We start from the raw sequence: 135,564 nt of genomic DNA, 5'->3' as shown, positions 1-135,564 counted from the left end.
GTTCAAAGCTATTGTTTCCTATCAGCATGTCACAGAAAACTATGACCTAATGAAAAAATATCTATGATGATATTCCCCTTGGGATTAATAAAGTATTCTATCTATCTATCTATGATACATAATTTCAAGTTTAATGTGGCCATCTAGCTTCTAATTTCCCCGGGAGCTGATTCATTTTCATGCCTAGTTAACTGAATCATTAGGGTCTGGATGAAGTGGTAAACCAGACTATCCCCAAGCACTCCAAACCGGCTAAAGAAACTACAAGTGAGTGCTTCTGCTGTAGTGATGGCCTTCTGATTAGGTACTACATATGCCACTGACCATTTTGTGAAATAGTCCCCTATAATAAGTACATACAGGTTTCCCTGAGTAGAGAGTGGGAAGTTTCCTAGGATGTCCACAACAACTCTCTCCGTGGGAGCCCTAACTGATCTAACAGTCCTTTCTTGGCAGTATAGGCATCACAAGCATTCTATGCAACTCTTCCTTTCTGAGTCCTAAATGTATTACTATCTGCCATTTTCCCTCTCCAATCACTGGGTCTTTCCACTTCCACTTTGAGGTCCCTTGATTGATTGATAAGCTTTTCCCACTGAGACCATAAACCCCTCATGGCAATGGACTCCTGTGCGGCCTTCCCTCAAATGGGATGCCTGTCTCCTTCAAGCCAGCTCAGGGTCAGCCTGCTGGCTTTTTCGCATCTTGACTTTGTACTACAATAGCGCACACCTATTACATTCTCTTTGCTCCTGATGGTCATAGTGAGCAGATCCATCTTCAGCACAAGGTCTGCAGGACAGAGCAACAGCGTTGCAATACTGATCTCCCAACTGGTGCTCCACTTTGAACTGGAACTTGAAGCTGTCCCAAACATCACACTAGCTGGCCCTCAGGTTCCCAAAATGTCAATAGCCACTGCAGGACAGCAAGATCGCCATGGACCACTAAAGTTAAGGCACAAAGGAATTATCCGTATATTTTCCATAAGGAACTCAAAAGTGACAGAGACATTTCACAGGTTGAAAGGAATGACTCTGCCACAACCCCTTACCTGTAGTGAATGCCAAGCCTCAGTTGTCAGCTCTACCTGCCAGTATCCACTTTAGAGGTCTAAAGAGGAGAACCATGTGGAAGTAATTGGGATTAATTTCACCTAACATTAAAACATGTAATTATAAACTTAATACATAAATCATGAAGTAAATACACACTGAATCACAAATTTAATGTAAAATCAACACAAAGGAATTAAAAAATAGCATAATTTAAACTTAAACAATGACCTAAACCTGACCTTTTAACAAAATACTACTTAACTTGGCAGTGACATTCATGTCCCTGGTGACTCTTCCTATGAAGTTAGTACTTGGATTGGGAGAGCATGGGGGTCATGAGGTCTCTGGAAAGGAGTGTGTGGCGCTCCCGATACACAAAAGGACGAAGGTCCAAATATTTAGAGTCCTGGTGCTTCCTGTCTTGCTATATGGTTGCGAGACATGGATGCTATCCAGTGACCTGACATGAAGACTGGACTCCTTTGGTACTGTGTCTCTCCGGACAATCCTTGGGTACCGTTGGTTTGACTTTGTGTTGAATGAGCAGTTGCTTATGGAGTCCTGAATGAGGCACATTACTTGCATTTCTGAGGGAGCTTCAGTTATGGCACTACGGCCATGTGGCGTGTTTCCCAGAAGATAATACAGCTCGTAAGATCCTCATTGTTGGGGACCTGAGTGGCTGGACCAAGCCAAGGGGTCGCCCATGTAACACCTGGCTGCGGCAGATAAAGGATCATTTCCGGAGGGTGGGACTGGACCGCGTGTCTGCCTGGGGGGGTAGCCAACCGGGATCCCAAGCTGTTTCGTCATGTGGTGGGTAGGCAACGCACTGTACCAGTGCATGCTTCCCGACCTGACTTGACTTGACACACTCATAGTGTACATTACAGAAGTGTTTTAACAGTTAAAGTTTCACCTTTGAGTCTTCAACAGATTTACATGTTTTAGGCATTCCTTTATATGATCTGAATATTTTCATGTTTTGTTCAGCATCTGTGTCTGTGCGTGTCAGGATGCTAGTCTTTGTACACTAGAATTCAAAAATGAATAATTCTGTCTGAATAACTGGAACATAATGATAATACATTTTATTTATACAGTGCCTTTCCCATGCGCTGTAAAATGCTGGACACCCTAAGGATTATCATTTCCCTGGTACATTTTGCTGTCCAGTCAAAATGACTTTGTGTGTTTTTGCACAAATTGGTCTGCAGTATTTTACTGATGAAATCACACCTTTATGTAGGGAAAGTCATGTACAGGACTCATCAGATTTTTTTCAATGGCATCCATCTTGTTCATTCTTTTTATCCATTCATTCCTTTTTTGTCTGTGCTGGTGAACATTGTGGCCCTTAATGCTTAACTCGTCTCTTTTTAGTATGATGTTAAGGAAAACCTTAGTTATTTTTAAAATTAAAAGTAACTGTAATGAATAGAATTTATGTTTTTGTACACATTGCTGAGAATATGATGTACTGTCAGTCTGCAGATATAAAAAAATATTTGAATAGTTTACACATAATTAATGCTGTAGTTTAGGAATAAAGAAGAATTATGAAAGCAACCATCACTCTCTTGTGTAACAGAAAAATGCAGTAAATGTTACAGAGAGGCTGTTTATTTGAAGTGTGTGTGTGATTACCGTTTAGCAGCTGCTCATAAATAAAGAGCAAATTACATCATCATATTGGCCAGCTTACATAAAAAGAAATTCTCACTTTAGTTTTTTTTTTTTAATTGTGTGGCTACATAAAACTAAGTATTTAGTCCTCCAGTTTTAATACTTCTGTAAGAATGTGGAAAGATATTTGCTCCTACTAGAATAAGGACTGCCAACCTCTTCTGCACTGAGAGCTTTTTCTCTGTTATTTTTTTTTACTGCTAAAGGTAGATTGTGTTACATTTAATGAAAGGGCAGCACAGCAGCATTCTGATTTGAGTTCCTAGAGCCTTGCAGTTCCAGGAGGTCAGGTTTGAACCTTGGCTCAGTCTCTGAGTGGGTGTCTGTCCATGTACTTTGGTGTTTATGTTCCATCATCCATTCCAGGGTGGGTTCTTACCTTGTTCATAACGCTGCTGGGATGTTTTCTGGTCTCAATTAGATACGGGGAAACAGAAACAATGTACTTAATGTAGCCAAGGGGCAGCTTAGCTTCTACTTAAAGCTTAACATTTTTGTGTAAAGAGGGAGAAATTATTACTGAGCCCACCATTCTGAATTTCATGGGTACCATTTGAATAGACCTGTAATTTTAAAAGGCAGTTACAGAGCTCTAACATTTTAAATTAAAATCTAGCAATGCAGCAATATAAGTTTCAGTAGAAGCTGTCCGAAACCATCAACCTGTCATTTTACTCTTGTGGAGTTGTTTATTGGCACCACTAGCTGTGTTAAAAGATCTACATTATACCACACTATCAATGTGTCATTGCAACTTCCTACTGTTACCCAAAGCTGAAACCTTCTTTGTCTTCTTATACATTGTGCCTGCCAGGGGGCGCTCCAGTTGCCGAAATACCCGATGGCTCAGTCACAGGTATAAAAGCACAAAGAGTCGTTATTCGTGGGAAACTGTTCTTTTAAGTGTTTCCCAATCCACAAACACAAGTACTGCCAAACACACAGTATATAGCACTCAACAATATTCTTGCCTTCTTCTTTCTGTTTGTCTCTCTTGGTCACTGCTCCCTCCACATCCCCCACTCAGACTTCATCCTCCTTCTTTCAAACTTTCGACTCCTGGAGCCGAGGCAGTCAGCTTCATTTATGCAGCACTTCCAGTGTCCCAAAGGACTGGCCCAGGAGCACTCCGGGTGGATTGAGAGCCTGGCAAAGTATGGTTTCTAAGTTCCTGCAGTATCCCCTGGAGGCACCCATGGAGCCCAACATGACTAAGTTGGCAAACACCCAGTCCCATGATGCCCTGTGCAAATCTGGGACACTGCTGCAACCCGGGTGTCTGCCTCCTAGCGGTTCAGGGGAAGCAGTGCCCTACAGAACTTCTCCCAACCATCCAAGAACAGTTTGGTGAGGAACTATGCCTTTTCCAGCATGATGGAGCACCGTGCCATAAGGCAAAAGCGATAAATAAGTGGCTCTGGAAAAAAACATCGAAATTTTGGATCCATGGACAGGAAACTCCCCAGATGTTAATCCCATTGAGAACTTGAGGTCAATCCTCAAGAGGCGGGTGGACAAACAAAAAACTCACAGATTCTGACCAACTCCAAGCATTGATTGTACAAGAATGGGCTGTCATCAGTCAGGATTTGGCCCAGAAGTTGATTGACAGCATGCCAGGGCAAATTTCAGAGGTCTTAAAAAAGAAGGGCCAACACTGCAAATATTGACTGTTTGCATAAACCTACTGTAATTGTCAATAAAAGCCTTTGAAACCTATGAAATACTTGTAATTATACTTCAGTATACCATAGAAACATCTGACAAAAAGATCTAAAAACACTGAAGCAGCAAACTTTGTGAAAACCAAACCAAACTTTGTGTCATTCTCAAAACTTTTGGCCACGACTGTACCTTTTTATGCTTTCTTTACTATTCATACATTAATTGTCCCTGCAACTGTATAGAATCAGTTTGCACTTGGTGAATGGCCTCAGGGAGGGGGAGAAACAGTATGTACAATCTCCAGCCTTTAAAATAATTAACAGAGGCATGTGCAGGCCTTGCCCAGATGTTCACTGCTGGGAACAAGGGTGTGTGAAGCTCAACAAGAGCAGGAAAATCTAAAAAGCTGCCACACCTAATACATTTATCAGTGTATACTGTATTACACTTTTCTGGTTATGTAGTTCAGTTCCTTAAAGTTTTGTACCAAAATATTTAATTCAAGATTATTGGCCTAGTATTATGTTCAGGTTGACTTATGAGCTCAGGATACCATTACATTTGTTGACATATTAATCATTTTGAGCACAGGCAGGCTAAGCGACTTTCTTGGTGTCATAAATTATAGGCGATTGACTAACCCTTCTGATTAAAGTCCTTTGACCAGGCCACAACCATATTGACTGACTAGTAACAATATTACAGTCTTTAGCTCTCTTATAGAAATGTAAAAAATAAATTGACATAACCAGTTGGTTGCAGCAGTGAAGCTGAATAAATATTCAAAATGTCAATGTAGTCTATGTATTTATTCCCCTTAGCATTATTTTTATCCCTGGAAAAAGATGCCAGAACTGTTGAATTTTTTTCAACAGTTGATTCTGAGGTTCATCAGTGGTGTGTTCTTTTTCCTGCTTTGTTAACTGCTTGCATGTTGGACAAGGTTGTGGGATCCAGTGGCTGTGGGGCATCTGTTGGAGAAGAAAGTTTCACTGATTTTGACTTTGCCAACAATGCTGTAATCTTTGCAGAGTCAATGAACCCTCTGATCGAGACTCTCGAGAGACTGAGCGAGGAGTCTGAGTGTCTGGGATTGTGAGTGCCCTGGATAAAAACCAAGATCCAGGCCTTTAATGACCTCTTGGGCATAGCTATTAGCAGTGTAGTCTCTTTGTGGAGAGAGTGTCGACCTTGTTAAGAAGTTTACTTACCTCAGCAGCAACATTCATGTCTATAGTGACTTTTCCTATGAAGTCAGTAAACAGATTGAGTGACCATGGAGAGAGACATGAGGTCACTGGAAATGGGTGTGTGGTGCTCCTGATATCTTAGCAAAAAGAAGGTTCAAATCTTTAGAGTCCACCTGTTTCATGTTTTACTATGTGGTTGCAAGACATGGACACTATCCAGTGACCTGAGATGATGACAGGGCTCCATCAGAACTGTGTCTCTTTGGAGAAGATTGCTTACAGAGTCCCAAATGAGGCAGATTACCTGCATTATGAAGGAGTGTCAGTTATGGCACTAAGGCCATGTGGCGCAATTCCCTGAGGGTGATCCGGGGATCCTCATTGTTGAAGACCCAAGCAGCTGGACCAGGTCAAAGGGACACCCACATAACACCTAGCTGTGGCAGATAGAAGCTGGGACTGTACCTCTTGTTTGCCTGGGGGGGTTTCCAACCAGGATCCCAAGCTGTTTTGTCGTGTGGTGAGTGCGGTGGGTGCATGCTCCCCAACCTGACCATACTGACCTAAAATAATGTTATTATGTGTAACATAAACATAAAGATACCAAACCATCAATTTAAATACAATAGGAAAAGTAAGTCTAGTGTCCACTGCTATATTAATGCAGGTTTAGTCCACATCTTTCGTATGATTTGTTTTGAATCAGTCACCAATGCACAGGCCAGCATCGCAATCTGAACAGTAGTAGTGTTTCTTTGTGCACATTTCTTATAATATTTTTTCTGTGGCTTGTGCACAAGATGGTAGAAGGTCAGTGCCTGATCTGCACAATTGATGTACCCTTTGTGTTATTGTAGGCTATCACAACGCAAGGCTTAGTGACTTCCACATTTCCCCTGACACGAACTTTGACAATTGCTGCGTTGTGAACAGTGCTTACGGAGCTAACGTCTTTCTTATTCTTATACTTGATCACAATCATTTTGCTTTTGTGCCACGCAGCTACTGTTTTACCATGGTGAAGCTTCACACTTGCCTAGAAAACATCCTAAAGTGTCAGCCTGTGTTTCCACAGTGGCCTAGAGAGGACTTCTCCATCTAAACTTTGTGACCTGTAGGGGACAAAACAGCATACCTTAAGCCTCAAGCACAAGTTCACAGACACTCAGACACTGTCCTAGGTTCAAACATGTACTTTTATTTTACAAAGTACCTTTAACAGGTTTCTGCCTTGTTAGCAGAGCACAACAAAGCAAATCCTTTCACTTCTCTTTCCTGGACTCCTCTCAGGTGAGAGCTGTCCTCTCCCGACTTCGACCAGCCATGTGAAGTTTAGGGAATCCTTTTCATCCCAACCCAGTAGCACTTTTGATTTTAAATCCTTATCTTCAGGAAGTACTTCTGGGTCAAACAGAGACTTGAACCTCACATCCCAATAGAGTTCTTCTTCGCAGCTTCCATGAAACTTATCAAAGCAGTTCTATGAGACTGCAACTCCCAAGCTGCTCTGTGGACAACCATACTGGGGCTCTACATAAGGATACTGCCACTCAGCATATAGAGAAACAACTTACAGATGGGAGAAAGTCTCCCGCTGCCTCATTTGTGTAACCTCCAGACTGGGAAAGGAACTATTACTTATCCCAATCAGGATGCTCCATCCATTTTGGTCATCCATTACTCCTTGAGGTTTTTATGGGAAGCACAAAGTGGGCATTGCCCATTCTGCTAGGAATTAAGCGACTAGTTAAGATAGCAGATTTAACAAGGATGCAGAAATCCACCTTTCACCCTAATTAGAAAATGGCTTAACTGCAACTCTTACTGTACCAGGATCAGCCACTACTTCAAAGGTGTATATCATAGTTGAGCTGACATCTTTGCAGAGACCCCTTCAGACCAGAAGACACCAAGTGGACACCCACATTTGAACAAAGAGCTATAATTCAACAAGTGGCTACTGTAATGGACAAAATAACATGCTATGAGCATACCCTCGTTCATTAACTGGAAGTGACTTTAATCAAATCACCAGAGGTTACACCTTCCTCCAGAAACTAGCAGCATTCATCTCCTACTAAAAGAACTTCTTTCTCTAAGAAACCTAAGAGTTGATGAGCTGCTCCCTCTTTATGGAGTTGAAAGCTGAGATCCACTCTCTCAAGCCAGTGTGGCATGTTTCAGGCAGCATTTTCCCCCTGGCTGTTGTTCACAGTTCTGTTTCTTGCTGGGTGTGTTTAATTTTGTATCATTTATGTATGAATGTTTCTTTAGTCTATAATGTACATTTTTCTATGAGTGTGTTGGGACAGGCATGCGGCCTAAGTTATGACCTTTGTGTTTTGTGGGTGGCTCCCAAGGGGCGGGGCCACCTGCCAATAACTGCTAGGAATGGCCCTTCACCCTTTTTAAAAATACCTCCTGGCGGTTCATTGCGAATGTGCTGTGGAGTGTTGTGTTACTGGTGTTTCTGAGAGCAGGGCCGATCTTAGGCATGGGCGAGCAGGGCAGTCACCCGGGGCCCCGAGACAAAAGGGGCCCCATCATTCGAGGGTTTTTTTTTTTTAAGATCGACGCAAGCTATGTATCTGTACTACGAAGTTTAATGCTAAGCTTACTGCCCTTTCCCGGGGCAGGGACACTGCAACAGGGAACTGGGGCTTGGGGCATTAGCTATGGCCAGGGCCCTGCGCAAGCACAGGTGGAGCCCTGTTATGACATGTCCCCACAATAGTCAATAAATAGAGTGCTCTTGTCGGAGGAGACCAGATCACGGTTGCATCATGAGTGTGGGTGCAGACTTCTTCTCATGTTTTTCTGTCACATATAACACTTTCTTCCCTTTTTTGCCTTGGCATTGGCCTTATCGTGCTCCGCTTGTAACTGCATCTTATTCACGTTAGCAGTTTCGCACGTACCATATGAAATGCAGTTATCCATCCGGAGCTGTTAAACGAAAGAAAAAGGCAAACAATGTAGCCTTTATTGAGACACAAAAAGGAGCTTTGCTGAAATTTGTCATGGCCAAAAAGGTGCATTCTCCTACTGATTCCTTTCAAAACCGACCAGCAGTAAGCAACAAGCAACATTCACATCACATTCCACAAGAAAATGAGCATCCAGATGATGACACACAAGATGATATCAATACAGTGAACACAACAAACAGCGGAGTGGAGATAACTAAACAGTTATCTCCAGATGTTCAGCCAGCAGTTGCTGAAAGTGAAAATGATGAGACAATCATTGAAAATTATGATGCAGTCATTGAAAATGATGTTCGCTGTGTTGACTGGAACCATCCAAGCATGTGGCCCACATCCCTCACTGATTCAGAGCAAACCTTCTTGGTCAAAATGGGTCCTTTTAGAGATGTTCTTGTAAAACATGCAGCAAACCAAGAAAGTCATCATTTTTCTAACAGTTTGTACTCAAGAAAACTAAAGAATGGGGAAGTTGCAGATCGTACATGGTTAGTTTATTCAAAACACAAAAATTCAGTATTTTATTTTTGTTGCAAACTTTTCTCCGACACCAAAATTAAGTTGACTACCGATGGAAATAGCGACTGGAAACATATGCATAATATTCTCTCCAAGCATGAATCTTTTACAAAACACATGATTGCTATTAAGTCTTGGTATGAACTTGCGGTCAGGCTGAACAAAGGAGAAGCAATTGCTAAGCAAAGTCAGCAGATAATGGAGCAGGAGTGTGAGCATTGGAACAACGTACTACAAAGAATCCTTTCCATTGTGCAGTTTCTTGCAGAAAGAAACATGGCATTTCGCGGCACAATCAATCGCTTATGGGAGCATAACAATGGTAATCTTTTAGGCCTTGTTGAGTTACTAGTGCGATTCAATCCATGATTAAAAGAGCACTTATGCCAGATCAAAAATTCTGAGATACACGACCACTATCTGGGTAACCATATCCAAAATGTACTTATTCATATAATGGGAAATGCTGTTTTGAAAAAAATCGTGGCAGATGTGCAAAGTGCAAAATATTTCTCGATAATTCTTGACTGTACTCCCGACGCCAGTCATCAAGAACAGATGACAATGATAATCAGAACCATTAATGTAGGAGTCACACCTGAGGAAATTCAGGAATGTTTTGTTGGGTTTTTGCCCGTGGAAAGCAGCACGGGTCAAAGTCTTGCCGAAGCAAGTCTAACTAAACTCGAAGAATTGGAGCTGTGTCTGCAAAATTGCAGGGGCCAAGGGTACGACAATGGCTCTAATATGAAAGGCCGAAATAGCAGAGTTCAGAAATGCTTGCTAGATCTAATTCCAAAGACATTTTATGTCCTGTGTGGTTGCCACAGTTTAAATCTTGTTCTTTGTGATATGGCAAAATCATCAAAAACGACCATGACACTTTTTGGTATATTACACCAGATTTACACACTTTTTGGTGCTTCCACACAGCGGTGGCAAATTCTGAAAAATCTTGTGAGAAATTTTACTGTAAAGCCCATCTCGGACACTCGCTGGGAGGTTAAGGCTGTGTGATTCCAAGTTGCATCAATTTACGATGCATTGATAAGACATTTCTGAAAGCTCAAACAAACCAAAGGCTAGAACTGAAGCAACCACGTTAGCCAAACAACTAAAAAGTTATCCGTTTTTGGTATCACTTGTTATTTCGTACGATCTTCTGTCACAGATCAACGTGGTAAGCAAAATACTGCAAACAAAGGACATGCAGTTTGACGTTGTTTTGAAGAGCATTGAAAAGGCAATTGATTTTGTGAAATCCTACAAGGAAACTGGGTTTGCTGGCGCTCAGGTTACAGCTAAAGAATTAGCTGAAAAATTTGAAATGAATCCACAAGAAATTAGCTTTCCTGCACCAGAAACCTTATTCTGGAATGTTCTTTAGCCCAAGTTTTAATTTGGTAGAAAAAAATGGAAAACGGTATAAAAAAACACACTTTTTAATTGTGCCAAAAAAATAAATAAAATGCTCTAAAATGTATAAAAATATGCACCACTGTACTGCATATTTTGTACATGCTGGGCTTAGCTACATACCTCCACGTGGTGCCCAGTAGAAACAGGTCAAATCTGGCTGAAATGTAGCTAATACTACACGCATTAGGGCCCCCATAGTTTAATTATGCCCAGGGCTCCCAACGTCCTATGAACAGCCCTGCTGTGAGCTATTGCCTTTGCTGCACTCTGCGCTCTGTTTATGACTACGCTACTGGGTTCTGTATTGGAATTTTGTTTATTGATTTTTTGATCCTCTGTTCTGTTTTATGACCGTAAATTTTGGATTCTGTATTGGGACTTTGTTCACTATGGATCGCCTTGCAATTCATTGTGCGCTACGGAGCTTTGTGTATTACAGAGCCATTTAGTAAATACAACTTTTTATTTTATAAAGATTTTTCTCGGCCCTTTGGGTTTCTAGTCAGGATTTTTGACATTTGTTTTCCCCCCAGTAGTAGGCAACTTTAGAAACTTGGACTCCCCGTTTTCATGACACAGTGACTGAGCCCAATCTGAGGAGACTGAGAAGCAGCAATTATTTCAAGAAGGGAACTTCAGAGCCTAAACTGTTGTGCCAGAAAGAGTATTGAATTACCTCATGAAGTTGTAGAGGACACAACAAAGAGCCATGTTGCAACGAGAAAGAGTGCACTGCAACACAAGAAAACAACAACTCCACACAACATCGGACACCATTCTTGGTATTGTCAATCTGTTTATGTGTGCCAAGATAAAGTAAGAACTTTAAATAACTAGTAAACAGCCAGTCTTTTCTGTGTTATAGGTTTGTCTGTCTGCATCCAGCCTTACTGTATATGTCAATATACAGTATATATGCAGTTATCATATTTCTATGATCCTTATGTTTATAATAGCATTCTTCTGTTTCTTAAAATGAGTGTGCTTCAGTTACCTCAATATAAGTCTAACAGTCAGAGACCACCTCCTACAACAGAGAAAGGTAAGTTAAATAAAGTAGGAGTCTTACCGAATTATCTAATTAATTCCTGGCAATGCCGAAGACAAAACTGACAATGAATGGAGCAAGTTGAAATCCTACACACATTTGGTGGCAGCTTTATCAGCTAGATGGTAAGATGATAAGTGTGTGTATCTCTCAGTTGCAACAAACCCTCCATAAATGGACCGGGTATAAAAGAAAAAAGAGAAGACTGGAGGAAATATGTGTGTTACATGCAGTAGTAGGCATTGCCGCTGCTGGAGGCCAAGTTGCATTTTAAAGAAAAATAACTCACTATTAATAATACAATTAACATTAACCTTGACATTTTCCCTGCCAGGGTCTTAGTAAGAAAAGGCTTCAGTTCCCAGAGGAAAAATCTTCCAAGCTGAAAAACATTTAATGTAGATGGCTGCCTTCCAACATAGGCCACAGATTTCCAATGACTTACACTGGGAATTAATCAAATTAGATTTTCATTTGTATCCCTACTGTGAGAAGTGCTCTGATGCTCTTTCACATGCAAGTTAATCTTGTCTGAGGGAAAAGCTTCAGGGAGCAGAGGGTCTGAAGAATTAGTGACGTACAAGAAGTTCAGAGTTCAACGTAAGCTGGTAGTCTCTAAATATCTCTGGAAGACATCCAAGACTCGGAGGCCATTTGCCAGGAAAAAACAATGGAATACAGCAACGTCCTGTTATAATGAACACTAAAAGAAACATTTCTTGTTAGTGCACCTTAACAGATGTAATTACTTGGCCAGTTTTGTCGATGTTTGCTAAAATGGTGCAGATTTTCAAATAGGATTTAAACATTATGAAACAACACCACTTTGTCCCACTGGACCAAATATCGCAGAACTACAAAATAATGTACACTTATTTTTGTAAACCTGACTTTTAAAACCCAAATAGTAGTGCTAGGTGGTTATAAAATGAAGAAAAGTTTTAGTTATTGCCAACAAAACAGAAAAGGGCTGAAATACTTTTCATAGCAGACCAGTGTTGTAAACGTTTTTGAGGAAAGTACCTTTGGCTGCGATTACAGCTGCCAAAGTTTTGGGGAGCCACCAATTTTGTGTATCAGCACAGCACAGTTTTCAAATCTACATCTCGTGTGGCTTTTACAATTGCAGTTGGCCTCATAGTAGGGTACCATTTGCAGATTTTGAATCAACAGCTTTATCTATGTGGGCACTGTCTGGAAGGTGTGGCTGGAAGGGGCCATCTTTATAATCCAGACTCTCTATCCATCCATTTTCTATACTCACTTTATCCAGGACAGGGTTGTGGGGAAGCTGGAGTGCATTCCAGGAAACATCTATCCATCCATCCATTATCCAATCTGCTATATCCTAACTATAGGGTCACAGGGGTCTGCTGGAGCCAATCCCAGTCAACACAGGGCACAAGGCAGGAAACAAACCCCGGGGAGGGCGCCAGCCCACCGCAGTCCAGGAAACATATGGGAACAAAACAGGTGCCAATCCAGTGCAGGCCTACTTGATTATTGTTGTTGACCATATGGTCAAAGTTTACACATTCCAATAGCTACTTCCAGCATGATATTGTATATGTAGAACCACAAGGAACTATACTGGGAAAGCTGTCATATTCAATCTACATGCTTCCAACAGGCCAAATTATATCAAAACACAAGATGAACTACCACACACACACACACACATATCAGCATTGCCAATCCACCTAACCTACAACTGAATAACAAAACAAGGATGAAAAAAAGAAAGCATGAATAGTTCTTTTATTAACAAAATACTAAAGAAAGGCATGCACAGAAGGGGGACAAAGTAAAAAATAAGCAGTTGTCACACATGTACAAGCAGGAGGCAGCTAAAGGGCTTACATAATTGTAATAAAACATCCGACTAGGGGGCGGCGGGGTGCACTGACTGTCTTTCTCAGTTTCCTGCATACCTTTCCCAGGAAATCCTACAAGTTTTCAGCACCTCTGAAGATGTCACTTCCAGTCCAGACGACGTCACTTCTGGGTCTGGTCCCTTTGATGACGTCACTTCCTATACAGGCCTTTAAAGCGGACATCTTTGCCACATATAATCAGTTCTGCTTTTGACTCGGTCTGGTTAATATCTCTATTACTAAAAAGCCTTTTGCAACCAGGGATATTATACGGGTGGCTGCCCCAAACCTTTTTATGATTTCTGGAAAACTATTATCACACAGTAAAACAACAATCCAAGGCCCTCTACAGTCATGGTCGTCTTTTTGTCAGCTCATCCACCAACACTAAAGTGCCAGCATACACTCTCTTTCTCTCCTCCCATCTTCCTGTTTTCCTCCCAGCTTTTGAACAGTCATAATGCACCTTTTGAGTGCTTCCTGAGGTCACTTTTAGTCACCACCACCCTGTACTCTACAGCACTGCCTTAGACACCGACGTTACAGTCGCAGTCGCATTGTTTTTACTGATGTGTCGTTCTAATTTGAGTCAAATCTAACATCGGGGAAATACAGTGCATCCGGAAAGTATTCACAGCGCATCACTTTTTCCACATTTTGTTATGTTACAGCCTTATTCCAAAATGGATTAAATTCATTTTTTTCCTCAGATTTCTACACACAAAACCCCATAATGACAACATGAAAAAAGTTTACTTGAGGTTTTTGCAAATTTATTAAAAATAAAACATTTGAGAAAGCACATGTACATAAGTATTCACAGCCTTTGCCATGAAGCTCCAAATTGAGCTCAGGTGCATCATGTTTCCCCTGATCATCCTTGAGATGTTTCTGCAGCTTAATTGGAGTCCACCTGTGGTAAATTCAGTTGGTTGGACATGATTTGGAAAGGCACACACCTGTCTATGTAAGGTCCCACAGTTGACAGTTCATGTCAGAGTACAAACCAAGCATGAAGTCAAAGGAATTGTCTGTAGATCTCTGAGACAGGATTGTCTCGCACAAATCTGGGGAAGGTTACAGAAAAATGAATCTGCTGCTTTGAAGGTCCTAATGAGCACAGTGGCCTCCATCATCCGTTAGTGGAAGAAGTTTGAAACCACCAGAACTCTTCCTAGAAATGGCCAGCCATCTAAACTGAGCGATCAGGGGAGAAGGGCCTTAGTCAGGGAGGTGACCAAGAACCCGATGGTCACTCTGTCAGAGCTCCAGAGGTCCTCTGTGGAGAGAGGAGAACCTTCCAGAAGGACAACCATCTCTGCAGCAATCCACCAATCAGGCCTGTATGGTAGAGTGGCCAGACGGAAGCCACTCCTTAGTAATAGGCACATGGCAGCCCGCCTGGAGTTTGCCAAAAGGCACCTGAAGGACTCTCAGACCATGATAACCAAAATTCTCTGGTCTGATGAGACCAAGATTGAACTCTTTGGTGTGAATGCCAGGCGTCACGTTTGGAGGAAACCAGAAACTGCTCATCACCAGGCCAATACCATCCCTACAGTGAAGCATGGTGGTGGCAGCATCATGCTGTGGGGATATTTTTCAGCAGAAGGAACTGGGAGACTAGTCAGGATAAAGGGAAAGATGACTGCAGCAATGTACAGAGACATTCTGGATGAAAACCTGCTCCAGAGCGCTCTTGACCTCAGACTGGGGCGACAGTTCATCTTTCAGCAGGACATCGACCCTAAACACACAGCCAAGACTTGAATCCGATTGAACATCTCTGGAGAGATCATAAAATGGCTGTGCACCGACGCTTCTCATCCAACCGGATGGAGCTTGAGAGATGCTGCAAAGAGGAATGGGTGAAACTGGCCAAGGATAGGTGTGCCAAGCTTGTGGCATCATATTCAAAAATACTTGAGGCTGTAATTGCTGCCATAGGTGCATCGACAAAGTATTGAGCAAAGGCCGTGAATACTTATGTACATGTGATTTCTCAGTTTTTTTTATTTTTAATAAATCTGCAAAAATCTCAAGTAAACTTTTTTCAAGTTATCATTATGGGGTGTTGTGTGTAGAATTCTGAGGAAAAAAATGAATTTAATCCATTTTGGAATAAGGCTGTAACATAACAAAATGTGGAAAAAGTGATGCGCTGTGAATACTTTCCGGATGCACTGTAATGGTAAAGAGTGCTCAGCTCAGTGCTAAGCATGTCCTGCACCAGTAACCTACATTGAAGATTCCAAAACTTTCAATAAATGTCAGCAGTGACACATTATGAAGTTCACGTCAATGAAAGGCTATGATGTACAGTCCAGTAATTTGTTTTAATAATTGTTAGGGGGCTTTGCCCCCTGCTCACTTTGCTCGTCAACCCCTGTTTTTGGTTTTCCAGATATACACTTTTAAGATTTTTTTTTTTTTGTTGCTATTTCATTAGTTTCACTTTTATTTCAGAACTTCTGTAAAAACAATAGTTGGAATCTTTGGAGTCCCAATATGCTGAATCTTTTAAATGAGGTCAGTGGGACATGTGTTTAATGACTTTGTACCATAATTCAGGATAGGTTTCTCTGTTTGGAATTTCGGCACAGACAAAACGATCTACATCATCAGCAGTTAATCATTTTTGCTGCAAAGTGACCAATAAATACATGTGAGGTAAACCCTGTTTTTGAAATTATCTGACTTCAAAGCCTTACAGTATTTACATACTGTACTTCTGACATATCACCTATGTCCATATATTCGATCTCTATTCGCCTTTTCATTATTTCTCCATTTCTCTTTGTTTGCGTTAATGCAATGTTTACTTTCTTTGTTTTGACACTGTCGTTTTTTTCTGCTTTCATATTCTGTATCTTGCTCTGCATGTGTTTCGCGTCTACGTTTTTTTTAGTCTTTTGAATTCCAGTTTTCATTATCTGTTACCTGCTCTGCATGTGTTTGGCCCTCTTGTTTTTTAACCTCTTTATGACGTTTTACTTTGTTTTCTACTCTGTCCTCGCTTTGTCTTGCTTTTTTTTCAAGGACACCTGGTCCGTGGTGATTATTTTCCCTTTTTCAAGTAATAATTTCCATTTGTTTGCACTACTGCGATCTTTCTTTTTTATATACTTTCTAATTTTCCTACTTTCATATTCTTTAACTTTCTCCAGATGTGTATAGCTATGTTTTTTTTTTTGAGCCTTTTGAATTCCACTGCTTTTATAATCTCTAACCTGCTCTGCATGTGTATAGCGCCAACGTTTGTGAACGTCTTGATGAAGTTCTACTTTGTCTTTTAATTCTGAGCCCGATTGGACATGCTTTTATTTCAATTTCACTTGTTCCGGACTGATAATTACGTTCTTTATTTTCTGAATTTGCACCTAGATTATTCTTTTTCTTTTTTTTCTCTCCAACGCTTTTGAGTCTCTTTTCTCTGCATTGCTTTCTTCTTCGCTTAGTCGTCGACATTTCATCTATAATGTATTGTCCTTATACACTTTATATGCGCTGAGAGCCCTGGATCTTGTGTGTGCTCAAAGCCTTTACACGACTGAGTGTTTGGCTGCCCGTGGTCTTATATGATATTGGTTGTAAGTAGGGCATGTCTTGCAAGAATCTCATGTTCTACGTCATCGGTCAATCTCATGTTTAAGGTCCCCGCAAGACACTACGTGGCCAATCTCTTTTGTCTCGTGGGTCTTTTAAATGTCTTCCATGATCATCATGTGAAGATCACGTCTGGTATCCCTAGTGTTTCTCTTCTGGATTTTTTTTGTTATAATAGAGAGACAATTTTCTTGCCTTCACAGTTTCCTTGCAAACTATAAAAAGTATTACATTTTATTCTCAGATCCACCAGCCAGGAGAAATTAAAAAAAGAGGACATATTTAACATAATCAATGTAAGACCATGAAATAACCACTGTTTTTAATTAATTCAGAGTGACATTAATGCCTGACAGTTTCTAAAAGTGTTTAGGTTGTTCCTCAGGTAGTGACATCAATTTTCTATCATTACTCACGTGACCACATTTTCCAACTCTGTTCTGGTGGGTGGGTTAGGATTCTTCCAGATGCAGTGTGCCCACAGTGTAATGTAACGTATCACAATACATGAATTGGTCATTAAGGAAGAACGCTATTTTAAAAAGTTTTATTACATAGATTTACATGTCATCTTTAACTAGTTTTGGTGTCTGAATGTGCAGGTTTGTAGATGACGGGACCTATGCTTTGATGGAGCAAAGAGAATCTCTAGTAACCAAGGCATTTGAGGGGAGGGCAAGGAAGGCATAGTCAGGAGCAGTTGTGATAAAGGAAGAAGTCGCAGTGATTTTGTGTTAGGTGGAAACACTCACCTCCATTCCCTTCCCCAATTAAACCAATATTAAATTTAATTTTTACAAGTTTAAGATTGGGTCTTTCATCATTCCAGAAAAATCTTGAGATAAGACTCAGCTAGTGGTTGGCTGGAGCATGGAGTGGATGCATGGAGCTTATAAAGTTACAATGGGGAGGTACAGAACCTATATTAAGTACTCACCCCTTTGGAAGTGTTAACATTTTATTATTCTAAAACATGTGGATTTACCTTGACATTTTTGACTCTGATAAACAGAAGAACACTCTTTAATGTCAAACTGAAAACAGATGTGTGCAAAGTGGTCTAAATTAATTACAGTACATAAACCCCTAAATAACTGATCACATTGCAGTAGACATGTCAGTATGTAGTAGATGCACATTTGGCAGCCATTGCATCCTTGAGTCTGTGTGCACAGGTCTTTCACGATCAACTTTTGCACATCTAGACACTGAATTTTTTCCAATTTCACTTTGAAAAACTGCTCAGGCTTTATAAGGTTGCATGTTGATACTGAGTGAACAGCCTTGTTCAAGTCCAGCCACAAATATTCAACTGGATTGAGACCTGAACTCGGTCGCCCAAGGACAATAACATTGTTGCTAAGTCACTCTTGTGTAGCTTTGACTTTATGCTTGGGGCTGGAAAAAAAAAATCTTCTCTCAAAGTACAGGTATTTTTGCAGACTGCATCAGGTTTCCCTCCAGGATTTCCCCATATTTTTCTGCATTCATTTTAACCTCTACCTCAACACGCATTCTAGGACTTGCTTCAGAGCATCCCCACAGCATGATGCTGCCACAACCATGTTTCATGGTACATACAGTATGTTGTGTTTTTCATAATGTGAAATGTCTGGCATGGCATTTAGTGTGATGGCCGAAAAGCTCAATTTTAGTCAAATCAGACCATAAAAGCTTCTTCCAGCTGACTCAGAGTTTCTCCTATGCCTTCTGGCAAATTCTAGCCAAGATGGCATGTGTTTTTTTGTTTTTTTTTAACAGTGGCTTTCTCTTTGCTGGTGCAACTGGTAGCATCTGTTGTATGTGTAGTCTCTCCAATCTCGGGCATTGTAGGTCATAACCCCTTCAGAGATCTCATAGGTCTGTTGGTGGCCTCCCTCAGTAGTCGTCTTCTTGGATGGTCAATCAGTTTTGGGGAGACTGTGTGCTCTGTGCTGATTTACAGCTGTGAGTACTGCTGGGGTCTTGAGAGGCAAGGCAGATATTATAATATGCCAAATCGTTGGAATAATTTGTCAAGTTAGCTGGGACCTACTAAAGCCTGCTTGATCATGGTGAACCAATTTATGAAAAATGCTCTGTAAACGGTGGGACCTTTTTTGGTAATTTCTAAACATTCAAACAAAGAAAGATCACATTTTTGAATATATTATTTCACCTTATGTGAAGCGCTACAAAGAAGCCAAAATGGAAAACTGAAAAAATGGATATTATGTATTTAATTTTAAAGAAAGAAAGCTGTAATCTTTAGAATGTTTACCTATTCTGGAGATTTACCATGTAAGAAGGGTGACCACAATGCCAGCTAATAAGTAAGCAACTTTGTGCAAACTTCTTTCAAGAACACAGAAACATAAGTGTGTGCTGAACTAAAGAACTGATCACTAAACCAGAAAGGCTCAATTGGGAACAAAACCAATTAAAACTTATTAGGGCTACAACTACATAACACCAGAATCCATATCCTTAACATTACCTTAAGATTAATCTGTGGATTACAAAAATATCATTGGTACAGTAAATATCCAGATAATCAAGCACATATATTTATGTTGTAAATAGTTTTCTTAATCCTGTTTCTAATGCCATGATTGTTAGTTCTCTTCAGTGTGAGCCCTTAGTCATGAATAGTGTCCTTTATTAAAAGAGCAATTATACTTGAGCAAAACCTCCACATTGATTTCATTTATTAATTTTAACTTGGTTCTTCTCTGAATACATTCTACATGGCCTCCTTGATTAACTCTGACAGTCTCTGAAAACCCTGAAAAGAAAAAAAAAACATGAAATGTAAAACCTAAACACAAGAATGATTTACATAACAGGTAAAACTAGAAAAATTGCAAGTAGCTGTGACAAAACAAAAACTTTTTTGCCAGTACATTTTTCTCACACTATATGGAATGTGATGCTAACCATATAATTCCTTGAATTTTCCTTGCCTGAGGATAGTGCATCTTAATTTGTGATATAATAATTTTACCAGCTGCTGCAGCCATAGTATACTTTAAATGTCCATCCATCCATTATCCAACCAACTATATCCTAACTACAGGATCACAGAGGTCTGCTGGAGCCAATCCCAGCCAACACAGGGCGCAAGGCAGGAAAGAATCCCCAGGCAGGGCGCCAGCCCACCGCAGATACTGTCATGGTGAAAAATTCATCATCAGAAGGCTTTTTACCTAAAAATAAAGGCTATTAGGACTCAGGATAGACAGACAGAGTTTCAAAGCTTTATTGCAATAAATCAACAACACGGACTCCACCCAATTCGGCCGAATGAGATCGAGCCCTGAACATTGCCATAATCGAAGTTTTTATAACAATTTCTTATCATTTTAACTTTGTTCAATGAGCTCATTCCGCACCTGGCTATACTGTCTATTGTTTTTCTAGTTTCTGTTTTTCTTATTCCTGATTGGTTCTTCAACTGGGCAGATGTCCTCTATTCCATATTTGGTCTTTCATGGCATCACTTCCTCCTCTAGCCTTTCAAGCTATACTATAATAGTGGCCTAAAGCTAAACTTTTATTAAAAAGAAATATTGTATATACTCTTCATTTAATAATTGCTTGGCATACTTGATTTGTCTTGATCTCTACACTAAATTTAATTTCTAATATATTCTTCTAATACTTTTGCTAAAGCCTGAATTTACCAATATTTTCTCTTCATGCATTACAGTGTGACCTTGCTTACAGTCATAGCTGATTGACTTTTGTAATTAAAATAGAACACAGCATAGAAAAACTATCTGAAAGTTAAGCATTGCACCAATGCTTGATTTGGAAAATATGCCTGTGCATTATACATTTAGAAGTGAAATTTTATAGTTCCCTTTTATAGTATCCTCTAGTGAATGAGTTACATACTAATTTATACCCTTTTGGCCCTGACATCCTAACACTAGTACATAAATATGCAGCCGTTTTTGTAAAGCACAGGTAAGTTTACAGCCATTGGAACTGGGCATGCTACTTAGTTCAGACTGTCGAGACTGGCATATACTCTGCGAAGCAAAGAAGTGAAAATGGACACTTTCGGACTGTGCGCACCACATATTAAGTAGCTTCCCTTTCAATTTTATTTCCTTAAGAAGACTGAAGTATTTGGCAGTTCTTATATAATAACAGTGATTTTTTTTTTTCTTTTCTTTTTTGAGCTTCCTAGACACCCCGACGGTAGAATATCTCACTAAATAATTTTTCCCATAAAAACAGAAAATGCAGGGCCAAAAGGGTTAATGAAATTAACAAAAGGTACAGTTGGTTGTGTGTTATTAGTTTAAGCAGATTGTGTTTGTCTATTATTGAGACTTAACCAGAAAAATAGACCACATTTTTATGCTCTTATTAATGCAAAAATCCAGTTAAATCCAAAAGGAATACAATGTTCTTTTGTAGCTGAATAAAGTGTTAAATAATACATCAGATGCAACATTTTGTATGCTTGTGGGAATCTCATACTTTTTTTTTAGTGACCTTTGAAACACACACAATAGAGATCAGTTATACTCAAGTTTTAAGATGAAATATTCAGTGTCTCAGGATGAATAAACCTAGCGTGCACATTTATGATGCCTATAGTAGATGGAGTATTTTACAAGGCAACATTTCCTTATTACACTTTTCACTTCAAAAATCTACAAAACAATTTAGACAAAGGTTATTTGGCACAAGTCCTTAAAAACAGTGATTTCAGCTGTGTCATATTACCAAAAGCTTTAATATGGTTTCACATATCTTTACATAGACAATACAGGGCTCATCATTATTAAATCGAGTGTAAGGGCTGAGGAAAAAAATAAGAAAATGGAATGAGCACTTTATCTGGGAGTGCAGCTGGATGATAAATTGGACTGGACTGCCAATACTGATGCCCTGTGCAAGAGAGGACAGAGCCGACTATACTTCCTTAGAAGGCTGGCGTCTTTCAACATCTGCAATAAGATGTTGCAGATGTTTAATCAGACAGTTGTGGCGAGTGCCCACTTGTACACAGTGGTGTGCTGGGAAGGCAGCATAAAGAGGAGGGATGCCTCACGCCTGGACAAACTGAGGAAGGCAGGCTCTATTGTAGGCATGGAGCTGGACAGTTTGACATCCGTGGCAGAGCGACAGGTGCTGAGCAGGATCCTGTCAATAATGGAGAATCCACTGCATCCACTGAACAGTACCATCTCTAGACAGAGGAGCAGCTTCAGCGACAGACTGCTGTCACTGTCCAGCTCCTGTTCCTCCCCCACACTATGCGACTCTTCAGTTCCACACTGGGGGGTTGGGGGATGGGTAAACGTTAACATTATACAAAGTTATTGTCTGTTTTACCTGCATTTTTATCACTATCAGTATGCTTCTGCTGAAGTATGTGAATTTCCCCTTGGGATTAATAAAGTATCCATCAAATCTATCTGTCATGACAGGACACATTAACTCACACCCACGTGCACTTATACCAGGCCAATTAGTTTAACATGAAAAAACTAAAGTGAACATGGAGGCACACAACCCCTCACCACACAGTGCCCATGCTGGGAAAGAAAAAGAGGTAACCAAACAACTGGCTCAAAGTCCATGCATAGTTACAGAATAGAAACAAAATGTAATAAATGCAAGCATATTTACATACTAATATATTAACATACCGTATAATGTAGTGTTGTGCTTCTATAAACATACAGAGTACTGATTACTGTTATACAGTACATCAAGCTCAATGTGGGTGGATGTGTGTGTTTGTTCTTTAAGGAGTTGCACATCATAGGTCCATTCTTAACAGAATTTTCCACACATCCTGTTTTTTCAGGTAGACACACTAGTCTATGTTGGAACCCAAAATTTTGATCCTGGGAATGACTTTTGAAAAGATCCTTTTTATTACAGTGAGTTTTTAAGGACAGTGCCTTTTCCTGGATTTTGAGCCTTGAAATAAATTAAAGAACTGCAACTGGCAAATTGTCTTCTGCTGCCAAATAGAAGTTAGATAATTCTACCTTAAAATTACTCACCTGGACAATGGCAAGTCCTGGTGCTAGTTCCTAATATAGTGGTAAGAGGCTTTCAAGAAGCAGTCAGAAGTACTAATGTCACAAGATACTAAATGTAAACTAAACTAAGCCAAAAGGGGTAAGCACAAACTGGAAAATTAATAAGCAGGCAAGAGATCAAAAAGTAAATGAAAACATGACAATGGATGAAGTCAGAAAATTAGGCACCTTCTACGGAAAATATGACTTTGCTTTGAAAAATCTCTGGATTCTAAAGGATCTTTAAATCAACATCCTTGTCAGAATGAGCAGTATGCTGTAGGAATAGCTACTTTATCTGGGGAGGCGGAAAGCAGAGCATCTCATGGTGATGTCAGTTGGGCTCTCATGCTCACTGAGAACCCCCTCTACTATGCAGTTCCACACCATGACCACACACTTTAAAATATTCTAATGTTACTAATGCTGAAATCTCAGGAAAATTAAAGTATGATGAAGTGAATTTGAAAAGGTTTGTGGTTTATGCTCCAAAACTTCAAAAAGGCCCAAATCCTTCAAACAGGCTTAGTTATAAAACTCAAACAGGCCTGACACGTACACTGAATTGCTTATAGGAGAGGGAAGCTGTAAAAGGCACAACTCCCCACCAAAAAAAATTTTTTTTATATATTTTATTAAGTAAAGAAAAGGTACAAACACAAAACTGAAAAATCATACAAAACAACTAAACAAATCTGTAATCCAAAAAGTAAAAAAAAAATAAACAAAAGAGGAAACAAAAACTTTAAAGCCAAATAAAGATTAAACATTTTCAGGCCTTTAGATAAGCAGCCTCAACAGCTGCTGTGTAAGGAAGCGCTACACCCTTTGGGCTCAAAATGAAAACAATAAATAATGATACAAACTAAATGAACAGAACAGACGAAACAAAGAACATCTCAAAGTGATTCTTAAATAAGAAAATGTTAAATAAAAAATATACACAAAAAGTAATAAAACAAAAACATACACACAAATCACAAAAGAATTCAAAAAGAGTAACAGATGGAAAAAAGGCTAAAGCCACATAGGAAACCCTGGAGCAACTGTAACAAATGGAGGATGTGAAAACAAATTCTACACAAAATAAACCTCTGTGGCATTAACCCAATTGAAAAAAGTACTTGGCAAGTCAGGAAACTTGCAGCTCTCTGGAAATTATGGCTATTGTCCATGATTTACTGTAGATGGTTTTAAATATTGACCTTAAATGGAGTCTCTCATCAATGCCATATTCATTAAGTAATATAACTTTGCAGTATTTTTCATGTAGTACTAGGGTGTTGTACCATGTTAGCCATTATGAATGTAGTGAAAAGTCAAGCAAAATGACACCTTTTATTGGCCAACCAAAAAGATTACAATATGCAAGCTTTCGAGGCAACTCAGGCCCCTTCTTCAGGTAAGCTGTAATAATCAGTATTTTCCATGAATCTGGAAACATTAATAAACTAATTTTGCATACTACTCCCTTTGGTTTTGGACCTCACTAAGCTGCATATATTTGTTGAGGAATATTACTTTTTAAACAAAAGCCTGAGGCATGCATTTCAGTAAAATATGTTTTTTAATTACATGACTTTCAGTCCAGTGGCAAGCTATCAATATTATGCAACACATTAGGCTGTAAATGGTTACTGAACCACAGAGAAGTCAAAGTACAGGACATTCAGTGTCCTTCATTGAGAATATGTAAAAGACATGATTATTTGGAATAATTCGGTTCTGCCAAACTGCACGTCAGGACATAAAGCTACGAAGAACAGTTGTGGATGCTTCAATAATGTGTAGGTAACAGGGAAAAGTTTTTTTTTTTTTTTGTTTAAGGGACAACAATACTAAAATCATAATTATTTTAAATCAAGCATTTAACTTACTACTATTAAAAGTTGCACTTGCTGTTTTACTATTTACAATGACCTGTAAAAAAGTAATAAAATTGATAAGCTTGAGCATAAAATGTATTAAGGACATTTTAATTTTAGAGAACGACAGTATTTTAACACTTGGACTAAGTTATATAAATACAGTAGAGTCTCGCTTATCCAACATTCTGTATTATCCGACGTCCCACCGCAAAAAACGCATCAATCGGCAACAAGAACTGTAAGTTGCGAGCGTGAGCGTAGTCTATTTTTAGATGCTAAGTTCATTTTTTCAGTTACATTTTTCTGTTGTTTTGTTGTAAAACATGATTACAGTGGATTATGTGGCCAGCCCTCTCTGGCGTGTGTGCGTGTGTGTGTATGTGTTCGTGCGCGCCTGTGTCTCTCTCGTGCACGTGTGCATGCGTGCGCCTGTGTGTGTGTGCGCGCACGCGTGTACTCGTGTGTCTCTCTCTCGTGTGCGTGCGTGTGTGTGGTGTGTGTGTGTGTGTGTCTCTTTCTCACGAGCGCGTGTGTCTGTCTGTGTCTCTCTCTCTTGCTACACAGGGAATGCACAGGGAGAGACTGAACACATGCGGAAATCATCGGCGCGCACAAACCGAAAGGGAAACTGGCTCGTTCGTATACCTAGTGTGTGGTCGTGAACAGATGCAAAAGTTTGGCAACTTTTTGGTCATAACCCGATTTGTATGTGTCCAGAGACGTTCGTGAAATCGGATAAGCGAGACTCTACTGTATGTGCAATCGGGGTCCAGCAGAAGAATCTCTGGGAACACAACTCTTATGTAGCAAGACCTTAACAAAGGTTTCTTTTGGTCTCTGTTATGCTTATAACACATCAGTAAAGTGGTTATTCATCTTTGTGCATGGCATATTAAGAGTCTTTGATATGCTGGATTTACATGTCTTATACTGAAGTTTTCAATATCAAGAGAAATATTTCTCACTTAAGCCACTTTCAGTTTATCCAAAGCTAATAACCATGTTATTGATGTCTTTTCAAGTCTTATTAACACAAAAGTAAGCTCTTGTTACATATCAATAAATGGGTAAAAGATGCATTTTTGCAGTATCTAAAATAAAAAAAAGTGTTACTGAATCTTTTGTTTATGTAGTGAGACTTTAGAATGACCTCACTTTGCATTAGCAAAGACGTTTTAAATATGACCCCCTTTGGGCCAATCTTGTACAACCTGCTAATTATGTAAATTGAGAAGGTTGACTGTTAAGACTCAGAAATATCTATGTCTGTTTTATTTGTTTTCAACAGCCATGGTTATATTAAAAAAAGTTTGAGATAAAGTATATATTTATGGATCAGATCACTGTGGAGAATCACATAATACCCATTCAATCAAGAGCCACAAAATAGTGTGGGGGGCACACTTTAGAATATATTATTTGGACAAATATCTTGGTTAGAATGAAGAAACAAGCTTCAACCCTGGGCAAAGACAGTCAAATATATTAAATGAACTTTTATTTTTGTACTTGACATGGAGTGAAACATACTGTAGTTCACCAGTGGGTGAGAATGAAATATAAATCCAACACTTTAAAAGCCGAGAAGGGAGAATTAACTTAACAGGAGACTAAAGAGAAAGCAATCGCATTCACCCTTTGTTTATTTGTTGGCACCTACACTTTGGCCATCCTATGATGGCTCTTCATCTTTTCTTTGACCTGCAAGGTTAATCCCTCAGTGGGCAGAGAGACATTTGTGAGCAAAAATGTAGAAATGCTAAAGTTTATGATAATATTTTTTCTGTGTTAGTATGTTTCCTGGCCCTCTAATATGAATCTATCCAATATCACTAGCTGATTAGGAGCCTGTTTAAACAATAAGCCAAATTAATCAAAACAAAACCTGTTAATTCCAGATATCATGCAGCTAAAATGGGTGTAGCCTGAGCCAAACTGCATTTAAAAGATGTGGCTAAAGGCCCCAGACCTAATGTAGGGCTATCAGTGATAAATACAACAGGAATTACCGACTCCTTGCAATAGCAAGAAGCCAAAACATTCAACTTCTAATGCAGAAGTAAGCACCTTGAACTGTATGGTATACCCCATATAAATATAATTTAAAGTGAAGTAAGCTGTTATTGTATTTCACATGTGTTCTTTGAGGTTACATATAGGACTAGTTGTGGATCATGGCTAGTTTACAGGAGAAACAAAGACTGGCTGAGAACAAAAGAGAAACAAATCATTGTGAAAGGGACATTTTAATGAAAACAGAAGAGACAGATGACTAACAAGACCTTACATAAAGGATTTTCAATGCAGAATGAATATAATGATGAGTATACTCTATTTCCCTTCCGAATGTACATAGTGGTCATGCACATTAATATACATTATGTCTTCCACTTGCATAGATGAGTTATGGGCAGCACATTAAAAAATACACCCTGTTAATCTATAAGAAATTTTAAGTAATCTCTGGGGTTGGATTCTTGTTCATCTAGGAGGTTGTAAACAGTACAAGGCTTGAGACAGTATTATACTGAGACTCGAGTAGATATAGTCTTCATATACAAGGCAGTTTTGAAACACGGTGAGAAAGGAATTCAGAAATCAAGAAGAAAGAAATACTTCTTGAAAGATGCAGATGTGAATAGGTGTTTTGCTGAAGATGACAGATAATGAGTCGAAAGATCTAACCCTAGAAAAACCCACGTACAACTGACTGTGGCTGAGGACTGGTTGTTGTAGATTAACGCAAATCTCTGCAAACGTTTGTCCTTGAGACTTGTTGATAGTCATGGAAAAGGCGAGTATAAGTGGGAATTGTGTGCATTCAAATTTAAAAGGGAGATTGGTGTCAGAAGGAAGGAGAGAGATTTTGGGAATGAAAATTGTTTCAGAAGTTCGGAAAGCGAACAGTTTGCACTCAATAATCTCTTATATATATTTCTCTTCTGGTTCGCCCTGCTTCCTCTTCAAACCCGGTCCCCCCTACACACAGCCCACACGGCATTTCTCGATTCCTATTCCTTCTCTTCCAAACCCTTCCCCACGCTGCCTGCGGCCTCCCATGCACTCCAACGCCGCTTTTCTTGATTCCTATTCCTCCTTCAGACTACCATGTTCCCAGCTCCTCTCTCATGACCCCATTGGTGTCACGTCACTGCCCTATATCTAGCCTGACCGCGTAACCTTTCACTTCGACGGTGACGTGTGTGGGCTGCGTGGGGGGGGTTTCCGGTTTGAAGAGGAAGCAGGACAAACCAGAAGAGAAATATATATAAGAGATAACAGATACAACCATTTACCTCAAAATCAATACAGAGAAGGCAGACAAAAGTTCAAAGACATGCAGGTTAGGTGAATTGGCGATCCTAACTTGTCTCTAGCATGTGCTTGGTGTGTCGGTGGTGTGTGTGTGTGTGTGTGCGCCCTGCAGTGAGCTGGCGCACTGCCCGGGGTTTGTTTCTTGCCTTGTGCCCTGTGTTGGCTGGGATTGGCTCCAGCAGACACCCGTGACCCTGTAGTTAGGATATAGCGGGTTGGATAGTGGATGGATAAAGAAAAAACAAACGGGAAAAAAGAAAAAGAAGACACAAGCAAAAAAAGGGGGATTCTTTATAATCAAATAAAATTTGTGTGTGCCACAATTGGCTTACTCAAACACAAAGTCTAGAGCAAATTGCCACTATCCACAAGAACAGCAATCTAAAGGTCATGTCAGCAACTAGATTAATAAATATATCCTGACTGAAATTATTCTTAGGATCACTACATAATGTGATTTAAAACAACAGATAAACTTAAAAGATGAATGAAGATATTTTTTATCTGTAACAGTTAGCTGTGATGTGAAATATTTAGTGAAAAAAATGCTGAACTAAAAGAAAAGATGGACTTTAGACAGTAACTCCTGATTAATGAACCATGAAGGATTGCTATGTTTGTCTCTCAGTGAGCTTACTTACTGAATATATGATCAACAAGTAGCAGAAAAAGTAGAAATTTCTTTCCATGCTTTATTAAAATCCTTTCCACATTAAATATATAAAAACTTGGTTGCAATATGTTCTAAACATAAAAATCAGATTAGGACTTTCCTAATTGCTCACATGAAAACTATTGGCATGCAAGTACGTAATGAGTTCAAGTTATTTAACCTTTGAAAAATATTCATATCTCTGTTGGCTGACTGCTGACTTTGGAGGAAACAAGTTGAGAAAAACTGATATGCATTTTTATAAATTCATTAGCAAATTACACACTTTAATTTTATAGATAAAAGAATTTAGCATAAACACCAAATACTGTAGTACTTTCTTTTACGTAAATATAATACAGTGTGCCTCATTGATAGCAACTAATAATATTAGTTGAATATTTTTGATGTGTTTACTGTACTTCCAAAACTGAAACTTTTCGGTATACAGATCAAAACAGTGACACCATGGCTAGCTTTAGAATATTAGTTTTAAAACCTGGCCTATGTATTGCCTATATGGAGCTGGCAAGTTCATTCTCTAAGTACTATGGCATGTATCCACATCCCAAACATATGCAGGTAGTACAGGCAATTCTAAAACTGGCCTGTAAATGTGTACGTGTGTGTGTGTGTGTGTGTGTGTGTGTGTGTGTAAGCACCCGTTTTAATTAATTTGATTCATACCTTATACCATGACAAGCTGTAGTAAAATCCTATAAAATCCCTATCCCAAATCCCTATATTGGAGTAAGTAGGCTTGAAAAATTAGTGCATATTAGCAAGTCAATTGTATTTTAGGATAGTGCTCTTGGGAAAAGAAATGAGCTTGAAATGATCATCCCTTTTATTATGAAATTATACATTTGGTAGAAGCTTTTATCAAGGTTACTTAGAAGATCTAGATATAATTCAGTTAGTTACAAATAGTTTCTACATACAGTGGGATGCAAAATATGTTAAAAGAGAAAATTAAAGGAGGAGGGAAACTTACAATTGACCCCCTTAAATACTCTTTCTCATTATAGGATTCACCTGTGTATGTAGGTCAGGGGTCACTGAGCTTACCAAGCCAATTTGAGTTCCAATAATTAGTTCTAAAAGTTTTGGAATCAATAAAATGACAACGGTGCCCAAATTTGTGCACCTGCCTGATTTTGTTTGAACAATTATTGCACATTTTCTGTAAATCCAATAAACTTCATTTCACTTCTCAAATATCACTGTGTGTGTCTCCTGTATGTTATATTTAACTGACATTTTTTATTGTAACAACCAACGATTTATACAGGAAAATAATGACTATTAACAAGGTTGCCCAAACTTTTGCATCCCACTGTATTTAGTGACTGACTTTAGGTTTATAACTCAATCACCATTTTTGCTGTGTAAAGTCCAATGTCCCTGCTATTATGCTACCACTGAGGAGTCTTGATAAGGTTTGGGAATCCCAGGTACTAAAATGAGAGAAAAGTCTCTAAAAAAGTTCTATAGACCTCCATATTACAACATAGTCTACATTGAATTAATACATGAAGTGCGCATTTGTTATTCCCTTGAAGGGGAAGTAGTTGGAGTTAGTCTGCAGAAGTGGATCAAAAATAACGGATTTTATGACACCCTGAAGAGATGTAGTGGAAGTAAAATCAACATAAATTAGTTTCATACCTGTGTGATGTTCAAGAAGGTAAAAAAAAAAACAAACTCTGCCTTCAGGGACATTTTGGCCTAACAATATACTAAAAATAAATGGCTATCCTGGTACTGTCCTACAAAGAAGTGATTAGAAGGGAAAACCTCATTGGCAATGAAATGAGGCCACAGGGAGGACAACAGTGGCTTGCTTAATATGTGAAGCCAGGAGAAGTGGACAGCATATTAAAACACCTGTTAAATGACAAACAACCAAGCATTATTATTTTGGTTTAAGCTATAGTATTTTTTATAATTATTCACTATGGAACACATAGTAAAGAAAACAGACCTTTCCAGTATACAGTGTATTGATGAAATCTGTTATAAATTCACTGGCTACTCTGGTTTATATGAATTCAATCAAACAAATGTAGGATTTGCTTTGTTTTAAGTACTTTTAAATGCAACAAATTAAAGAAGATACACAGGGGATGGTATACAGAATTTGTACTTGATAAAACTTTTCCTTCATTCAAAGCAATATGGTAGAATTCTGATAACCCAAAACTTTCCGTAGTCCAACGCGTTGGCAAATTGGTAGGCGGTGCTTTATTTTATTTATATTTTTTTATTTATGTGGCATATAAAAAACATTCTATGAAAAAGCCAGCAAAATGATTATTACTATACACGTTTTAGCTGCAATTAATGTTTGTTATGATCATGTTAAATATGTCATGGTTAATTGTGTTAATTGAAGTTGCATTCTTCTTGATTGTGTTATTTAGTAGTAGTTAATAATGTGAAAGGCATTTAGGACTGAAGCCAGGCACCAGTTCTTCACTCAAAGAGTTATGGGAATCTGGAACAAACTACCAAGTCATTTAGTTAAAGTAGAAACCTTGACAACCATTTTAAGAAATATCTGGATGAAACAATTAACTATTGGCTAAACAAGCTTGATGGACTGAATGGTCTTCTCTCTTTGCCAGATTTCTTACATTCTTAAAGCTAGTACTCTGAAAGACATTTTGTTTTTCTTGTGGAAAGGATAATTGAAAGAACAAAAATTAACAGAGAAAACTAATGGTATGCTAATGAACTGGAGAGATAATTTTAAACTACCAGCTAAATAACTGTGTATTTGAACTTAAAGAACAATGCAGGATCGATAAGATGGTGACAATTCTGATTTGTTAAGGGATATTATGTAATCAGTTTAAATTACATTGACATTTGGGAATCCAATGATGTCAGATGGTGACAATTCTGATTTCCTAAGGGATATTATGTAATCAGTTTAAATTACATTGACATTTGGGAATCCAATGATGCACAAACTTGGACACATCATCGGTGATGTTACCTGGAATCATCAGTTGTTTTGTCTCTTCAAAGATCAGACTTCCTTATCCACGGTGACCCGGCAGGGATGATCACATCTCAGCCTATATTTAAGTGGCATGCTTGCTCTCTCACTGTTCTCCCCTTTATATTCAGAGCCACCTAGTGGCTCTTTTTATTGCCTCTGTGTTTGCTGTGATAGTTGTTTTCCTCTTCAGCCTCATGGTACCTAGGGCTTCATTTGCCTTATAAATGGCACCTCGAAGGACATACAATTTTACCACCATTTTGCCAATTGCAATCATTCACTGACTTCACTGATTTTCCAGAGGTGGCTCTGATGGAGTCAGTGTCTTTCAGACTGCAGTTGAACACCATCACCAGGCTCTTAACTGGTTTTCTGTGATTGATAAGATCTGCTCTTCACATATCCTACAACTGATCTTAACTGTAACCTTCCCTCTCTTGAGAATCGTGGCCCAGGTCTCAGAAGGCTTGAAACTTGTACATGCCTAAGTCATTAGCTTCTATAATTCTTGCAAAATCCACCTGGCTCCAGACACTGATGCTGTAGTTACCATGAGGTCATGCATTAAGACTCTGATTGGGGGTTGCTTTGCTCCAGACTTGCTTATAGGGCCCTACACTCTGGTTCTGCTGATTCCATCACCATGATCATTGCAAGAGTGAACAGCATCACCAAAATGGTACAGTTAGTGATTATGCTCAATTTAAATTAATACCAGATCCAGATGAGACTATCTAACTTAACTTTCTATAGTAGTATTGAATCAGGCCTTTCACCTTCTGGGGTGCATGATATTTGTCCAGTGCCACTTCTACCAGCTTTTAGAACATTAGAACATTAGAACACTTTGGACAAGAATTGGCCAATCAGCCCAACAAAGCTCAAGTTGAGTTTTGAAAGTCCCTGAAGTTTTACTGTCTACCACAATACTTGGTAGCTTATTCCAAGCGTCTATCGTTCTTTGTGTAAAGAAAAACTTCCTAATGTTTGTGTGAAATTTACCCTTAACAAGTTTCCAACTGTGTCCCCGTGTTCTTGATGAACTCATTTTAAAATAACAGTCTCAATCCACTGTACTAACTCCCTTCATAATTTTAAACACTTCAGTCATGTCACCTCCTAATATTCTTTTGCTTAAACTGTATAGGCTCAGCCCTTATAATCTTTCCTCATAATTCAACCCATGTAGCCCTGGAATCAGCCTAGCCACTCTTCTCTGCACCTTTTCTAGTGCTGCTATGTCCTTTTTGTAGCATGGACACCAAAACTGCACACAGTACTCAAGATAAGGCCGCACCAGTGCATTATAAAGGTTGAGCATAATTTCCTTTGGATTTGTACTCCACACACCATGCTATATAACCTAACATTCTGTTAGCTTTCTTAATGGTTTCTGAAAACTGTCAGGAAATCGATAGCTTAGAGTCCATTATGACTCCTAAATCCTTCTCATAAGATGTACTCTTGATTTTCTGACCGTCCATTGTGTATTCAATCCTAACATTTTTACTTCCTATGTGTAATACTTTACATTTACTGACATTAAATTTCATTTGCCACAAATCTGTCAAAGCCTTTATGCTATCCCAGTCCTTCTGTAATGATATAACGGATTCCAAATTATCTGCTAATCCACCTATCTTGGTATCATCTGCAAACTTAACCAGCTTGTTACTTATATTCCAATCTAAATCATTTATATATATTATATATATTAGTGGAACACCACTCTTAACATCAGCCAATTCTAATGAGGTTCCTTGTACCATCACCCTCTGCTTCCTGTGTCTGAGCCAATTCTGCACCCATCTAAAAAAAATAACCCTGAACTCCCACTTCTTTTAATTTGATGCCCAACTTCTCATGTGGCACCTTATCAAATGCTTTCTGAAAGTCAAGATAAATAATATCATATGCTCCACTTTGATTGTATCAAAGGGAAATTATCATAGAATTTACATTACTATGCTTTTTTTTTCTACACCGTTGTTTGTTCCTTCATGTATAGATCTAAACCTGGCCTGTCCTAAACTCCCTGCCCCACCCCCATTCCCTAGTTTAAACAATCCTCGACTAGCCTACACATATGTCTCTCTAATACACTGGTTTCCCATCCAGTTCAGATGTAACCCGCCACAGCGGAAAAGGTCCCATCTGTTCCAAAAGGAGTCCCGATGCCCCATAAACCTATGCCCTTCTACCCTGCACCAAGATTTGAGCCACGCGTGCCTTCTGATCTCCTCAATCTTACCTGGACTGGCAGATTGGAGAAGACTACCTTGTCAGTTCTGCTTCTCAGCTTGGCACCTAACTCTTTGAATTTGGATCGCAGAACTGACAGACTACCCTTATGCATGTCGTTTGTTCCAACATGGACAATGACAACTGGATCCATCCCTGCTCTGGCCAAGAGCCTATCCACCCTTCCAGGGAGGTCCCCCACCTGTGCACCCGGAAGGCAGCACACTGCGAGACCCTCTCTCTCTAGCGCACACCTGCACTTCAATCCCCCTAATGATTGAATCCACCCTAGTAATTCTGAGAAATTCAGGCATAGGCATTGGCAAAATCTAGCCATAATACAGTCAGATCTCCTCTGCCCTCAGAATAAGACAATGGAAAATTGAAAGGAAATCTAAAGATAGTATGATGCTTCCAGGTAATATTATAAAATTAATGCACCTCTTAGATAAGAGATAATATATATTATTGTGGATATGATATGAAACATTAGGTTCCAGTATTGTTTTTGATTAATGTATCAAAGTATGATTTTTTTAATGGGAACACTCCTTTAAATATAATATTTTAATGAGTTCATCATTCATATTATTCATATTCATTCGCATGCCTTCTTGCGATTATAATCAGGAACTGCGGTTTTTTTTTTTTTTTTTCCGATCTTGCCCATGCAGTCTCCATATTTTGGTGCACGGGGGTGTTTCTTTTGTACTCCAGGACATGCAGAGGAAAGAATAGTACAGAGGGGTCAGTTCTGCGCTATACGCAATCATCAGATTCAAATGTTAACAGTTCACACACATGCAAGGACCGTCCTTCCTACATTTACGGCATGTGTACCTGTTGCAATGTACACACTTCTCTCTATGCCGTGGTTTCTATTACACACCTGAAAGAAAGAGACAATATATGAGACATTTTGAAGAAATTATTTTATGACCTGAATAGTAGCAATCAGAAAATATCATCGCACTAATGCAATATTATTTGAAAATGAACAGCGTCAGATCAGCTGTAAATGTATGTTATTTGTAAAAGTTAGCTTTTTTCTCAGTCACGTTCTCTCTGAACTCCCCACCCCCCCACTTCTGATCTGACTCTAACTAACAGCGCCAGCATAAATTCACACCCTATCTGACGCTGTTCGTTTTCAAATAATTTTGCATTAGTGCGACAATGTTTTCTTATTGGTACTATTCAGGTCAAAAAATTTTTTTTTTTCAAAATGTCACATATATTTGTCTTTCTTTTTTGCCTGGTGCTGCTTTCACATTGTGCACCAGAAGGCGTGAGCTTATTCAGTGCAAGCAGAAGCTCGAAGGTGGCGCTATAGGTGGTGCTATAACAATCTTGACTTGGTGGCGATGAACGCACATGTGCTGTGCAAGGCATGCATGGGGGCCACAGAGAAAAGAAGAGTGTTCATGGCTCCCCTTGCAGAGGAACTTCGTTGTCGCTTCTTACAAGAAAAGGCAATGGATAAAGCAAAAGAGAATGCAACTGCAACATGCTTCTGTTCCAAGACCGCCGCTTCCCTGGCCTCTTCAGTGTAATAGTGACCACAGTACAGAGAGAAGTGTGTACATTACAACAGGTACACAAGTCGTAAACGTAGAAAGGATGGTCCTTGGGTGTGTGGAAACTGTTAACATTTGAATCTGATGATTGCATATAGCGTGGAACTGACCTCTCTATACTATTCTTTCCTCTGCATGTCCTGGAGTACAACAGAAACAGCACCATGCAGCAACATGTGAAGACTGGCAAGATCAGGGGAAAAAAATGTGGTCACTGATTACAAGTGCAAGAAAGCTTGCGAATGAATATGAATAATATGAATAATGTTGCATCAGTGCTACAATGTTTTCTGAAATGTACTATACTGGTCATGAAATGAATAATTCCAAATATCATATATACCTATGTCTCTGTGGCTTTGACATCATGGACCATAAGGTACATACTAATTCAGCGTCAGCAGGAACACTCAATAAAACTGAATAAAAAAAATCAAGTAACGGTGAGATACAAAGAAGGCAGATTCCCCAGCATTTGTGTGTCAGGTTTTATCCCTCCAGATCAAATAATTTCTAGTTCCATTGTCTCAAAAAACCACTCACATCTACAGTTATTCCCAGTTTCAGTAAGTAACCGCGTCAGATCTGGGGGGTGGGGGACGGGTGTTGAATCATGATTGTGACTGAGAGAATAAAAGTGAAAAAAAAAAAAAAAGCTAACTTTTACAAGTCCTATAAATTCACACCGGCTGTTACAGACACAAATCAAATATATGCTTTATTGTGTAATATTAACAATAAGAGCAGCTCACTACTCAAAACGGTAAATTTGCGGGGGAGATGGTTTCGAACTCACGACCTCAGGTTTTTAAGTCGGCAGTTCTAACCATTGCACCACAGACGCTGTCGTATTTTTCTTGCAGCTTTTATGAAAGTGTTTATTTGATATTTGGCCATCAGCCTTCACACATTATACAGTTCATGTCTATATTTTCTCATTCATTACTAAAATGTGAAAAAGTTTCTGCTTTAGCAATGTGTTTACATAGATTGTTCTAGACACAAAACACACATCAAATTATTTCCCCATACAATTCTGGGTAGCTCACTCCCAGATAATCAATCAAGGCAGGAACTGGGAGAACTTCTTGCCCGTTCTGAGGCGGTGGGCGGATGGTATAGCAGGCTGCTTGGGCTTATCGACACATTTAGAAGACAAAAGATGCTGACTGAGAGGTGCCAAGGAATTTACGAGTTTTTTCGTTGGCTCTGGAAATTCTAGTGTTAATATGGGATAGTTTCATTTCATATTTAATTTCACAGAGTATTGAGAGAATGATGTATCCTTTAAAGTGCATTATTCTTTATTTTTGATATCACTTACGTAGCATTGATTATTTTTTACATGTTTTTGTATGCAAACCATAATATATGGTAAGAATCGAACCATCTGCGCTATTCTGCAACTGCAGCAATAAGATAGCTCTTTGACTGTTAAATGAGAAACAACATTGAGGTTTTCTTAGAATGTTTTCACCATTTAAAAAACTTTCCATGACGTTGAATTTTGCTGGGCTTCAGGGCCATAAGAATAATCATTAGTGAAAAAAAATATTCCTTTGGCTGTCTGCAAATAGGCAATAATTCCTTGTTATTTAGTGAGTCAATCAGATACAGGTAGCTTTGTATGTATGTATAAGTGTCTATACACTACTGAAAGTATCCTTGGTTTCACAATTCTACAAAGTATAACTTTATAATAAAAGATGTACCTGATCAATCTGCTCAGGAGTCGACTGTGAGAATGAAGCTCTCATATATTGAGAGGGCTGTGAAGGGTCAATGTTAAACGCAGCTCCTGGTACTAGTAGTACCTGCAAATGGAAAGAAAGAGTGATACAAATCACCAGCCATATAAATGCATGAATTAATACACTGATTTGACTATATACCCATCTTGTATGACTAATGGAACAAGTTAGGTGATGCATTTATGACAATTTCCTAATTTCTACAAAAAAGATTAGTTATATATGCATTCCTTGAACAATAATTATTTAAACCACACCAATCATACCACAAACAACATGAAAAGTTGATAAAATTTTACCGCATAAAATAAAGATACCATAAACTCTCTCACAGAAATGATTATTTCCACAGACCCAAAGTGTGTTAAATAGGGAAAAAACATATTCAAGCACCCTACTATTACGATTTTGACAGAAAAACAAGGTTAGAAAAATAATTTTCTTATTAACTTACAAATACTGTACCTCTTCAGCAATTATGCAGAAATGAACCAGATAAACCACTGATACTCTAAAATCTTAGAAGCTTTCCCAAAAACACATTAAGCTCATGACAATATGAAGAATTTTTTAAAAAGTGAAAAATTAAAAAAGAAAAAAAAATACACGTTCTACCTTGTTTAATTTTGGTCTCCTATACACTTTGCAGAATACTCTATTTTATATATACAAGCTTTCATTTAAAGAAATGGATGCTATTTTAATTTGGTTTATATCTAATAGAAAAGGGCCTCAGGTAAAACAAAAAAAAAAAACAACATAATATTCCTTCACTAACTAGTAAGTAGCATGACTCTACCTAATTTTCAGTTTTACTCTTAAGTTTGTATTATTTGGTTTGCAGTACGGTGGTATTAAGGAGATCATGGTTCTCGTCCTGGGTCCGTCTTGTGTGGAGTTTGCATGTTCTCTTTGTGTCTGGGTGGGTGTTCCAGTTTCCTCCCACAATCCAAAGACATGTTGTTTAGGTGAACTGGCGATCCTAAATTGGCCGTGGTGTGTGGTTGGGGAGGGTGAATGCGGATTTGGGGTCTTTGTATGTTAGCCCAGCCTTTCTAACTTGGATAGGCTTCAGCACACCCATGTGGCCCTGTTCAGGACTAAGTGGGTTAAAAAATCACTGACTGACTGTTACGTTTGTGTTTGAAGACTATGAATGGAATCAGGTAACTCTGATCTAATACATGCATGGAAGGAAAATCCTGTGCTAAATCTTCTTCACAATTGTTTTTCTGTGCAAAAATATCTTCAAATGGATGTAAACAGCAAAAATCATTTTTTTCATTATATTATTATATTACTGAGTATATTATAATATGGAAGCAAAGTCAAAGACTTTGTATAAACAACACTGCTCACTTTCCTAATCTATATTATTGAGGTTCTGCTGTGTATCATTAATACTTCTAAACACTATCTCAACATTATTTTGTGTCTGTATTACCTAGTGGAGTACCAATCATAATTTTTATGGTTGATTCCTATTTCTGATTTCTTAGATGGAAAATCTGTTTATTCCGAATGTGTTTTTTTGATTTTAGGGTACCATACATTCTGCAGGTGTCACATAAATAATTAAAATCTGGATAATAAATAATATTTTATACCCTGATTAAAACATTACAACATGTACAGAGAAACAAAGTAACAATCAAACTGTACACACAGTTTTTCTCCAGGTATCCATCCATCCATCTATCCATTTTTATAACCTGTTAAGACCAATTGCATGATTGCAGGACAGCAGAGCAGACACCAGCACATTCTGGTAGAATACAGGGACTTCTTCAGAACACCTACAACATGCTGGTGCAGGGTGCATGTTCAATTCATTGAAGTTCACTGAATTTTATATAAATGATAACTAATTACTTGAAACCAACATTAACTAGTATCAGGCTGAGGTGTTATCTTAATTCACCTCCAGCTGTAATCAGAACTTATGAATTCCTTTGCACACAGCAAGATGAAAAAAATTATAGACCTTCTCCATCTGCATGTCAGGGAACTATTGCACCACATAAGACTGATTTGTTTTGATTTCAGCACTATTTGAGTCATGTTTTATTTTAAAAAAAGTTACTTTAACTTTGGTGTAGATACACTGTCCATGTGTATTTTTTCACATGAGCAATCATGTTGGTCTTTGACTTACTTGTTAATTATTAACTTAATAACTTTACTAAAAAAGACTAACACAGCAATACTTAATGCCATCTTTGAAAGGGCATACAGGTGTCTTCATTATTATCACAGTAAAGTAATCCATACAGTCAATCTGAGACTCTCCCCAACCCTGATTGTTGCCTTTAGCTTTGATTTTCTTTTAGAATTTTAAGATAGATTCTACTTTGGAGTAAGACACAAGTTCTCATTCAAATAAAAATGACTGGCAGGAATGCTTCCCACACACCATTAATTCATAAACTTGTACTTTACTTATTGCTAAGAATGTGCAAGTAGGGGACATCTTCAAGGGACATGCAAGCAATAGCACCCCAAGTTGACAGACGTCCTGGCACAATTTTTTTTTTTCCATGAGCAGATCAGAGGGACGATAGCTAGAAGTGACACAATTTCCTCACCAATCCAGGAGGTCTCACCTCTTACCAAAAGTTCCCTATAAATTGAAGATTGCAACCAGAAGTAGGCGTTACAACTGATTGTGACAGAGCTACTAATCAGAAGCACTATTTTCTTCAAACAAACAGGAAGGTAGAAAGCCGTTATTTTAAATTTTTTTCTGTTTGTCACCATTAAATGGTATGTTGCCATGTTGGCATCCCAAATCTTTGTGCTGCCTAATTCTCAGTATTTATACATTACTGATACATTGCCTTACTTTCTTCAAGGTACAGGTCATTAGATCAAAACAGTGTTTTCTAGTATAAGTGAGGCTTTCATGTTATGCCTCATAAAATCCACATCCCATCAAGTTTGAAGAGCAAAACCCATTTGATACCAAACACTGGCCATTTATTCAATGCACTATCAATAAATACATCTGTTAAATACAACTGATTTCTCAGACAATGAATGGACGTTATCACCAGACAGAATGCATTCTTTCCCAGTCTAGTTCAATTAACCTTTAAAATTTTACATCTATTGCATAAGACAAAAAAATTACACTCGACTAGATGCTACCTGTCAAAGATGCTATTAAGTACCTAGCTGCCTTTGCCAAATGTTTTGGTTATGTCCTCCATTTAAATCATTCAAGGCACGGGCTTTCACCTACTTACCAGGCAGCCTCAGGATTACTATAATTAATCAACCATGAATTGCACTTTTTTAGTAATACTTGCAGAAATGCTTAACTGATTACTTTGTTCTGATAACATACACTACAGTACAGTGTTCAACTGGAACAGTCCAAACAAATATAATAAATTACCATGGAAAATTGATGCCCTACATTACTAAAGGTGTAAAAAAAATATTCACAAATATTTGATTACGTATATAGCACCCAGTTGTTCATGCTTTTCTCTGCAAGACATCATGCAGCAGCAATAGGTCAACATGCTCAACTGCTGCATGCCTTGTAATCACACTTAACATTTACGAACCATGCTCAGTTTTAATATACCATCTTCATCTCTTTCCGTTTCCAGTTTGGTGAGGAAGAAGGATTTGAATTTGGAATACTTAATGCATATCTATGTTTATCTTGCTGCATTGTAACATACTCTATATACTGTATTGACCTTTTAAAATCAAACTTAAAAATGAATTACAACATAATACAATTTAAAAAAATTCAATTTACTCACACTATATCATGAACATCATGAAAAGAATTACTGTATTTATTCTGGCTTTGACTATGCCATTCATTTAAAAATAAATGTGCAGCTTCAATCACTATACAATGAACGAGAATCTTAAGAAATAATGAAGATGTAAATTTAGCTGTCAGGCTGCAGCATGTTCAAAACTGAACATTTATCTTCTGTTAGGCATTCTAATTTAAAACCTCATCTCATTTAATACCTTGAGTAAAGCCAACTTTAGCTTGGGCAACATCATTAAAAATATTTTCATGTTAATAAGACTGAAAGCCATAGTTTAAGGAAATAGACTCAAAACTTAAACCATCAACATCCAATCAGAACAAAAACATGCAAAAATAGTAAACACACATCCTGAGTGATCTGAGCTAAACACATGCAAAAGCATTAAGAAAAACATACATGTAAAATTTAACAAATAAACAAATGGCAGTAGAACTAAGCTTAAGAAAGATAGCTTAGCACAGACTAAATATCAGTTTAAATACCACTAGCAGACAGACAGAATTTCTTCAGGTTACTGACACATAACTGCAAGTGCAATGCAACTGAAATTGGGGATCTTAGCTGGAGACAAACTGTACATGGCAGACGTTATAAGCAAACTACACTGTGGGAGGTGTGACCAGAAACAGACTGCAAGGGGGAGGCCTATGAATATTACATATCATTTTATATTCAGGAAAAATAACATACATCTATAGGAATATTTATCATTTTAATAAAATACTGGAAGTTTAAAATACTTGCAGAAGTGAAAGATGCCAATAGTTGAGCTTGTGATTTTACATTTATTGGAAACTGGGACAGAAAATGTAATATTTTAAGTAATAATAAAAGTACTTCTGACATTACCACTCATTTTTGTATCTTCCTTCTCTTCACCACTTAAACCAAAAAAAAACCTCAAAATTTGCCCTAAATTTACAGGGTGTTGCTAATGACATCAAATCTTGGCATCACTTATCATTCCAACGTTTGCTGGTCAGACTACACTGCTTCGTCCCTGGCATTCTTAGGCACACTTACAAATAGAGAAATATACATTTTGGGCAATTTCTGTATGCTCTGTATTAGCCTGGCCAACAGATCTTCAGCACTCCCTAACTTTCTAATCACATGGGCACTCATACACAGGATCCATCCATCCATTATCCAACCCACTATACCCTAACTACGGGGTCACGGGGGTCTGCTGGAGCCATTCCCAGCAAACACAGGGTGCCAAGCAGTAAACAAACCCCGTGCAGGGCACCAGCCCACCGCAGGACACACACACACACACACCAAGCACACACTAGGGACAATTTAACCTGCATGTCTTTGGACTGTGGGAGGAAACCGGAGTACCCGGAGGAAACCCACGCAGACACATGGAGAACATGCAAACTCCATGCAGGGAGGACCCGGGAAGCGATTAATTATACCTAAATTAGTTGTTCCTTGCTCAGGCCAAATCTTTGGGGTCACTGTTACACAGCCTGAGACGAGAAACAAAACATATCTGTCACTACTAGTAACTTTTCTAATCCATGAAGCTAGAAACTGAATATTCTAAAGAAGATGGGTTACTTATGACAAAATACACATTTAGAGCATTTTCTGACATACTGTTTAATTATAATTTTTTGCATATTGCTGCAGTCAACACAATTTATAAATAAGCATTTAAGAGGGTAAACCATATTTAGTTGCCTAAGCCACAGCATTTACTGCTTACACAATGTGAGCTATAAGGATCCGGACCTGTATAACACAATTCTTTCATGAGAAATTCCTTCACTGTTTTTTTTTGATGATGCTGATGGAAAACTCTGGGTAAGGCATTACTCCAGAATGTCCAATATATGTTTAACTAAGTTGGGATGGGCAGAATACGGCTATATTCTTCAAATCTTGTATTGGCCACTTGTACAATGTCATTTTAGGTTTTTACCTAAAATGAAGGCAAGCGGTCAAAATTGCTTTTTTCTTATTGTAAAATGCACTTGACAGTAAGAGATCAACCACAATTCTGGAGCATTTTGCGCACATGAATTTCATTTGGTGGGTACTAAAAACATAATAGCTTGACATGGTCACTTTTTCCTTTGCCCAGTACTCTGACACTTTTTTCTTTGCACCACTTTACTTGCAGGATGACATTTTTTGGTGTAATGAGATGTTATACTCTGCTACTCTGTGAAGGTCTCAGTAACAGAACAATCAAGTACAAAAACAAATATAATAATACTAGCCGAAGCCCGCTGTAGCATACGGCGGTGTAAGAATACGAACGGAAAACAATGAGAAAGGAATTCAGTATAACAAAGGCTTAGAAAACCACCGTCGCAGTATAACGAAAATAGCAAGGAGCGAAACCAATGCCAATGGCTGAGAGAGTACCTTCCTGTAGCAGGCTACGGAAAACATAGACATATATAGATAGACGCCGCATTCACTGTGTTGCCCAGTCGACACGATAAGTCAGCGCGTCTGCCCTATTGCAAGTGGTAAAAGTGCCATTTAAACTAATACAAGTAGATGTGGAAACCGGGTATTTTGATGAAAAAACAATAATGTTTTAAACAGTATCGTTTACATACAACAGATTTTGGCGAATCGTTTACATGCAATTACTTATATCCATTTATACACTAATAATGGCAATTATTAAATAATAATAATAATAATATTATTATTATTATTATTAAATAGTTCCTCCCGTATAAGTAACATTTCTCGGACTGCTTTCTTCCATCTCCAAAACATTTCTAGACTTCGTCCTGTTCTTACGCAACACAGTAGTAAAGTATTGATTAATGCCCGAGCCACCTCACGTATAGATTACTGTAATGGTATTCTATCTGTCATCCCACAAAAACGTATCCATCGCTTACAGTTTATTCAAAATTCTGCTGCCAGGATAATAACCTGCTGTTCTAAATGAACTGAACATACTACACCTATTCTCTCTCAACTTCACTGGCTCCCTGTTAACTACAGAATACAATACTAAATACTGCTCTTAACATTTAAAGCTCTCCACAACCTCACTGATCTCCTACAGATTGACACACCTCTCACTCACTCAGATTCTCATCTGCAGCTGTACTTTCTGTACCACACATCAAACTCTGTGCTATGGGAGCTCGAGCGTCTCTCATAGTGCTCCTCAACTCGGGAATTCTCTTCTCTCTCATATACATCAGCTCGATTCAATAATACATTTTAAAACTACCCTCAAAATGTATCTTTTCAAACTGGCATACCAATTGTGAATTTTGCACTGTTACTGCCAGTTATCTTTGTTTGTTTGCTAATTATTGTTGTTTGATCGAGAGCGACAGTGGACACTGAACTAGGATTAGAGATGGTGGGTGGGGCCCTGTCGTGCATATCCCATGGTCTTAGAGTTGGTGGGCGAGGCTCTCTGTCTTGCCTGCACTCACTGTCTTGGGCAGGTTTCATTTTGAAATTCTACGCGTAATGGTCATAACTGGAACCTATTTTTTTCCATATACTGTAATGGACGTTAGCTCGATGGCCGTGGAGGGTGGAGCTGCGTGTGACATCATCACGCCTCCCACGTAATCACGTGAACTGACTGTGACCGCAGTAAGTCGAAAAGAAGGAAGAGCTCCCAAAGAGCGCTGAAGAAAAATGCAGAATACTTTATTCGCGAGATATAAGTTTAATGAGAAGACACGAGGTATAAACGAGACTTTGGATCACTTTGTAACAGAGTTAAAATTGTTGTAGCGAGAAACTTAAGTGCCGGGTCTTAGCTGACATTAAATAAAGCCATGGACATCGCAAGATCGCACGAGATAGCACAGGCACAGCTCAGAAGCTTCGATGCATGTACTCCTAGTGGCTCACATGAACTGACTATGAACGCAGTACGCAGAGAAAGCAAGACCTCTAAAGAGCGCGGAGACTTTTGATCACGTGAACGTGTCTGCAAAAAGTGCCGTTTCCTGCACTGCAAAAATACTACAAAAGTCGGGCAGCCGGCGTGCGCACGCGCGTAGTTGTGCCGGCCTTTGAGACGCTGACTGCACTTCTGCCTTAAGTGATAGTAAACACTTTTAATTTTTTTCCTCCTTCCCATGAGCTATAGCCGAGACAACTGTAAACACGGGATCCCATTTCTAGACCGCAGCAAACTAATTTTACACGTATACGATTATGAGGTCGTCAGGTCGGATTATGAAGACACGCACAGGAGTGGAGGACCGACAGTGCCATCCCGGCCAGTTAATGGCAGGGCCGTCTCTTCAGTCTACACGAGACCCACCGCGACGCTCATATCGTCAGCGAAGACCTCTCTCTACACCATATAAAAGAAAAAGGCAAGTTCCCTTTCTTTACACCTTTTTTCCTTTTATCCCAAACCAAAGCCTTTCTCTCTTAACACTGCAGAGGACACAAAAATGATTTTCTTTTAATTGCTGGTAATGCCGGTAAGGCACATTACCACAGGCAGAAATTTGGACGTTCACATAGAAAATGTAATTTCTATACCACAGCCGTCGTGTAGCGCCTTTCAAAAGGGATCAACTACCAAGAGATGATCCATATACAGTACATTTAGCTGCTGTTAGTACTACTTACCTGTTATGTTATACCGGCTTTAAAATGTAGCTTACCCGAAACCACTCCAGTGGTGCTCAATGTATGTTTACTTCTTAAAACGTTAATGCTTTACTGTTTAATAACTTATAGACTACATTTTATTTTTTTTCCCTTGCACTCAGTGACCAAAGCTATACACACACATAGACTAATACGGTGTTTGACCCCCTTTCGCCTTCAGAACTGCCTTAATTCTACGTGGCATTGATTCAACAAGGTGCTGAAAGCATTCTTTAGAAATGTTGGCACATATTGATAGGATAGCATCTTGCAGTTGATGGAGATTTGTGGGATGCACATCCAGGGCACGAAGCTTCCGTTCCACCACATCCCTAAGATGCTCTATTGGGTTGAGATCTGGTGACTGTGTGGGCAATTTTAGTACAGTGAACTCATTGTCATGTTCAAGAAACCAATCTGAAATGATTCGAGCTTTGTAAAATGGTGCATTATCCTGCTGGAAGTAGCCATCAGAGGATGGGTACATGGTGGTCATGAAGGGATGGACATGGTCAGAAACAATGCTCAGGTAGCCCGTGGCATTTAAACGATGCCCAATTGGCAGTAAGGGGCCTAAAGTGTGCCAAGAAAACATCCCCCACACCATTACACCACCACCACCAGCCTGCACAGTGGTAACAAGGCATGATGGATCCATGTTCTCATTCTGTTTACGCCAAATTCTGACTCTACCATTTTAATGTCTCAACAGAAATCGAGACTCATCAGACCAGGCAACATTTTTCCAGTCTTCAACTGTCCAATTTTGGTGAGCTCGTGCAAATTGTAGCCTCTTTTTCCTACTTGTAGTGGAGATGAGTGGTACCCGGTGGGGTCTTCTGCTGTTGTAGCCCATCCGCCTCAAGGTTGTGCGTGTTGTGGCTTCACAAATGCTTTGCTGCATACCTCGGTTGTAACAAGTGGTTATTTCAGTTAAAGTTGCTCTTCTATCAGCTTGAATCAGTCGGCTCATTTTCCTCTGACCTCTAGCATCAACAAGGCATTTTCGCCCACAGGACTGCCGCATACTGGATGTTTTTCCCTTTACACAACATTCTTTGTAAACCCTAGAAATGGTTGTGCGTGAAAATCCCAGTAACTGAGCAGATTGTGAAATACTCAGACCGGCCCGTCTGGCACCAACAACCATGCCACGCTCAAAATTGCTTAAATCACCTTTCTTTCCCATTCTGACATTCAGTTTGGAGTTCAGGAGATTGTCTTGACCAGGACCACACCCCTAAATGCATTGAAGCAACTGCCATGTGATTGGTTGATTAGATAATTGCATTAATGAGAAATTGAACAGGTGTTCCTAATAATCCTTTAGGTGAGTATATATATATACATACACACACACACCTATCTACATTATATATACACACACATACATACATGCACACACACACACATATATATAATTTGTGTGTGTGTATGTATGTGTGTGTATATATAATGTAGATAGGTATGTATGTATATATATATATATATATATGTGTATATATATTTATATGTGTATATGTAGATATGTATATATGTATATGAGGATATGATATGTATGTATATATATATACTGTATATATATACACACATAAATATCTTCATATATATATATATATGTAGACTCAAACCGATTATGACAGCAGCAATCCAAGCTGTGTGTAGACACTAAAAAGGAGGCGTGTCAGACGTCGTGGTACATTTTCTGATGCAGCTAAATGAAAACAACTTCGTGACGCTGCCGCCAAATACACAAAACAATTACTTTCACAATCATGTTACGTTATTTTTAAAATGTTTCCTTTTCTTTTTCATAACTTCTTTAACACACGACTTCTCCGCTGCGAAGCGCGGGTATTTTGCTATATATATATTGTGGTCCCCGGCCGGGACGCCCAGGAGGACCGGAGGAGGGCTTGTGCCTCCTCCAGACGCGAGGCGTCCGCCCTGGTTATGTTGGGGCCTCGGGTAAAGCCCTGTAGGGACCTGTGACCACCGCCAGGCGGCGCCCCAGTGCCTGAATATCCTGGGAGCCCAGCACTTCCACCACACCAGGAAGTGCTGGGGGGAAGACGACAGGGGACACCCGGATGGCTTCCGGGTGTGCAGCCGGCACTTCCGCCACACTGGGGCGTGTCTGCGGAGGAGTGCCGGGAAGCAGCTGGAGCCCATCCGGGTTCCTATTTAAGGGGCCGCCTCCCTCCAGTCATTGGTGGAAGTCGGGTGGAAGAGGACGGAGCTAGAGAGAGGATGGGAGGCGGCCAAGAGAGAGGCACAAAGACTGTGAGGCCTGGACATTGGGGGAACGGTGCAAGAGGCACTGGGGTTTGTGTGCACGAGTTTTGATATTGTAAATATTGTAAATAAATAGTGTGTGGTGAACTTAAGATGTCCGTCTGTGTGTGTCCGGGTTCAAGTCCACTATATATATATATATATATATATATATATATATATATATATATATATATATATATATATATGACAGCAACACTCATAACAGTGACAAAACAATTACATTGACAATCATGTTACATTATTTTCAAAATGTTTCCTTTTCTTTTTCCTTACTTCTTTAACACACTACTTCTCCGCTGCGAAGCGCGTTATATATATAGATAATTGCACTAGATGCAACATCATGGCTTTTTAGTTAAGATAGCAACAGGGTAACAAGAAGTCCTACGTTTAAACCTATGAGACCAGGAATAAAGTTGGGATGTCGCATTACTGAAGAGACGGCATGAACTTACTGAACCTACGCTCTGTAGTGTAACCATACTTGTGTAGAGGCAAATGCTTTAATATTATTTATATTCTTCAGTCATTCAAGAATTTATTTTATCACCTAATTGAATGACAGGTTAGGCTGTTGGGATGGTTATCCTAATGAACATAATCCAAAAGTACATAAAAAGAATAGTTTTATAAAGCTACCTTGTGAAAATTTAAATTAGACACCTACAGCACTCTTTCAATGTCAGCAAATCAAATCCAAACACCTTTCCATTATATTGCACTATAAAAGTAAAGTATAAAATATGTTGTTATCCCACTAACACTAAGAAACAGCTCAAATTGCTCAATGAAATTATTAATGTAAAGCCAGTCATGCTAAAAAACTTAATGAGGTTTATAGTCTTATACACGGTGTTATCGTTTAATTAAATGTTATTAATTTTAATGGTCAATACAGTGTAAAATGATACAGTGTAAGTCATAAATTGTTCACAGTTGCATATTAAATACACTATCCTGACGGTTTACTGCAATAATGCTTTCTCACTAAGGAAACAGTATACTTACTAAGAAGTAATCAGGTAGAAATGTAAACAGAAAACAATAGTCAGTTCTTTTGCAGTCATTTCAGCTTTGTAAAGGTGCTCATTTTGAAAGCTGCTAACGAAAAATAACAGATTCCATATCTGGGGTATATGAGCCCCATCTGGATGAGAAATAGCTGAGAGATACAAATAATTTATCCTGCTAAGCACAAAATTTTCCTCCCAGTGAACAGTACTACATTTCAGCAATATTTTAGATGTTGACTTTTTACCGTATAAGATATGAAAAAACAATATGAAAACTAAATTATGTTGGCAATAATTCAGACTGGCATTATTTGTCTGAAACAGGACATATTGGTTAATCTGAAATTAACTTTATTAACCCCAGGGCAAAATATCACTATTGTATGTATAGTAATTAACTTGTTTATACTATACAAAATGATTAAAAAAATATCTCTGATGGAATTGCATTTTACCCTTCCTAATAGCCCAGATAAGGAGCAGATGATATGGCTTCAAAAGGATTATGAAATAAGTTTGCTGTAAGCTCTATGCTTCAATGTAATCCCTGACATGTAAACACAGTATTTTAGCTTGGACTGTAAAAGTCAGCAGGTTGACTGCAAGTTCATGAGCTGTTGACATGCTGGTCAAACCAGTCTGTTGCATACTTGATACAGAGGTCAGTCATTTTTGTATGTCATTTCTTCATTGTATAATTCTGTTGGGCATTTTGCTTTAAGACCAGTTTAGACTTGTTTTTCAGGCTATTCTGTCATAGAAAAGTTGGAAACACATACATTAAATATATTAGAAGATGAATTTATTTGCTTTAATTTTATAAATTCTATTCAATGTGATTACTGCTCATTTCCCTCTGCAAGTATTATATTTACTTGAAAAAAATAGGCAGCTTTCATTTCTTGTTTGAAAAAATGATTTAACAGTGAGAAAAATGAGATTACTTTGGGAATTTTGCACATATTGTCCAACAACTAGTTTACTATACTTGAGAGCACCCTGGACTTTGGAAGAAATGAGAATGGAGGTTTCAGTTGTCTGGTGTTCATTGTCACTTAACATTACATTCCACACATTAAAAATGTTACCATTCCGCAGATGCGCAGTAAAATTAGTGAAAGGCAAAAGGAAGACATTCTACTTTTTAATAGGCATTAGGATATAGACATGTGACCTGAACTTTGTCTTAAAGGAGGACACTACTATGGTGATTCCAGCACCATCGGAACTCTGTGATTTTATTACTGATAGTAAGTTGGATATATAAGTCTAGAATGCCCAGGAGGTACTGGCTTGCTATATGGCCTAAGACTGTGGGCCCACAAAGGATTGTGTTCTCCAGGATTTCATGTCCTAAAGTTTTTCTTTTGTCTCCTCCGGGTATTTCGGAGGCATTATTGTTCATTGTTCAATTCCATAGTTGCATTGACGGAAATAATTCTGCTTGGAATAAAAAGGCAGGTTAAAGTACTGATGACTTAATGAAGAAATCTGCTGCCACCTCTAGGTACTTTAATCACCTTGTTGAGAGGAAAGAATGAAGGGAATTTTATCAGGAAGAATTGCATTTAAGACTTTAAGGATCTTAACGTATTTATTTTCTGCTTTGCATTGTCTATTATTAATATTTAAAAGAACTAAATCAAAATTTCCCTGGGATCCTTTATTAAAATAAGCAGGTCTGGAAAATGAATTAATTAATGCATTCTAATGAAGTATGAAATCAACATTTTGACATGAAAAGTCTGGTGGGAAATACCATAATTTTTCTATATGTGGATGTGCAGATGTTTCTATCATAAATATCGGCGTACCTAAATAATAATATCTATCTCTCTGTTGCTGATGACTAGCAAAAAATGCAAATTCACACATCTTTCAAATAACACAAAAAAGCATAAACAATGGACCGTTTTCTATTGTATCGGAACATTGTGAGATCCTCTAAATATCATCATCTGACAAAGTAAATTGAGAGAGTTGCAAATACCCACTGCTAAAGGAAATGAGCTGGCTATGAACTGCCTAATTTTAAATGGCAGCACCCGAGATTTAGAAGTGAATGGCTTTGAGGTGAAAAGGGACAGTAAACAATTGACAAAACAGTTTTCTATATACATAGCTGTTCTATCCACATCATTATTCTGTGATTCTTTGAAACAGGATCATCAGACAGATGGCATACTTTCCACAAACTAGAAGGAATACATGTAGGCTTCTTTTGTGTCTTTTCAAATTTAGCAAGATCCTCCTCAGTGGTGGGTGAAAATCAAGATGTAGCATACTTTGTTGTGAACAATGCATTCCTGATTTTAATCTCCTAACATTTTTCATTTCCAAAATTACTGTGGGTATTTTTAAGAAACCAGATGGTACAGGACTTCCCATACCTCTTCTCTAGCATGTGCTAGAACCATGACTGGGAAAAGGTCAAACCAAAAGTGTAAATATGTCTCTCTATTATAATAAAAAAATCCTGGAAGGAGACGAGACGTGATTTTCTCAGAGACACACTTTCACATCTCATGAGACGAGACTTTGTGCCAAGAGATTTAACCACACCTGGTGTTGGAAATAAAAGACAAAGTAGAACGTCGTAAAAAATTCAAAAACGTTGGCGTGGTACACATTCATAGCAGGTTAGAGATAATGGAAGTATGAAAATTCCAAAGTCTCAAAAAAATGATAGTAATGATTGCATTAGCACAAACAAATGGATATTATTACTCGGTGAAATAACAAAACAGTGAAAAGAGATTGAATATGTGGTTTGGATCCAAAGTCGGAGACTTGTAGATCGTCTAATTCGTGTTGCCATCGGGGAAAAGTAGTGTTTCTTCCCAATGAAGAGGCATATCCGCGAAAATGAAAGGATTTGTTGTTTGGTGAAAGTGAAATCCCATTAGAGAAAACTTCAATCCCCGTGAGACAAGAACATGCTTTGATTTGGAAAAGTCCTGCCCACATCTAAAACATTTACGACCACGCACAGAGTTCCATCATTTCTCATTTGTGTGAATGCTATTGTCAGATACATTTCTTGTAGAGAGAAAGAAATGATATTCACTCATGGGCAGTTACACGTTGCATTGTCATGATGTAATTCCAAACACGGAATCAAAATTCAATGCAATATTGATGAAAAGGTAAAAGCGAAAAGAGATCAAATATATGGACATAGGTGATATGACAGAAGTATGTAGATATTATTTGGCGTTAAACTTTAAGTGTGAGACTTGTAGATTGTCTAATTCGTGTTGCCATCAGGGAAAAGTAGTGTTTCCTCCCAATGAAGAAGCCTAAATGCGAGAATTCAAAGTTATGTTGTTTGGTAAAAGTGAAATTCTCCTTGATAGCCTAGTAATGACACTGCTATAAACCCACCCACCGAGCCTTGACCAATGTTAATGAGCCGGTAAGTCGCAAATGAAGTGCTAGGCTGCAGCAGCCTGGCAGGCTACACTACTGGCTGGGCTGCTGAGACTGGCCACTGAGCAGAACTGACCATCACAAGTAGTAATAGCTTGCATATTTTCATGTTTTTTTGCTCTAGTTTTATGTAAATTTGTGCTAGTATTGTAACGAACAGTTAGTGCAGACTACAGCTAAAGATCTGAAGTGTACGCAAGAAGGCGATGAGTTGTTTATTAACAAAGTTTTGTGATTTTGAGTTTGTAAAATTAGTGTAGGTCAGAGGGCTTTTTGCATATCGGCTTATTTTACAAAATAAACTTTGAAGTAAACTTAGTAAAATAAAATTTGATTTTTGGAGGATTTGTTTTCCAACTTGAATTACTGAGCAATGAACTCAGTGAGCGTTTTTTGTGATTTCAGTTCACACGACGTCACCATACTCTTACAACGTTGAGAATGCGCCTGAGAATATCCACATGGAATTGATTGAACTGCAGTCAGATTCAATTCTGAAGGCAAAATACAACAAAGTTGGTATGCCAGGCTTATATGCTTACCTGCCACACTCGTATGTGCAGATCCGTAAGTTGGCATCGAGAGTACTGTCTGTGTTCAGAATCACTTACCTTTGTGAGCAATTGTTTTTGTTAATGAAAGCTACCAAAACCCCACATCGCTCAAGACTTACTGTCGAGCACCTTTCATACGTCAGAAAAGTTGCAGCTGCACAAGATTTCAAGCCTGATATTGATGAACTGGTTACTAACAAGAGATGCCAAGTGTCAGGACAAAAGAAATAAATCTCACACTGTAAGACTCCTATATAAGGACATAGCTAAGAGGCTAAGACTCTAATTGTACGCTGTTGTACATGCATTGTATGGAAATAAATTGCTTTTCTTTAAACTTTAAACCTTAAGTGTTAATTTTTTTAAAGTTTTCAGTATTGGAAAGAAAGTTACAGTAACTTTGTATAATAGTATAATAGTATTTGTTACAGTGCGGCCCGCTGACGCACATATGGCAGTCGAAGCGGCCCATCAATTGTAGTAGTGAGTTTGACATGCCTGCTCTAAGGATAAGGTGAATAAAGAAATAAAAAAAATGAAAATAGATGGCTGGCTACCTATACCTAACTAGTGATTTATTTACCGGAATGGTTCCAAGTAAATGCACATTTATAGGAGGCACCTCCTAGAAGGACCATTTAAGAATCTGTTTTTTTATGCTAACAAATTAAGCTTATTCTTCAGTCACTATTTACAAGGATACAGCTTTTCAGACTTTAACTCCACCTAAATGAAGCTTGAGTTCTGCAGGCAGATTATATGGAGTACCAAACACAAACAAAAAATAAAAACAAACATTTTCCCTGATCCAAATGCAATTTCTGTACAGATGAAAGATAATGTACTTGGGCAATATTTGGTTTATTGAGATCCCTGTTTTAGACCAACCAAGAAAATAAGAATATCTAATGTCTTCTTTTACTTAATGTGTAAAGTTAATTTTCTAAGGAGAATTGTACAGGCTGAAAATAAAATGGAAACATGGTGTCCTGGTTTACTCAACAGTACTATATTGCCCAGGCCTCAGTACATAAACTGATCCATTTTCTAAGTGCAAATATACATATAATACATCAATTAAAACATTTTCTGAACCACTTCAAAGCAGCAGCAAGCACAAGGCAGCAACCAACCCATGCAGTTGTGTACTGACCAGACCAAGTTTTCATCTCAGGACTCTAGAACTGAGAGTCCCAGTGCAGCCCCATATTATACTAGAATTATTTAATTTAATCTAGAAGAATACAGTAATAAATGACTAAATAAGGATTTTTTCTTACCTCTTTTTCTAAGGCTTTTTTCATGATCAGGACATCTGTATCCAGATTTCTTTTGAGCTTGAGCCATAAAAACATGCCAGCAGAAGGACAGTGCCACTCAGCAACCTCTTAGTGACATAAAAAATAAAGGAGCATCCTTATTACCTTAGATGTACTTAATTTAGAAAAAAAACTTTTAAAAGAAATAAATTAACAGAAAGTGAAAAGCAGTAAGCCAAAGTCACTTAAAAATAAGTTAATGGTTTTAAAAATGTATATTGTATTATAGTGCCTATAAAAGTTTTCACATTTTATATAATGCATTGATCGATAGATTGATCGATAGAACTTTATTTGTCCTCAAGGGGAAATTTGGCTTTTTACAGAAGCTCTTTATATAAATATATAAACAAAAATAGATAAATAAATACACATACACATACTCTTTGTTCTGAACACATACCAGAATGACTATAGAGCAAGAAAATTACAAAGAAACTCTTATTTGGCAATCACAGTCACAGTAAGACATTAGGCAGGCATACTGCTTTTGGTATAAAGGAGCTCCAGTAGCATTTCCAGACACATTTCTGCTGAATGATGCATTGACTGAAAATACTCAGTGTTAATTGTGTCAGAGAGAGGATCCAGAGTGCATAGTATAGCTGAGTATGAATCACTGTGGATTTAATTTGGCTTTTTCAACAGAAAAACACTCTTTAATGTTGAAGTGAAAACAGGTCTCTTCTAAGTGGTCTAAGTTAATTTACACAAATATAAAAGACAAAATAATTGATAGCACAAGTATTCACCCCCTCTGAGTCAGTATTTAGTAGCCGCACATTTGACAGTCATTACAGACTTGAGTCTGCAGGGACAGTTCTCTATCAGGTTTGCATATCTGGTCACTGCATTTTTTCCACATTCTTCTTTTCAAAACTACTTAAGCTCAGTCAAGTTACAAGGGGATCATGAGTGAACAGACTTTTACACGTCCCGCCACAAATTCTCAGTCAGACTGCGATCTGGATTTTGACTCAGCCACTTAAGTATATTGATATTGTCGTTTTAAGGACATTCCAGCGCAGCTTTGGCTTTACACTTGTGTGACACCCCATGTAAGGTTAGCACCAGAGATGTAATGTTTGCTATAAGGGTATTGACAGAGAAGTATAGAGAAGACCAGAAGGAGTTGCGTTGCATTTTTGTGGGCCTGGAGAAAACATATCACAGGGTGCCTCAAGAGGAGTTGTGGTATTGTATGAGGAAGTCGGGAGTGGCAGAGATGTATGTAAGAGTTGTAGAGTATATGTACAAGAGAAGAGTGACAGTGGTGAGATCTTCGGAAGGAGCGACGGATGTATTTAAGGTGGTGGTAGTGGGATTACATCAGGGATCGACGCTGTGCCCTTTCTTATTTGTAATGATGATGGACAAGTTGACAGACAGCATTAGACAGGATCTGTAGCGAGAGTAGGGAGCAGGTTGAGGAGACCCTGGAGAGGTGGAAATATGCTCTAGACCAGAGAGGAATGAAGGTCAGTAGGAACAAGACAGAATACATGTGTGTAAATGAGAAGGAGGTCAGTGGAATGGTGAGGATGCAGGAAGTAGAGTTGGCGAAGGTGTTTAAATACTTAGGATCAACAGTACAGAGTAAATGGCATTGTGGAAGAGAGCTGAAAAAGAGAGTGCAGGCAGGGTGGAACTAGTGGAGAAGAGTGTTAGGAGTAATTTGTGATAGACAGGTATCGGCAAGAGTGAAAAAGAAGGTCTACAGGATGGTAGTGAGACCAGCTATGTTATATGGTTTGGAGACGGTGGCACTGACCTAAAAACAGGAGACAGAGCTGGAAGATGCAGAGTTAAATATGCTGATTTGCATTGGATGCAACAAGGATGGATAGGATTAGGAACGAGTACCTTAAAGGGTCAGCTCAGGTTTGGAGACAAAGTCAGAGAGGTAAGACTGCATTGGTTTGGACGTGCAGATGAGAGATGCTGGGTATATTGGGAAAAGGATGCTAAGGATAGAGCTGCCAGACAAGAGGAAAAGAGGAAGGCCTAAGAGAAGGCTTATGGATGTGGTGAGAGAGGACATGCAGGTGATGGGTGTAACAGAATAAGATGCAGAGGACAGGAAGATGTGGAAGAAGACTATCTGCTGTGGAAACCCCTAATGGGAGCAGATGAAAGAAGAAGAAAGTGGTAATGTTTGGTAGGCAGATTACCCCAAATATGGGTTTTTGTCTTGCTGGAAAACAAATCTTCTCCCAAGGCTCAACTTTCTTGCAGAGCGCATCAGGTTCTTCTCCACAATTTCCACGTATTTTGCTGCATTAATTTTACCCTCTGCCTTCACAAGCCTTCCAGTGCCTGCTGCAGAGAAGCATCCCTACAGTATGAAACTGCCATGACATTGCCTCCCAGTGGGGATGGTATGTTTTTGATAACATGAAGTGTTAGGTTTAAGCTAATACGCCAAACATTGTGTTTAGCCTGATGGCCAAAAAGCTCAATTGTGGTCTCATCAGATCTTTTGCAGGTGAGTGTCCCATGTGCTTTCTGGCAAAATCTAGCTGAAATGTCATGCATATGTGTTTTTGGGGAGGTCTTTTTTATGAAATTCGGTGACTTTATCTTTTCTTTACTCCTATAAAAATGTGAAAGGTGAAGCACCCAGGCAAGAGCTGTTGTATGCAAAGTCTCTTCAGTTTAAGCAACTGCAGAGTTCAGAGTCATCATAAGTCTTCTGGTGGCCTCCTACATTAGTCTTATTCTGGAATGAACTCTCTGATTTTGTAGTCTTGCACCTCCAGGGAGATTTACAGTTGTGCTATACTCTTCGTATTTTTAATGACTGATATAACTGTACTCCGAGGAAATTCAGTGATTTGGATATTTTCATGTATCCATCCCTTAACTTGTTCTTTTCAGTCACCTTTTCACAGAGTTGTGTGGAGTGTCCTGTTGTATTCATTGTATATTTTAAGCCATCTCACCACACAGATAATGTGCACTCAATTGAATCACACTGACTACAGAAAGGTGATCGCCATTTAACTAATCATGTAACTTCTAAAACCATTTGGCAGCACCAGTAATGTGCCATATAAAAGGGGATGATAAATTAGTTTGTGTTTTGTATTTGTAATTATTTTATACTGCTTTGCAGAGATCTGTTTTCACTTTTGCATTGAAAATAGTTTTTTTCTGCCAATCAGAATAAACAGAAGTTGCCTAAAAACACTGTGGTACAACAGCTTGATGAACCATTTTTGGTATCATATACAAATGTAACCAACTTTCGTACTGCTTTTTGAATCAAAGCTCCTCCATTCATCCATTTTCCAAATGTAGGAACTTGATAGTATGTCAGTACACCAAAGGGCACACTCACCCACTTAATTAACATATTATCAAAAGTAATTAAGAAGTAGTAGTGGTGCCAAGACTGAAGACGGTAATGGATCTAACACAGCATAACAAGCATATTGCTATCACCAATTCAGAAAAACTTATTCTAAGCAACAGGTGGTTAGGGGCACTGTTGCATTTAAGTTTTGAAGCAGCAGCCTTTGAAACCCTAAACATTAACAGAATATTATATAAATTACCTATTTTCCCTTATTTCAGGTAAACCTCATCTTACATTAACATCTCAATATCTTTGCCTAGTACATAAGTAGTTGGTATGGTAATGTTATAAATAAAGTTATACCCTTTTCATCACAAAATTATGAATAGAACTTTAGAAGGCCCAACAAAGTATAATGCATTGCTCAATTAGTTTATTCAGAATTAATACACAAAATCACCTATCTAATAAAGTTTAATGTATTAAACAAAGGATTCATTTGTCCAAACAGAGACCAGTGACATTGTCTGAGGTAGCAAAGCTTTTGCTTAATTTGTTTTAAGAGGTTTTAGCACAATTAATTCTACATAATACTAAATAAGTCTTTTCATATGCTATTAGTAAATATTCCACATAAATCTGAGACACTAAAATGAGGCAATATTAAAAAAAAATAAAAATGGAAAATGATGAAATAAATAAATTCACATAAATAATGAAATAGCACAAGATACCCAACTCTTTTGATAGCACTGGTTGCAAGGCTGGAAGCAGCCCTTAATGGCATGCCATTGCATTGCTAGGCCTGCCCATGCACACACCCATACATTTACTCAGCCAGTTTAGAGTTAGAGCTGCCAGTTAACCCTAACCTGCATTTCTTTTAATGTTGAAGAAAAGCAGAGCACATAGACAAGGTGGAAAATTTGTAAACCTCACAAAAGCAGCTACTGTATGGGATTCCAAAACTGAACTTTATAGTGTATTTTAAGGCAGCAGTGTGGTCCAATTATAAAATAGAAAACAAGTTTTATTTAAGTACCATATTTGTGTGTGTGTGTGTGGAGGGGGGGGGGGGTTATAGTAGCTCTATCCTGGTATAATCTCTTGCTCAGGTATGAAAGTTTTATTTATTTTTTCTTATATTTTTAATGTATTTATTACATGTTTACAGATTTTTATTTTGAAAGAGTACAGGATGGAGGCATAAATTTACTTTGCCTTCATTTGAAAGTCAAGGCTGGGGGCTGACAAAGGGCAAGGCATGTTAAAGCCCACTGCGGCACTTCTTGAGTGATTTTGGGCTATACACACATAAACTGTATTGTAGTGTATTGTATTTGTACAATTATTTGTAAATTAACTCTCCATCCATTTATTCAACCATTTTCTGAGCCTAAACTTTCTGTTACATGATAATTCAGAGGATGGGGTAGCATTTAAGCAAGTTCACTTAAACTATAAAGCAAACAAGCAAATCATTTTTCTGTGTAGCACCTTTTCAATTGTGAACACCATCTCACAATGTAATACAGGTATACAACTGTAGTACAATTGTTTTCACATAACTGGGGCACAAAGTAATTAAACTACTTACTCAGGGTCACATTCAGGGTCAGCAGAAACAGTGGAAGTAATAGTGAGGTTCTTGGTTCTAAGCATTCTAATTTTTTTATACTATTAGAATCTTTTCATGTTCTCGGACTTGTGTTTTTCATTCTCAAGCTTTGCTACTTAATTAAGATTATTTTTACTTATTTATTATAAGTAATAATTAAGATATGTGTCTTGCACTTATATACTTATTTTTGTTGTATCATGTTCTAATCATCATATTTTTCCCATAACTTGTTCTTAGGTTAAACTTATTGTTGATCAGATGTTCAGGGAAGGTATTTTCCCAAACTAATTTCGGCTAATGTCACATTACAAAGCTTTTTGCCAACTAAAAGCAGTTGCTGATCTGATTTCTTTATGATGTCAAATTACACAACCGAATAAACCGCAGGCAATGTCACATTTACCGTATTTTTTCTGACAGCCTGACGGAATTGGTGCTTTATGAAGGGTTTTAACGACTGCGACAAGTTCAGCAGCAATATTGGCCCATTATTTCTTTTTTCCATTCTATTATGGTATGCAGTGTTTGAAGTGAAACCAGATTACTGTCGCTACTCTGTATAGTTGGTGTCTTGCACCTCCTCAACTTTCATTACTACTTTTGCAAAACATGCAAGCGGATGGGTAGTGGATGCACCTTGGAAACTGCAATAAACTACCATTCAGTAAAATGTTGCTGTTTTTTACATTTGTTTTAGTACATAAAACATTAAACTTAAGACTGACTTCTATTTGTAATGTTCAAAACACCTGTGTTCCTTATTTCTCATCACTACACTGTATGCATTGTAATTCTGGGTGAACATTAATTGGCTGTCAGCTCTCCTGCACACATCTGACTAAAGGCTGGCTAAAGACAAAAATCAAATCTGTTTATTTTTATCGGTGCGAATCACAGACTAGTTGTAGTGAGTCACTGGGTATGTCACATTAAGTAATCAACTTCACAGGAAAGTGCAGCCGACACCCTCTAACTCACTAAAATTATGTATGTGAAGTCTATGACTGAAAATCGCTGAAAATGTTGAGTAATTTGACATAGGCTTTACTTGACTATTCAAGCCACTAAAATGCATGAAGCTTTCAGATTATTGAATAGTAGGGTATTGTACAATGTTAACCATTATGGATGCAACAAGACTTCAAGCAAAATTACACCTTTTATTGGCTAACTAAAAAAAAATACAATAAGCAAGCTTTTGAGGCAGTTTAGGCCCCTTCTTCAGTCAAGCTTGCCTGAAGAATGGACCTGAGCTGCCTTCGAACAATTCTAGAGTCATACTTTGCATGGGCATCAGCTACATAGCATTTCCGGGGGAAGTAGACATTGACCTTGAGTAGTAAATGTGTTGTTATTTTTGAAAAACTACTGCTTCTTTCAGAATTTATTGTTGTGTTATGATTAGTACCGACTACTGACTGACTGTTGTGAGCTGTGTTTAATGCCAGCAGTAGACAAGTTCACCTAAATGAATTTTTCTGCACTGCTGTTCACTTCAGTGCATGCAATACAGGTCAAGGAGGTGGCCTTGGGATAATTCTGTGGAAGTACTGCAAACTGCTTCTAAAATGTTACATCCATTGAGGTACTCATAATAGATATTAAAATAGATTCCAGTGCAACTGTAGTACTAGTCTACAGACCACCAGGGACATATTTATTGTTTATTGTTCACCAGTCTCCGATCTTGTTCCTGAAGTAGGAAAACTGACACATTTAACTACTCAGGGTTTTGCTAGATTGTCTACGTCCTGAGTCACAGTCATAACCACATTTTAGATCTAATTATTACTTCATTAAATTTATTTCTAATCACTACTTTATTACATTCGAATTAGTTTCCCCCTTACCAATACACTCTCAAATTAAAAGAACAGTGCAATATCTAGTTTGTACTTCCATATCAAAATTTGAAGATATTTTTCAGAAACTCAAAGCACAATTTTGTAAATCAGTTTAGATTAGCTAACATCTTTATATATAATACACTACTGTGGCTGTTAATTTGTCTGTCCAGTATTTTAAATCACCTGTAGCTCGCAAACCGCTTGACCTATCGACTTGAAATTTGGTACACATATACTACGTGACGTCTACTGTCCGCTTTCAGGGTGATGATTGACCTCCAAGGTTATTCCTCTTTTTATTTTTATTTTATTTTATTGTAGAATCAACTCTCAGCAGGGCCGCGTATGGGCGGCGTTGTCATCCCTACCACCTTCACTGTCATTTCCCCTACCTCTTCATATCTTAAATCATTCTTGAGGCAGATGGAACACTTAAGTGCCAGCTTAAACGAAAAATTTAAGAAAACGTACTAAGTAATTGCAACACAAACACTGACTTAGTCAGTTTTAATGCGAAAGTATGCCAATGAAAGAAGAGAAAAAGGCAGGCCGCTAGGGTGGAAAAAAGAAGAGCTGCTCAGGAAGCAGCAAGCGCATCAACCTCTGAGCAAACAAATGCTAAATGCGCCGTTACTGGTCAAATTATAATGTGACTTAGAGAATTTAGATACAGTAGCTCACATTAAAACAAAAGTGATTAAAGTTTAGATTAGTTTTCAAAGATGCCTTCCAAGCTTGTTAATAATACTTAACAGACATCACTTTTCAAGGCAAATTACAAAAATAAACTAGCAGATATATATCTGTATTTCTAAATTAGTCATGCTAAGTATTAAATTATGTGACAGTTTATAAGATGCTGTTGTCTTAAATAAAGAAATTAACCAACCTTTAAGCCATTTATCAGCAGAAGTAAGCATTGCATTTCTCTGTTTTCTGTAGAAATCCACCACACTAAAGCAGAAAATACAAAAATCAAGAAAACTTTGTAAATTATGAAAACAGTCTTAAGATAAACAACATGCTACCAATCTATACAATATTTGTAGAGAGTTACGAGTGTCTACAGCACTATAATAGCTAATGATGCCTTTATGTGTGGAAGCTCCCACTAGGTTGTCATCAGGAAATGTTTTCAGGCCAATATTGATAGATAAATATCTATTTTTTTATACGGTTTTTTGATTATGAAGTTCTCATATTCAAAATGAAACCCAATACCAGCAATTTTTTATAATTTTTAGCTGTCTCTAAATACATAAGTAACTACTTAGTCAATTTGCCATTACACCACATTGTGTTAATTAGGCTAGTTTTACAGCCTAACTGGTTGGAAAGTGTTGTTTTGTTATGACTTTTATTATTGAAATCTCCAGTCCCAGAACTTGAAGATGTGTGATAAGGAATGCACACAAGCCGAAGTTTAGGACTGTCCCTTCTAATCAGTTATGATAGAAGTCCCAAATTGCATATAACAGAAAGCTAAAGCAAAGAATATCTGCATTTTTCACTCACATCTAATATCACTGCAAGGGCATGAAGAGTTTCAGGAGATGCATCTTTTTCTCCCGATTTGTTTTAAGCCAGGGAATGATGTGAACAGTGTAATCATTTGGTATTCACTACAAAAAAGAGCTTATTATAAGTTTGGAAAATGAAATCATGCTGGCATGGTTGCATGGTACCAGACATGGTGGTTCTTCTGACTTGGTGGCATCAGTGAAGCCCAACACTGATGCAGAGGTCTTGCCAACAATGATATAGTGCAGTGTAAAATAAGTTAGGAACCACTCATGACTGTCTAGGTTTTTAAATAATAAATAAAGATTTCTCTCTTTCTGTCTCTCTACCAGTTTGAAGGTCATTTTCTGGGTAAACCCAAGTTTGGCAAGTCCTTAAAATGGAGTTTTCAAGCATACATTTTTACAGCTGTCATTCCTGACACAAACCTCCTTTAGTTGCCTTTTACAACAAGAGGATTGGTGACTTTATTCTAATTCCAAGTCACAAAGGTTATTTAATATCTGAGCAAGTCTGCTACTTACTCACAAACCACTTGATTAAAGCATAGCAGGATAGACATATAATTTTTGTGTGCCGGCCCCAAAATAAACCGAAACTGAATGACATATAAAAGGTCTTTCCCTTTAAGAATTAAGAGGGAACATATTATACATTTTATGTATGGTGCCCACTGTTGTACATGGGTGTTTCCAATCCACACACTTCAATAGAAAACAAAAAACAGAACAAGCAGTTCTTTCAGCCTTGTAATGCAGGGTTACTAAAAAAAAAGAAATGTATATATGACTGGAGTGTTTTGTCTTTTTAACCTGCATTTTATGGTGTCCTTTTTTTCAAAAATGCATAGCACTTACAGCTCTCGAATTCTTCACATTTATCTCAAGTCTAAAGATGACATCCACATGACTTATATTCAAAACTTAACTCAGTACCAGACCATACCATACCATTTTCTAAGCTTGTTTAATCCTAATCAAGGTTGCAGTAGGCTGGAGCCTATCCCAGCAAGCATAGGGCACAAGGAACGTACATTCCCTGGATGAAGCACCAACCAATAAATTGTGTTTAGAGTTTATTTCATGTAGGTCAGTGTCACTTATCTTTAATTTATAAACAATGTTCCTTTTTCTCACATGTAGCAATTTACATTTATGTTCATGAAACTGTACTTTCTAAGTGGATCCTTAGTTGTAAAGACTGCCTAGGGTGTTGGTGTTTCAAAGCCAATAAAGACTGTCCAAGTCCAAGGTGTTTGTCTATTGATCAACTTTTTTTTTTTTTTTTGTTATGATCTCAATGACTTCAATTTACTTTTTGACACAAAGATTTATCAATGCTCATGCTTTTATTTTTGACTACTACAGTATTTCCTTGTGCAAAGAAGTCTATAAAATTCATATGGGAGATCTTCTAAACTCTTGCTGGCAATTTTTAGAATACTATTTTTGAATATGAAACTTCATAAATTATTTCTGATTGATTTCCATTAAAACCTAATTTGAAATTATAAATTTCTACACAAAATGAATGCCACCGTAATATAAGAAACTCAAAACTGGCCACCTTTTGGGCAAACACTGTTTGCTCCTGATCATTCAGGATAGAAACTAAATCCTGAGAGATGGTTCTCTACATTGCAATTTTGATGATGTTCTTTTGACAAATGAAAGGTTCTATCCTGGTGCATTTTCAAGAAAACGGCACAGTGCATTGCACTGGTCAGTGATTGTCTATGCTTAGAGACCTGTAATTCACAGCAAAAGAAGATTAATGCTGTCAAAAACAGTCTTGCTGCTGCATGACAATACACGTCCCCAAGAAGTGGCCACAACAGTGGACACAATGCAGCATCTACGGTTTGAATGACTTCCATATCCTTCCTAAAATCCTGATCTAGCACATTGCGACTATAACATCTTCAGTCCATTTAGAGAGGTAAGACTGAGGTGAAGGAAGACCTGAATTTGTAAGTAGCCAAAAACCGTCTTCTCCCAAAGAATAAAAAAGTGTATCGATCTGCAAGGACACAAAGTGGATAAGTTATATAACTTTTAAGTTCTTCTCCTCACAGTTACTGGTTTTAAAGAGTAAGTTGCCATTACTTTTTGATTCTCCCCTTGTATCATTGCACTCACAGAATTCTAATCTTGGGGAACAAACTACAGTAGCTATATAACGAAGCAGAGGCTCATTCTATTGTTTGATATCCTGACACCAGATGTGGATGCTTTGCACTGTTTTCTTTCATTAAGAAGTTAGAAATGCCTTGTAAACAATAACAAATCTTTCATTATTATTATTAGTGTACATGGTTGCATGTGTTTTCTTTCTTTAAGGAAACTTTAAGGTTTGTTTTCAGGTGTAGCTGGGCACATGGCTAATTTGCATGCATAATTAGCCATGAGGTGCTAAATGGCTGGTGCAGAGAGATCAGCATTTTATGCCCAGTTGCATATTCTCATTGTGGTCAGCTAATGCAGTAATTTTTATTTGGAATTTTTTTTTTTTTTTTGTTAAATTTTTGTTAAACCCAAGCAAGGTGAAAGGCTGGAATAGGGATCAGGAGGCGATATCACACATGTCTGAAGCAGCTCTGCAACAATTTTACAGTACATATGCATGAAAGTTCTGTGCATGGTTCCTACTAGTGATGGGAACTCCGGCTCTTTTCAAAGCTTTGGCTGTTTTGGATCGGCTCCCTTTAAAGAGCCGGCTCTTACGGCTCCCAAATGGCTCTTCGTTTAGTATCACTTGGATGCTTATATTTTAGCCTAATTAAGCAATTATGAATTGTTTGTGTATAAGCAATTTCTTATTCATTGTTTTCAGACATTACCTATTTTTATGCATTTTTTCAATTACAAAAAATACACCATTACTATTTAACATTTTAATAAAAGCTTTAAATGAACAACTTAACACAAAACCTCAGCAAACAAAGGCCAATCTCAACAACAACATGACTCTTTGAATAAAATTTTTTGGGCCAGTAACATACATGGGGTTTAAGGCCTGTACAAAAGTTGTAAATCCAATGTCCTCCACAATGGAAAATGGTTGAAAGTCGCTAGCTATCATTTTAGCCAGCTCCTCATCGGCACTTCTTTGTTTGTCTGGCGTCATTTGTTTTTAAATAAATGTGCTTATTTTGGTTTGAACTGAAAACCATGTTATACCTGCAGTTTTCGGTAAGACAGTGGATGCTGCAGCAGAAGTACTTGTCTCTTTTCCAGGGTCAGTGGATGGCAGGAGAGAAGGCACGCTGTCCTCCAGTTGCACGGATGGGTGGGTGGATCTTATAGCCTATGTCTGTGCAGGTTTGTTGTTGACCCTGCTCTAACGGATATTTTCATATTACAAATTCTGCACTTAGCTTTGCAGCCAGATGCTGCTGCTTTTTCGGCTTTCACTCATTTCTTTACTCTTTTTTTCTTCACGATGCGCTTGCATTTAAATCTGGCTCCTCGTCTGTCGCATCGACAGGTACAGTGTACCTGGCCTGTACCAACACTCGCTGTCTTCGGAGCATCTGCCCCCCCTTCCTTCTTTCACATAGTGGTACGATCCTAGTCCGATGTGTCGTTTGTGAACGAGCTGGCATTATGAGCAAATGTTCTGTGTGCCTATATAAATAAATTCCCGTCCCAGCCGAATGAATTTTTAGCAGAGCTGAGCAGGAGTGGCTGAAGCTTCGGCTCTGCTCGACGGGCATCGGCTCCTCTCGTTCACTTCAAAGCATCGGTTCTTAGAGCCGGCTCGTTCGCGAACGACACATCACTAGTTCCTACAGCTCTGTGATTTCACGCAGGCCTCACAAAGCATCAAGGGGTACTGAGGGGAAAAAAAAATGTTTATCTAAGCAGGCCACAAGGTGGTTTCCAGGAAAACACTCAGCAAACAAGGTCACTGGTGAATACAGAATATTCACTGAGAGAAATGCTTTGGTGAATTTTGCTTATCAACACCACTCTTAAATTTATGTTTTTGATTTTTATGTAATTTGACCAAGATTTTTTACATTTTTCAGTTCCTGAAAAAACTATTACTAGTGCTCATGGTTTCCATTTATTCATACAAATTTATTTTGATGATATGCAGAATTTTGTTATTAACACAAGACATTTTAAGCTTGTAATCAGTTACAAACATACAGGTACTGAAAGTAATAACTCCAGTGGCAATGCAGAACACTGTCAGGTCAACCTGTTACCCTGAACCAACACCAATGCAAACCAGCTTAATGTTAGGAAAGGTAATTTATTAACAAGCAAAACACTTACAAGGGCAGAAAAAAGAGGAGAAAAACAAAATACAAAATGATGAAACTGTCCCTCTCTAGTCCTTCTTAAGTTTCTCTAACCTCACCTTTACAGAATATAATCAATACCCTCCTTCCTAACTCCCTGCATACATATTTCCAAAAACACCAGCCTCCTTATGCTCTACAACAGGTAAGCCCTTGCCTTCACTCTGTTCTTGACTGCAGGATCCTCTGACTAAGGAGTTGGAGGTCCCTTTAAGGTTATTCTAAGGAGTACTTCTGGTTCCACTACAGCCCAATGGGCGGCACTTCGCATTACTCATATTCTAAATGAAGCTCCAGTAAATGGAGGACTCTCCAGGAACCTCAAATACTTTAGCAGGGAAACATCTACCCACATGCCACCAGATGAAATACAGCACCTCTAGAGCTTGTTCCTAGCCAACTGTTTGTATGTTATCCTAGCTGTGAAAAGGTATTCCTGCTTATTTATATACTTCTGTATACTTTCATCTGTCTACTTTTTTTGTCCTTTCATTTCCTTATTAAAACATGAACAATGAATAATCATAAAATTAGAATCAAAAGCCAGTACGTAAGTAATTTGCTGAAACACAGTATACAGTAAATGCACAGAGGTATGGCCAAACATTTTATGATTATAAATATACTAACAGGTTCAGAAGACATTTTTAATTTTTAAAGACTTTTAGTTCACTGTCCAAAAGAAATGCAACATTTCATTGTTCAATGAATGAAAATCTTTGAATGTACCTATCCACATGCTTAAGGAATCCCTCCTGTCCCCATTTATTTAGCAGCTGTGACACCATAAGCTGAAAAAAAGAAATTATCAGGAAATTAAAACTATACATAATTTGCACAAGTTGTAGTAAAAGTAGAAAGAGAATGACCCAAATTATCTAAATTCAGTTGGCAAAAAAATAAAAAGCCAAAAGACAATCTTACTCTAAAGACACTCTCAATCAAGGTGCACGAGTACCTAAAACTTTTACTAATTTAAAAAATGCAATTAAATTAAATATAAATCATACAGACAAAATTAACCCAAAAAGTAAAGGCAATTTAAAAATTACATGGTAACTACAATACAACACATTTGCGATGGCACAGATGCTCTGCTGTGGGATTCCACTATTGCTGAACAACGTGCCACAATGAGATTTCTTTGAGTAGAGGGAGTAAAGCCTGATGAAATTCACAGAAGGATGTTGGATTGTGTATATCATTTGGGTACTCATTTTATGCAAACTTAACAGTACTCCAAGTCATCATGCATTATGGCATATGCAGATCTATAGCAAACAACGAAATATCCAGCAACAGCAGACAACACAATCCATTGGTCTCTCCGATGAAGGCATTCTCCATGTCGATGTGGACTTGTGGCACAATGTTGATAGTTGGCCAGACCGAGCTTCTTTGGTTATGCTTGTTCTTCCTGCTTCAAACCTTTCTTTCCATTCATAAACTTTTCATTGACTCATGTTGTTTTCACTTTGGTGAATTTCAGCAGGTTTCACACTTTCTGCCAAAGAAATCTCACTATGACGCATTGTTCAATGATTGTGCATGTTCACTTGACCTTGGCTTCAACTAGACTGGTGGCAGTGCTCTATTGCTGTGTATGTTTGGACTACCCATATGTCATTGCAAATATGTTGTATTGCATCAGCCTCAGTCCATTGCAGATTATGTGTAAATTTTCAAAATGTAAATAAGACAATTCAAGGAAAAAAATGATTTACTTTCAACATTTTACAGTAATGTCCAAAAGGACAAAAAGTACTGAACTACTTCTGGTGTACTTTGTGGAGTTCTGATCACCATACTACAAACAAAAGGTAACAGCTGTTAAAGCTCTGGAGGGAATAGCATCTCTGGACAAAACGGTGTGTTCCTACATGGAGAGGGTCAGAGAATTTAATCTCTTTAGTCTTAGACACAGAAGGCTAAGAGGAAAAAATAATTCTCAAAGTGATTGATTAAATTGATTTAGCAACATTAGTTTCAGCTAAATTGTAATGAAGGACACTTATGGATATCAAGAGAAAGTGTACTTAAGACTAAAGCCAAGAAGCACTTTTTCAAAAAAGGGTTGAATCAATCTGAAACAAACTACCAAGTCAAATGCAGTAGTTAAGGAAGACACTATGACAACACCCTAGCAAGCACAATCTTGCTTGTCATTGTCAGTCTTTTCATTTATTACCTGCTGATCACTTTAACATTAGATGCTATCTTTATGGATTGTAATTAACAACATAACTGAATTTTTAAATTTGAAATTGGTGTTAGTAAATGTATTTTTGTGTCTAACCATTCTAAACTGTCATAGATAGAAGTACAGAAAAACATTTTGTCCTTAATAATGTCAAAAAACACATACACACAAACCAACAACACTTTTTTGTTTTTTCTTTAAATTTCTCAAACATTTTCTCTCTAAACAAAATTATCAGATAGCATCCTACACTTAAGATAGCCTCATAAATATGATAGACCACAGTAGATAAGACTTTTATGAAAAATTAACTTTTTATTTATTTAATTACAGTTTCCAAAACAGAATGAATCCCTAGGAAAAACAACAGTGGATTTTAAGTTACTCACAATTTAAACATACAATTATAAATCTATGTCGTTCAGTTAAGGAAAATAAAAGAGCACTCAAAAGATCTGAATACTTAAACTCTTTACTTACCTGTGTAAAAGTGCTGGTATGCATTGTAGAAGTCTGAATGTGTAAGACAACTCTGTCAATGAGAGGTTTCGGTCCAGTTATAAATCCAATTCGTAACCTAAAATTAATGAAAATATGCCAGGGTTTCTGTTTCAATTTAATCTCCTTTTAACATCAGACTAAGTTGGCCTCATGTAATTGTGAGTGTGAGCATGAGTGGGCACTGTGATGGACTTGCACGTAGTTTGTTATTGCTTTGGTTCTGAACTTGGTCTTCAATACCACCAGAACATTTTAATATCAAAAGCTCAGATTAACCCAATTCTGCCATATTGCAATTTGTGCTTTATTCTGCATTATGCAAAAATTATTATACAAATACCAATACCATCGACCTTAAACTATATGCATTAAGCATTCAGATAAGAAAAGTAAGATTTGTATATTCAGAGTGAATACATACAGTGTACACTGTGTGCAGTATATGGCCCATGTTGTTCTATAACGAATATAGCAATCTATTCATTCATTTCTGAAGTTGCATTTTTTCTAATAAATCCATGCAAGAAGCAGGAGTTTATCTCAACAGTCTTGGGCAAAAAGAAGGAAATGAAGATGAACTGTCCACCAATCCATCAAAGCATACAGCCAAGAGTTTATCATTTTTACCCAGGTTACAGTAACAGGTTAACATAGATATGAAAAGGAGATGGAATACTTGGAGAATCTACATGGACAATTAAAGACTCTTAACAGATAATAACCATGCTGGGCATCAAACCCTGCTCCCTAGTGTGGAACATAACAAAAGCAACATACCCATCCATTCTTCCCTCTATTTTCTTAATATGCTAGCTTGAAGAGAGGATCATGAATCAAAACACATCCCAATAGCATCAACCACAGAACAGAAACCAACAATGACCAATCTTGAATAGAACACTTGCCCTTTATAGATCCATATTTATTTATATTGATCCATATTAGAATAACAAGTTTACTAGACAGTTACATCTTTGACAAGGAGTATGACAATAAAATACATTTATCCATTTGATCAAGGAGAGAACACAAATATTCCTTAAAGTTCCCAACATATAATTGTACATGTAAAACCAATCATGTTTTTCCCAGAAAAACAAGTAACAACTAAACAGAGTATGACAAAAGGGTAAGTGATTTGTTTGATAAAAAGGAGCTCAAAAACCATCAAATGATCCAAAGAAGAGAAAAATGTTTTGAAAGGACAAAAGTAGGTCAAGGAGTAAGAAGAAAACAACATCAAATTACAGATGAAATTCAAAATGTGGATCTGAAAAATCTTTAGCCTACAGTATTCTGCTGTGTAAAAGTATACATACAATGCAGCTTTATCAAGGTCTAATCCAGTGCAAAAGCGATAGCGTAATAGAGTTGTGGTTTCACTATGTGCAAGTAAGATCACCTTTACATGAATTGATATATCTACAGCAAATTGTAACATTCTCTATACAGTCACAGTAACACTATTTACATACTGCTTGTTTCTTTTACTTCAGAGACTGTTTGCACTAGAGTCAATGTAGATGCTGTAGTAATTCATCTACATTGATGAGGCAGGCTTTAACATGCATAAATGAGGAGGAGGAGAAGGACAGAGTGCAACGTCACTGGCCATTGGGAAACTGTCCATGTCCCTGCCTTGCATAAGGGAAAGGTCACCCTCTGTGCAGCTATTAGCCACCATGAAGTCCACCACCATCATGTGACCTTGGGACCATACAACACAGCACATCTGACCTTTCTCATGGATCTTAGAAATGCACTGATGGTACAGGAACATCAACAACAGGACCAGTCAGGGTAGTTTTGTGTAATCATTTGAGAAAATGTCAGTTTTCATTGGAGTATTCAAGTCTGTGAATGGTTAGACAGTAATGCAAGGATCACAAATGTGTTCATCCACCTTATTCTTCATTCCGAAACTCAATTTTGAATGACACACATCCCTATAAATGGTAAAAATGTTCTCTCAAAAAATGGCGGTGGCTTACAGAGACAACGCCTTAGACTCCTTCAAGGAGATAATTCCAATACCTGTAGATGTAGTTCAATGAGGCTATTTGGCCTCACCCAGGACATATATTTAAAAAAAAAATGTTCCATTATTTTATATGTTTGTCATATTCTATTGTTTGTATATTTTGGAAGGGGGTACAATACAGAGAAGTGTGCATTCCAAAAACAGTTTTATATCAACTGAATAAAAGTGAAACAATTTATGTTTGTCTGCATTGCATTCCTTCTTCATTCTCAGTTTACATGCACATGTATACTTTTCCTTGTGCAGTTTTTATCAAACAAATGTTTGCTTTGGCTACAGTGTTTTCAATTGTAATATTGTCAAGGTGACAGAAGTAGTGTCTATATAATTTTGATATATGTGTGTGTGTTTTGACAACAAAGATTTATTCTGAGGTATGTTAACACTGTTTTGAATCAATTGTTGGATTTTGACAGACAGATGGATTTTGAAAAATACAGCCAGAATTTTTAAATTTGAGTTTAAAGAGAGAGAGATATATAGAGAGATATTGGCAGTATGTACTGATTTTACAGCACGTTGCCGCACCCCCCACAACCACTACCTGGATTAGGGACCCAAGTGCAGCCGGTGATACCTCTGCACCAGGACTGCCAATCCTGTTTAGGGTTTTGGAAAAAAAGGTGCTGTAATTACAGAATATGTTTTAGAACTGTAAATACATTTTAATTTACAATTTTCCTTTTCTACTAAAAAAAGTACTTTTACTATGTTTCACTTCCGTCACTCTTGTTAATATTACATTTGCATTTTTCACATTTAATGTTTTATTTTCCTCCAGGCTCTTCAACTCTTCACCATCAACTGGCTTATTCTATGTATTTAATTAGTCACTTTTGGAACTCAGTCATAAGTTTTCCTTGTAGTACTGACAGAAATTGATTAGCCTACATTCGATTAGATCTTCATTGCCATTTTACAGGTACGACAAAATGCAATTTAGCATCTAACCAGAAAGTGCAAGAGTAAGGTGCAACAGACAGTGGGTGCAAAAAGAACATTAAGGTGCAATAAGGCAGCATACAAATGAGTATACCTATATGGATAGTTGAATTTACAAGTAGTAGTACATACAAGGAAGAGTATATAGATATAAATACTGATCAGCAGTACAGATACATGGTATGACATATAGATATGATATATTTTTATATAGAGAATAGATATATGTAAACAGGTGAAAATATGGATAAAGTACAGTCAGAAGTTATTGATGTTTAGAAGTCTCAGCTATTGAAAAGTAAGGGTTGACAGTTCAGAAATACTGGTAGAAATAGAAATGACATATTACTTTCTGATTATTTACCATGGGGATTTCAGTCAATGATGTCTCACTAATAGTAAGCAAGTCATAAGTTTGATCATATATTAAGGAAAAAATAATAAAAAATATGCTCCTCATTCTTCAAAAAGTAGTCAGAAAATTAGAGCCATGGAGGATTTGCCAAGCACCTCAAGTAAATATCCCTGGCCTCAAACTGAGTTGCAGTTAGCTAAGATTTATTTAAATTACCATTTTGCTACAATTGTTAATTGAAATCAGAACTTCATAGTTTATTTATTTTTGTACTTAGTCACTGTTTTTGGATATTCCACTTTTATTGGAAGTAGATTTAATTTACTGAAACAGCTTACTGCAATTTTTTAGTGTTTCAGTACACTATAAGCATCAGTACATTAAGGTGACTTGGGTACTTTGCATAGTTTAACCTGATTTTTTATATATATATATTTACTTTAAGTCAATTTCTGGAGGAGTGCTTTTATTTTTATTTGAGTAGTATTTTTTTAAAGTAAGAATATTTTTACTGGTATATTGGTATGGAATACTCTGCCCACTTCTGATGTTTCCAGAGAGCAGCAACCTATTAAAAGTAGTACTATTGTGTATTTTTCAAATTTTTGGATGCTGACTGAATGATTAAAATTATGATATGAATCTTAAATTGAGCAAATGATTACTATTTGAAGTTGATAAATAATTGTTAAATACAATGCAGCAAATAGTACCTACCCTGATGAAAGAATTTTTGAAAATGAATCCAATCTAATAACACGACCATCAACATCCATTGATAAAAATGATGGAGCCCAAGGCTAAAAACAGAAAAAAAAAACAAAGAAACCTATGAGAGACTTCTAGGGTAATGTATAAATGTTTAATAACAATAACCTACTTAGTATAAAATATGCTACTGGCAACTTTGGAACTGTTTTGCAATTGCATTTCTTTGTTTTTCAATTTTACTTATTACAGAACTACAGATCTAGATACTTAAAATTAGACTAATATATACCATAAATGTATTATTAAAACTGTAAATACTAGTAATTAGCATATAAGTAAATGTCAATATTTTGTTAAGTTGTATCTAAGAACAGATACAAATTTTTACGTGTTGCATATTATAAGAATTGAAAAACATTTGTTATGGAATGTTATACACATAAAAATATTCTTTTACCTTTTGAAACTGAAGAAAATAGTAGGGATCATCTTCAATAATAAGTAAATCATATTCCCTTGCAAGCTATACAATGAAAAAAAAAAAAGATAAACATATCCATTTTCATTTAAATGTTCAGTTACTCCATATTTAACACTCAAAGAGAATGTTATTTGAAAGACATTTTGTGAAATATTCACTGGGAAATATACCGGTACTTATGTGGTAAAAAGTTGTGTAGTACTGCAGCAAAATGGTACAGAGATATGACAATACTTCTTGCTGCTTGCTTTATAAAGTGTGAAGGAAATACAGTTTTGAATGCCACCCCATCCATTTTCAAAACCGTGGGTATGTTCACCATCCACTGCTGGCTTTTATTTTGCTGTTTGATATTATCAACTTAGTCTCTATCTCTCAACCCCACTGTTACCCAAAAAACTTGGATCAAAATGAATAAATGGATGGATAATTAGTGTTTAGCGTAATTCATTAGTTTAGAAGTTAATTAATGAATTCTGAACTGAATTTTTCCAATCGGTTGCCAGAAATTCAAACTGCACTTAAAAGAAGAAAAAGAAAACCTGCACACTAATGTTTGCAATGTACAAATTAATTTGTAATTGTCTGATTGCTGTACTGCATGGAATATAATCACATGTAATTCTTATTAAACTTACCTGGTAGATCTTATATTTGCGGTCCTCAGTTAAGGAAGTCCCTGTAGGATTCCCTCCATTTGGAATACAATAAAGACATTTTGGAATGGTGCTATTACAATTCTTAACATCTTCTTTATTCCACTTAGATAGGACATCTCTCAAAGATTCGGGGATCATTCCATATTGATCACTGGCTACATTAATTATGTTACAACCTAGTGGCCTTAGCTGATATAAAACGAAACAAACAGAGAATCAGAAAGGTCAAAGAACATGTCTAATAATGTCTTCAGAATTAAGATACATCTTATTGACTATGACAGAATGACCCTTAAAGTTTTACTTAGTTGTTTAATCTCCTAGATCACTTACATTTACATTTTAAAGGCAGTTTAACTATATAATTTTTGGTCTGATGGAAAAAATGAAAAAATAAAAGAACAAAAAGGCAATATCCGATGATGTACACAAGCACTTTAAATCAATACAAGATGAAAATGTGGCCCAACTTAGATAAACAGGAGAAGTGGAACATTAATTTGAAGCATAGCAGCTATGGTCTTGAGGTCATCTGTTTATTTTCCCTTTTCATATGTACAGAACAAGTCAAACTTGCTAGATAAATATTTTTCTCAAAAAAAAATGAATAAATAAATACAACTCTTAATTTCTGTTGGGAGTTATAAAACCATCACTAGAAATTAGGGTTAGCCATTGTGAAAAAATTAAATACTCTCTTTTGCTCAACACGGGAACAAAAAATAGTTAAAACACTAATCCAACCTCTTATCCATTGAACCTGCTTAATCCAGTTCAGGGTTGCAATGTAAAGATACTATTTTCTTGTTTGAATTATAGGCCTACTTAACTCTAACCGGTGGGTAACCTCATACATAGGGCAATAAAATTTGCTGCTTGGCTCTACTTTTCATTATGAACAAATAAAGAGGAGTAGCTCAATTTTAAATTTGCATGTAAGCAGAATCTTGATTTCGACAACATTCTGTAATTGACTAACCTCAATTTTTCTTCTAGAATTAAGCGATTGTCTATTTATTGTATATTTTTTGATGTATTAACTATTCTGTCTTCCAAAAAGGTGTATTTGCCATAAGACATTGAACAGAATTCTACTTTAGGGGGAGGTCTTCAGCTTTCAAACTATCACCACCGAGTTGCCATTGGTAAACAACAAAGTATATGTTTTTAAAAGTAAGTATGTGAACTGAAACAGTGACAGTATCTCTCCTCTGAAAGCAAAGACATGAATATTCTAGGCATAAAAATTGGCTGTGATACCACATTTTAATAAGTGGTCGAGCAGTTATGTAGAAATATATATGAAGCCAAGGACAATTGCTACACTGGCATGTCATGCCTCCTTGGAGCACACAAAAATAATATACAAGATGTACAGCAATGCATAGCATTTATTGACACTTTAACACATTACAAATTGACAGAGGGTACTTACTGCTGTTAGTGTTCCAGAATAGGTTGGTGCATCTAACAACACATTGTCTCCAGGACTGATAAGCATTTCAAATACCTGTCAAAAGCACATCAAAAATTCCACATTACTAAAAACATATTACTTACTAAGATAATTCTTAAAATATACAAAGTAATCCATAGAATACAGTTAAATGTTTGTAAACTGCATATGTACGTGAAGAATAACTAATATTGTCTTGTAGACATCTTTCACTGGGCAGAAACTGTTTTTTCCTCAGTAAGAATCATATGGGAGAGTTGAACAACTGTGTATGTGGAGCACCACATTTTCAATAATTATGTGGTTTGTTTACCAAATGTAGCTATGTGAGCTGATAATTGGAAGAAAACATGAAGATTATGCACTACTTCACAAGCTACAGAAAGGACATGTTTCATTTAAGCAACACTACAGATGGCATGCTCTGCTGAGGGCGTACATTGATGTGCTGTAAGCAGATGTACTGGATTAGTCTCATTTCACTGTATGATGTTGCGCATTTATGTACTCTCCAATACACTACTATAAGAATGTAACCTCTATTTAGTTTATCTCAAATCACATGTCTACTGTCTTTAGGCCCATAACAATTTGTTAATAATGTTTATATGGTGTGAGAGACGGCCGGCAGTTCATCCTGGCTGACACATCTAGGCCGCTAGATGGAAACTTCCCTGCAGCTTAGAGGTGCTCCAGATTCCCGCAGGGCACCATGGGAGATAGAGCTCGGCTTCACTGCTCTGCTGGGTGCCGTGGGTGCTGTCGTGTGACGCTGCAGGGAGACGGGGGATTTTTATTTTCCCTATAGCCTGGAAGTACTCCCAAGTCATGGGGACGGAAGAACAGAAGTATTTCTGGGCTGAAGAAAAAATATAAGTCTTCATCTGACCCGGAAGTGCTATTGAATCACGTGGACTGGAGGACAGGAGCACTTCCGGGTGAAGGACTATTTAAAGGACTGGTGCAGACCCAGCAAGCTGAGCCGGAGTTGGGAGGTACAGTGACGGAGCTGCTGGGAAGAGAGGATGATCTTTATTGCTTTTATTATTATTGATTTATTGGCTTATGATGGTAATTTTGGTGTCTACTGTGGCACAATATCAGAAAGAAGAAATTAACATCATTTTTGTTACTTTTACCTGGTGTCTGGACGTTTTGTCTGTGAGTTTGGAGGAGCGACAGTGCCCCCTAGTGTCACAATGGGCATAGAAATAAGCCATATGAAGAACAAATGTTAAAACTCACAATACTGAACAATGGACTAAAAACGTATTAAATAAATAAATACACTCACTAAGGACTGAAACTGAGCAAAAACCTGAACTGAGCTAACATTAATTAAACAGCCATCACTCAGGCCCCTAGACTACAACTCTCTCAAACAAACATTAAACTACCATTAGGCATTTATTTAAACTTTAAGTCTCTTTCAAACATCCCTAAATACTATACACGCTATAATTTCACTTGTTAATATTTATCTGAAATTTTGCATCTTTAACTGATTAGTGTGAACCAGACAATCCTCGACTTAAACTTAGAATGTTTTGGCAATTTCTTCAAAATGTGAAAAACTAAATTTATTTATTAGTCTAGTTAATTAGGATTAGAAGAGACATCAGCCTGAGAAAGAAAAACAATTATTGATTATTCACGTAATCATTATGTGAAGGGAGCCCTTTAAAGTCTGGTGTATGCTGCACATAGGAAAGGGAACAAAAAGAAGGAAGAACAGAAGAGAAAAGATTGTTGCCCACATAAGACATCTGAATTACAAAAGAAATTGACAAACCTGCAGAATGAACAGAACATCTGAAGTAGCTACGCACCTAGACTTGAAAAGACTGCTCTCCCGTCATCCGTATTTTACTAAGTATTTTTAATAAGACACTTTTAAAAAAATATTTCCTACTTTTGCTCCCTTCTATATCATATCAGTGACGTGTGGTGAGATTCAAGGCTGGTGAGGCACTGACTCCTTCAGAATCAGATTTACAAATATATGAATCCAAAAAAGTAGCTTATTCACTATTCAATTGGCAGAATGCACATGCTTATGTTTTATATCTCATTAGCATTCCTTACACACACATAGGTAAGGTACATATTTGGCTAAGAAAGAACATCACATTTATGGAGGCAGAGAGAGCGCATTTGCTCTGCACCCTCCATGTGTTTTAAATTTGCTGTTGCAATAATCCACAATTCATATTCATCCAATAAAAATGAAAGTATTGAGTGGTGTACAAAAAAAATTTCAATTTTGACCTTTATTGAAATATTTAGTTGTTTTTAAAAGCTTTTAATTCTGATGCTTTAATCAATTTTAATACAGTCTGTTCAACAAAAGGATAACAAGAAAAACAAAAAATATATTTTATTTAAGGTCAAAATGTAGTTTTTAAATATTGGATTTTTTTTTCTTAGTCTGATCCCATTTTTTTGTAAAACTGAAAAATGTTTATGGTCTTACCTTTATTTGTAAATTAAGTCCATGCGACTATCCTCTCCACGAAAATCTCACTTTCTTGTAAAAGCCTCCTTATTTTCCTTTAGTTTTAAAAATCTTAATCTTTCATTTTAGCAGTCAGTCAGAACAAAAAATAAAAATAAATGAACTGCTACAGTGCGCTTGACTTTCTAATACTGCTAACTTATTGGCTCCTCCACGTAAAAGAACAGCAGTAACAAGCACCTGTTGGGCTCACATCTACCCCCTTCGGTGCGGTTTTATGTCCGATCAGCAAGACTAAATATGTCACATACATTCATTAAAGATATTAGCCAGACTGTGGAAAGTCAAGGTGTATAATAAACATATCTGCAAACCTTATATTGGCGATATACAGAGAGACAGCAACAGGCATGCGCCAAATGAATGCATGAGCCCAGTGTGTGAGGGAGAGCACAGTGCGAGGTGAGGTGAGGCTCATCGTTGCCGCACCTCACGTTTCTCCCATGTATTTGAAGTGGAAATGCGCCAATTCAGCAATGTTGACTATGAAAATGATCAAAGTTATTGTAATCATACAGAAAACAAATTTATAGCACAGACCAGTGGAAACATTTATTTTATGTTATCACAATTAGTTTTTATACTTTTCATGATGACCGCACGTCCCTGATCCACATGCAGGCAAGACTATACATGTAAGGCAATACAGATATTCCTAACACCCATAAAGCAACATAATTACACTAACTATAGCATAGGTGAACCGAAATGACAAAAATTAGCATTTCCATAATAATATACTCAAGGTATAGTGATAAGAGCACCTAATGTAGGCCATGTTTCCGCAGGGGTTAGTGGCTGAGGAAAAGATATTTTCCAACAGAAAGTAGCATGGTGAGTGGGCACCTGCTTTGGTGATTGGCACAGGTATAGCTTATCTCTAAAGACGGCAGTTTGGTTTGTTTCTGCTAAGCAAGCTAAGTCTCCATGCCTAAAGCAGCTATATTCATAGTACAGATACAATTTCTACAATAAAACAATGTTGAATTTTTAATACTTGATTAACATTTACACATAAACTTATTAGTTTTTGTTAGCCAGTTATTTAAATTAGGTTTCTCTCTTTTAGCCTTGAATGGTTCAGCCCGCTCCTCAAGCACTTGAATTGTAGACAGACTTACTATTGTAGACTGATAAAATCCACAGATTTACTAATCAATGAGAAATTAAACTTCACTTTGCTCAAATTAAAAAGGTGAAACCAAAATTGAGATTTCCGAAAAAAAGCTTAAATGAGAGAAGAGAGGGCAACAGTTGTTCACTTAGTTTTTCTCAGGAGAAGGTCATTTTATTAACATTAGTCCATTCTACATATATGGTTGTGCATGACCTTTCATCCTCAACAACTAAAAGATCAAAAACATCTAACTAGAAGCCATTTTGAATAAGCTGTGCTGGGTTATGCTTATTACGAAATAACCTACAAGGAATGGAATATATCACAGTAAACAGAAAACAACACTTTTCAGTTGCTAATGATTTAATGCTAGACAACTTTATAAAATTTGTTAACTTAGTACTTTCCTGGTAAACACTCAAACGCATTGCACAGAATTTAAGCTGTAAGTTACTTTAGTTAAGTGAGTGCATTTCAAATTAAGTGAATCAAGAAGACTTCATTGCATGATGAGACAAATTTGACCCATATTCCAAGAACGATCTTTTAGAGATACGGTGGCCTTAATTTTCTTCTTCTGTGTGACTTTGAATATAAGAAGTTCCCTAACTCTTCGTCAGATCTGTATGCTGAAGCATGGGCGCCGGCAGGGGGGTGCAAGTAGGTGCACGTGCACCCCCCTAGCTTTTGAAAAAAAAGGAAATGGAGAAAAAAAATAAATCTTTCAATAATAAGAAAAAACGCGAAAAAATAGTTTTTATTTTAAATTGTAAATTACAATTAGACGCTTACATTTTACAACTATACATAAACAATCATTCACTTTGTTTCTAAAAGAGCATCTCAAGCCTTCTTTTTTGTTGTCCAAACTTGTCTACAACTTTGTCGATAAATTTTGGACAATTATTTATTCTTTTTTTGTGTACACTAAGCATACATAATCCACTTAATCTATCGTCACTCATTGTAGATCGGTTCCAAGTTTTGACGCGCCGTAATGTGCTAAAAGATCTTTCAATACTGCAGGTTGTTGCAGGAAGTGTCATGCCAATCTTGAGTGCCTCGGAAACAGCCGGATAAAACTTCGTAGCCTCTTCAATTAAACTCATGCAATCGGTAATTTCGTTTGCAATGTTTTTATTTTTCCACATCTCATACCATATGGTAGCATCAGATATAAAGTTTGGAAAAATATCACCATACAGACTGTTAATGTCTTCCAGAACTATTAAAAACGATGATTTATCCAATTTACTCATTTCTTTTGGGTGAAGTTGTAAAAGTGAAAATGCTTTCTCTTGTGTAAAAGAATACCGAATTTGTAGAGAAGATATTATAGAATCCAAATAAGGGATGAAAATGGACCTCCTAAAATATTCTTCTGCTTTCAGAAAGTAAATTGATCTGTGAACTTGCCTTTTATTTAACCGTGGCTGTTTTAATTCAATGTCTAATTCTTCACAAATCGATTGTGCTTTTTTGAAAATCAATGAAAACTCTTCAGAAACATTGTCTCGATGGGATTGCAGCACATCTATTAATTGAATTATATGAGCAGTTACATCTTTAATGTTCATATTTACTTGCTGCAACTGATTGCACACAGGTTCGAGTTTAGCGAATAAGTAGCAATTACTAAAAGCCAAAATGTAAGTTGGAGTTGTAATAGCAGTGAACAGCAAATGAGCCTTAACCTTTGTGTTTTTGTTCGCACTGTCCTCTGTAAGCTTTTCTAGCGCTTGGACAATTACCAAAAAGTTCTCAGAAAATATTCTGATACTTTTATACTTTGCCGACCAACGTGTTTCACAAAACAGAGGAATATTAGGAATCAAAGATCGTCGTAAAGTGCTCTCTCTAAACAGAACAGTACGCTTTAGAGAAAATATTTATCATAAAAGTTGTAGAACTTATCAATGTCTACAATTTTTATTTGAAATATTTTTCTCTAAAGTGTACTGTTCTCCCAGAAATCGGAACTATTAACCGGCGTAAAAAGAGGTCTAGCTGTATGTAAGTGCTTACAAAATTACATTAAAAACTTAAGGAAAAAAGCACTACCTATGCCACTGAATACATCAATAACATTTTTAACTATATTCCAGTGATCATATGATAACAAAAAAAAGTCGATGATTTTTTGTCAGAAAATTAAAAATTAGGTCATGCCTTAAGTGGTTAATCTATCTATGCAAAAACTGACTGCTCTGTACTGTTCAGAGATAGCGACTGTATTGGCAGGGATTTAATGGGCACATACATATACAAAAAAAGTTTTTGTTGCGGGGGGGAGCGTAGAAAGAAAAAAATCTCTTTATGCACCCCCCTGAATTAAATCCTGGCGGCGGTAATGTGCTGAAGCACTAAGGGCAGCAAAACTGAGTTTTTCACATAATTTGTTTTTACCAAATAAACTCACTATTTGGAATAATGGGTGTATTTTGTAAAAAAAAATGTCTTAATTTACATTGTTATTAATGCAGGGACCTAAAAATAATTATCTCAAGATTCAGTGTACAATACAATACAATACAGTTTATTTTTGTATAGCCCAAAATCACACAGGAAGTGCCGCAATGGGCTTTAACAGGCCCTGCCACTTGACAGCCCCTCAGCCTTGACTCTCTAAGAAGACAAGGAAAAACTCCCAAAAAAACCTTGTAGGGAAAAAAGGAAGAAACCTTGGGAAAGGCAGTTCGAAGAGAGACCCCTTTCCAGGTAGGCTGGGCGTGCAGTGGGTGTCAAAAGAAGGGGGTCAATACAATACAATACAATACACAGAAAAATTTTAGAAGTACAGAGCAAAATTTAACAGTAGAAGATATCACATAATAAGATTTGGATATTTTTAGAGTCCTGGAGACCTCATCAATCAAGCTGCCTCCCCCATTTGGCCATTCCACAGCTGAAACAGTGCTGGGCCAGCCAATCCGATCAAAGGACCCCTCTTTCCCATGATTCCTGCAATCCTCCATCAGGGTTGACTTTACCATAGGAAGGCAAAACAACCTGGCAGGTGGGCCGTGGCACCAAGTGCCACATTTGAGTACCGAGAAGAGAAACAGAATAGGTGAGGGTTAGTATCAAATTATATCTATTATGTTACTTATCTTGTAGTGCTAATGACTAACAACAGAGTTGCGGTATGTACAGTTAATCAGCAGCTATTGTCAGGATATGCTAAACTGAAGTAGAGAGTCTTCAGCCGGGATTTAAAAGCTGAGAACGAAGGGGCATCTCTTATAGAAGCAGGCAGACCATTCCATAGTTTTGGGGCCCTGTAACTAAAAGCTCGACCTCCCACTGTTATTTTATTAATCCTTGGAATCATAAGCAGACCGGCATCTTGAGATCTTAATGTGTGCTCAGGTTTGTAAGTCATGATAAGTTCAGACAAGTAAGCGAACCTTGGCCATTTAATGCTTTATATGTTAAAAAGAGGATTTTTAAGTCTGCCCTAAACTTAACCGGGAGCCAGTGTAAGGATTTAAGAACTGGAGTTATGTATTCGTATTTTCTTGTTCTTGTAATAATTCTTGCAGCAGCATTTTGGATTAACTGGAGGCTGTATAGACAACAGTTTGAACAGCCAGTGAACACTGCATTGCAGTAGTTAATCCTACTAGAGATAAATGCATGAATTAATTTATCAGAATCCTGTTTATTTAGAAATTGTCTTAATTTTCTAACATTTTTAAGATGGAAGGAACATGTTTTGGACAACTTAGTAATATGTGCTTTAAATGACATGCTAGAGTCTAAGAGAACTCTTAGATTTCGGGCCGATTCAGTGATATTAATGGGGATTCCATGAGTTAAATGATGACAAAATATTTTTGTGATCAGCATCATTCCCTCCAACAATTAACATCTCTGGTTTATCTGTATTTAAAGACAAGTAGTTCTCATTCATCCACTCCTTTAATTCACTAACACAACTAATTAAAGACATCTGAGAAACTTCATTTGATTTAAATGAAAGGTATAACTGGGTGTCATCTGCATACGAGTGAAAATTAACATTATGTTTCCTAATGAGAGATCCCAGTGGAAGCATGTAAAGTGAAAACAGTAAAGGTCCCAGTACTGAGCCCTGAGGGACACCATATTGAACTTCTGTGTATAATGATGGAGTACTGTCAGCACATTTCTGTACATATTGGAATCGATTTGATAAATAAGAACTAAACCAAGTGAGCACAGGGCCTGTAAGCCCAACATCATTTTCTAGCCTGTGCAGTAAAATAGAATGGTCAATGGTGTCAAATGCTGCACTTAAGTCCAACAACATAATTACAGTGGAGTTTCCTTCATCAGAGGATATCAGAATGTCATTTACAACCTGTGTTAGTGCCGTTTCTGTACTATGACCAGTGCGAAAACCAGACTGGAATTTCTCAAATAAATTGTAATGCGTAAGGTGTGACTGAAGCTGACTGGCGACTACTTTTTCTAGTATTTTAGAGAGAAATGGTAAATTTGAAATAGGCCTATAATTATTTAGTATGTGTGGGTCTAGGTCTGACTTTTTAAGTAATGGTTTAATGACTGACACTTTTAGTGCATCAGGTACTGTGCCATGCAATAATGAACTATTGATAATGTTTAGAATAGGCGCTGCAAGAACATCCATTGTACTTTTTACAATTTTCTTGGCACTGGATCTAGGGAACAAGTAGTGGGCTTCATTTTAGAAATTAAAGTTAAGACTTCCTGCTCAGTTACAGGATTAAAATTATTAAAGTGCTGAATGCAATGTGAGATAGGGCCTGCTAAGCTAGTATTTTATAATTAATATTTTTAATTTTCTTATTAAAGAAGTTCATAAACTCTGTACTGCTAATATCTGTTGGTATTTTGCACTGTTTATCTGAATTCCCATTTGTTAATTTAGCCACTGTTCTAAACAGTACCCGAGTGTTTTTATTATTGCTATCTATTAATGTAGAATAGTATTCTGAGCGAGCTTTAAAGAAGGCTTTTTTATATTTATTAACACTCTCTGTCCATGCAATTTGAAAGACAATGACAACAGTATTTAAGATTACCTCATATTTATATCAAAATATAGTTTCTCTGTATCTTCTCCAGAATTTATTTTAGTTCTAAATGCTATTCCATTGAATTTTTTATGTTTACATACGTATACAATTGTCCCAATCCTTCCTATTTATTGTAATCTATACTAATAAAAGGCAAAGCCCTCACTGACTCACTCACTCACTCACTCACTGACTGACTCACTGACTCATCACTAATTCTCCAACTTCCCGCGTAGGTAGAAGGCTGAAATTTGGCAGGCTTATTCCTTACAGCTTACTTACAAAAGTTAAGCAGGTTTCATTTCGAAATTCTACACGTAACGGTCATAACGGTCAATAACGGTCGACAACGTCCGCCATGTTGAACTTTCTTATTTATGGCCCCATCTTCACGAAATTTGGTAGGCTGCTTCCCTGCGCTAACCGAAACCGATGTACGTACTTGTTTCGATGGTATGATGCCACTGTCGGCCGCCATATTGAACTTTCCAATGTCACTAATTTTCCAACTTCCCGTGTAGGTAGAAGGCTGACCCCATCTTCACGAAATTTGGTAGGCGGCTTCCCTGCGCTAACCGCCATATTGACCTTTCCAACGTCACTAATTCTCCAAATTCCCATGTATGTAGAAGGCTGAAATTTGGTACTTATTTTGGTGGTATGATGCCACTGTCGGCCGCCATATTGAACTTTTCAACAGTCTTTGTTACTTATGGGCCCATCTTCAAGAAATTTGGTACGCGGGTTCCCAACGCTAACTGAATCCTACTTACGTACATATATACGTCCATAGCCTGCAGCTCAGTCCCCGTGTGAGGCGGCGTTGGGTCCCCCATCCCAACGCCTCTCACGTTGTTGGCTGCATGCCTATATAAGGCCATCCGTCACTCCAGTCTCTACATTCCCCACGGGATTCACGTCTCCCTGCTGATAACTACAGCCTTTTTATTTAATCCACGGCTTCTCCGCTGTTTTATTGTTCATTTATTACGATTATAGTTATTGTGTAGGTATTTTAGACTTACTTTACATTGTTCAAGTACTTATTTCCTTTATCATTCCAACCGTACCCGCATTAACATGTCTATCGAGGTGATCACCATCGATCAAAGAACTGTCACTTACTGAGTTGTTTCCATGCCCGGAGATGGCACCTACCTTTATATTGCACGGCCGTATCAGGCTCACTCTTGATATCCGGAGGAACATTGTGTCTTATATATTGAATGACTCGGACAGGTTCAAGGTGTGGACTGATGACGGTACAGGAGATAATTATACTACACAGGAGCACTAGAAGAGTGAAATGCTTAAGCCCTTCACCTATGCATCTGCATGTGAGTTGATGGCTGCCGCTGAATTGTTCGGTTGTCACTTTCAAGTGTACCGAAATGGCCAAATATTTTACACCTTTGGACAACCGCCAATGCCTCTTAGATTCACAGATGACGATTTCAGTAGTGGACACTTTGATGTTTATGAATGTTTAAACTCTCAAAAGCTGGATGTGAAGTTATCGATGAAACTGGTTGTATACTTACAACGCTTGACAGATGCCAAATGTCACTTCAACACAAGTCCTGTAAATACTGTCGTAATTGAAACAAACCGTGAAACTCAAACCGATTATGACAGCAGCAATCCAAGCTGTGAGATTTGAAACAAGATTACTATTCACATGGCCAACTGTACTTGCATGCTTAAGAGTAAGCTCAGCGCACAGCTTGGTCATATTACAACCGGAGGGCCGAACTCACAATGTGGTATACAAAGAGATCCTTAACAAATAATTATTGGTATATTTTATATATATATATATATATATATATATATATATATATATATATATATATATATATATATATATATATACTGCTCAAAAGAATTAAAGGAACACTTTTAATCAGAGTATAGCATAAAGTCAATGAAACTTATGGGATATTAATCTGGTCAGTTAAGTAGCAGAGGGGTTGTTAATCAGTTTCAGCTGCTGTGGTGTTAATGAAATTAACAACAGATGCACTAGAGGGGCAACAATGAGATGACCCCCAAAACAGTAATGGTTTAACAGGTGGAGGCCACTGACATTTTTCCCTCCTCATCTTTTCTGACTGTTTCTTCACTAGTTTTGCATTTGGCTACAGTCAGTGTCACTACTGGTAGCATGAGGCGATACCTGGACCCTACAGAGGTTGCACAGGTAGTCCAACTTCTCCAGGATGGCACATCAATACGTGTCATTGCCAGAAGGTTTGCTGTGTCTCCCTGCACAGTCTCAAGGGCATGGAGGAGATTCTAGGAGACAAGCAGTTACTCTAGGAGAGCTGGAGAGGGCCATAGAAGGTCCATAACCCATCAGCAGGACCAGTATCTGCTCCTTTGGGCAAGGAGGAACAGGATGAGCACTGCCAGAGCCCTACAAAATGACCTCCAGCAGGCCACTGATGTGAATGTCTCTGACCAAACAACTAGAAAGACTTCATGAGGGTGACCCAAGGGCCCCATGTCCTCTAATGGGCCCTGAGCTCACTGCCCAGCAGCATGCAGCTCGATTGGCATTCACCATAGAATACCAGAATTGGCAGATGCACCACTGGTGCCCTGTGCTTTTTACAGATGAGAGCAGGTTCACCCTGAGCACGTGACAGAAGTGAAAGGGTCTGGAGAAGCCATGGAGAACATTATGCTGCCTGTAACATCATTCAGCATGAGCAGTTTGGTGGTGGATTAATGATTGTCTGGGGAGGCATATCCATGGAGGGTCACACAGACCGCTACAGGCTTGACAAAGGCACCTTGGCTGCCATTAGGTATCAGGATGAAATCCTTGGACCCATTGTCAGACCCTATGCTGGTACAATGGCTTCTGGTGCACGACAATTCCTGGCCTCATGTGGTGAGAGTATGCAGGCAGTTCCTGGAGGATGAAGGAATTGATACCATTGACTGGCCACCACACTTTCCTGACCTAAATCCAATAGAACACCTCTGGGACATTATGTTTTGGTCCATCCAATGCCACCAGGTTGCACCTCAGACTGTCCAGGAGCTCAGTGATGCCCTGGTCCAGATCTGGGAGGAGATCCCCCACAACACCATCTGTCATCTCATTAGAAGCATGCACTGATGTTGTCAGGCATGTATACAAGAACACAGGGGCCATACAAAGTGCTGCGTACAATTTTGAGTTGCTGCAATTAAATTTTGGCAAAATGGACTATCCTGCCACATAATTTTTTCACTCTGATTTTTGGGGCGTCTTTGAATTCAGGGCTCTGTAGGTTGATCATTTTCATTTCCATCAAACGATGTGGCATCCTTTCGTTCCTAACACATTACCCAGTCTATATCAGTATAGATATCCAGGAGGATTTCTTTTTCCCATTGAGTTCTGATGTGTTTTCAAAGTGTTCCTTTCATTTTTTTGAGCAGTTTATATATATATATATATATATATATATATATATATATAGAGAGAGAGAGAGAGAGAGAGAGAGAGAGAGAGAGAGAGAGAGAGAGAGAGAGAGATATATATAGATATATATATAGATATCAGATATATAGTAATCCCTCCTCGATCGCGGGGGTTGCGTTCCGGAACCCCCTGCGATAGATGAAAATCCGCGAAGTAGAAACCATATGTTTGTATAGTTATTTTTATATATTTTAAGCCCTTATAAACTCTCCCACACTGTTAACATTATTAGAGCCCTCTAGACATGAAACACCCTTTAGGGTGACATGCAGCACTCAAAACAGTGACAAAGCAATTACATTGACGATCATGTTACGCTATTTTCAAGATGTTTCCTTTTCTTTTTCATTACTTCTTTAACACACTACTTCTCCTCTGCGAAGCGCGGGTATTTTGCTAGTTCTTAATATTCTGGAACAAAAATGTAACAATAAAATGTACCAGCATTCATATGTTTTTAATAAATCAGATTAATACAAGAATATATAGTTTATGGGGGTAATTATTAAAGAAAAAAATGGCAGAAAGCTACTAAAAGTTATCATATGTTACCAATGGTTTGTAAAATCCAATGTAAAATTCTTCATAAAATTTACCCAGTTAAATATGAGTAGAATGTTTCCAGATATAGATATTAATTTCACATTTTGTCATTCATGACCACAACAAGTTCAACACAATTTTTTATAGTCCCATCTACATAAACCTATAGATAGAAACGTCTACTTGGATTGTCCAGAAATTATTTAATTTTTCAATTAAAGGATATGATTCTCTTTTATGAGAAAAATCTTGTTCAATATACAACATCATTTCTAAATAATTTTGTAAAATATTATTTAGGAAATATTTCATTCAAGAGTGTAAATGGATCTGATATAGCCCCTTTTCCTTTTCTTTACTGAATGTTTGGTACATGTAAGTCTCTTGAGTTAATTAAGAGCTGGAAATCTCTTGGCTAAACCCTTACAATCTGTTACTGCATTATTTCTACCTTTATGAGTGTATCATTATTGATGTTTATTGATGTATTATTTCTAATTGTTATATGTATTTTAAAATATTTGTATGATATTGTATTTAAAACTTATAATGAGGACTTAACCATGTACAGATCATTACAATGCAGATTTTAGGATATTCAGTTTCTTCATTTGGGAGAAACAAATACAGATATTATCTTATTCAACTGAGTCATAGGTCTCCATTTCTATAAAAGAGATCATCTTCTAGCCTAAAGGAGCAAAAATTAACTTAGCTAGAAAAAAAATAATGACAGTATTTAGCGTGTTTATGCAATCCTGGGCAGTTCATATATGCATATGGATTCATATATGTATTATAGGCAGTAATGCACATATGTACATATTTCTTTTTGATCATGCACAAGTGTTTTCAAATACCACTTACAATTAAAGTTGCAGTATCTATGAATCAGCTCTATAAGTGCTTCCTGCTCCATGCTTTGCAGATATACAGTGAGTAAAAATGGTCAAAATATAAAATAATAATGTAGCAAAGTGTGGTGCCAGTGTATGTGGCTCTCTGGGATTTAAGCTTCTTTTCATGTCTAATTGTATTGCTCTCTGTCCTTAAATGTTCTTGTTCACCCAGCTGTTAGTTCTAGATTGAAGACAAGACAAGAAGATGCTTCTCTTTTACAAAGTGTACCTGCATGGGATTTTGTTGGCTTTTATATTTGGCTGATCTTGCCAGAGTATTGTTATTATTTTCTTTCTGCTGGCTTTAGTTGTTTTCCACTGTTAATATAACATATAAAAGTGTACAAACAAGTAACACCCAGAATTGCTACCCTAAGTTCGAATATATGCAGATATTTACTAACTTTTAATTTCAATTATCAAACCTTATTTTTTGGCTAATTTGACCGCCCTAGTAAGTATGAGACACAACTAGAAATATACTGACCTGCAGAGGTAAAGTTATCAAAAGCTTCAATTGGATTTTTGGCTTGCTGCAGTGACACAGCCATTTTACAGGGTTGGTTATGCTTTGGGTGTGCTTTTATGGGGCCCAAAATCTCTAGCAGTGCCCCTGACTAGAACTTTAAAAGTCATAAAAATGCCTTGATATAAAGCATTCTATAGAACTTTAAAAGTCATAAAACTGCCTTGATATAAAGCATTCTATCTATTTATTTATTTCTATTAGCATCTTAGTTCTGTTAAAAAGCATGTCCTTATCTGTGAACATCATCTTGAAATCTTGCCTTAGACATTCCTTCCTGGCTGCCTGTTGTGATACACATTTCCATTTCCCCATTATTGGCATTTGGTGGCTTGTGAAGGCTTTTCTGAAGATTCTTTACCCATGAAAGTAATTCTGGGATTCTGGAAATGAAATATATATTTTAAAATGTGTTAGTTCAAAACGGTTAGCTAAGAAATGAAAAAAAATTATGTTTCAGTGTATTATTGTCTCTGCTTGTTGCATCTAAACAAAAGGCTGAGTTTTATAGATATTATGGAGGAACTTACCCTGATGATGCTGAATATTGTAGTGCTCTGTTCATGGTTTTCTGGTCAAATACCACACTACCTCCATCTTTCAAGGTGATGGTAGCAGTCTGGAAAGGAAATGTGCTCGGGTTGGGAGCTCCTCCAGCTAATGAGATTAAGGAAGGTGGCATTTTTTGCTGAAGTTCAGCTAAAATTAAAAAGGGACTAATTACTTTTCTAGTTATTAATACTTCAATAATAGTATAATATTTTCAAACTAGTGTCAAAAACATATATAATTTGCTTCATTGCATTAGTCCAGGCAAAATTAATGTAATTAGGCAAATTATATATGCCAATAAAAAGAAAGCAGTAATATTAATGTCAAAGGAATACCTTATTATATGTGATGATTAATCAAAAAGGTTAATAATATTATTTCATCTATCTGTTTCATAGAAGCATTTTGTAAACCATTAGCAAACGGACTTTAATGGAAACAATAGGTTTGATGATACCCTTCCGGGTCTAAAAGGCATACCATTAATGTAACAAAGGAAGGCTAACAGAGATGCATGAGACCAGTACAGAACTGCTAGTCACAGTGGCTCAGTCATGTGCCTAAAGAAGTTACTGCAACACGGGAACAAGAAACTGAGTGCCAAAGTCAGGTTTGCCACTTAGGGCACAAGCCAGACACACAAGTAAATTGGTGCTATTAAGGAACAGCCAGTCTTATCCATGAAATTTACAGATTTTTTTTAACTCATAATTTTTTATGGGTATTTTACTAGTACCACAGTAATCATTACTTGCAGCCCAATCAGTTTTGCACTTACCTTCACTAATCTGCCTCAAACAGAAAAAAAATGGATACTACGGATGTTACCATTAATCTTTTACACTTACCAGAAAACATCAATGTTTATAGAAATAGTTACACAATTTTAGGTCATTTTCAATGTATACAAATCAAATACTGTAATTGTATTGCAACAAAAATTAAGAAATTTAATTAAAAAAGAAGACTAATTCAGTGAATGTTTTCAGGTCAGTCCCAACATTAGACAAAGCTCCATAGTTCTCACAAAAACTGTCAAATGATTTATTAAAATGAAAAATGGAGAGTGTTGACTTTCCTATCAAACCAAGAAACAGGAATAACTGTTCAGATGTTGCCCAAGACCAGTCCTAGAGAGCACTGTAATCAGTTATAGCTCTAGATTTCAGTAGTCTTACCTAGTGAGTGCTTTGTTAACTATAGGACAGGTAACAGCTGTAGTAGGTAAATAAAGCTTGGATTTTAAAATTGCATTGATCACTAATACTGAAAATGAATTTAACAGTTTGAACTCAGGGAGGCTATTCATTCATTTTCTGGCCCCATGCAGTGATGGACAAATCAGTGGTCCAAACACCTTGAACCATCCGTTTTTGATTCTGGACAACCAAACTATAGACTCAAAAAACCCAGCAGGCTACCAGATGTTTCAGATCTTTTTGGTCCACACAATATTTTCCTAATCAAAAACAATTTGATACAAAAGACACAATTCTTCATGTATGATCTTAACTTCAGTGTCACTTTTAAAGACAGCTGCTGCTAGTGTGCCAGACTGCTTGAAGGTCCGATTGTATTCGTGTACAGATAACAGCAGACATGGTCACTCAAAGAGGATGTGGATCCTGGTTTGTTTAGAGTATAAGCCTTCAATGTATGTCAAAACATTGTGAAACTGCAGAATCTCCTGACTTTTCCCAACATACTTTCTTTGCCTTTACATATCAATCTCACAAATTATTTTAATTTCTGCCTGCACATATTTTCATCTTTGCCCAGGGTGTGGGCGATTTCTTATAATTAATTTGTACACGCCTGGCTATCATTGTGTGCTTTTAATATTGGATTGTATAGGTGTGGGTAGCTTTGAATTATTTCACAGAACTGTTCTACGAATAAGCCTGTATCTTTTTGCTTGGCACTTGCGAGGGTCAGTTACCTATAACTGATAACAAAATTTACATCACAAACACATTGATGAACCCTCAAAGAAGCGCTAAATATAGACAAGCTTTAACCACCATCTAAAGCCTGTTATTTACTTGATGCATCTATTATAGTCAGTAGGGATACATAGCAACAACAATGTCAGACATGGCGTCACACTTGTGTGCACTAGATTTTCTCCATGAGCTGTGCACACAATTTTTTCTAAAAGCATGGTGATGCAGATTTTGTGGAGAGGCTGGTTAAGTGGGTGGTAGAAAAACAAATAAGGGGCTGAACATGAACCAATAGGTAATTTTTGCATGTCTTCCTTGCACTCTGCCATTTGAAGTGCACATGTTCATCATGTAGGTCACCCACTTGCCTTACTTTTGCTGTTTTTGATTAATGGGTATGACTTTCCAACATAGCCTCTTTTTCCCATTAAAGCCAGTATTAACAGGCACAACTCTTCTTCCATCAACAGTCTCACTTCCTTTATTGTGAATGTGTTTAAATGTGTTTAAGTATGTGATACTGACCAAACACTGTCACCTACTGACTAGGAGAATATCAATGCACTGATTGAATCGGCCACTGCCTAGGTCACTGACAGCATGCACACTTTCCATTGCAGTTTGTGCACAACTCTTAGCATGCACACTCACTAGTGCAGTAAGCAAGCAGGTGAAATAATAGCAACAGTTGTAAAGCAACTGAGGCAGTGAGGGGAAGAATGGCAAAGTTAATCGTATCCTCTCATTGTTTGCCATGATATAAATAAGGTAGCAATTAACATATTTGTCTCCAATTACTCCATGCTACAGTCTGCAAAACAGGGAGGAGCTGCATGTTGGTGTAGGGTTTCATTTGCCATTTTACACAGACTCTACACCATTTTTTGCACACATTTACCAATTGAAATCTAATCTACATAACTACCATAACACTGTCTAGCCATTATAGGAAACAACAACTAAAGCATCAGCCGAAAAGCTGATGTGTTGAGAAAGGTAATCATGGAGTTATCAGGAAATTTTCAAACTACTTCTGCAATTACGTCCTTACAAAGCAGCTGTAATTCTGCAATATAAAATATTAACCTACTGTTTAAAATGAGAAATCATATTTCTGTGATCTGTCTGCGTAACAAGTGTCTACATAATTTGTGCATTCTTTATCAAATCAAGTAACAGTGTTAAAGTCTGGAAAACAGCCAAGTACAGCATGCTACAGCTTATACCACTATCCAGTTTGCTAAGGAAGAGTATATAAACCCAATGATCTGTATGCTGTTTAAATCAATTTAAAAATCACTTCAGCTTTTCAAGTAATCACGTATGTCCTGTATGCTTCAGCCTAAAGGGTTACACACTTAATATGACTGATGCTGGCTACATACAGTGCAGTACTTGCTTCTATCTTTACGTATACTTACAGTACATTTGACCAGAGTTTCTTACTTTATAAAAATGAACTTGTATTCATGTCAACCATCCTGGTAGTTTATAAGAGATTAATAAATAATAAAAAATAATAAATAATAATAAATATATTATTTTTTAAGTACTAGGGGGCTTCGCTCACCAACCCCCCTGCCTGCACTACCCGCCAGCAACTTCACATCTCTGCCGCTCGCACATGTGGATTTCACTTTCACCAAACAACAAAACTTTTAATTCTCGCGGATAGGCCTCTTCATTCGGAAGAAACACTACTTTTCCCCAACAGCAACACGAATAAGACAATTTACAAATCTCCAACTTAAAGTTTAAAGACAAACAATATCTACATACTTCTGTCATATTACCTACTACTGTATGTCCATATATTCAATCTCTTTTCACTTTTACCTTTTCATCAATATCGCATTGAATTGAATTGAATTGATACACCTCTTCATTGGGAGGAAACACTACTTTTCCCTGATGGGAAATTAGATGATCCACAAGTCTCCGACTTAAAGTTTAAATCCGAACAATATATTAGATCTCTTTTCACTGTTCCATTATTTCACTGAGTAATAATTTCCGTTTGTTTGTTGCTAATACGATCTTTACTATCATTTTTTTGAGACTTTCGATTTTTCATACTTACATTATCTGCATGTGTATCGCCTCAACATTTTTGAATTCTTTACGACGTTCTACTTTGTCATCTACTGTTTGTCTTTTATTTCCGGCCCCGGGCATGGTTACATCTCTTGGCACAAAGTCTCGTCTCACGGGATGTGAAAGTGTTTCTCTGAGAAAGTCACGTCTCGTCTCTCTTCCTAAGATTTTTTATTATAACAGAGAGATATGACTTAAATTGTTGTAAAATATTATGTCTCCCAGCTGATAAAAAAAAAAGATAGCTTGTGCCCATGTGGCAAGACATTGAAATCCTTGAGTCTATACACAAGGCTCTAAATCCACCGATTAGTTTCACAGATGTACTGACATGGGAATCATATGTCAGTGTATCAAATGTGAACCTGTGCTCCACCTGCTCAGTGAGGAAGTCCTGTGGCCAGAGGATAAGAACACAGAGCTCACAAAAGAACATTAAACTTCTAGTGAAATTTGTGAGGCTTTTGCTATAGTTTTTAATCATAAAATGAATGATATTACAAGTAATATAGTATATACCCTCAATACCAATCCTATTAAATCCCAATATTTAATTTTAAGTGAATTAAATTCTTTCACCACGATAGATTTACCTGATCTATATAGAATAATTTCTTAACTGAGATCCTCCAACTGTGTCCTTGACCCAATAAAAACAAGTTTTTTTAAAAAAAGTATCTGGCGTACTAATTGATAGTGTGCTTGACATAGTAAATTCATCATTAGATATGGGGGTCTTCCCAGCCTGTCTTAAGACTGCTGTTGTTAAACCCATGCTCAAGAAAAATAATCTTGAATCCTCTGCTTTTGACAATTTTAAACCTATTTCTAACCTGCCTTTAACTAAAATTCCAGAAAAGGCAGTCATTACACAACTAAATGATCACTAAACATGCTATTCTTGATAAGTTTCAGTCAGGTTTTACAACAAATCACAGTACAGAAACTGCAATTGTTAAAGTAGTAAATGACTTGTGGGTAAATGCAGACAGAGGCCGTTTATCTCATCCTCTTAGATCTGAGTGCCGTATTTGATACCATTGACCACAATATTCTTAGAAATCGTGTTAGTCAATGGGTGGGCCTCTCTGGCAATGTCTTAAATTGATTTGAGTCGTACTTAACAGGTAGAAAATAATTTGTTAGTTGTGGTAATTATACTTTGAAGACACATGATATACTACATGGTGTTCCACAAGGACCTATCCTGGGTCCAGTGCTCTTTTCAATCTACATGCTTCCATTAGGTTAGATTATCTCAAGGCATAATGTGACCTACCACAGCTATGCTGATGACACACAACTATATTTATCATTAGCTCCTGATGACCCCGACTCTCTTGGTTAACTGACCCAATATCTTACTTGTGTTTCTGAATGGATAAGTACTAATTTTCTCAAACTAAAAACAAGAAAACAGAAATCTTAGTAATTGGCAGAAATTGATATAGTGAGGGTATTAGAAATAAACTTGATCTCTTAGGCTTAGAAGTCAAGACAGAGGTAAACAATTTAGGGGTATTTATTGACTCCGACCCAAATTTTAAATTACATAATAATCAGATTACCAGGACAGCATTTTTTTCACTTAAGAAATATATAAAAATTTAGATCCCTTATAACTTTGCAAGATGCTGAAAAATTAGTTCACACTTTTCTTTTTAGTCGACTAGATTACTGTAACGCACTCTTCTAAGGACTACCCAAAAAAGACATCAATTGGTTGCAATGAGTGAAGAATGCAGCTACCAGAATCTTAACTAGTAAAAGAAAATCCGACCACATCTCTCCAATTTTGATGTCACTACATTGGTTACCTGTGCCATTTAGAATTGACTTTAAAATACTCCTTTTGGTTTACAAAGCCTTAAATAATCTTGCTCCATCCTATATGTCGGAATGCCTTTCACCTTATAGTGCCTGCTTATAATTCCAAAACACAAACTGCCAAATGTCCACATGACCATCATCATCTAATTCTTCCACATGAAGCCTGAAAACCAGGAGGACTGATTTAAATCATTTATGTTAGGTAGAATGCCCTGTGGGGGCTGGGTGGTCTTGTGGCCTTGGAACCCCTGCAGATTTTGTTACTTAGTATTGCCTAATCTTTTTATATTTTTTTATTCTTTTTATAATCTTTTCTTTCTTCATCTTGTAAAGCATTTTGAGCTACATCATTTGTATGAAAACATGCTATATGAATTGTGGAGCCAACCCGGACACAGACAGGCGGACATGTTGTTCAATACCACCACACGTTTTTATCTATACTAATAAAAGGCAAAGCCCTCACTCACTCACTCACTCACTCACTCACTCACTCACTCACTCATCACTAATTCTCCAACTTCCCGTGTAGGTAGAAGGCTGAAATTTGGCAGGCTCATTCCTTACAGCTTACTTACAAAAGTTGGGCAGGTTTCATTTCGAAATTCTATGCCTAATGGTCATAACTGGAAGGTATTTTTCTCCATTAACTGTAATGGAGTTGAGCTGGAATGACGTGGGGGGGCGGAGTTTCGTGTGACATCATCACGCCTCCCACGTAATCACGTGAACTGACTGTCAACGCAGTACGTAGAAAACCAGGAAGACCTCCAAAAGCGCTTAAGAAAACATGCATTATATAATTGAGAAGGCAGCGAAACAATAAGAAGCGAGCGAGTGACATATACTACCATATTCATGACTGCTGCTACCTCGGAAAGAAAGCAAGGTGTAAACCTAAACTTTAAATTAAGTTCATAGACAGGCTACTCTGGCGTTTCACATGCCCACAGGTAATGCGGGATACAAGTTTAATGAGAGGACGCAGGATATAAACGAGAGTTTTGATCACTTTATAACTAAGTTAAAATTGTAGGTGAAGGGGTGTGCTTATGCAAATTCCGAGACTGTGTTTGTGGGGATTGACAGTTAAGGCGGGTGGGGGAGTCACGTCATCATCTCCCCTCCCATTCATCTCATTTGGCTCTGAGCTGAGCTCTGCAGCTAACGCCGTCTTCGAAGCAACCGTCAGACTGCCACCAAATACTCACAGAAAAATCCACAAGTTAATACACACGCTGTCTCTATAGAGTTTCTCCACACTGAATCCTCCAGGCACTACTTACAAAAGGTTACATTGACAATCGTGTTACGTTATTTTTAAAATCTTTCCTTTTCTTAGCACAAGCACAGCTGAGAAGCTTCGATGCATGTGCTCCATAACGCGTTAAAAATAATGCATTTAATCACACTTTGCATTACAAGCAAAGGGAGCTTTTGTCAATGCATGATTTCCTGGTACACCGATTACTTTGATCAGCGCATCCCGATTCATTTTACCCTCGCACCACCTTAGTTTGAGAAGAAGTATGAAAAATATGAGGTTAACACAGAAAAACAGATCACCAATTCAAGCTTTATGAATAATCGATTCGCCATCAATAATTGTTTTGGTAAAGCCATCCTCCTTCCATTTTATAATTTTTCCGCCACTAGCCATGATTAAATGAGCGGTAAATAAAGTAAGAGCAAAGCGAGGGTGACTTATTTAGGCAGGCATATATATGACAGCAACACTCATGACAATGTCAATCATGTTACGTTATTATTAAAATGTTTCCTTTTCTTTTCATTACTTCTTTAACACACTACTTCTCCGCTGGTAGGCGGGTATTTTGATATATATATATATATATATATATATATATATATGAATGACCTCCAAAGAGCTGAGACTTTTGATATCATGAAGCGTGTCTGCAAAACTGTGGTCTCCTGCCCTGCAAAAGTCGAGCAGCCAGCGCGTGCATAGCTGTGCCGGCCTTTGAGACGCTGACTGCGCTTCTGCCTTAAGTCAAAGTGAGCACTTTTAATTTTTTTCATCCTCCCCCTGCGCTATAGCCCAGACAAGTGCAAACACGGGACCCCTTTTCTACACCACAAAAAATATTAAGGCGATTCACACTTTCTTTGCACGTATCGATTATGAGGTTCTCACCGGATTATGAACACACGCACACAGTAGAGGACTGACAGTGCCATCACAGCCGATTAATGGCGGGGACGTCTCACCAGTCTACACAAGACCCACGCGACTGTCCTCAAAAGGCGATCATAACGTCAGCGAACACATCTCTCTATACTATATAAAAGAAAAAGGCAACTTTCCTTTCTTTACACCTTTTTTCCTTTTATCCCAAACCAAAGCCTTTCTCGCTTAACACTGCAGAGGACACAAAACTAATTTTCTTTAAATGCCGGTAAGGCACATTACCAGAGGCACAAATTTGAGCGTTCACATAGAAAATGTAATTTCTATACCACAGCCGTCGTGTAGCGCCTTTCAAAAGGGATCTACTACCGAGAGATGATCCATATATATTTTAGCTGCTGTTAGTTACTTACCTGTTGTGTTACACAGTCTTTAAAATGTAGTTTACCTGCAACCACTCCAGTAGTGCTCAATGTACCTGTACTTCTTAAAACGTTAATGTTTTACTGTTTAATAACTTATAGACTATATTTTATTATTTCTCTCTTGCACTCAGTGACCAAAGCTATACACACACATATATAAAAGCTATACACACAAGTATATGTATGTGTATATATATGTATGTATGTGTATATATATATATATATATATATATACACACACACACACACACACATACATACATACATACATTATACATACATACATACACACATACACACATATATATAATTTGTGTGTGTATATGTATGTATGAATGTGTATATATGATGTAAATAGGTATGTATATATATACAGATATGTAGATATGAAGATATCTATGTGTATATATATGTGTGTATATATATATATATATATATATATATATATGTATGTATGTATGTATGTGTGTGTGTGTGTGTATATATATATGACAGCAGCAATCAAGCTGTGAGAAAACAGTAAAAGGAGGCGTGTCAGGCGTCGTGGTACATTTTCTGATGCGCTAGGCGAAAAAACTTTGTGACGCTGCCGCCAAATACACAAAACAATTACTTTGACAATCATGTTATATTATTTTTAAAATGTTTCCTTTTCTTTTTCATAACTTCTTTAACACACTACTTCTCCGCTGCGAAGCGCGGGTATTCTGTTAGTCTATAATAATAAAAGGCAAAGCCCTCACTGACTGACTGACTGACTGACTCATCACTAATTCTCCAACTTCCCGTGTAGGTGGAGGGCTGAAATTTAGCAGGCTTATTCCTTACAGCTTACTTAGAAAAGTTAAGCAGGTTTCATTTCGAAAGGCTACACGTAACGGTCATAGCGGTCGATAACGATCGACAACGTCCGCCATGTTGAACTTTCTTATTTATGGCCCCATCTTCACGAAATTTGGTAGGCGGCTTCCCTGCGCTAAACGAAACCGATGTACTTACTTATTTCGATGGTATGACGCCACTGTCAGCCGCCATATTGAACTTTCCAACGTCACCAATTTTCAAACTTCCCGTGTAGGTAGAAGGCTGACCCCATCTTCATGAAATTTGATAGGTGGCTTCCCTGCGCTAACCAAAACCAATGTACGTACTTATTTTGGAGGTTTGACACCATTGTCGGCCGCCATATTGAATTTTCCAAACGTCACTAATTCTCCAACTTCCCATGTAGGTAGAAGGCTGAAATTTGGCAGGCCCATTCCTTACAGCTTACTTACAAAAGTTAAGCAGGTTTCATTTCGAAATTCTACGCGTAACAGTCATAACGGTCAACAACGTCTGCCATATTGAACTTTCTTATTCATGGCCCCATCTTCACGAAATTTGGTAGGCGGCATCCCTGCGCTAACCGAAACCAATGTACATACTTATTTCGGTGGTATGATGCCACTGTTGGCGCCATATTGAACTTTTAAAAGAAACCGATGTCCGTACTTATTTCGTTGGTATGACACCACTGTCGGCCGCCATATTGAACTTTCCAACGTCACTAATTCTCCAACTTCCCATGTAGGTAGAAGGCTGAAATTTGGCAGGCTCATTCCTTACAGCTTAATTACAACAATTAAGCAGGTTTTATTTCGAAATATTACGCGTAACAGTCATAACGGTCAACAACATCCGCCATGTTGAACTTTCTTATTTACGGCCCTATCTTCACAAAATTTGGTAGGCGGCTTCCCTGCACTAACCGAAACCAATGTACGTACTTATTTCAGTGGTATGATGCCACTGTCGGTCGCCATATTGAACTTTTCAACAGTCTTCGTTACTTATGGGCCCATCTTCAAGAAATTTGGTACACGGGTTCCCAACGCTAACTGAATCCTACTTACGTACATATATACATACGTCCATAGCCTGCAGCTCGGTCACCGTGTGAGGCAGCGTTGGGTCCCCCATCCCAACGCCTCTCACGTTGTTGGCTGGCTGCCTGCCTATTTAAGACCGTCCGTCGCTCCGGTCTCTACATCTCCTTCCTTGCTTCGCCACGGGATTCACGTCTCCCTACTGATAACTACAGCCTTTTTGTTTAATCCACGGCTTCTCTGCTGTTTTAATGTTTGTTTATTACAATTATAGTTATTGTATAGGTATTTTACACTTACTTTACATTGCTCAGGTACCCGTTTCCTTTATCATTCCAACCCCCATTACCATGTCTATCGAGATGATCACTATCGATCAAAGAACTGTCACTCACCGAGTGGTTTCCATGCCCGGAGATACCACCTACCTTTTCCATTCTCTTTGTTACATATTGCACGGCCATATCAGGCTCACTCTTGATATCCGGAGGAACATTCTGTCTTATGTATTGAATGACTGGGACAGGTTCAAGGTGTGGACTGATGACGGTACAGGAGATAATTATACTACACAGGAGCACTATAATAGTGAAATGCTTAAGCCCTTCACCTATGCATCTGCATGTGAGTTGATGGCTGCCGCTGAATTGTTCGGTTGTCACTTTCAAGTGTACCGAAATGGCCAAATATTTTACACCTTTTGCCTCTTAAACATCTTAGATTCACAGGTGACGATTTCAGTAGTGGACACTTTGATTTTTATGAATGTTTAAACTCTCAAAAGCTGGATGTGATTTTATCGATGAAACCGGTTGTGTGCTTACAACGCTTGACAGATGCCGAATGTCACTTCAACACAACAAATCCTGCAAATACTGTCATAATTGAAACAAACCATGAAACTCAAAGTGATTATGACAGCAGCAATCCAAGCTGTGAGATTTGAGACAAGATTACTGTTCACATGGCCAACTGTAAGTTGCATGCTCAAGAGTAAGCTCAGCGCACAGCTTGGTCATGTTACAACCGGAGGGCCGAACTGACAACATGGTATACAAAGAGATCCTTAACAAGTAATTATTGGCATATTGTCCCACAGTTTAAAAATGTTTAATTTTCTTCTTAATAAAAATTTGAATGCAGTACTTCACCGCTGCGAAGCGCGGGTATTTTGCTAGTATACACACACACACACATATATATATATATATATATATATATATTGTCACACACGTGTGCATGGGAAGCAGCTGAAGGGCTTAGAAATACTGTTTATACATCTGCCCGGGGCGGGTGCACTGACGCTCTTTCTGAGTTCTCTGCAGGTCTTACCCGGAAATCCCACCAGGAGCAGCCATTTCCAGGAAGGACACATCACTTCCGGTTCCGCCCCAAGAATGAGGTCACTTCGGTTCCGCCCCAAGGATGATGTCACTTCCAGTTCCGCCCAGAGGACGACATCATTTCCGCCCTCTGTGCTATAAAGCTCACTGCCTTTGCTTAGGCAGGCAGTTCTGTTGTGGACTCTGTTGTGTAACAACTGTTTAAATATGCCTCAAAGACTTTTGCAGCCAGGAAACCGCATTAAACGGGTGGCTGCCCCAAACCTTTCACGCCTCTGGTCTCCTCTCTTACAGTGGCGTAGTCGGCAGGATGGTGTCCCGATGAACCGGGACACGAACTCATGGAACCAGGTGGGTGAGTACCGGGCCGAGTTTCAGGGCAGGGGAGTGCCGGAGGGTCAGGAAGGACGCGGTGCAGGCTCTGCTCCATGAGCATAACCCGGGGTTGACCACCCATCTCGTGGAGAAGGTAGAGGGGACCCACAGGCGTGGGCTGGCTTCTGGGGAACACACACGAGTGGCTCAGTATGCTCTCCTTGGCAGGAAAGCCGAGCTGCCCATCGGGACCAAGGTCCCTGTTAACGATGGGTTGTCCCCAGGCTGGCAGGTGAAGGAATAATAAACTGGGAGTTTAACCCAAACAAAGGGCTGTCAGAGCAGGCTATGGCTCTCTGGCAAAAGGTGGGTGAGTGGCTACGGCCATTCGAGTTGACCCCCTTACAGATAGTGCAGCAAGTGGCCTGTTTTTTGCTGCTAAAAAAATACCCCAGGATTTTGCCCAGCCGGCCTGGGGCGAATTCCATTCTATGGACGAGCTGCTACACCTTGCAAACCCAGAGGCCGGCTGTGAAACCTGGGAGGCAGAACAGCCGCTCTGTGGACTACCCGGAGCTATGTCCTACTAAAGCAGTCCCTTCCACGCAATCCAGAGCCTGTTCCGAAGTCGCCGGGCCGTCTGGCTTGCGACCTGTCGGGGAACAAGGCGGACCGTAGGGGACAATGGCGGGTTGTTTGTGTGCCCTTAGCAATCCCTGGCGGATAAACATACGGGGAGCTTCTTATTAATGGACATAAATAACAGCGCTGTTCGATTCCGCAGTAACGTGTCTGTCGTTGCTCGCCGCTTTATTCTACCGCAACAGTGGATTAAAAGAAGACCAGTCTAAAATGTATACACGGAGATATCCGCACATACAATACCGCCCGGTGTTACGTATGTCTCGGAGGAACCCTTCGACAGCTTACCGTGGCGGTGCATCCGATCCTCCGCTTCCGTAATCCTCGGGCGAGACTGGTCTGATAGTAACGGCGGTAGTTTAGAAAGCATTCCCCGAAAAACTTATGGCCTCGTTATAGATGACAACGATTCATCTCAAGCTGCTTCCACACCGTAATCAGCCGACAGGGAGTGGGGCGGTAGGCCAAGAGAGTGACGAAGACACTCCCGGACCGTCGCGGGCTACTACGCCATCCACTAGCGCCCGCAGCAGGAGGAATCTCCGCCCCTTGAGGTCAGACCGACCCCTCTCTGAGTTGCACTTTCAGTTTAGAGCAACACCGCTTCTTTCAAGAGAGAACAGTGGAATGACGACTCTCTGAAACACATAAAGAATGCAGTGGTTCTCGTTAACGCCAACGACGATTTGCCCATGCCACAGGGACCTCACTTTGTCATTGATAATGAATTGTTGTATCGGGTCGCTGAACATGAGGGGAAGGTCCTGGAAGTTGTTGCTAATCCCGCGGACCTACCGGCGGCAGGTTTGCGAGTTAGCACACTCCCACCTTCTTGGAGGCCATCTCGCCCGATAAAACATTAGAGCGAATTAAGCTCCGCTTTTTCTGGCCGGGATTAATGAGGAGGTTAGCCGCTTTTGCATTTCCTGTCCGGAATGTCAACTGCGGCAAATTCCTAGGAGGACCGTGCTCCTCTGGTTCCCCTTCCCCTTATTGACGTTCCCTTTGATAGGATTGGGGTTGATATAGTAGGACCCCTAGAACCCTCAGCCCGAGGACATAAATATATACTCGTCCTCGTGGATTATGCTACCCGATTCCCTGAAGCCGTTCCGTTGCTCGGCTACCACAAAAATATTGCACGGAACTAGTAGGAGTCTTTTGCAGTAGGCATTCCTAGAGAAGTCCTGACGGACCAAGGAACGCCTTTTACCTCGGAAACGCTCAAGGAGACTGCCAAGTTACTGAAAATAAAGCATTTAAAACCTCGTGTATCATCCTCAAACCGATGGGCTAGTGGAGAGATTTAATCAAACTCTCAAGCAAATGCTACGTAAGGTAGTCAGCAAGGATGGGAGGAATTGGGACCAACTCCTCCCCTTGTCCTCTTTGCATATCGGAAGTTCCTCAAGCCTCTACGGGTTCTCTCCATTTGAATTATTGTACGGAAGACAACCCCGGGGTTTATTAGATATTTTAAAAGAGGGCTGGGAAGGGGAGGCACAGCCCTCCACTAATATTTTGGAATATATCGCCCAATTGCGCGATAGATTTGATGCAATAAGACCGATTCTAAAAAGTCATATAGAGGAGCGCAATCAGCACAGGCCCGCCTTTATGACCGTGGCACGACTCTCCGGGAGTTCCAACCGGGGGATCGCGTCATGGTATTGGTACCAACTTCTCACTCTAAACTGCTCGCATTGGCTAGGCCCCTACGAAATTAAGGAAAGGAAGGGATTGGTTGACTATTTGGTGAAACAGCCCAATCGCCGACCAGCTGAGCGAGTATATCATGTAAACCTGCTGAAACCGTGGAAGGAGAGGGATCCCGATCCCTCCTCCGGACAGCCCTGTCTCTCTTCGCTGAAGTAAGTTCCCTTAATTTCGGCGAGCAGCTATCCCCCAGACAGAAACAAGAGCTCGAAGCAGCTATCCGCTCTGTCCCAGAGGTGGTAAGTGAAAAACCCGGTCGGACCTCTCTGATTGCGCACGACATATTGACTGACCCGGGGGTGATCGTCCGTGAGCGACCCTACAGACTCCCGGAGGCAAAGAAAGTAGAAGTGGAACTGGAAATCAAGCGAATGCTGGCACTAGGAGTAATCGAGGAAAGTAGTAGTCCCTGGTCCAGTCCCATCGCCTTGATTGCTAAGCCTGACGGCAGTTGGAGGTTTTGCAATGACTTCCGCCGGCTTAACCAAGTTTCCAGATTGATGCTTATCCCATGCCTCGCGGATGACCTCCTCGAGACTGGGACCAGCCAAATTCTTGACTACACTTGACATGACAAAGGGGTACTGGCAGGTTCCTTTAACGGAGTCCGCGAAGGAAAAAACCGCGTTTAGCACTCCTAGCGGACACTGGCAGTATCGTGTCCTTCCATTCGGGTTACACGGGGCGCCTGCGACTTTTCAGCGATCTGGTGGACAAAGTGCTCCGCCCCATAACTCGCTCTGTGCTGCCTATCTGGATGACATCGTCATCTATTCCAGCACCTGGAAGGAACACATACAGCAGGTCACAGCAGTATTACGGACACTGGGAGAGGCCGGGCTCCGAATCAACCCCAAGAAATGTTTCTTTGGATTGAGGGAAGCCAAATATTTGGGCTACCTAGTGGGCCGGGGTACTGTGAGGCCACAGTGTTCCAAGCTGCAAGCCATAATGGCCTGGCCCCGTCCGCAAACCAAGCGGCAAGTCCAATCCTTTCTCGGTTTGGCCGGGTACTACCGCCGGTTTGTGCCTCGCTTCTCCGAGAGAGCGGCGCCCTTGACCGACTTGACAAAGAAAGAGCGTCAGTGCACCCCGCCCCCCCCCGGGCAGATGTATAAACAGTATTTTCTAAGCCCTTCAGCTGCTTCCCATGCACACGTGTGTGACAATATATAGATATATAGATATGAGAACAACACTCATATCAATGACAAAACAATTACATTAACAATCATGTTACGTTATTTTTAAATTTTTTCCTTTTCTTTTTCATAACTTCTTTAACACACTACTTCTCCGCTGCGAAGCGCAGGTATTCTGCTAGTTTACAATATTTACAATAATTTCTCTGGTCACACAGACCCAAATAATGGTCACTAAGACCCAAATAATGGTCACTAAGACCCAGTAATGCCCACCTTCACCCCAATACAAAGTCCTGGCCACAAATGCCTTTCTTCGGGCTGCCTCCACACCTCCTCTGTGATTCGTCCTTCCTCCTCCCGACTCCAGCCCTGAATGAATGGAGACGGCCCCTTTTATATGGTTCCCGGATGAGCACCAGGTTTTCCCGGCATTCCTCCTATGGCCACGCCCCAGCGTGGTGGAAGTGCCGGCTGTCCTCCTGGCAGCTCTCCGGGCACCGTCCTAAATCTTCCCTGGTGAGGCGGAAGTGCTGGGTAAAAGGTCCCCAAGGCATTGGGGCGCCTCCTGGCGGTGACCACGGGCCCCTACAGGGTGAAGCTTCCATGCCCTGTACCCGTGGCCCCCAAAGCAACCAGGACAGCCCCCACGTGGTCCCAGATGGGCACACGCCCAATTCCGGTCTTCCAAGGCATCCCGGCCGGGTCATCACCCCTGGCATCCACGACAAAATACATTTTGTTGTTGTTAAAAGTACTGTCATCAACTACTTGAATGACAAATACGATGACACTGCTACTGATGACCTTCTGAACATATCAGCTTTCTTTGATCCTCATCTCAAAACATGCTATGTGAAACCTGAGAAAGTAGATGCCATGAAAGCCATAGCTGTGGCTGAAATAATGAAAGAAAGCCAGGACACTTCAGCTACTGGACTTCACAGCTATGTCAGTACATCAGAAGCTGAGGGAAGAGCACTAGCATCAGCCAAAAAAAAAACAGGACAACAACAACAACATTTATTTATATAGCACATTTTCATAGACAACATTGAACAGGTTCTTCGAGAAACCCAAATTCTGTTGCAGCAGCTGGACTTGCAGACCAACAATCTGTTGAACCTGTACTGGAAAACTACCTCCAAGGTTCTTGTGTGGACAGTGAAACCAGTCCTCTGGAATGGTGGAAGATCCACACAACTGCATTTCCTAAATTAAGCCTCCTAGCTAAGCACTACATCTGTATCCCTGACACCAGTTCACCATCAGAAAGGGTTTTTAGCACAGGAGGCAACACTGTCACCTGCAAAACAGAATCAACCAAGTTGGAGACAGTGAATAGGTTAGTGTTTTTAGCAAAAAAAAAACTGCAGTGTATAAGAGAATATGTGTCTGCTTTTGTAGAAGAAAACAAAACCTTGAAGATTCCAGATTATTTTAGATACTGTTCTACCTGAGATTCTGAAGTGATTGAGAATAGGGGAAGATATTTAATACAGCTAGTAATGCAGATTTGATTTGCATTCTCTCATGTTTCAGATTTAACATATTTGCACTATTAAACTGTTTGCACATTGTTTTTCTACATTGATAAATTGTCTTGTTAATATGAGCTATTGTAAGTGCAATCATTTTTAAAACTTGAAAATCAAAAGCATTCTAGAATTTTTAAGGAAATGTTAAATGTATATAATTTGTGTGCCATTTCTCAAAAGTAAATCTTATCTGCTTATTAATATTTTTAACTAGTTTATTCAGAATACATTAGGACAGGTACTCTTTAAAAAAGTTAACAATAACGTTAACTTTTTAAAAAAGTTACCAAAACGGATCGATACAGAAAAAAAAAAATCCTCGTAATGTTTTTGTCCACATCGCTCAGGAAAAAATATTTCTGTAAAAAGTTGCAAGTAACCCTCCACAATGTATGTAAAGTTGGGCTACCAGAAAGCACACCTGGACTACCAGGTTTGCAAAGCTGATACTCTAGCTGACTACCATATCCATTTATAATTTGTCCACCCCTGGATGTCATTTAGTACAAGAGTGCAAGTAGAATAAATATGATCAGGCAGCAGTTGGTTCATGGCTGGTACTACTTGTAGTTCTGCTTGAAACACCAGTCTGGATCAAGTCATAGTATGTACACCCTCAAAAATACAAAGGCTGTGTGCTCAAACTGGAGTGCCGGGAGGAGGCCCTTGCAAAGGTCTGCAGAGCACACAAACACTACTGTATAAAGAAGACACCCTAGCTAAGAAATGACACCCAATTCAAGCAGCTATGGCATACCAGCTAAAAGTGAATACAGTAATCCCTCGCTATATTGTGCTTCGACTTTCGCGGCTTCACTCCATCGCGGGTTTTAAATGTAAGCACATCTAAATATATATCACGGATTTTTTGCTGGTTCGCGGCTTTCTGTGGACAATGGGTCTTTTAATTTATGGTACATGCTTCCTCAGTTTGTTTGCCCAGTTGATTTCATACAAGGGATGCTATTGGTGGATGGCTTAGAAGCTACCCAATCAGAGCATGTATAACATATTAACTAAAACTCCTCAATGATATACGATGTGCTTCCCACGCGGTACTTGATTGTTTGCTTCTCTCTATCTCTCTCACTCTCTGCCTGACGGAGGGGGTGTGAGCAGAGGGGCTGTTTGCACAGAGGCTGTTTGCCCAGAAGATACGGACGCTCCTCTACAAAATGCCGCTTTATCGCGGTGCTTCTGCATACTTAAAAGCACGTATTGATTTTTTGATTGTTTGCTTTTCTTAGCGAGCGCTCTCTCTGACATTCTTTGCTCCTGAAGGCGCTCCTTTTAAAGAGAAAATATGTTTGCATTCTTTTAATTGTGAGAAAGAACTGCCATCTCAGTCTTGTCATGGAGCACAGTTTAAACTTTTGACTAAAGGGTGTTATTTCATGTCTAGAGGGCTCTAATAATGTTAACAGTGTGGGAGAGTTTATAAGGGCTTAAAATATATAAAAATAACCATACAAACGTATGGTTTCTACTTCGCGGATTTTCATCTATCGCGGGGGGGGTCTGGAACGCAACCCCCGCGATCGAGGAGGGATTACTGTAACGTTATTTTTATTATTTTGTCCAGGTAAAAATGGCAGTGAAAAATGTGAAAAAAAGTTTAAGCAACCTGTCAGATACCTAAAGAAACAAGAATACTGGTTGGGCATGTGTTTCTTTCACCAGACACAAAAAACATATATGGAGGTGTCCAGTTCTGAACTTTCTAAAGTACACATAGTAAATAGTAAAGTTCATATCAAATCATTTTTGTATATGTCTTGATTACTGCAGAAACTCTGCCTAGTTAACAACAATTCTTGCAAGCTGAAAACTCCCAAGCTTTCAACACTTTTAATTTTTTTGAAAAATGAGGAAAGATTATCATTCAGAAATTATTGACTCCATACAAGGTGGCCCAGTCTAACCACTGGAATATATCCGAAAGACACAATTAAAAGTATTAACACAGTGAAAAAACAACTACCTAAGAAATATTCTATATTTTTCACCAAGATAAGTTATGTATTCTTTATATTTTTACAAAGTCTATTAGCAGTAGTACTTACTCAGTAACCGAATTGGCGATGCCACTCTAGCTGCACTTACACGGTTGATGAATCTTGCATAGTTCATTTTGCCTAGAACACAAAAAGTAATATTAACAGTTTTGCAACCAATACCCCAAATCAGTGGACATTATTTGGCAGCTTGATTATACCATTAAATGAAAATGATTTTCATTTAAGGACAAAAAATAATACTTTGACTGCAACATGTACAAAAGAAGAATAAGGATAATGGGACCTAAATAAATTATTTTTTATATGTTTTATTGATTATAGATCCTGCCATATTTTAAAAAGTTCTGAACAGATCCTCTAAGTGAGAATTTGATTATTTCTAATTTCAACTAGGATAGAACATTGGTTAACCACTGATTTAAGAGTGGTGGGGTGGGATTCTTCTAGTTGAGCAAGATAAGTCTACATGCTAGTAGTGCAGTAAAGGAAATTACAATTTGTTTGTCCTTCTCCACTTCAAGGCCGTCTAGATGTACACCAAACACAGCTGTTAATGGGTTAGGAGTGATTGTGACACCAAGGCTGTCTGACAAGCATGCAAATATTTTTGTCCAAAATATTGTTAATTTGGTGCACACCCAGAACATGTGGCCCAGTGAGGCTAAAGCTGGATTGCAACAGTCACAGTTTGAAATCTTGCCCTGGAAACATTTTGGACAAATTTAAACGAGAAAAATGTACTCGTTAAAAGATTTTAAGTTGAATGACTAAATGCTTTGTAGATATGGAGCTTTAATGTATTCTGTGCATGGCTGCCTTCCACTCTTTTTCTGAAATATCAATTGACAGATCCTTTTCCCACTGTACTCTGGTGTCTTTAAAAGAAGAAACATTAATTTTTTTTATAAATTGTAGAGATGCTATCTGAGTCATCAAGACTCATCAATAATTCTTCTGGAACAGAACATGGTGGAAGGTAGAAAAATTGGGCAGGTTTTGTTTGGCAAAGTTTCTAGCTTGAAAGTAGTGGAGGAATTGTGTTGATAAGAAGTTACATTTAAAACGTAATTGTTTGTAGGATGCAAAGACATTATCTATGTACAAGTCTCTAAGTGTTTTAATCCCAGACTTTTTCAGACATTGACTAGTGTATATGTTTAAGAGGGTGGAAAAGGTGGTTGCATATTCTGAGAGAATGAAGGGTAATTGGATTTTAGTGTAATGATGGCAGTTTGTATTAAATGGGGCACAGAGCAGGGTATATAAAGAAGTTCTGCAAAATTTTATTTCTACTGCAGACTAGACTTGTGAATATTCATCAATCTGTGTCAATGTTCAGGTCTTTATAGCTTGTATCTTTGCCACCCAATAATAAAAATGAAACATGGGTAGTGCCATGCCCCCTTCCTGCTTTATGCTGCTATAGGGTCGCCCTTTGGATACTTGGATATTTCCAATTCCAAATAAATGAAGCTATAATTGAGTCCAATTTTTAAAAAAATTATTTGTTACCGTATGTGGAGATGCTTTGAAATAGGAAAATCTTTCAATATTATCGCTTTTTTTAATTTGGGCAAGGCTTCCATGGCAATAATGCACCTTTTCCCCATATTTGTATGGGTTTTCCTTCCACATCAGTAAGATGTGCATGTTAGGTTACTTAGTGAACTAACTGGACTCCTTTCTTGTGCCTGACACTGTCGTGGAGAAAACGTTTTCAAAAGTCTCCAGATAGGCAGTCAGAATAGTCTTTATTGCACAGCATATATAACCATCTCTTAAGGCACATAAAGCTTGTCTTAGTTTAATGAAGTGAGCCCCTTGCTTTGGGCAAGCCTCATATTTATTACAATTCTTGTCTCAAAAACAAATCGGCTTTACACAATTTCTTGTGACAATGACCTCGGTCCATACCTCTTCTCATAACAATTACCTGGTCTTGTAGACTTTATCATAACAATAACCTTGCCCCATAGACTTCCCCGTGACAGTCCCCTTTCCAGTAGAACTTTTCACAACAATTTCCTTCCCAATCTACACTTTCTTATAACAATCACTTAAACTGAAACACCCCTTCCTTCACTCTCACGCAACTAATCTTAGCCGTTAGAAATTGATGGCCTTTTGGTTAATCAATTCTCACAAATAAGTTGAAATCATGAGAACCCACATGTGAAAACTGGATCACTCAACTAATAATTGCTTGTTGCACCAACATCTCATAAGGCTAAAATCATAGGCAGCTGTGCCTGTAAGTGACAGTGCTATCTAAAATATATTAATGCGTACTAAGGTTAAAGCCTGTGGAAGCAGGCAGCTGTGCCGTTAGGCAGTAGCGCGCAGCTTCCCACTATCTCTGACTTGTGATTTGCTTTAACTTCATTGTCTAAGGTATTGATGACAGATGACTCTGGCGCCACCGTGAGTGGCAGCCTTTCCAGCAGCTCCATGTACGACTTTATCTTTCTACCTTTTTCTTTATTTTTCTCTGTTTTACTGATCACTCCTACCACTTTCTTTTATGTGGACTCGTTCCATGGACACTTTTTTATTACTTGGACATGGATTTTTACACACCGAGACTCGTCTATTCAGGTAGTCAACTTCAAGTGCCGAGAACAAATGCCCGCGCCGGTGTGGTTCCCTATTTACCTGATGAGGTAAGAAGGCGGTATCGTGGCAGCAGAGCCAGAGCTAAGCTAAAAGCGAAGCGGCTTGTGAGGAAGTGGCATTACAAACCTTCGGTGCCTTCTGTGATCCTGGGAAATGTGAACTCACTAACAAATAAGATCGACGAACTGGCTGCGCTGGTGAAAAATGTCAGGACCTACAGAGAATGCAGTTTGTTGTGTTTTTGTGAAACGTGGCTAACAACTACCATCCCAGATACCAACATGGAGCTACCCGGGTTTAGCACAGTTAGAGTGGATAGAGACGAAAATACCTGCGGGAAGCAGAAAGGAGGAGGACTCGCTCTCTATGTGAATACAAGGTGGTGCAACTCTGGACATGTAAACGTCAAAATCTACACTTGCTGCAGGGACATCGAACTGTTGGCCATAAGTCTGCGTCCCTATTAATTGCCAAGAGAGTCTGGACACGTCATTGTTGTTATTGTTTACATCCCTCCTCGGGTAAACATGGAGATAGCGGGTGACATCATCCATTCCGCTGTTGCTAAACTACAAACACAGCACCCCGGGGCGCTTCTGCTAATCGCTGGAGATTTTAACCATGTGAAGCTGGACAAAACATTACCTGCCTTCTCCCAGTATGTGGATAATAACACCCGGAGAAATAGGACTATTGACGCACTGTATGCAAACGTCACCCCGCTGCCTGCGCTTGGGAAAGCAGATTATAATCTGTGTGGAACGGGACCCGGACACAGACAGACGGACAACGGTTTATCACCCAGCACACTCATTTATTCACCACACTATATACAATATATACAAACAGTTCAGTGCACATCCCAGTGCCTCCAGCACCAATTTCCCCAAAGTCCGGGCCTCTCACAGTCTTTCTTGCCCTTCTTCTGGCCGCCTCCAGTCCTCTCTCCAGCTCCGCCCTCTTCCACCCAACTTCTGCGCTCGAATGCAGGGAGGCGGCCCCTTTTATACCACCCCGGATGGGCTTCAGCTGCTTCCCAACACTCCTCCTTTGACACGCCCACCTGTGGCAGAAGTGCCGGCTGTGCACCCGGAAGCCCTCCGGGTGTCCCCATTCTTCTGCCGCCACACCAGGAAGTGCTGGGCTCCAGGGTTCTTCAGGCACCTACAGGGTTTAGCTTCCAAGCCCCGTACCCAAGGCCACCAACAAAACCAGTGCGGTCGCCCCCTCCGCTCCCCTCGGGCGTCCCGGCTGAGCTCCACCCCCAGCCGCCTGTGACACCTGGTTCTGCTTCAGCTTCACTACAAACCATGACTGAGGGAGCTACCTACAACCACACACTCATTTAGGAAGTGGTCCCCTGAGGCAGAGCAGGCTCTGAGAGACTTTGGAACTACGGATTGGGATATCCTGCAGGGATCATATAGTGAGAATACTGAGTAGGCTGTTGACTGCACTACTGACTACATCAACTTCTGTATGTACATAGCAGTTCCAGTAAGAACAGTACGCTGCTATGCTAACAATAAGCCATGGATTACAAGTGACATCACGATCCTTTTGAACCAGAAGAAAAGGGCTTTTAAAGGCGGTGATCAGCATGAGCTCAAGCACATGCAAAAGGAACTCAGAGTCCAGCTCAGGGTGGCGAAGGAGCAGTACAGGAGAAAGCTCGAGCAGAAGTTGCAGAATAACAGCATGAAGGAAGTGTGGGATGGGATGAAGATCATCACTGGCTGCAGCTCGAAGCGGGGTGCCACCATCGAGAGAGACGTGGAGAGAGCAAACCTGATGAACAACTTCTTTAACAGGTTTGACCAACCAAACCCACTCTCACCTCGGAGTGCTGCTTCCTCCACCCTTCTTTCTGCTGATACCAACATAAGAGAGACATCCCCACCCACAATTACAGCAGCCCTGGTAAGCAGAGAGCTGAGGAGACTTTGTGCCAGCAAAGCAGTGGGTCCAGATTGAGTATCGCCATGACTGCTGAAGGCCTGTGCGCTGGAGCTGGGGAGTCCTCTACAGCGCATCTTCAACTTGAGCCTGGAACAGGGGAGAGTCCCGAGGCTTTGGAAAACATCTTGCATCACCCCAGTCCCAAAGGCATCACGTCCTAGTGAGCTGAATGACTACCGGCCTGTCTCTCTGACGTCACATGTGATGAAGACCATGGAGCGGCTGCTGCTTCACCACCTAAGGCCACAGGTCAACCATGCCCTCGACCCTCTGCAGTTCGCATACCAGGAGAAGGTGGGAGCGGAGGATGCCATCATCTATATGCTACACTGATCCCTCTTCCACTTGGACAGAGGCAGTGAGTGCTGTAAGAATTATGTTTCTGGACTTCCCTAACGCCTTCAACACCATCCAACCTCTGCTCCTTAGTGACAAGCTGACAGAGATGGGAGTAGATTCATACCTGGTGGTATGGATCGTGGACTCTCTTACAGACAGACCTCAGTATGTGCATCTCGGGAACTGCAGGTCTGACACTGTGGTCAGCAACGCAGGAACGCCGCAGGGGACTGTACTTTCTCTGGTCCTGTTCAGCCTATATACATTGGACTTCCAATACAACTCGGAGTCCTGCCACATGCAAAAGTTCGCTGATGACACTGCTATTGTGGGCTGCATCAGAAGTGGAGTATAAGAACCTAATCAAGGACTTTGTTAAATGGTGTGACTCAAACCACTTACAAATGAACACCAGCAAAACCAAGGAATTGGTGGTGGATTTTAGGAGACCCAGGCCCCGCCTGGACCCGTGATTATCAGAGGTGACTGTGTGCAGAGGGTGCAGACCTATAAATACCTGGGAGTGCAGCTGGATGATAAACTAGACTGGACTGCCAATACTGATGCTCTGTGCAAGAGAGGACAGAGCCGACTTTACTTCCTTAGACTGGCGTCCTTCAACATCTGCAATAAGATACTGCAGATTATCTATCAGACGGTTGTGGCGAGTGCCCTCTTCTATGCGGTGGTGTGCTGGGGAGGCAGCATAAAGAAGAAGAACGCCTCACGCCTGGACAAACTGGTGAGGAAGGTAGGCTCTATTGTAGGCATGAAGCTGGACAGTTTGACATCCGTGGCAGAGCGACGGGCACTGAGCAGGCTCCTGTCAATAACGGAAAATCCACTGCATCCACTGAACATGATCATCTCCAGACAGAGGAGCAGCTTCAGCGACAGACTTTTGTCACTGCCCTGCTCCACTGACAGACTGAGGAGATCATTCCTCCCCCACACTATGCAATTCTTCAGTTCCACCCAGGGGAGGTAAACATTAACATTATACAAAGTTATTGTCTGTTTTACCTGCATTTTTATCACTCTTTAATTTAATATTGTTTTTTATCAGTATGCTGCTGCTGGAGTATGTGAATTTCCCCTTGGGATTAATAAAGCATCTATCTATCTATTGATAAGCCTTAATATGCAAGTTTAAATGCCATCTAAAATTTTTACATGTATATGTGATAATGTGAAAGCTTGCTTAGTTTTCTTAAAATGTAAGCTTGTGGTAGCTTGTTAAGTCTTCTGCCAGTCAGAAGCCTCAGCAGCAGTGTTCCCAAAACAGAAGTCTTTCTTCAGAAAACACAACATCCTTGACTCACATAAGTTCAAAACACAATGAGTGAAAAGAAATGCAGGCTGCAAAAGAGAGCAGCCCTTATGCTAAACTAAATTGTGACCTTTCAAGCTGCTTCAAGAATAAACTTTTAATAGCTATTAGCACTAAAACTAATAATGAAGCATATTGATCCTTAATCTAAATTCTCAATAATACTACTGGGATAGGTCCTTAAATAAGGGAAGTCTACAGAGTCAAATTAGTCCAGAATAAAAGGTCAAAAATAAGTAACAGATGATTTTTGTTATGCTTCTCCCATACCTTGGCAACTAGAAGCAATCCAGGCATCTCTATAACATTGAAATAATGCCAAAAATGTCCAGAATTATATTTCAACATCCAAAAGAAAAAACATTACAGATAGAACACACAGTATCAAAGGAAATATGAAGAACACTAAACAAGTCCAGGCACCCTTTTTGCATTCCTGTATGGATTTATTTTGTTTTATTTCTGGTTAGGCAGCTTTCTTACTTTGCAATGTCCTAAAGAACCACCAAGGTATTTTTCTGCCAGCTTTTACACCCAAACACCCAACAACCCACCACTGATCATGACCGTCTTTCTCTTACTGGTGTAACTTTGCCCTACGAAATCTAGCATAGCTTGTGCACTGACAGCTGCCAGCCCTTAAGGCTAATCTCAGCAATATCAGGCAGGGGACCCCTTTATTTTTACAGGGATGCTAGATTTGGAAATATTCTTCTTATTAATATATGCAGTCTTGGGTAAAGTGAGAAAGGTAGCACCCATATTATCTGCTCTTGCTCTTAGAGAGAAGAGTCTCACCTATTCTAGCTAGTAACTGTCCATTGCCATGTGTTAACCTGGTGGACTCTTTGAGCAGCACTCAATGCCCATGTTCTTCTCTTTATAGAACTCCTAGTATGTGCAGGATTGTTGTACTCTCAGTTTCTGAAGGAGTATTGCAGACTTCCTCCTAGGGCACCACAACTTCTATCTAAGGACTGTTCATTGAGAATTCCATTCTGTAACACACCCTCACCAGTCTTGGTTTTACTCTCCAAAGAATACTTATTTCATAATCCTCAAATATTTTATATGCTTTGTACCGATATGCTTATTGCCATAAATGCAGTGTTTCATCTGACCTTCGTTAAATTGAAGTACTGTACAGATAAAGAAACAGTGAGACTCGGCTACTTAAATTTAATATGCCAATGCTCACGTGCATATGCATAGCAAAGGCAATACTTCTGTGCCAGTTTTGCCAATGACATCAAAATAAAATGCAAACAAATTAACTAAATTAATACCAATTAAATTCATCCATCCATCTATTATCCAACCCGCTATATCCTAACTAAATGAGTAGAAATGTTCAAAATAACATAAGATGTCACCCCCAGCAATTCCTAGCATCCTCACCTTATGTCAGAATAGAACATGGCTTCCTATAAACCTATAATCAGGTCTGGAAAATGAATTAATACATTGTCATGAGTGCAATATCTGTACCCCTCCTACGGTGACCAAATTCGAGGAGACACAGAAACGGATGGAGGTATTTGTGCAATGATGTGCAGGACAGTAAGGGCAGGACAGTTAGCAGAGCAATTCTGTTTGGTGTAGTCAGCTTTTTAGCATGACTATGTTTGGGGGCTCTATCATGAGTGTAAAAAGTAAACAGGACTGAAGAGCTAAAGAGCTTAATACTTTAATCATTATGTTATATTATTTACCGGTTCCTGAATTTTGTTTGGTATTTTTACGCTGTATTAATCGTAGGGGGGAAATTGTCTTTTTGCATGACCTTTGGAAGTCACAGCTCAGTCCAGATACCGCTAACAAAAAACAAAAATGCAATTTTTATTTTCCATGCATACTGCATACAGATATTAAGATTCTGAGATTAAAAACAGACCACATATTTCGTACTGGCACATATACCCTGCCAAACCAAAAATACTGTGAAGGTATAACAGATTATGAGACATCCTAACAGAAGGCATTATGAAAAGCCTCACTGCATTTTTATCTTTATATGTACTTGTAACAGAAGAGCACAAAGGTCCAGTGTTTAGTGCTACGGCCTAACTGATACAGTGTCCAGGTTTAAATCATCCTCCAGACACTGTGTGTGCAATATATGCATATGCTCCCTACTTCTCCAAGTATTTTCTACTGAGTCTTCAGTTTCCTCAAACAATTTTAGCGAGAAATACATGTTAGGAAGCCTGGAGAGACTAAACTTACCCTGTATGAATTAGTGAACTGTAGCGTATGAGTGACAATGCAATTGACTAGCACACCATTCATGGATGGTCTCTGCATTACATTCAATATTTCAGGAATTAGCTACACTCCCATTATGTTATATTGGATTACAAGTTATGAATAAATACTTGAAAAATGCTAACTTTACATTGAAAAGTGTTGTAAAAGTGACAAGTTTTAATACTATTTTCTCTTTGTCATAGATGATCCGATATGAACATGAAAACTGAAAAGGGTACCTCTGAGTCCAGCATCTTCCGTGTGTGCCATAGCTTAGTTTGCAATTGCAAGCACAAGAGTCTTCTTTTCAAGATGGTGTTGTGTATGACTTCAAAGATCACATTCCTTCAAAAAGACTTATTTTATACAAGTTTTCATTGTACTTTGCCCCAAATGCTAATGCAGCTATGGTTAATGATTTATCTTTCACTCTTTTTTCACATTAGGTAGTGTACAAGTAAGGTTAATGATCAAAAAATATACAGTAACAATCATTATTGTGACACACTTAAATTAAAACCAGATTGTGACTTTTAAAAATATGCTTATGATATTTTAGTACTGCGGTGGGCTGGCACCCTGCCCAGGATTGGTTCCTGCCTTGTGCCCTGTGTTGGCTGGGATTGGCTCCAGCAGACCCCCGTGACCCTTTGTTCGGATTCAGCGGGTTGGGAAATGGATGGATGGATGGATATTTTAGTACTTCAGCAGTTGTTTGGTTTTTTTTTTTTTTGATCGCATAGGCATTACTATACCAACATTCACATTCAGGGGCTGAAAATGTTTTAATTATTTTAATAATTCTTAGATTTAAGAATAAGAAACATTTGCAATGACATGGATCCACATTCATTCTACATTAAGTAAAAACACAAACTGAAGAAATAACAATAAAAACATTATAATTTGTGTTAAACTTCAACAACAATAAAACAGAGTATTTTCTAAATAGTATTTAAGTCTCTACACAGTCAAGCCTACAATTTTCTTGCTAAAGCATTATACAATGCTTAAAATAACAGCAATAAAGCAACTAAAATACTGTACAAAACTGAAAGTCTCGTTCACAAAAACAGTTAACTTTCAACCAAGTATGCATTTCAAGTTACTCAGTCTTGATCTGAACTCTTGTCTGTAGCAGTACAAGGAGTGGCTTTATAGCTACAGTATGCTCTTTGACTACAGCTTCCTTGTAGGAAAAAGTGGGCATTGCCCATTCTGCTAGACTTTAGTGGCACACCAGGCTTGTTAAGACAGCAGGGTTTTAGACATTTAGCTTCACCTTTCCCCCCTTACATTCCAAAATAAGGGACTGAATTCTTCATACCATGTCCAAACTGTACACCTTTGTTATCAGATGAACAGACATCTTTGCAGAGACCTCTCTGTGAACTCTTTCAGGACAGAAGGAGCCAAATAAATATCTAAGAACAAAAATCTATAATTCATCGAAGGACAACTGTGATGAACAAAACAATACACCTACAAACTGGTCATGATTTTGTAACAGGAAGCAAAATGAATCCAATCACAAGAGGTTATACATTCATTCAAAACAACTAGCTACACTGAACTCTCTGAAGGGAACTCTCAATGGAACACTTGTGGGCACCTTCTGAGGAGCTCCTAGCAGCACTCTGCTCTAACTCTCCTAAAGTACTACTCCATGAAATGACTTCTCTCTGAAACTAAAAAGCTGATGAGCCACTATCTCTATGGGGAGCTGAAAACTGACAATCTCTTCTCTTTGTGGAGCTGAAAACTGAGATCTAGTCTGCCAAGCCAAGCACTGAGCCCAGTCTCACCATTTTGAGAAACAGTCAGTACTTCAGCATCTAAACAGAAACAGTAATGCTTTTCCCTTCTCTACAGGTCCTGCTGAAAATCTTGGAATATGAACTAAGAGTTCTTTTGCATATATACAGCGTCGTGTACTGCTCAGTAGATTGTGGACTATTTCCCAACATCCAAACACACAGGGTAATCCAGGGGGTTTGGCAGCTCATTTTTAGCTTGAAGGACACTCTGTGCATTGCCCAAAGTCCCATGCTGTTGGGAGGACAGAATATATTAGATCAGGACAGTTGCAGGTTCATCCACAGCTTGGACAGCCCAGAGAAACAACAGGACTGACTCACATATCCTTAATATCCTCTTCCCGTAAACATCCAGTAAAGCTTCAGACATATTTTTTTCATTTCTCTCACCTCTCCCAACTCTGGCTACCAATCCTTGACTTTACTGTATGTATATATTCAAACCAGAAACCGTGAAGACATACAGCACATAGTGCTACCTCATGTGTTATTACGTTAGATGATGTAATATAATGTAAACACGAGTACTACCTTATGGTTAATTCAAAAACATTAATTAAAATTTTATTTGGCGCATTGCATTTATTTCAGATGAACTGGCTCAGATTTATGTTATCTTAAAGTGCTCAGTATTCATTAAAATGTACTTATTTATTTATGTATTGTTACCAGTGGCATTTTTTAACTTTAGAACACAATTTCACTAGGCAAAAGCACATATATCATATTTGGGAAGAAATAACTTGAAAAATACCAACTTATCCTTTAACAGACAATGCATGTAAACTTATCCAGTCTTAGATACCAGGAAGTATATAGAGCTGACCTTCATACTATTAAGTCCTATTAAAATGTTTAGTGTGTCCCTGGATGTCACCCATAGCAACCACTACAATAAAGCTACACAAAATGGAGGCATCCAAGGTCAAGCAAGATAGCATCAAAAAATAGAGCTAAAAAAATTAATTTCCTGAAGGAAACTTTCTAATAAAAACAATCATCGAAAATTAGTTCTTTGTGTTAAAAAAAAAACAGGACATACATATACTTTAATTTAAACACTTAGACAGCCCATGAAAATTCCAACAGAAATGTACAATTACAACAAATAACCATAAGTGATTTTTTAGAAGGATCCTGGCTTGGGGGTGGCGTAGTGGTAGCGCTGCTGCCTCGCAGTCAGGAGACCTGGGTTTGCTCCCTGCATGGAGTTTGCATGTTCTCCTCGTGTCTATGTGGGCTTCCTCCCACAGTCCAAAGACATGCAGGTTAGGTGCACTGGTGATCCTAAATTGTCCCTAGTGTGTGCTTGGTGTGTGTGTGTGCCCTGCAGTTGGCTGGCGCTCTGCCCGGGGTTTGTTCCTGCCTTGTGCCCTGTGTTGGCTGGGATTGGCTCCAGCAGACCCCCGTGACCCTGTGTTAGGATATAGCGGGTTGGATATTGGATGGATGGATCCTGGCTTGGACTGGCTAATAGAATTGGGGAAAGTGAGCGCAGATGATGCTGACCCTGAACCAAGGTCAGTGGTATAAATAAGAAATCTCAGTGAGAATGTGCAGGCAGTGGCTGTGGCAGAGAAATGATCACTTGAACCGTGCTAAACCAGAGCAGCAGCATCTTAATTAGAGGGTGGCCAAGGGAGAAGACAACCTCTAGTAAAATGTGTGTGAGGAAGCAAGTTAGAGACTGCATTTTACAATGTATAAGGCTACTGGTACCAGTGATGATAAAATGTCAAACAAATGGTTCCATAAAAAAAAACACACACACACACAAAATTAAAGTTAACACATTATTTTGCCATACATTAAATGACAGTATTAAAAGATTTCTCAACATCAATATGAAAAGCTCAACACTTAAAGCAGAAGCTCAAATGAATATTCAAAAATTTCCCATTTTTGTTCATTGGGCACAGTGATAGATTGTATTGTACATAAGAAACTGATGTGATTCGTAACAATGGTGACATCTACTCTGAAACAGTTAATTATGCAATTCCATGCATGCTATAAATTTCAGCACCAAAAAATAAAATAGATAAAGAATCTGTGGCTTAACAGGGTTTCTGCCTTCAAGCCCCAAAGCAGAACTGGTAAATCCAGGAACAAAGAAATTTCACATACTACAATTTTTTTTTTAATTTAAAAAGGGGGACCGGAGGGTGTGTTCCAACTATAGAGGGATCATACTCCTCAGCCTCCCTGGAAATGTCTATTCGGGGGTTCTGGAGAGGAGGGTCCGTCGGATAGTCAAACCTCGGATTCAGGAGGAACAGTGTGGTTTTCGGCCCTGGTCGCGAACAGTGGACCAGCTCTTCACCCTTAGCAGAGTCCTGGAGGGTGCATGGGAGTTTGCCCGACCGGTCTACATGTGTTTTGTGGACTTGGAAAAGGCATTCGACCGTGTCCCTCGGGGAATCCTGTGGGGGGTGCTCCGGGAGTATGGGGTACCGGACCCCCTGATAAGAGCTGTTCGGTCTCTGTACAACTGGTGTCAGAGCTTGGTCCGCATTACTGGCAGTAAGTCGAGCCCGTTTCCAGTGAGAGTTGGACTCCGCCAAGGCTGCCCTTTGTCACCGATTCTGTTCATAACTTTTATGGACAGAATTTCTAGGCGCAGCCAGGGTGTTGAAGGGGTCCGGTTTGGTGGACTCAGGATTGGGTCACTGCTTTTTGCAGATGATGTTGTCCTGTTTGCTTCATCAGGCCGTGATCTTCAGCTCTCTCTGGATCGGTTCGCAGCTGAGTGTGAAGCGGCTGGGATGAGAATCAGCACCTCCAAATCCGAGAGCATGGTCCTCAGCCGGAAAAGGGTGGAGTGCCCTCTCAGGGTTGGAGGAGAGATACTGCCCAAGTGGAGGAGTTCAAGTATCTCGGGGTCTTGTTCACGAGTGAGGGAAGAATGGAGCGTGAGATCGACAGGCGGATCAGTGCGGCATCCGCAGTGATGCGGGCTCTGCATTGGTCTGTCGTGGTGAAAAAGGAGCTGAGCCGTAAGGCAAAGCTCTCAATTTACCAGTCGATCTACGCTCCTACCCTCACCTATGGTCATGAGCTATGGGTAGGGACCGAAAGAACGAGATCGCGAATACAAGCGGCTGAAATGAGTTTCCTCCGGAGGGTGTCTGGGCTTTCCCTTAAAGATAGGGTGAGAAGCTCAGTCATCCGGGAGGGGCTCAGAGTAGAGCCGCTGCTCCTCCGCATCGAGAGGAGTCAGATGAGGTGGCTCGGGCATCTGATCAGGATGCCTCCTGGACCCCTCCCTGGTGAGGTGTTCCGGCACGCCCAACCGGGAGGAGGCCCCGGGAAGACCCAGGACACGCTGGAGGGACTATGTCTCCCGGCTGGCCTGGGAACGCCTTGGGATTCTCCCGGAAGAGCTGGAAGAAGTGGCCGGGGAGAGGGAAGGCTGGGCCTCTGCTTAAGCTGCTACCCCCGCGACCCGACCTCGGATAAGCGGAAGAGGATGGATGGATGGATGGACAATTTTTTTTTCTATGTAAGAAACTGCATTTACAATTTTCCTTGAAAATGCTCAAACTGTTATTGTGATAACTTTTTGAGTTTGTTATAAACATCCTCTTTAATAAAACCCTGTGTGCGTCCAGGTGTCCGTGTGTGTGTCTTCTGGTGAAGTGCGCATGTGCGGGGCCAAACGGCACGTGTTCAGTCTCTTCCTGTGCATTCCCTGTGTGTGCAGAGAGAGAGAAAGAGACAGACACACAGACAGGTGCGTGCGCACGAGAGACAGACAGACACGCAGGCCCGCCCGAGACAGACAGACACGCACGCATGCACGCACGCACGCACGCACGCAGGCCCGCCACAGAGACAGACACACACACAGGCGCACGTGTGCATTGTTGCTATGTTACTTTTCTTGGTTGTTTATTAGATTACGGATTTTTCAAATGTTCATTTTTTTCCCTGTGCTTAAAACTAAAAGGCTATAGCGTGAACTCTTGCAGTGTTAGTTTTCTCTGTTGTTCAAGGTTTTCTTAGTGTTATTCAATATTTTTACGTTTAGTTTACTATTACGCTGTGCATTCAATGGTATAATTAACTATATTTGTGCTTAAAATCTTAAAAAATATATATATTTACATACAGGTCACACGGTCTGGAACGGATGAATTGTATTTACATACAATCCTATGGGGGAAATTACTTCGGTTCCACTGTATTACTGTCTGACAAAATTACAGGCATTTTACGGAAATACAAACCAGTATTACTGAGCGAGAAAATTAAAGGCACACAATACAGTGACGCATATTACAGCCACATACAAGGTCCCTTGCCATTTAATATAGACTGTTCCTACAAATGTTTATGCAATACTGTTCTAGCGCCCGTTATTGTAACGGGCTTAATGTCTAGTTTTAATATAAAATGTTTAAAATAAAATGAGGTTTTGAACTGAAAACCTGTGCTTCCCCGCATTCGTTGGTTAAGAGTTGTCTTCTGTTTAAAAGCTTGTGAATGTGTTTTCTCTGGTGCACTGTTCAGAAGTATTTACTTACAATATATTTTAAACAAATTAAAGCATTTTGCTTGTTCTGAGCCTACAAACTTTTTTTTTTTTACTTTTTAGACTGTCTGCTGTGGTCCAGATAGACTCCCATTCTATCTGAAACTCGGTTACCTACATGAAAAACATAAGACTACAAGTTTAAGACTACTCAGTCAGTGCTGCAAACTATATGTGTTAAGTAACATATTATATTATATATATATAAAATCCTAAGCCTAAATGTGAAACTGTGACGTTTTTATGTCATGTTTCTTGTCATGCTTTAAATCTGGCTTATTTTAAAACTTACATATATATGTTTGGTATCATTCTTTTCAGAATTTATCGAACTTTAAAGTGATGTTTCAGATTCTTATTCTGTTTTTAAATTATAAACTAAAAAATATCAAGAACTCACGTCCCGCAAGACAGGACTTTGTGCCAAAAGATTAAAAATCGCCTGGGGCCGGAAATAAAACACAAAGAGTAGGACAGCTGCTGTACAGGCTTTTAAATGTTCGAAGTGCCGTGTGAGATGCAGATCACGCAGCACATCAGCAGCAGCAAGCCAGCAGCTGATAGAGCAAAGAGGAGGTTAAAAAAAAAAAACTATTTGTTTCCCATTGTATCACCATTTAAGACAGAGTTTCGTAGGAGCGACCACATCTTCTTGGCGTGCGTTCAGTCCCCCTCTTCACAACGCGAGCAACGGCAACGCAAAGTGGCTAGCGAGCGGGGGGAACCCCCTAGTGGTGATCCACAAGGCTCTATCCTGGGTCCGCTGCTCTTCTCAATCTATATGCTTCCATTAGGTCAGATTTTCTCAGGGCACAACGTGAGCTACCACAGCTATGCTGATGACACACAGCTGTACTTATCAATAGCACCTGATGACAATGACTCCTTCGATTCACTAACACAATGTCTGACTTGTATCTCAGAATGGATGAATAGTAACTTTCTCAAGTTAAATAAAGAGAAAACTGAAATCTTAGTGATTGCCAATATTGGATACAATGAGGCTATTAGAAATAAACTGGATACATTAGAATTAAAAGTCAAGACGGAGGTAAAAAGCTTAGGGGTAATTGTTGACTGTAATCTGAATTTTAAACTGCATATTAATCAGATCACTAGGACAGCATTTTTTCACTTAAGAAACATAGCTAAAGTTAGACCTCTTATATCACTGAAAGATGCTGAGAAATTAGTTCACGCATTTGTTTTCAGTCGCTTAGATTACTGTAATGCACTCCTATCAGGACTACCCAAAAAAGACATAAATCGTTTACAAGAAGTGCAGAATGCAGCTGCTAGAATCCTAACTAGAAAAAGAAAATCCAAGCACATCTCTCCAGTTTTGATGTCACTACACTGGTTGCCTGTGTCATTCAGGATTGACTTTAAAATTCTGCTTATGGTTTATAAAGCCTTAAATAATCTCGCCCCATCTTATATATCGGAATGTCTGACACCTTATATTCCAAATTGTAACCTCAGATCCTCAAATGAGTGTCTCCTTAGAATTCCAAGAACAAAACTTAAAAGAAGTGGTGAGGCGGCCTTCTGCTGTTATGCACCTAAAATCTGGAATAGCCTGCCAATAGGAATTCGCCAGGCTGATACAGTAGAGCACTTTAAAACACTGCTGAAAACACATTACTTTAACATGGCCTTCTCATAACTTCACTGTAATCAAAATCCTGATACTCTTTATATCCAACTCATTATAATAACTACTAGCAAAATACCTGCGCTTCACAGCGGCGAAGTACTGCCTTAAAATTTTTATTAAGAAGAAAATTAAACCTTTTTAAACTGAGTGAAAATATACCAATAATTATTTGTTAAGGATTTCTTTGTATACAACATTGTCAGTTCGGCCCTCTAGTTGTAATATGACCAAGCTGTGCGCTGAGCTTACTCTTGAGCATGCAATGTACAGTTGGCCATGTGAAAAGCAATCTTGTCTCAAATCTCACAGCTTGGATTGCTGCTGTCATAATCAGTTTGAGTTTCATAGTTTGTTTCAATTACGACAGTATTTGTAGGACTTGTGTTGAAGAGACATTCGGCATCGGCCAAGCGTTGTAAGTATACAACCAGTTTCATCTATAACTTCACATCCAGCTTTTGAGAGTTTAGACATTCATAAACATCAAAGTGTCCATTACTGAAATCGTCACCTGTGAATCTAAGATGTTTAAGAGGCATTGGCAGTTGTGGAAAGGTGTAAAATATTTGGTCATTTCAGTACACTTGAAAGTGACAACCGAGCAATTCAGCGGCAGCCATCAACTCACATGCAGATGCATAGGTGAAGGGCTTAAGCATTTCACTCTTATAGTGCTCCTGTGTAGTATAATTATCTCCTGTACCGTCATCAGTCCACACCTTGAACCTGTCCCAGTTATTCAATACATAAGACACAATGTTCCTCCGGATATCAAGAGTGAGCCTGATATGGCCGTGCAATATGTAACAAAGAGAATGGAAAAAGTAGGTGCCATCTCCGGGCATGGTAACCACTCGGTAAGTGACAGTTCTTTGATCGATGGTGATCACCTCGATAGACATGTTAATGGGGGTACTGTTGGAATGATAAAGGAAATGGGTATCTGAACAATGTAAAGTAAGTCTAAAATACCTACACAATAACTATAATCTTAATAAATGAACAATAAAACAGCGGAGAAGCCGTGGATTAAATTAAAAGGCTGTAGTTTCAGCAGGGAGACGTGAATCCCGTGGCATAGCAAGGAAGGGAATGTAGAGACTGGAGCGACGGATGACCTTATATAGGCAGGCAGCCAACAACGTGAGAGGCTTTGGGATGGGGGACCCAACGCCGCCTCACACAGTGACCGAGCTGCAGGCTATGGACGTATATATGTATGTAAGTAGGATTCAGTTAGCGTTGGGAACCCGCGTACCAAATTTCTTGAAGATGGGCCCATAAGTAACAAAGACCGTTGAAAAGTTCAATGTAGCGGCCGACAGTGGCATCATACCACTGAAATAAGTATGGACATTGGTTTCGGTTAGCGCAGGGAAGCCGCCTACCAAATTTTGTGAAGATGGGGTCATAAATAAGAAAGTTCAACATGGAGGACGTTGTCGACCGTTATGATCGTTATGCGTAGAATTTCGAAAATGAAACCTGTTAACTTTTGTAAGTAAGCTGTAAGGGATGAGCCTGACAAATTTCAGCCTTCTACCTACACGGGAAGTTGAAGAATTAGTGACATTGGAAAGTTCAATATGGCGGCAGACAGTGGTGTCATACCACCGAAATAAGTACGTACATCGGTTTTGGTTAGCGCAGGGAAGCCACCTACCAAATTATGTGAAGATGGGGTCAGCCTTCTACCTACACGGGAAGTTGGAGAATTAGTGATGTTGGAAAGTTCAATATGGTGGACAACATTGGCGTAATACCATTGAAATAAGTACATACATCGGTTTCGGTTAGCGCAGGGAAGCCGCCTACCAAATTTCGTGAAGATGGGGCCATAAATAAGAAAGTTCAACATGGCGGACGTTGTTGACCGTTATCGACCGTTATGACCGTTACGTGTAGAATTTCGAAATGAAACCTGCTTAACTTTTGTAAGTAAGCTGTAAGGGATGAGCCTGCCAAATTCCAGCCTTCTACCTACATGGGAAGTTGGAGAATTAGTGATGAGTGAGTGAGTGAGTGAGGGCTTTGCCTTTTATTAGTATAGATTCATGGTGGCTCTAAAATCTGTACTAACCCCTACTCTCTCTTCTGTTTCCTTTTCGGGTATCTTTTTGGTGGTGGATTGCGCCACCACCATCTACTCAAAGCACCGTGATGTTCCAACAATAATGGATGGATTAAAAGCCAGAAGTCTGTATGACCATCAACATCAAGTGACTCTGTGAGAATCCTAACTACAAAGAGGAATATTTCATTTATGTTAGGTAGAATGCCCAGAGGGGACTGGGCGGTCCCATGGCCTGGAACCCCTGCAGATTTTTTTTTTTTTTCCTCCAGCCGTCTGGAGTTTTTTTTTGGTTTTTTTTGTCCACCCTAGCCATCGGACCTTTCTCCTTTTCTATGTTAACTAATGTTGTCTTATTTTAATTTCTTATTTTGTCTTTTATTTTTCTTTTCTTCATTATGTAAAGCACTTTGAGCTACTTTTTGTATGAAAATGTGCTATATAAATAAATGTTGTTGTTGTTGTAGTGTTTTGGTTTGGAGTAACCCTTTTATGCTGAGACACCACTGATTGTTAACTTCAGCTGTTGACCCTCAATTGCCTTGCCTTTAGTTAATGCCACACAAAGACACAACTACAACTTTTACGGAACACCAAAATTCTTGTAACTGGTTTACCACCTTAACTACACCACCGATAAAATGCATTCTTCTTCCAAAAAGCCCAGCCATTATTCCTCAAGATAACCCAATATGTAAAGGCAGGCAGTGTCTGCTTACTGGTTAAGGATTTGAACTTCAAACCCTGAGGTTGTTGATTGAACTTTTGTCACTGTATAATGAGTGACCATGTGCGAATCACTTCACTTGTCTGTGCTCCCAACTAGAAAAACATAACTAACCAATTGTTTTTCAAATGTTGTAAGTCACCTTGAAAAAAAGGCATAAGCCAAATGAGGTAATGCTATATAGGGTAGGATACAGACAGATCACGTTATCTTAAACCATTTGGAAATTTGGAATAATTTTATTTTGAAACAGTGTCCCACATTAATGTCACAATACGCCATTTCCATTTGTGCCATAATTATTTAAATATGTAATAATTTCATTTGACTTTAATATGCTGTGACATATTGATAAAATATAACGTAGCTTCATCAAGTGTCTTCCAAGTAACAAGAACCTTCCTACAACAATGGAATGGACTATCATCAGTACAGTAAACGCTTGAAATTATAGTCACATTAACATTTGAACGTCTCATAGCTATTTCAGCAAGTATTATGAATTTCGGTCTACTAGACATTAAAAATACTGAGTTTTAAAGAGGGCTCAGTTTAAAGAGTTCACCTAAATTACAGTGCAAAACTGAACAAACACTATCATTTACCTAATAAAATGCACGCCACTTGGTAACAGTTGCTCAATTATCCATCCATCCACAGTAGCTCGTCCAGGATGCATCGTGTGCAAAGGCATGAAACAACCCCTGACTTTTAAATTTCCATTGCACGATTACATGAAAAAATAACCTTAAAATTGACACAAGTTAAATAAACAGCGAATGAATTCAAAACTGTGTTAGATGGATGGGTTGCCTTAACGTTTCACTGTTTAAAATGTATTTAAAACTTTTAAAAAAATGCTTCATGTATTGCGCGTAAACAACTTAAAGAATACAAATGATGAATTATTAGCATGTTCCGTTCATTCTCTCCTGGCTTTGGATGTCAGAATGTAAAGTCACTGAATGCGGAGCGTTACTGGGTAACGGTGCCACTGTAACAGCGTGGTGTCCTATTGGCAAAGGCTAACTATGGTAGCATGCTTACAGCAGCAACAAAATGGCTTGTGGAAGCCGACTCCATGTGGTTCACATCAGCAAATAAGGAAAGGTAAAATTCAACTGGAAACAACCTTTTCATTTTACCAGTACTGTATATTAAAACGGTAAAATGCAACTGGGAAACACATTTTTATTTTTCCTTCATAACCTCAAAGCAGCTTCTTAGGTAAACGTATACATATTATGGTACTTGTGTACTAAACGGACGGCACGGACCGCTAGTACACTTTTCTATTATCGTGACGCAAATCGGATTTTCGTTTTTAAGATTAGGCACCCATAAGGGACATTAACATTAGGGACCAATAGGCAACTATGATCCACCCCCACTAACTTTAAGGTTAGTATTTGTGGTTGGGGTAGGAGTACCCATATTATTTTAAAGCATATATTTTTTGCTTGTAACATAGTATTCTAAAAAAGTCGCCAGGCCTCAACAGTACTTCAACTTATGTATTACTTTATTCATTTTCGATGCATCGTATTCCACTGCAGGGTTGTAAAAAGACATAGGCTATCGCAGCAGTATCAGGGACAACACTAAACAAAAACAGCACGCCGAGTGACAGCTGATGTAGGCTTTGTCACAGGACAAAACTTTTACGCGATTACCCCCTATAATGAGAACCTCACAGCAGTACAACGTCTTTAAGTGGTTTTAGAAAAATACTCTTTCATACATCACATAGTTTGCCTCAATCATTGGTAACAACTGACCTGTCAAGAAGGCTGTCTTCGGCAACGTGTTTATAACATCAGCGTGACCTGGGCTTGTTCAGTGTCCGCTAAGAGGACCAAGCAGATATTGCTGCAGAGTAAAATGGGCGTGAATATTTTCCACTTCAGCCAATCATATATTAAATTTGCGAACGTCAGCACGATCAGCCAATCGAAGATTTAAAAGTCGCAGTCAATCACCTTTATTTAACAACTAGCCAATCAGTATTATTTGTCATTCATGCTCCACTTTAGCCAATTGCCTTATGGATAGGTAAAAAAAAAAGCTGGGAATAATTTCTAAAGGTGGACGTGTAAGATAATTTCTAAAGGTGGACGGTCAAGATAAAGTGACTGTAAGAGACGGAGTGTATATTCGTAAATACATCTGCGACGATACACTATCTAAATATTATAAATACACAATAGCACTCTGTCGAGTGCATTATTAAGACTGCAGTGTATTTTTACCACCGTCATTTATGATTAGCGATTCTGAAAAAATAATGATAATGAAAGTTTGGATATGATATATTTATCGTTACTAAACAACGTCTGAAGAAAATTTAAATGAACATAACAATACAGATTTGTGTCCGCCTAATTTTAATGAATTGACGTAGATTTAAGTGTGGGCTTTACTTGATTGAGTCAGTTAGATTAAAACAAATGTTTGACTGCTGTTGTTTACTCGAATGTCCAAATGAATATATTTAACAGGTCACCTTAAAGACGGGCTATAAACGTATTACAGTTTTAAACGTTGAATAAACTGTCAGAGTTAAATCTGTACTTCTACAAGTACACAACCCTAAAATGTGTTTTAACGCTTTCATTACTATTTATCAACGTTTATTTATTTAAGTACTGTATTCCTAATATTCCATTGTCCCCCCCTTCTGCCCACCGATCAGCCTCTGTTATTTGTTTGCTGATGTGTGTCAAATATTCTGCGGTATTCATGTCTGTTCTCAACATACCAGCAGCTCTAGTGAGTTTCTTGCATGTGGATCTCGTATTCAAGTTTAGTTTTTTAGCTCTATTATGATTACAGAATATTACAAATCACATACTTGACACTCACGTTCATGTATCAGAGAACAGACAACGTTAGAAACACAGTTATCATAGTGCTAATAGTCACATTTCAATTATTATTTTTATAATGAAGTTTACAATGTTAAACGATCTGTAAAGAGCAAATATTATGCCTTTAAAAGAGTAATAATTTTGCAGTTTTTGTGACTGTGCACCTGTTAATCAGAGTATTCAATTATTTGACTTAATTGGATCTTTATTACTTTTGGGATTCTAAATATCTTTAGTGTCTCTGAGACTGGAGGAGGCCAGGAGTCCAACTGTACAGCAGACACTGATGTGCTTCAGCATCACGACTGTTAACAAGATAGAGATGGAAGATAGTTCAGGTGGGCATTATCCTATATAACTGCACAAGCAAACAGCATATTAAGAGCATACAGAGTCTGTATACTCCAGTAGAACTGACCAGATGGCCCTGACGTAACAACCTGTGCAGCTGTAAAGGACTCCACTTTACTGGTCATTTTACCACACACTATACTGAGTCTGTCTAATCTTAACCAATAAACAATTCAATCAGAACAGCGGGGAATTTGTTTTGGCAATGATATGTCTGGTAAGGCGTTTTTTTTTCTTGTTCGTCATTGGTTTATACTGAAAAACTGGTTTACGTCAATGTAGTTTTCTATGGGATATATGTATATATATACTGCTCAAAAAAATTAACCCTTTTGAATGGGAGTATAGTATCAAGTCAGTGAAACTTCTGGAATATTGATCTGGTCAGTTAAGTAGCAGAGGGGCTTGTTCATCAGTTTCAGCTGCTTTGGTGCACTAGAGGGGCAACACTGAGACAACCCCCAAAACAGGAATGAATGGTTTAACTGGTGGAGGGAGGCCACTGACATTTTTCTCTTCTCATCTGTTTTGTCACTTCTTTTGCATTTGGCTACGGTCAGTGTCACTACTGGTAGCATGAGGCCATACCTGGACTATACAGAGCTGGCACAGGTAGTCCAACTTCTCCAGGATGGCACATCAATACCACGTGCCAATGCCAGAAGGTTTGCTGTGTCTCCCAACACAGTCTCAAGGGCATGGAGAATATTCCAGGAGACAGACAGGCAGTTCCTCTAGGAGAACTGGACAGGGCCCCTTGTAGAAGGTCCTTAACCCATCAGCAGGATCCACCGGTATCTGCTCCTTTGGGTAAGGAGGACCAGGATGAGCACTGCCTAAGCCTACAAAATGACCTCCAGCACGCAGGCCACTGTTGTGAATGTCTCTGACCAAACAATCAGAAACAGACTTCATGAGGGTGGCCTGAGGGCCCAATATCCTCTATTGGGCACAGTGGAGCTCGATTGGCATTTGCCATAGATTACCAGAATTGGCAGATCCACCACTGGCGCCCTGTGCTTTTCAAAGATGAGAGCAGGTTCACCCTGAGCACATGTGACAGATGTGAAAGGGACTGGAGAACGTTATACTGCCTGTGACATCGTTCAGCATGACTGGTTTGGTGGTGGGTCAGTGATGGTATATCTGGGGAAACATATCCATGGAGAGACGCACAGACCTCTACAAGCTAGACAATGGCACCTTGATTGCTGTTAGGTATCGGGATGAAATCCTTGGACCCATTGTCAGACCCTATCCCTCTGCCTGTGTGTGTGTCGCACTGTCTCCCGCTCTATCTCTTGCTCGCTGCACAGGAAATGCACAGGGAGAGACTGAACATGTACAAACCGAAAGGGAAACTGGCTTGTTCATATACGGAGTGTGTGGTCGCGAATATTTAGCTCAATTACTTGGGAGGCGTGCTGATTTCCACAGTAGCTGCACTTATGAATATGCTAAGCACAGTCCTTCACCCGCGAATATTTACCCTATATGGGCAGGCACTCAATTACGTTGGAGGCATGATGACGTGGACATAACTCCGCCTCACACGGCAACCGAGCTGCAGGCTATAGCTGTATATATGGACGAAAGTATGTTCCAGTTATGACCATTACGTGTAGAATTTCGAAATGAAACCTGCCCAACTTTTGTAAGTAAGCTTGAAGGAATAAGCCTGCCAAATTTCAGCCTTCCACCTACACGGGAAGTTGGAGAATTAGTGATGAGTGAGTCAGTCAGTGAGTGAGGGCTTTGCCTTTTATTAGTATATATATATATATATATATATATATATATATATATATATATATATATATATATATATATATATATATGTTGTCAGGGATGTCAGGGGCAACGACCCAGCCGGGACGCCGTGAGGGACTGGAAGAGGGTCAGAGCCCACCCTGGATCACGTGGGGGCCGCCTTCCTGGTTGCTCTGGGGGCCACAGGTACAGGGCATGGAAGCTCCACCCTGTAGGGGCCCGTGGTCACCGCCAGGAGGCGCCCGAATGCCTTGGGGACCTGTTACCCCAGCAATTCCGCCACACCAGGAAGTGCTGGGGGGAAGATTTAGGACGGCACCCAGAGAGCGGCCGGGAGGGCAGCCGGCACTTCCGCCACACTGGGGCGTGGCCAGAGGAGGAATGCCGGGAGCACTTGGGGCTCACCTGGGGATAGTTTAAAGGGGGCCGTCTCCATTCATTCAGCACTGGAGTCGGGTGGAAGCAGGACGAGGCAGAAGAGAGCGTGGAGGCGGCCCGAAGAAAGGCATTTTGTGGCCAGGACTGTATGGATTTGGGTTTGTTGTGCACTTTATACTGAGTCTGAGTGATTTTAAATTGTAAATATTTGGAAATAAATACGTGTGGTGGTGATGAACAACATGTCCGCCTGTCTGTGTCTGGGTCGGCTCCACATCTGGCGTAGTCGACAGGATGCTCCACCTGTTTCAAGGCGGGGACCTGATAAAAACAATTTTGTTGTGGACGGCCCGGCGCAGCAGGGGACCCACCCACGATACCGCGGGTGCTGCGTGCACACAGCCCCGCGGGGTAAAGGAACTCCACGGACCGGCAGGGGTCCGCAGGAAGGCCATATTCCCCGGATGCGGGCAGGCGGCGGGCTTACTAGGAGTGCAGTGGTCTCCGATGAGCGCGCCGTTGCTGGAGGCACCCGGGACGGCAAGGCGTCAAGAGAGGCCACGCCGAGGATGGTTCCTCGGTTGGACGAGTCCGGGGAGGTGAGTTCCCTGCCTTGTGGCAGCGGGCCAGGCGTGTTTTTTCTTTTATAGGCAGGGACTTCCCGGATCCACGTCAGTGGCGGGCGCATGCCGGTCTGCGGGCCTCTGGCAGCACAGCGGCAGCTGCGAGGGCTGCGGAGAAGGAGGCGCTGCAG

The 135,564-nt window shown here is 38.9% G+C and overlaps 1 protein-coding gene across 1 annotated transcript; it reads right to left on the bottom strand.

Annotated features, from left to right (window-relative positions):
- Positions 1-19,249: 19,249 nt before the first annotated feature.
- Positions 19,250-131,310, bottom strand: aadat (aminoadipate aminotransferase). The gene is made up of 14 exons (XM_039751250.1): positions 131,223-131,310; positions 110,196-110,267; positions 91,103-91,271; positions 90,835-90,955; positions 76,435-76,509; positions 74,979-75,188; positions 74,317-74,382; positions 73,866-73,948; positions 69,790-69,886; positions 67,839-67,900; positions 62,169-62,233; positions 54,475-54,581; positions 37,451-37,552; positions 19,250-19,813 (listed from the first exon to the last, which is right to left on the bottom strand). Exons 2-14 carry the CDS (start codon positions 110,260-110,262, stop codon positions 19,772-19,774), a joined length of 1,266 nt encoding a protein of 421 aa, XP_039607184.1. The 5' UTR covers positions 110,263-110,267; positions 131,223-131,310; the 3' UTR covers positions 19,250-19,771.
- Positions 131,311-135,564: the final 4,254 nt, after the last annotated feature.

Source organism: Polypterus senegalus, chromosome 4, assembly GCF_016835505.1.
Source record: "Polypterus senegalus isolate Bchr_013 chromosome 4, ASM1683550v1, whole genome shotgun sequence".
NCBI classification, from domain to species: Eukaryota; Metazoa; Chordata; class Cladistia; order Polypteriformes; family Polypteridae; genus Polypterus; species Polypterus senegalus.
The sequence above is the reverse complement of the archived record's forward strand: the minus strand, read 5'-3'. Positions and strand labels throughout refer to the sequence as shown.

Coding starts and splice junctions, on each gene's coding strand:
- aadat (XM_039751250.1), bottom strand. CDS start 110,262: ATGAACTATGCAAGATTCATCAACCGTGTAAGTGCAGCTAGAGTGGCA. Junction 91,272..110,195: donor ATCGCCAATTCGGTTACTGA/GTAAGTACTACT, acceptor TTTTAATTTTAG/CTGAACTTCAGCAAAAAATG. Junction 75,189..76,434: donor ATTCTGGAACACTAACAGCA/GTAAGTACCCTC, acceptor GTTTTATATCAG/CTAAGGCCACTAGGTTGTAA.